Raw genomic sequence first — 144,179 nt, 5'->3', positions numbered from 1 at the left:
CTTACACAGCTGCTTCTACTTGTTTAAGATGCTGGCCAACTAAACCTTCCCTCCCCTGTTTCTTCTACCAGTGACATTGCTTTTTGTTAAGATACTGGGCAACGAAGCTGTCACTCCTCTGTTTTTGGTCCTACAGTCGCTGCTTTTTGCTTACGATGCTATCTAACTAAACTTTGACTCTGTTTATGCTTCCACAGTCCCTGCTTTTTATCAATACCATAACCAACGAAGCATTCATACCTCCGTTTCTGTCTCCACAGTTCCTGTTTTTTGTTAAGATGCTGGCCAACGAGATTTTCACTATTCTGTTTCTGCTTTTATAATCGCTGTTATTTGTATATGATTGCAGTCCAACTAATCCTTCACTGTACTGTTTCTGCATCAACAATCGATGCTTCTTATTTAAGAATCCAACTATGACTTCACTCCTTTATTTCTTCCCTCACAGTCGCTGTTTGTTACTTAAGACATTGTCCAATTAAACCTTCATCTCTTTATGTTTACTTTCACATCTTTTTTTCTTTTCTTTAATGATAGTCAGTGAATCCTTCATTCCCTTTTTCTACTTCCATAGCCACTGCAAAAGTTGCTGGTCAATGAGACTTACACTCCTCTGTTTCTGCTTCCACTGCCACTGTTTTTTATTACATACTAAACAGCTAAACCTGTACATCTCTGTTCCTTCTTCAACAGTCACCCGTTTTTGTTAAGTTTATGTCCAATTAAGCCTTCACTCTGTTTTTGCTTCCATAGTCGCTGCAAACTCCAACAGAACGTTGTTTAAGATTCTGTCCCACTCTTCTGTTTCTACTTCCACAGTCACTGCTATTTTGTAAGATACTGACCAATGAGGGAAGTAGGACGTGAAAAATTAAATGAGTACACGAATGTGTAGTTGTAAAACAATACTCAGCACTGATATAACTTAATGGCAAAATGAAATAAGTGGCTATTGAAATCTTCGGGTTGCCAAACTGAATAGTTAAGAAAATGGCATATTACGATACTGGAACATTTTTATCTTATTTATTCGTAAGTTCGACAGCCAGTCAGATAACAGGATATAACGTAGGGACGTAGTCAGTGGTACTGGGACGTATTGTTTTACCCACTTGGCTCTCCCATGAAGTAGTCGGGTGAGCAGGTAGACAGGTAGGCAAATATAAAGTAGATAACCAAGAAGGTGGGTAGGGAATTAGCGATGGAAGTAGGTAGGTAGGTAGGGATGTAGGTAGGGAAGTAGTGTAAGTACGAAGGAAAATAGGTAGGGGGGAAGGTAAGTAGAGAAAAGCCATAAGAAATGCAAGTTATTCCTCAGTAAGTTAAAGAAATAATTTGCCGCTTAATATCACCTGGTTAAATGATCACTTTCTCTAACAAAGCGACCGTAAAATCTCAAATCATCGCATAACAAAGGATCCTCTCCGTACACGGCAAAGATTAGGCGTGACTTCATTTCGGGATCCTAACGAAGCAACACCCAACTAGTATACACTGTATACTAGTGATGTGCATTAGTATTGTTTTATAATGTCATACCTTACCTTATATATTAACAGTCGTGCAACCCGCTTTCTGATTATATGTCAACCCTCATGAAGAAAAAAATGAGCACGTCTGGGTAAAAGAAAGCTGTGGCAAAACGATTTATTCACACGGCACTGCAAAACTTGTAGGACGTTGACGCAAACCCAATGAATAGGCATGAACTGACTTCACAACTTCATACTTTCTGAGTTGTGGCCCGGAAACGAAATCTCTACGCCCGGCCAGCCGCCCAGCTGTACAGACGGGCACCTATTGATCCCAGTGATAACAACACCCTCCTCTGACTGTCAGGTGGGGGGGTAAAAAAAATACGTGATCGAATGAAAGGCTTAACTCTTCATTCCTATGACGTATTTCGCATTTTATTTTTGCTACTTTCAGAGGCTGTTATTCGGCTCATGACAGACTTACAGAACTGGAGGGTTTAGAGACAGATTTTAGTGGACCCTTTACTACTAAAGATCTGTTTCAAACTAACTGTTATTGTTTGGAGACAGCGAGAATAAGGTAAAGAGAAACACATCGGCTGGAAGGGGTTAAGCTGAGCAAAATCGTCTGGAGGCAGGTAAAATACAGTAATAAAGGCGTCCTCGTGGTGCAGGGGTGATTGAGACTGGGTGAACCGCTAGTCATATGAGAGGGGTCACAGAAGCCCCAGAAGAGCAAAATAAAATCAATGCGGCCGACCGGGATGTTGGGGTCGACATTTTACTGTAACGTGAAGAGTGATAGATTATAGATATGCAGGCTGAAGTAGTACCCAATTATCCATTATTAACAACTGAAGTGTATTTGTAATCTCAGTCTGTCTGTCAGTCTCTGTCTATCTGTCAGTCAGTCTGTCTGTCTATCTATCTGTCTGTCTGTTTCTCTCTCTCTCTGTCTGTCTGTCTGTCTCTCTCTCAACTGCCACTGCTCCTTTGACTTGTCTGCTGGCATCTCTCATCACGACGAGCATGCAGCACCCTTCTGTTCACATACACTCCTCCTTGTCCAACTCCCTAAAACAAGAGTTAACTAGTACTCTTTCTCCTTCATGTATGCAACTGCTCAACTTTACAAAGCTATTGTTCAGTCTGTCTTTCCCTGTGTCTGTCTAAAAAGTGCAAAATCCTTAGTCATCTACGGTTCTTGATTTGGTTGTCGTTTGTTCAGTTTTCTTCTTCTACGGTTCATTTTCTTTTTTGCGCTAAGATATACTGACAAGCATTTCAGTAAGCAATATAGACAGACATAGTACAGACACAGACAAACAGACCGACAGGCGGACGTATAAACAAACACACTAGCAGACCAAAATGATGGAACAACCTTTAATTCCATCCAGACAAGAAAGACAACATAAACTTGAGAAAAAACACAAACTGATCCCCGGGCAAGCACGAACAAAGGACCTCACTTGCCTTAGCCCAATTTCACAGCCATACATCAATTACGCCAGGGGTACGAAGGCTCATTAAGGGTACCCTAGGAGGCAATGAGGATGACGGTAATTAATGGGATTCACTTCATCTCCACCCCATTAAATTCGCCCCGAGTGGTCTACTACACTGCGAGAGATATAGGTCGAATGAAATGATCTCGGAGTAGTGGGGGTAAATATAACATTGATCGTACTAAGGGGATTCATGGAGCTTTTTTTTATTTTTTTTTCTAACCTCCTGACCACGAGTATCTCTCCCAGTAAGAGGAAAACCTTCACAGGATAACAAGCATGAAACAGAAAATACATCATCGAACTGAGGACGTTAAGCTCCATGATATGATGATGTCTTTTGCGACTTTATACTCAACTTAGGACAGATTTTTAGAACTGGAGTGATTTGACACAGCTTTCAGTAACCTCTTCACTACAAGAGGTCTCTCCAGAGCTAAATAAAATCATACATAAGGGATTAAAACGTAAAAAAAAAAGAAAAAGCACAGAAAAGACTGATGGTGTTGCTGGCCATTCTTTTTGCATGAGACTTCGATGTTGATCTTCATATCCTCGTCCTCCTCATTTTCAATTTTCTTTCTTCGCGTCCTTACCCCCTGCTATTAATTTTCCGTATACTCTCTCTCTCTCTCTCTCTCTCTCACACACACACACACACACACACACACACACACACACACACACACACACACACACACACACACACACACACACACACACACACACACACACACACACACACACATTTATTTCATTCATTTTTCATTTTTCCTCTCCTCTTTCTCACAGGTTTTTCTTATGCTTGCTTTCTCTTCTCTAACTCCTTTCCTTGGCCTACATTATTTATTCCTCTTCTTTCTCCATTTAATCACTTTTTTCCTTTATTTCTTAACCCTTTCAGATCGATTAATTCCCCTTATCTCCGGAAGGCTTCAATCTGCGAGGAGAAACCCTAAACAATTAAGAAGATTAACCCTTTCACTATGAGGGCTTCTTTTTTTCTGTATCCCTGCCACCACCGACCAATTTTACTCAGCTTAGGAGAGGCTTTTCAAACTGGGGACATCAGATATAGCCTTTATAAAACTCGTAACAAGCAGAGGCATCCCTTAAGATAAAAAAAAAAAAAGTCTAGATGTAGCAAGAATAAGAGTAACAATAGGAACAAGGACTGCCCAGGTTAAGACTGATAAATACCCAGGTTACGACAGAAAAATGTCCATCTTAGGACCAAAGAATGCCTATGTTTGGGCTAAAGAAAACCCAGGTTAGAACGAAGAAAGCCCAAAATAGGGGAGAAGATAGAACGAAGAAAGCCCAAAATTGGGGAGAAGAATGGCCAGGCATGGATCAAAAAATGTCCTGCTTGAAACTGGAGGAGGTGGCCCTTTCGGAATGGTTAGTAGGTAAAACTCTAAAACCAGAGCCATGTTTTAAACTTGGCTCGGATTTTCAATTTTCGCTTTTCTTGCATTTCGAAATGGGATTTTATGGTAATACGCCATCTTTTAACTACACATTTTCTTGATCTTAAAGCCCTCCTCAGTTTTCAGGCTATCAAATCCCTTGATGGGAAAATGGTGTAACATGGAATGTAATAATTTACAATCGAAATGAAAGCCAAATTCACTTAAATCACATCAAAGCACTTCAGAAAAATATTGTTTAATACAAAAACAAAAATGGTAGTCCAGCAGACAGTATAACGTTGTGTAATTTCATATCTTGGAGGAACTAAATTATGTCAGAATTATCGAAAAAAGCAACATTTTCGAATATAAGAGTACAAACAAATTCCATTTTCTTCCAATTTCATGGCCATGGTGGGATTATAGTGTCCGCGCGTCTAAACACCACCTGGGGGCACACACCTGTAAACACTGCCCCGCCAGCCACTCACTGTCCTCCACACCACCACAAACACCACAAATAATCCTCATCTGATTGGGTTTTGAAAAGCTGTCGAAACAAACGATATTTACACTGAAAACAAAACAGATACCTCCTTTCTAATTGTACCTGAACAACATTTCATATTTTTACAGCAGAGATCGATGGCTCGACACAACGACAAGCATCTTTTGAAATACTTATATCAGACTGAAAATCAGTACAGCAATATCTGTTGCCAGCTTCACAACAGCTAAGCATTGATGCGTAACTAGGACAGATACAAAAAACTATGAAAAATATGTGAGTCTACAAAATGGAAATACTGTACTGGAGTTAAAAGATAAATTCACAATACATGATGCTACCTACATTTAGTTAACACTACTGCACGTATTTTGTCAGTATAATACATTGCATTTTTGTCAGCCTCTTTTAGGTTGCCCGTTTCTTTTAGGTTCCCATAACAGTTTTACGCTTAACACAGACGACTTCTTCGATTCGTCTCGACAGAACTTAAGATTCGAGACAGTTGGCTAGTGATATTTTGAAGCAATGGCATAAATCACAAATATCAGCTCAAAAAAATAAGTAAGACAAGATCCATCCATCCATCCATCCATCCATCATCCAATCCTGCCGCACCACCCCTGAACATCCACACTGTGCAATGTGCAAATTCCACGCTGCGCCCCGTTAACTTAACGTACCCATACATAGTGTCATGCATTAGTTATTTATTTATTCGATTATTCATTTTAATTTACTACTTTCTCTTTCAGGTTATTCATACTGGTAGCTTATAGATAATGTATTATAGAATGCAGCTTTTCCTTTTCAGTCTTTCCTATGAAATTTCCATGTCAGTTTTTCCATGCTGCATGGTGGTTTTTCTCACTTTTTCTTGCCAATCTTAACTGGAGGGTTTGGAGGCGGGGGAAGCCTCCTTGCTTTACTATCCTTATCCTTCAGCATGTAGAGTTAGATCTCGTAGTCACAGTCTACTCTGTAACAAACAGCCTCGAAAGGACCATAAGGTCTGTTGCTGTTTGCTTTCCTTTGTACTCCTGTCTGTTCCCCTCTCTCTCCCTCATCCATTCCCATTCTGTCTCCCTTTCTCCCTCCTTCCTTCTCTTCCAAGTTCTATGATTTCATGCTCTCTCTCTCTCTCTCTCTCTCTCTCTCCAAAGGACCCTAAAGGCAGGATGTTATCAACTCGGGATCTTCGTCGTTGAGAGAGAGAGAGAGAGAGAGAGAGAGAGAGAGAGAGAGAGAGAGAGAGAGAGAGAGAGAGAGAGAGAGAGAGAGAGAGAGAGAGAGAGAGAGAGGTGGGGGGGTTGGGGGAATGTTTACAGTTATTAAGATCTACTAATGACAGTCATGTAAATAGCTTATACGTTAGCTATTTACATTCTCTAATGTACAGTATAATAATACTAATACTAATACTAATAATAATAATAAAAATAATAATAATAATGAAGAACAAAGCGAGGAGGAGGAGGAGGAGGAGGAGGAGGAGGAGGAGGAGAAATGACAATGGCAAGAAAGGCAGAAGCAATTAGGGGCTAACATAATTATCACTGACTACCTTACATCTGACAAATTGGCCTTCACACTATGGCCAGATGAACTGCAGTTATTAATGTGGTTCATGGGTTCAGTGCAAAACAGATGACCGTCGTGAAAGACACATTAGTATTTTCGCATATGCCACTTTAAACATTTTTTATGCTAATTTACACTAACCTTTTCTGCCACTGCCTTGGGTGATATTCATATTCATGCATTTACACAGATAACCCATTTTCCCCCCTAATATCAGGTGCCCTCTCGTCGTACTACAAAACCGCTACCTCCTTTATTTTGAACTTTTTTTTTTTTTATGTCTACTGTGCAGCTGTAGTCAGTTAGAACAAATTTCTCTACCGACGATCCAGTACGAGAAGTGGAAATGTTGGGTGGGAGACACAGGTTAGTGCTTGAATCCTTATTTTCTCAATCGTTTAGGTTTTTGTGTAGCCCGGAACGTTACAGAAAATAAAGAATTCCAGCTTTAACCAGTGTCTCCCACGTAACATATCCAATCTCCAAGCTCTTGTCAAGACCGCATTCTCATACCACTGGGCACGTTCTGTGTGTACCCCCTGTCTCCCATAACTGTACTCCCTTCTTACACCGCAGTGACCTCCATTCTTGTCAGTTTAAAATTCATCTTCCTGGTTTTCTGACTATTCATATCTGCACTGATCCATATATATCTGGACTGTCTCTCGAATAGCGACCATTTTCATACAAGCCTTAGTCACCATCGTATTCCATACCAATCTTTCTTGAAGTTTACTCATCGCTCTGTGCATTTCTGATGCCACATGTAATTCAAAACTTATCTACAGTGAGTTTTCATGGCTTTTCGTTGGCCGCCCATCGTCTTTCGTAACTGATATTTCCTCCCAAGTCAAAAGACAAACTTTATAATAGTCTTAATGATTACTGACATTTTTAAGGGATTATGTACAGGTCAAGGATATATCACAGTTTAGTGCACTCATATTTTTAAACAATTTGCCCCATATCTTCTCCTAATGACTTAAATTTTCCTCCTGGCGTAAAAAAAAAAAAAAAAAAAAAAAAACTATCACAACCTTAATCCATACAAATATTGTTTGTTGCTACGGCCACCATGTACGGCATTTTATAGATTTTTGTTTTCTTGAACTAAATGCATTTCCCCACCTTTACGCAGGTATCCCGTCGTCCCTCATAACTCAGGCGTTCCCTCCTTACGCCACAATAACCTCCGCCACTGTCATCATCCTCGTCTCAATAGCAACTTGTCTCATCTCCGCAACTGGCCGGGTCTATTATAAGATTCCCATCGCCTCTCGCACGAACGTCTAGACCACGATGGGGAAAAATTGAAAGGAGGGATGAAAAGTGCCAACGTGTATGAAAAACCCGAAGTACAAAACACTCGAGTCCCAAACATTTCGCTGTACCAGTTTTATTAGTGCAACCGCACTACGGAAAAAGGTGTACACGTAGTACAAATCTTTTTGGGGGACTGGAATTTCCGCTTCACACCTACCCAGCGAAACGACACGCGTCCGAAGTTGAAAGAAACGCCTCTGGTACAGCGATTCATTTCTCAGGCCCAAATAAGACAAAGAAGCAAGTCACAGCGTCGGGGTTGGAGAAGCAGGTCCAGACGCAACCTCGGGACAAGCATTCCACCGGTCCAGTAATTCGCCTAATATCTCTCGGTTGGGTGGCAATTAGAGGGCCGTTAACTGTGGATGTAGTGGAGAGATAAGCTGGGAGAACACACGCTGGAAGGTGGGAAGGAAAGGAACGAAAACTGCAACTTAACCAAAACATGGTCGCTTAGAGGTCCTTTTGCCGCGGTCACTGGATGAAATCTTGGGATGTGGCATAAGGAAAAAGGATAAATAGATACTACAGCACACTCAAACGTACAATAAAAAGCTCATCTGCCAATTATAGAACGGTTTAATATAAAATTACAGGTTCAAATTTAAACCGAGCGGAAATCTCGAGTGAATGTTATGGTGGCACGAGAAAAACTCCTGGGGAGAGAGAGAGAGAGAGAGAGAGAGAGAGAGAGAGAGAGAGAGAGAGAGAGAGAGAGAGAGAGAGAGAGAGAGAGAGAAACTTTGACCGCGAGATTAATTTACGACGACGCCCATTGGCTGTGGCTGCGGCCAATCACACCACAACTTATTAATACAGCACCGCGCCTCTGTTTAACGTTGATTTACACTTCATTATTTTTTTGTCAAGATTCGAAGTGTTATTCTTAAGTCAGGTTCCACGAATATGATGAAGGGAACAACGGTGGTGGCTGCAGCTTGAGGGGCAGCCAGACCTTCACATCTGACCCTTGCAGTTCACCTCCACATACCTCACCTTACACACTTGATCTCCACACATATAACTTCCACACACATATGATCTCTAAACCTGAACTCCACACCTTACCTCCACACCGCTGATCTCCACACACCTGACCTCTACACCACTTGTTCGCCACATACTCAACCTCCACACACTTGGCCTCCATACACCTTACCTCCACGTTGCTGATCTACACAACTGACCTCCACACTCCTGACTTCCACACACTTGACTTCCACACACCTGAACTCCACACACCTATCCTCCACATACCTGACATCCACACTCCTGACCTCCATACACCTGACCTCCATAAACTTTACCTCCACACACCTGACCTCCATAAGTCTTACCTCCACACTCCTGACCTGCACAAACCTTACCTTCACACACCTGACCTCCACACTCCTGACCTCCATAAACCTGTCTTCCACACACCTGACCTCCATAAACCTTACCTCCACACACCTGACCTCCACATTCCTGACCTCCATAAACCTTACCTCCACACACCTGACCTCCATAAACCTTACCTCCACCCACGACCTCAAACATGCCTTCCTCACACCTGAACTCCTCACATCTGAACTTCACACACCTGACGATAAACCTGACCTTCACATACCTAACCTCCACACACTTGACCTCCACACCTGACATCTACACATCTGACCACTTGAGTAACTTATCTCACAAACTCCTTCAATCCTATGGCATGTTATTCTATTGTATTCTTGTTATTTCCAGGTTATTTGTAGCTTAACAGAGACCAGTTGAGGATGTACAGTACATATATTGTAGCCTTCATTAACCCACTCACGATTAGGGTAGGCTACCTTCTGAGCTAAAGTATAATAGCCTGGTAGTGGCAAGAATCAAAGAAAATGACGTTCCCTAGCGAGATGGGTTAAATAAAAATCCTGCTGGAATACCTTTCCCAAAAACCCAAAATGAAAGTACACTGTGAATAACACTCTGACATAGAATTCATTAGGGATCCTGATTTTTTTATGATAAACAAGTGTCTGTAAAAATGAATTATCATAAACAATAATTTTCTTATTTTATTTCACTTTTCACTTTCATAATCATTATAGTTTGACTGATGTGTCTGGTAGTAGTGAAAGTGAAAATGTTAATATAAACAGGTAGTCATGTACTCAGCCTCAGCTCAAGCAAACATGACTACGGTCTTTATTCAGTATCAGCCCTTACCAGTCATGCTACTGGTGGTAGGTGCTGGCGACTATCATCCGCTCACTTTATGTAGTACTGCCTAAGTCTTTCTCCACTTTTTCATCATTCTTTTTCTGTGTCTGCCCCCCTCCTTTCCTATTTCTCAAATCCTTAATGTCACTTTTATTATTATTCTTTCCATTTAAAGTGGTTTTACACTGAGTGACAAGCATAATGGTTTCCTGTAATGCAGGAAACCATTTCCAGCGTTGGGTGGTAACCATAAAACCAAATAAGTGGGTGATGTGGAGCCTACTGTGGTGCCCCTGTTAACTAGGTGGAGACGCAAATGAGGCGTCCATCCAGGAACCAAACCTCCAAACTCTTCCCTGCCCCTTGTTTTGGCGATACACTGTTCACTGAGGAGGAACATCGCTTCATTGCACGGGACAGTTCTGCAGGGATAGTTGCTTTGCCTGCGGTTTATGGTTCTGCTCTGCCAGACACTACGCAACAACCTGTCATGCCAGTGAGGCTTTCATGGTGGCAAACAAATATGTAATATTTTATTCTTTTCCATCCTTTTTATGCTTAGGCTATTCTTCCTTCCTTTAACGGGTGGCGCCTGAAAAAAAAAAAAATGTTCTTCTGCTACAACGGATTAAAGAAGTGGTCAAGGTAAACTGGAAAGGCAAGCGACTGCGGAAGACATCAATCAGCACAGCCCAAGTGTCAGAGTCTATCTTCACCACCTGACCACCGCCTTCCCCACAGACAAATGTGGAAGTGAGAAATTGGAGAACGAAGATCTTGTCAGGCACCCTGCTGAGGATTAGTGGATGTGTGTGGATTGGTAGTAAAGCAAATTCATCATAAATCAATTTCCTAGATTGTTCCTGTCCAGCATACTTCGACAAATTATCGCTGGGCTCAACTGCCTCTTGCTTTACAACTGAACCATAAATATTCCCCTGCATTTCTCCGACACGAAATTCGAAAACCGGAGCCTTAGTTGGTACATATTAGGCTTTGCACGAACAGTAATCTTCGCGCCAAAACTCGCCCCTCGTTACTGTTTTACGGCCACATAACATGTCATATATGCTACTAGAGCTCCCCCTTAACAGACCATGGAAGGATACTGAGGTGATGTATAACTAGGAAAAATGAAAAGAGGATTTTTTTTCTCATTCTTCTTTTTGTACGTGTTTTCTGGTAACGAGGTCTGTCAGAGACATGAGTGGAATACAAACCCACACATTACGTACAAGCTACTAGTCATTAAGTTTCGTAATGACTACATGACAGATGTAAACATAACATATATAATAAGTCTGCCTGTTACACCCGCCTTCCCTCTCTCATATTTTTCATTTCCGTCTTCCCTTTACTACTCTCTTATCTAATATATATATATATATATATATAAAACTGTATTTGAGTAAAGTCTAGTCAGTTTCCTCCCTTTAGTTCTGCAGTTCTCAGTGTGCCGACAGATGGAGTTAATGCATATCACCTCTCTTGATTATATGCCACAAGCTTAGGTAGCGCTTGCCAACTGCATTCTTAATACTGGAAATCTAACGGAGCATGGCGTATTGACAACAGCTGGCATACAGTACTTCTATGGCATGACAGTGGGACTATGTATGGTGTAATGAAACTCGTACAACTAAAAGAATCCCAGTAATAACTCCCCTGGTTACAGTGGTATTCAAACCGGCGTTATCAATATGATTATTTCTCTAATTCGTCATTTTTACATCCCCTATACGACCATATTCAGTAACGATGTTAGAATTTGCCTCCATTAACCTCTTCAGTTTGTTGACGTATTTTCTTTTTCATTCTTGTTATCTTCAGATGATTTTATTAACGGTTGCATTGATTTTCGAACTGGACGGGCTAGATATATCCTTCACAGACTCATTCACTACTAAAAGTCCTTCCTAAGTTTAATAAAATCGCGAAGATGTAGCGAAAATATATTGAAACGGAGCTACGTCTTAAGTTTCGTTCTTAATACCGCCATACGAATTTAGTTAGCTCAAGAGAAACACCTCCTCTCCCTCCTCCTCCTCCTCCTAACAGTAGTAGTAGTAATGGTTGCAGCTGTAGTAGTAATAGCCCCACGTTCTTCTGAAATGATCCAGTGGACTGCAGGTTTAAGTTGTCCTCTTCTTGCAGTTCACCATCCTCCTTTCGGGGAAGAGGGAGTGAGTTGAGGGGCGTTTGCATAACCGGGTAGCTCCAAAGCCCAGTTAAATCAGTGCCACCACATGAAGGCGTCTCTCACCAGAACCACCCCTGACGTTTGAAGGGGTTAAGTGATATCAACATAATTCCCATGGTTATTTGTACACCTATCTGAAAGAGAGAAAGACGGTCCTGATGGGCAAATGAGAATAAGACTTCAATCCTCAGCTGTGCAGTTTGGTTTCTCCTCACCCTGTCATGAGGTTGGGGGAAGGGGAAGGCCAGGATGATGAATTAATTACTTCCAATTACTAAACAAAAACTGAACAAGAAATGAACGTTCACTACTCAGTCGGCTCACAAAGATCAAAACTACATTCAATATGGAAGAAGACGAAGATGAAACGGCAAATTAAACTACCTGGAAGCGAAAAGAGTGGAAAATTGGGTGTCAGTGAAAACATTCAGGATGATGAAAAAATTTCTCCACCCACTGAACAAAATGGTATAAGAAATCAAAACGCCTTACTCGATCGAACACAAAAGTCAAAAGCACCGCCAGAAACAAAAGTCCGCCTTCTTTTCCAATGCATTTACTTCACAGTTAAGGTTTATCCATCATTTTCCTCTCACATCATGATGTTGCGAACCCAGACTCAGCTGAACGTGAACTCAGTGAACTGTAGACTGGAGCCGCCCTTGTCCTGCAATCCACCAGAGGGGGTTGAGGGCCGATTACATAACACGTTAGCTGACTGATTATATAGGTAAAGGCGTCCCCAGGCCCTCCTAAGCTTAGTAATGTTAGCCGGCAGATGACAAGGTTACGTAGATGAACGGTCTGACTCAACATCATAATATTGGTCAGATTATGGTGTTAGTTCACCATTCTCTCTGTCTTTAAAGACTGACACTTCAAGTGTCTGTGCCAGGAACTTCTGGGCTCACATGAAACAAGAAATAAAAGGACAGGAAAGACAAATGAAACTACCCAACTCAGAAAAAAACGAAAGAAAAAGTTTTAAAATAATAGGTCAGGAGTTATTTTTTCCGCCCAATGAATAAAAATGGCATAAATAATGAAAACCCTTAACTTTGTCGAATAACAAAGGTCAAAGTATATGCAATAAGGAAGAGAAGGTCAGAACCGAAAAGGCAATGAAACTACCTGTCTGCAGAGACAAGAGCGGAAAAAAGGTGTGCGAGGCGCGGCACCTGGCGTGTAATCAACCCCATGCAACACATATTTGGGGGCCAGGCTAATAAAGCTGAAGCCAACCCTCCAGCCGTGTCGAGGATCGAGTGTTGGAGCCAAGTCCTGTGTTTACATTCGAAGTCTCCATCCCAGTGGTCACAGATATCTGTAACACCTCTACCACCCCAACAAACACACACACACAAAAAGGCTGACCTGCTGCTCAATAAAACCCTCAACAGAATAAACAACAGAAAGAAAAAGAGTAATTAGAAACTACGGAAAAAAGAAAAATAGAAGAATAGGTATAACTATATACCATAACTTTACTCAAAAAACACGATGGAAATGATGCCTGATCTGCTGTGCTATAAAACCCTCACAGTACGAGAAGTTACTGACAGAAAAAAAGTAAATAGGAAGTCATGGAAAAGAAACAGACAAGTAACAGAATACGCACAACCAGCATAAACCGAATTGACTTGACTTCGCCGTTTTTGTCCGGCAATGTATTCTTAAGCTTACAAAAAATGGATAATGGTTCAATAAATTACACAGGGACAAATCTACACTTGATTTATCACGGGATTCAACTGTAGCGAATCTGTAATTGATGTTTGGACGAGGAAAGGCAATAATGATGGTCTTCCACTGTTGCTAAAAAAGTAATAGCCCCAAGACATTTAGCTGGTTCTGGGGATTCACCATTGATGATAATAGGCGTTCTGACCTCTCTGGCGACGTTAAGTTATTTGGCATATTTTGTTTACGGCTTGAGTTGACTGAGTGGGCTGCATAAATTCTTTGGCCAAAATAACCCTCTCATAGTCAGGACAACTTCATTAGACAGATAGCTCTACTTTATGTTGGGTTATAAACAGTGCTTCACTACTTTGAGGCCTCAGAATAACTTCAGAACTTTTTAATTAATAAATCGATTTAAGTGAAATTTGGTAGTGACATTTTTCACTTCGTAACAATTTATCCACACTATATCGAATTCTGAAAAGTGGTCTCCTTCAGTGTTTAAATATAATTGAACCCGGTGTTTCAACTAGCAAATTTTCTGCGCAACTTTTCCACAGGGATGTCGGTTTTCTCCCTAACAACGTTTACTTTCAGCTGATCAACGTGCGAGGCTTGTTTATAAATCGTTTTTTCGTTAACCTGACCCACTCCCAGGGAAAAATATCCCGAGTGATTTTGGGAGAATTACTAGTACGCCATAAATTATCGAGTACGGCATGATCACAGGATCGGTGCAGCTCTTGGGTGCAGCTGAACAACTGATGCCCACTCAGCGCCGCGTTGGTGAAAGAGTAGCATTTAATTTCCAGCACGTCTTTTTTATTTCGAATGTTGAAGAATTTTCCAGATGTAGTATACTACTAACACTGTCTAAACTTTGTAAGTGCAGTATTCCATTTAAATCCGTTCATTAATAACGGATATGTTGGAGTTGTTACGAGGCCCCAGAGAAGTGAACCACTCAGTAATTCACCAAAAGTCACTGTACTTATGTTACTTTTTTTTTTTTTTGTCCGGTCCTTCCGATAATCTATCTCAGGATGATGTTGTCTTTGTTATTTCATTCCGTCAGCCTCGTTTATTCAACTTATGAAGCCTTTCTCATAGTGAAAAGAAGCAATTTTCACCAGTGTCCTCAGCACGGTCACGCCATTATCTTTGTTGTTGCTACCGCCGAAAGATTTTATTAAATTTATTCGGCCTAGTAAACACCATTCTTGTTGAAAACGATAATGAGTCATTCAGCCTGTACGGGGAAAGTCTTCGTTATGTTGCTCCGTAACTTCGGTCACATGCATTACTCCAAGGGTTTAGTTCGGCTATGTGGATTATTGTAGCAATTTGTGTCATATAGATTTAAGTATTTAGTTATGCCAGCAAACTATTATGACTGGGTTACTACTGAAGTTAGTATGACCATTTCTTGCTTAGCACAGGCTATCTGGCTTGATTTACGTGGCCATTTATTTGCTTTTTTGTTGGAATTATGAGGTGTAAGCTGTCTTGATTTTCAGCCGAGTTTATGTAGTTTAAATTGTTTAGCTGGGTAATGTACTCTGAGATATTTAAACCTTTCAGTTCTGTGGCGAATTTTTGTCATTCTTGCGTCTCCTAACGATTATATTCAGTTTATGACAGACTTTTCGAACTGGAGGGGTTAGTATGGCCGTCATTAACCTCTTCATATTCAAAGGCCACTTCTGAATCAAACAAAACCGTCTGCTAGTATGTGGAACAGAAGAGAAAACACGTCAACATTTAAGAGAGTTACTTGTAATGTTGCTGGAGTTTTTATTATACATGAGTAAGTTACTTTATTATAACCCTAAGATCTCGAAAGGATTACCGGTGCCGAGAAAAATTACTTGGTGTTAACTAGACAAAAACATCAAAGTCGTTCCCATGGCTCAAAGGTTAATAAAGAAATATTAGTTATTCATTGGGACTCCTTAGTAGCATAAATTACGGATGAGGCAGGGAAGTAGGTGAAGGACAGAGGCGACGAGGGATGTGATAAAGAGGCTTGGAGGAGTTAGTGTCGCCATCAGCCTGGATCAGCTCTGGCATTAGGTGTCTGACGGGAGATAAAACAGACAGCCTGTTTTATAGTGGCAGAGTTACGTAGTCTGGCTGTGGAGATGAGTGAAGCTCCCCTGTAGCTTATTTGTAATCAGACACCAGCTACTACTCTCTCTCTCTCTCTCTCCCTGACACACATCCCGGCTGTGGTTTGCGCTTAACGATTTCAGGATCACCGAGAGGAAGTATTTACTCGTTAATCCTGAACCAGTCACAGTAAGAACCCTCATTATATTTCCACAGGCTTATAATTTAATCTTTTTTTCAATTTATATACTTTTGCTGCCATGGACACATTTGGGTATGTTATTCAGGCTAAATCCAGGCCATTTTATTGCGCTGGTAGGATTTCTAACAGTTAAAATGTTAGTCAGACAATTTTGAACCCTCATGCCACTTTAAAATCCCCTCAGCTAAACCGAATCGTTTCCCGGCAGCCTTATATAAAAACTTAATGTGTTTGCAGAAGACGAAAGAGTCAGCATTCATGTATCTACTGCCTGTTTGGCCGATATTAATTTACAGCTTCCACTGAAAATAATGAATACTCTTTTAACGATTTCGAATGCATAAATTTGATGGCCCGTTCCCTGTGGCCCAGATTTTCCTCTTGGTGTCACATATCTAAATACCTCACTACCATGATCACCACTTCGGCGTTAATACCCACCGTCCGCACCTAGTACATGCTAAGGTTGCTTCACTCTAGAGTTAAGTAATAGTATTAATGAGTAAGTTTTTTATTATATGTCAGGGGAGTGATTCAGAGGGGCATTTTTTTTTTTTTTAATTGACGAAACTCGGGTCATCAGATTGTACTCTGCCGCAGCCTGGGTTCTATGTAGCGTTTTTTTTTTTTTTTTTTCTTTTGCGGCAGTTCACTTCTCTGTCAACCTAACGAACATTTGAACTTCTTTCTTCATTTATTTACATTATATTAACCAAAATTCCGTTGTGGGAGATTGTTTCAAACCACGTCAGAACAAGGTTTCTCTCCCAAGCTGGATAAAATGCTCTGCTGGTAGCACGATAAACATTTTTCATTCGTCATCGTAGTAAAGGGAAGAACCTCGATGCAGCCGCCGCACGAAATAGGAAATACCTCATTAACCCTTTTTCCACCCAGTTTTTAATACTATAAATTCATGATAGTGTCTTAATGGCGGATTTTTTTTTTTCTCGTTCCTGCATTAACCAAAATACAGGTAACCCCACTATAATCTCCAACTAATATGGGGAACAGCCTATTTTTGCAGTGCTAAAAGTGCCTGGCTATGAAATTGTTAAGGAACGCTCGTGCTAATGGTTAATCATCAACTTTATCACCATCATCATCACCATTATCATCATCATTAACCTGGTTCCCACTCACACACAAGGTAGGCTGGATCCTGAAGCATTTAATGAAAAATACAAGTGTTGACATATCGAACATATCCAATAAAATAAACCATACAGTTTATCCATTTGCTCACATACATCCATTCACTCGCATATATCCATTCATTCACATACCTCTAATCATTCAAATACATCCATTCATTCATACACATCCATTTTCCCACATGCATACCTGCATGCACCCATGAATGGGACAACTCGTTTTCTATTATAGCGAACACCAAATGAATTTATTCACCTAAAAGAGAGTAACAGAAGCTTGAGTATTGCTATAAGAAAAATTAACCCTCTCATGACTGGGACATTTCGAAGATTCAGTTCCAGCTTATGTCAGACCCTATTAACCTTTTCAATCCAATTAAGTAACTCAGATTTAATTCCTGGAATTCCAAGATGATTTAACTCAGCATGGGAGCAATTTCGAGCAGGAGGGGTTAAATATAGCCATCATTATCTCTTTACTGCAAGGGGTGCCCCATAAATTATAGAAAAACGTCTTTTCGGCTGCTAGACGAAATGTAACGTCATCGCAGTGAAGGGGTCAATCAGCTGAGCAAGAGTCATAGGAGCCTAAGAGTGTAGTCAGCACTGGGAATCGTTTTAACCTCCGCAACAATATGAGGTCTTTACTATCGATTTTTTTTTTTCGATTTTATTTAGTTCAGGAGAGACGCTTCGAACAGTTATCAAATCACAGCCTTCATTAACCCCTACATTACTATACCTTGTTCATTTTAACTAGGTATAAACTTCCCTCCATGTCAACCTTGAATGACAAGAGATTAGTACTAAAATGTTCTACTCACGAAGAAGTGCCATGAGAAGGATGTAGAGCCGTCACATTGTCTCTTCCTGCCACTGACCTACACGACATAAGCTGCAAAAGAACGAAAATCTCCGCTTAGTTAAAATGGATGAAGTACAGGACGCTCTCCTAACTTAAGCAAAAATTACCTGTTAACAGCATTTAAAATTACAAGTGGGACGTCCACAGGATGATGTGGTTCATATTAGTAAGGACAGCGGCAGAAGGGTTGAAAAGGTAGTGTGTGTGCTGTATGATGATGATGATAATATTACTACTACTACTGCTACTACTACTACTTCTACTGTTAATAATAATAATAATAACAACAGTAATGATGATGATGATAATAATAATAATAATAATAATAATAATAATAATAATAATATTATTATTATTATTATTATTATTATTATTGTTGTTGTTGTTGTTGTTCTTGTTGTTGCTGTTATAATAATAATAATAATAATAATAATAATAATAATAATATTATTATTATTATTATACTGTGTGTGTGTGTGTGTGTGTGTGTGTGTGTGTGTGTGTGTGTGTGTGTGTGTGTGTGTGTGTGTATGTGTGTGTGCACTAACGTGCGGGTTATCGAAAAACAAATTGGTAAACAACCTTAATCCGGGTCTGTGTGTGTGTGTGTGTGTGTGTGTGTGTGTGTGTGTGTGTGTGTGTGTGTGTGTGTGTGTGTGTGTGTGTGTGTGTGTGTGTGTGTGTGTCTTAACTAAACATGAACGTTAGTTCAAGTACTGAAAATATTCAAAGGACATGATAACAGATAATTCCTTCACAATAGATCGATCGAACTATACTAGAGGTGATAGGCATAAAATTATTGGCCAACGATTCCAGTCACATGAAAGTAAGCATTTCTTCTTTAATAGTTATAAATATATTTTGAGTAAACTGCCCTCCAGTGTAATAAAAACACGACACAGAATCTTTAAAAATCATTTGGATAGGTATCTGTCTTCTGACCCCAGCTAAGTATGTTCACTCCCGAATAATACATTTCTGTTGTATATATAATTTTTTTCTTCACAGCTTGGAAGGTACAACCGTAAAACAGCTTCGATGCATCTCGTTGATTTAATATTACCTTCCTTTTTAGAAGGATAGCGAAGAATAAGACTTTCCCTCTTACCAATGAAATTTCCATGGCGGCTTTTCTGTGCTGCATGGTGGTCCTTCTCACTATTTTCTGCCAGCTTCGGCTACGTGGTTTGGGGTGGGGTGGGGTGGGGGGAGTCCTCCTGTTATTCTGCTCTTGTCTTTAGCAGATAGACTAGTTTTGTTAGTTTTACTCGTCCCTATAACAAACAGCCACGAAAGAACCAACAGGTCTGTTGCAAACAGCTTTCCATTATACTGGTACTCCTTTGTACTCTTTTGATACGGATAATGAAGGTTGTTTCTAACCTCTTCACCACGAGAGGTCCCTAAGAATACGAATAAGATCGAATGATGGTAGCAAGATCAAAAACCATGATCACAGTCCAGGTGTTAACATGGAGAAGGGACGAGGTCGTGTAGTACCAACAAGTCACTCTCACTTGCTAAACAACACTATTTTTTTACCCAAGGCGATTTAAATGACTTAGCGTTACTTTACCAGCTTTTCTCCCACAGCTTCCCCTTTCCCTCCCCCTGCCTTTACCTCTCCCTTCCTCTCCTTCCGGTTCCTCCTTTCCACTCTGTTCTCTCTCCCTTCCCTTATTTTCATCATCTATCCTTGCCTGTTCCTCCATCCATCTTGTCCCTCCTCTCCACTCTATCATCCTTCCGTTCCCCTTTTTCTCTCCTTCCATCCTTGGCTCTCCCACCCTCCCTCCCCCTGGTTCCTCCTTATCTCCTCTTTATTCTCTTACCTCTCCCTACGTTCCTTCTCCATCTGTTTCATTACTCTTACCTCTTTCTTCCTTCCCTTGCCAGCTGTTCCCCCTCCACCCCTCTTTTCCTTCACGCCTTGCCTCTCTTCCTTCCCTTGCAACTCCTTATCTCTCATGAAGGAAAGCAAACAGCAACAGATCCGTTGGTCTTTTCACGGCTGTTTGGTATTTGGAAGATTATAACTGACGTAACTATTCTATCGGCAATGCATCTTGTCCTTATCCCCTCCCCCCTTTCTGTTTCTATCTTATTTATTTTGAGACCGCAGGACAAATTCACTCAGCATCAGAGAAAATTGTCGCGGAGGAGGGGCCAGATATAGGCTTCAGTAACCCAGTTCGTTACAACAGGTCTCCCCTACGCCGACGACTATACTGCTGGAGGTGCTAAGAATAAACCAATAAAATCACACCAGCATTAAGGGATCACTCTTGTTGTTCTTGGTTTTATCTCCTTTCCTCTTCCTCGTTGTCATTTTTTCTCTTATTTCTTCCATTAACCCCTTTACAACGGGATCTCCTATATGCAGAATAAAATCATCTAGTGGTAAGCAGGATATAGTACTGTAGATCAAGTCTTAGTATTAAAAATGTAATGGAGACGCGCTTCTGATCCCTTTACAACGATAGGTCTTTCCTAAACATATATATTATTAAATCATCTAACAGCAGACTGAGCGAACATCGTACTGAAGGGGTAATCTTTCATTCCTCTTCATCCATCCTACTTAACTGTTTCACCCTATCCCTGCACTCTCCCTTTCCCTTCCTCCTTATCCTGACACTACGTAACCCTGTCCCTTCACTCTCCCTTCCTCCCTCCTCTCCTTTGTACTCTCCTCACTCCAGCTACCATATCCCTCAGTACACCCAATCCGTTCTCCCTACCCTTACGTCATGTCACACTATCCCTGCACTCTTTGTTCTTTCCTCCTCTTACCCTGGCCTCCCTATCCCTCACACGCCTAACCATTCTTCTCTACCCTCACACCTCACCGTACTTTTACATCATCTTTCACTCTTCCTCACTACCACTCGTACCTCTCACCTTTCCTCTCAAACCCCTATCCTTCATACACCTCACCTTTCCTCCCCGTCCCCCATACCACCCTACTCTATCCCTCGGCCTTCTCCTATCCACCATACCCTCACACCATTTCACTGTACACACTTTCCCTCTCCCTTCCTCCGGTTCCTCTCAACCTTCCTCCTGTCCTTGCACTCTCTTTCCCGCCTGCTTCCCTCCCTTTATCCTTATGTTCTTCCCTAACGTTACACTACCTCACCCCATCCATTTAATCTCTCTCATTCTCTCTCTCGTCCTCTCTCTTCTTCTCTCTGGGCACAAACTTGATAGCCTGTTCCTTGAGTCCCAGCAATCGTCTGGCATATCACACATCTTCACATGTCATCACTTCGGCATTTGTTCCTCCCGTTCATAATTAATACATGCTAACCCTATCTTTTTCAGGACTGGTGAAATGGTATTACCTGGGATATTTTTATGACCTGTTGGTGGGTCTGGTAGATCCTATTCTGACGAAATTCAAATCATCACCTTCCCTGACCCTAAACTTCTCTACGCCATTACCCTCACCCACCCCTAACTTTTCCTTCCTAACCTCACCTACCCCTCCAAATTTCACTTATCCCCTACCCCTCCATAACCTCACATACAGTACTCCTATAATTCCCCTTCCTTACTCCCCCCAATCCTACCTTACCCTCCCTACCCTCAAACAGCCCTTCCTATACAGTACTTCCCTACCCAGTTTTTCCCCTCCTTTCGTTTGTGCCTTCATAACCTCGTTTTGCCCTACCCTGCCCCTCCCTATATTCATTTTCCCCCTACTCCACAACCCTACCTACCCCAGCCTGCCTTCACCTTTTCCTACATAACATCATCTATCCACATCCTATTTTACTTTCTCTACTCCCACCCTGCTATGCCCTGCCCTACCGTACCCTACCCCAATCCTGTCCTCCCCTGCCCAGGTATGACGACCCAACAACATCTCTACCTAGGACAATAATCACCCAGGTAAAAGCCTCGTGTCCCAGGCCTTCCCTAATTACAGGTGTGCTCACGCTGGTAATCACGTGCCCTGGGAAGCGTCACAGGTAAAATACGGTAATGACACCGCGATGAGCAGTTAAATGAAGGATCGCTAGAAAAGACATGCACCAGAACTACCTCGCTTATGTCGTTATCTGATGATCAAGGCAAGTCATATTTGTCCCACATTCCATAGACCTTCCGCGGACCTTTACCACTACACCTCCTCCCCTTCCTTTCCCCCACTCACGGACAGTCCTGTACCTTGACTCAAGGTAAGACTAATCAGTCAGAAATTCTTCAAAATTATTTTTCATCTTGAGTTCATATTGGGTCAGGTTTGACTATAACCTTTTTACTCAAACTTGCCCTGAAATTGCCATCTTACCATCTTGAATACCGAGTTCTGGCAACAGTATATGATATTAGTCCCGAAGAAGTGCTGTAGAAAGAATGGACTTAACCTGCCACTGAGCAACGTAAAATTAGTTGTAATAGGATGAAAATCTGGTCCAAGTTAAGGTAAAAAGTCTACAGTTATTTACCTGTTGGACTAGTAAGGTTGTCACATACGGGGAAAGAACAATCTAACAACTGGCAGACCAAAAGTCTAGCATTCGTCACCATAAAACAATTTCAACAGCACCACAAAAAAAAAAAAATAAAAAAAAAATAACGAGACTATTTTGAAGTGATATCTCCCACACTCCTCTTTCTGTCATCCCATCTCCTCTCTTTTTTCGATTCTCCCTTTCTCCTGTTGCCTTTCCCTCCCCCTTCCCCCTTTTTTTTTTTTTTGGTCATTCCCCTTGACCTGCTCTCTCTCTCTCTCTCTCTCTCTCTCACACACACACACACACACACACACACGAGAAGGCAGATAAATGTAGCCACAGACTGAATAAGTGTAGAGATGGATACAGGACCACATGAGCTTACTCAAAGCCTGTATAGAACTAAGTAAAAACTAAGTAAATGTTCAAACACACGAGAGAGAGAGAGAGAGAGAGAGAGAGAGAGAGAGAGAGAGAGAGAGAGAGAGAGAGAGAGAGAGAGTCATTACCACCCCAGACACCATCAAGGCTAATGGTGTTTTGCCCGCCACCTACAATCTTAACATCTCCATCCCCTCAAAATTACACGCAGTTCATTTCCCACAGGTCATCCATTTTAAATTAGCGAAGTTCATCCTACTGTACATTTTTTTCCCCCCAGTAGATTAATGACAAAATCAGACAATATTACGACTCTAGATCCTTTCTATAGTACCGCAGGCTATACATTTTCACTTTACCTGGTTCAGATTTTCGTCCCTTTGCGACTTATGTAACTCAATGACGGAAAAAGCAACTACAGTCCTATACCTTTTCCACAGAGCTTCTTCATGACTAGCCCCTTTTTCTAGCGTTACCATACTGTCTAAACTTGGTATTCACGATGGAGAGATGGCAATTTCGGATCAAGTTAAGAGTAAAACGAGCAAACGAGTAAAACTAAATACGACTTAGCGTTCAAGATGGAGAGGTCTCAATTTTAGGCAAACTCCTACACTATTATGACGTATTTTTCATCTCCTTGCTGCCCCCCAGACGATTTTATTCAGCTTTGGGGGAGACTATTCGATTTGGAGGCTTTACATGTAGCGTTCACAAACCCGTTCAGAAGCCAACATGTGACCTCTCTCAAGCTGAACCAAGACATCTGAAGGTTGCAAAAATATACAGGAAATTCTGTCATCGGACTGAAGTGATTCAGTGAAAATGGAGTATACAATTCAGTAGTTCACTTTGCCTTCACAAGACTCATTTTTTCGTGTGTGTGTGTGTGTGTGTGTGTGTGTGTGTGTGTGTGTAATTCACCGGGTCGGTCAGGATCACTTGATGGTCGTGATCGTCAGCATTTTACCCTCCCGGAAGGGAGATGAGAGCTCATATAGTCCGATCTAAGGGCAAGGCTGTGACCTTCACACACCCGTCCCCTTGCTCAAGGGGGACAGTAACCACCCACTTCGTCAGTGAAACTTTTCGCAACCTGAGCGAGGCGCGAACTCCCGTCTACCAGATGGCAAGCGAGAACGTTACCACTGCGCCAGCGAGCGGTGCGGTGTGTGTGTGTGTGTGTGTGTGTGTGTGTGTGTGATGGAACTGAGTATCTTCCTAAAATTTAAACACATCTCGAAGTCATGAAACTATCCTACACAAGCTATAGTTCAGTAACTCCTTCAGTCCGATGACATTTATTCATGCTATCTCCAGACGTCTTAATTCAATTTGGTGGACTTTCTGAACAAGAGGGGGTTTACACAGCCTTCATTAGCTATTTTACTTTATCATTTTTTTGTTTTTAATAGGTCTCCAAACCTGAATGAAAATCGTCTGTTGGCAGCAAGAACAGTATAAACACGAGGTATTATGACTGATGTGGTTAAGACACTGGAATTACTTTACTAGTTTTTAATGATCTTTAGACGAAAACGGAGAAAATACTTTATTATCTGATTACAATACGTAACTTTAACGATTAATTCAATACCGATACAAATAAGCAATAATCAAGACGAACACGGAACGAAAGTGTTAATCCTTACAAACCCAGATGGTGGGTTACGAAGCACAATTTTACGTATGAGCATAAGCACTATTTGAAACAGCAGCAGCAGCAGCAGCAGCAGCAACAACAACAACAACAACAACAACAACAATAATAATAATAATAATAATAATAATAATAAAATACTACTACTATAACCACCACCACCACCACTAATAATAATAATAATAATAATAATAATAATAATAATAATAATAAAAGAAGTAAAACACTATTATCACGACCACCACCACCACCACTACTGCTACTATAACAACTAGTATTAATAATAATAATAATAATCATCATCATAATAGTAAAAATAATGCAGAGTAAAATATGAAACTTCCATCTTAATCAGTTCTGCATCCACCTAAGAATACGTATTAACTTGTTACAAGAAAAACGTAGGCACATACTGAATAAAGTACATCGAAAACTGACTCAGTAACTGGACACATTAACTCCTTCTCAAGAACGTTTTTTTTTTTTCTGCTTAACAACGTATTTTTAATTAGGGAGTTGATCTTGAACTCATGGAGTTAGAAATTATAACCACTCTTACACATTAACTAAACCATTACAAATCACATAAATGACCCAACATCTTGATCATTTAATACAATGATATATATATATATATATATATATATATATATATATATATATATATATATATATATATATGATGCAGTTCAGGTTCATGCCAGGTAGGGGGACCACTGATGCCATATTCATTGTTCGACAGCTTCAGGAAAAATATATTGGTAGGAGAAGGGATCTTTATTTTGTTTTTGTTGATTTGGAAAAGGCCTTTGACAGAGTCCCTAGAGAGGTGGTGAATTGCGCAGTTGACCCTTGTGCGGTGTGGTGCGGTGAGGATCTGTCCGTTCTCCCCTTTGGGGCTAAGATGCGAATGAATGTGTTTGAATGGATGAGTAAATGGGGAGTGTGTCGTCCTGTCTCGGCTACCTCCCTTTCCTTGGGGGAAGCAGCCTAGGTATATAGATAGACAGATAGATTACAAATCATATAATTGACCTAACATCTTGAGCATTTAATACAATGATATATATATATATATATATATATATATATATATATATATATATATATATATATATATATATATATATATATTCAGGTTACTGGAGAACGATTTTATTAAGCTCTAAGGAGATCCAAAGACCCTAAATTTTATCTACAATTTTTAGGGAGACCTATCATAGAGAAGGAGATACTGGAGCAGTTTCCAGTGCACACAGTATCATATGTCTGTTTTAAGTTGAAAAAAAAAAAAAATCGTATAGTGGTGTCAATAATAAGATGCAAGACATCATACTGAAATCAGCTCCAGAACGTCTTACTTAATTGCCAACTCAAGACAATTACTCTACTGTATACTGCATTCAGCACCTGAGACTTTTCGAAACGGAGAGGTTACATACCCCTAGAGCTGTATACCTATTTGCGCCTATACACCATTAGTACACCTGGGTCTCACAGACCCACAAAATAGAATAAAAAAATACATGTTTTATTTATTGAATCCTTGACCAATCTACAACATTTTCGGTTCAATTTACTATGCAGTAATGAATATAAATTAAAAATAACTTATTTTATGTATTTTGGGCATATTTTTGAAAAAATTCTTAACAAAAACGTACAGTTTCTGTTTACATGAACCCCAAAAGAAATGACAACGATGCTCGCACTGCTGTCAAAGCTAGTGGTATGAAGGGTCTTCATGGTGTGGAGATGGCAATGCATATGGTGCAGAAATATGCATCACACAACAGTAAATTACAGCCCCCCTAATCCAGTATACCTGGGTCTCACAGACCCGGCCACGACTATAGTGTGTTATACACAAAAACAGAGGGAGACCTGGAAAACCATACACCCACCCTTAGCATCGGTACCCAAGCCTTGGAAGCTATTGAGAAGGACAGGGGTCCCTGACATCTAGAAGTTGCTAAACCAAAAAGTGGCCGGGTCTCTCAGACCCGGGTGTACCGTTCTAGGGATATGGTCTTCTATAACCCCTTCATCACAAGAGGTCTCCCTTAAAGTAAATATCATACAGTAGAAGCAAAAATAAAATTCCAAAATACGTTCTTGGGCTGAAGTGATTATAATAATAATAAATAATAATAATAATAACAATAATAATAATCAATCCATCATCCAATCCTACGTCGCCCGATAAGGTGTGTATGTACCCGGGGCAAGGCAAGTTGGTCTTGACATTCAAGATGAGAATGACCAGCCTCACTCATCCCCGAGTTGCATTACGTGAGCAATAAACCCCAACCACCCATTGGATATACACCTACACAAGCTCAATCCGATTAGAGCACCTTAATTACCCACTAAACCACCAGGTGCCATAATTTGGTTATATGATTACCACTTAGCGTAGTAAGTGGTTTCCTGGTGTACAGGAAACCATTTGGCTTGTCACTCAGTGTAGAGTCACCCATAGGCAGAAGGAAGAGGAAAGAATGAAGGAAAGGAAGAAGAGGGAGTGTAAAGTCACCCGTAGGCAGAGGGAAGAGGAATGAATGAAGGAAATAAAGACAAAAGAGGAAGGCTGGAAGAAAGGAAAGGTCAGACACCCAAAGCAGCACTACAGTGAGTGAGTGGATGGTGAGAGTCCCCACCTACCACTAGTAATAATAAAATTCGTGGGTAGGCCTACATCACAAGAGCCTTCAGTAGCCCTTTCATTTCCATTTTTATTTTGGGGGGGAGGGTAACAAGAAAAGTGTAAAAAAAAAAAAAAAGGCCTCAGGGTAAAAGGGTTAAATAAAAAAAACTATATGGGTGGGTATATCAAAGGAGTCCACACATGAGAGACAGAGAGAGAGAGAGAGGGGGGGGGGATAGACTACGAGAGAGGGCGGGGAGTAGCAATCCTATTACCATAAGCTCCTTTACGGCTACACCTATTACTACCTACACTATAAATGGCGAGGACACCTTAATGGCCTGGGGGAGATGAAGGAGTGGTAAGGAGAGAAAAAAAAATTGGAGGGGGGGGGGAAGGAAAAAACTAAGGAGAGAGAGAGAAGTTAGAGAAGGGGAAGGGAGGGAGAAGAGGATGGGACAAACAATTCGAGTGGAAAAAGGGAAGAGGCGAGAAAGGGGAAGGAATGGGAGGGAGGAAAAGAGAGAGAGAAGGAAGAAATTGGGGAGGGAAGGGGAAGAGATTACCGTAAATGGTTTGGACTCCTCGCTATATCTTAATGGGCGAGGGGAGGAGTGACTGTCGCGAGGGGAGGAAGGGGATGAGAAAGGGAGGTCGAAATAGAGGGATGGGGAAAGCGATGGAATGGGAAAGAGAGGGAAAGGGAAACAGAGGAAAGGGACTTGAGACGGAAGGGGAAAGAGAAGGGAGAGAGAGAGGGAAGGGGAAAGAGGGTGGAAAGAGAAAGAGAGAGAGAGAGAGAGAGAGAGAGAGAGAGAGAGAGAGAGAGAGAGAGAGAGAGAGAAGGGGAAAGAGAAAAGGGGAAATACAGAGAAAGGGAAACAGAGTGAAGGGGAAATAGAAAGCGAAAATAGAGGGAAGGGGAGATAGATGGAAAGGGGTAGAGAGGGATGGGGAAAGAGAGTGAAGGGGAAATAGATGGAAGGGGACAGAAAGGGAAGAAAAAAGAGAAGGAAAGGGAAAGAGGAAAGGGAAAAAGGGGAGAAGGGGGAAGAGAGGGAAAGGAAAAGAGAGGAATGGGAAAATAGAAGGAAGACGAAACTGAGGGAAGCGGATAAAGAGGGAAGGGAAAGGAGAGGGAAAGGGAAAAAGAGGGAACGAGAGAAAAAAAAAAAAAAGGAAAATGGAGGGAAGAGGAGAGGGAAGGGGTAAGAGATGGAAAGAGAGGGCAGGGGAATGAACGGGAAGGGGAAAGTGCGGAAGGGAAAAAGAAGGAAGGATAAAGGAGCAGCATCAAAGAAGGGGAAGGGGAAGTGAGGAGAAAGGGAAGGTAAGGGAGAAGGAAGGAGAAAGATGGGGGACAGAGGAGAGGAAAGACACTGCAAATGACTGACACCTCTGGATCTCAATGAGTGGGCAGAAACGGAGCTGTTGGTGACGGGAAAGGGAGGAAAGAAGAGGGGATGAGAGGAAAGAAAGGGGATAAAGGAAGGAGGGGAGAGAATGAGAAAGGGAGTGGAAGAAGGGAAGAGGAAGGAAAGAGATGGGAAAAGAGGTGGCAGGGGAAGGAAAGCTCTACATCCTCTGAATGGAGCCTCGAGACTCTCATCATTATTCTAACATTCATCTCTTGTTATAGCTCAGCAGTGAAGAGAGAGAAATGGCAATTTTTGGCCAAGTTAAGTGTACGGAATAAAGCAAGAAGGGCAAGAAGAGCGGGAGTGGAGGAAAGAGGAAGGGAAGAATGTGTGGAAAAATAGAAAGGCGAAAGAAAAAAGGAAAAGATATTAATAGTAGAAATGAACGGAATGGGTGGGAAAAAGAGATGCGAGAAGGGGAGTGAGAAGAGGAAGAGGACAGGAATAGGAAAGTAAAAGATTAGGATGGTGGACGAAGGGGTACAAACCAGTGCAAACAGCAACAAACCTATTGGTCCTTTCGAGGCTGTTTGCTATAGGATGGGTTGTAACTGATGTAGCTGTTTTATGAGTCAATGAAGGAAGGAAGGCGTGTAGACGGAGAGAGGAAATATACGGGAATGGAGAGAGAGAGAGAGAGAGAGAGAGAGAGAGAGAGGGGGACGGATGACTACAGTATGGTTGAGGACTGAAGAGACAGCAATGGAAACAGTTTGTAAATGACTCGTACACCCAGTGGGAATAGAAGGGATGGGAAGGATACGAGTGACAGGGAATGAAAAGGGAGGGGAGAAAGGGAAAAAAGAGAAACAGACATGGGAGGTGGGGAAGGAAAGGGATGACGAAGCGAGGGGGAGGGAAATCAAAAGGAGGGGAAAACAAAGAGGAAGATAATCATTAAAGGAAAAACCTGACAGAAAACATACGAGTTACAATGGCAAACGCGGCAGGGGAGGGAGGAAGAATGTAAAGAGAGGGAAATGGGAAAGTGAAGGGAAAAGACAGGGGGGCAGGAATGGAGAAGGGGAAGGGAAGGTGACGAGGAGGGGGACGGGATAACAGCTGAACGGGGCAAGAGAAAGGCGTGGAAATGGAAGAATGAAAGAAAGGGAAAGGGAGGGGGAGATAAAAAAGGATGAAAAAGGAAACTGAATGAAGGGGATAAGAAAGGGTTGGGGAAAGGATGCGAGGTGAAAGGATAGGGATGGGGAAGGGATGAGAGGAAAAAGGAAAGGGATGGACAAGGGATGGGTGCGGGAAGGAGAGTGTAAATGGCCTGGACATCTTTCTTGAGCGTTTTCTTTCTTTTTTTAATGGAAAAAAAAAAAAAAAAAAAAAAAAAATGCTGGAAGTCGGCAACTGTTCTCTCAAAAAAAAAAAAAAAATAAAAAAAAAAAAAAAATAAAAAAAAAATAAAAGTTCCAATATACATTCACTTCGAGGCGCTGGGACAAATCGCTTTTAAAAGACTGGGGGTTGTAGACATGGGGAAATGTTGAGTACTTGTGTGTCTTATACAGCCATAATATCATGTGGTTGTACAGAAACTGCAGCTCATCCCATCTGCTCCTTTAATTGTGAAAAAGTCTTGGGAGCATGGAGTTGTGCTCTAGGTGTGTGAACGTTCTGCTTTGAACTGACTAAACAAAGACAGCAACCACTGCCCTGTGGGGCACTAAATATGCACCAACAGTTGACTGTGTCATGCTTCTTAGGCAACTAGTCAGTATATTGTAAGAGGAATATCACGGCCAAGCAGACCACAACACCGTTACATTCCACATATGTAGACGTCTTATGCATCTCATACAATAATCTGAATCTCACAGTAAGGTTGAAGTATAACCAAAAACTCTCATCTCGCTGGTAGGCTACCAGTAATCCCTCAATTCTCATATGATTTTAATACAAATAGCATGAGACTAACTGGTGGGAGAGTTTAAGTATGAAGTGCAATGGCCCTTTTAACTGGGGTACACTTTTAGTAGTTCTCCCTCAAATATGTTTTTCTTGCTGTCTGAACATATCACAATATCCTTAAGTGGAAGAAGATGTTGGGATGGTGATGATAATGACTAATGCATTTTGAAAAGTACAGTATTTTCATCATGTTGTTTTTATCATAAGCATAAAACCGGAATATGTTTCATTTAAGCCAGTAATGGGTAAATATACATAAGGAAGATAAAATGGGTCTGTGTTTGATTAACTTGTACCATTTTAAATGCTTTCCATGTTATGTTAACCCCACATCAGATGAATCTACATTTGTCAAGGACTTGTGCGTACCTACTACATACAAAATACATGAGAGCACTGTACTCAAATAATGCACAAAGATAGGGTGCCTGCCTCTGAAAGTATGGCTGAAGGTAATGCAGGAAGGGGAAAACTGATGTAGAATGGAAGAAAAGAAGGAAGCACTACACTGGTATGAAAGAATGAAGTACTGGTTAGGACAATGAATGAGGTATTTAAGGTTACGGTAGCCTGAACACATATTTTCTTTGGCTATCCTATCAGGGGATTAAAAAGAGGGAGCATGAGGTTAAGATGATGATGATGATAATGATAATGAATATATTTAGGATGACATTAATGGTCATTCTCACCTTATGTGTTTCAAGTGAGTAGCCTAAACCTGGCCCTTAGACTCCTGAAACAACAATGGATGATGGATGAATGGATATTGCTGATGATATGATGTATGAATGGGGTCAAGTGATGTTCAAAGCATCACTTTGTACCAACCTAGTGCACTCATCATTGCCCTTCTCCTTGTGGTTCTCCATCTTGGCTATACGTGACCCAAACTGGATTGCTCGCTTGGGTAACAAAGCGGCAGAGAGAAGGCCGAGATGGGCAGCAGCCAACCTCAGCACCAGTTTCTCTCCAACCCCACGCCCCAGGTACAGGTTGGCCTTCACCCACACTGGTATCTGGTTTAGCATCGATACTACGTCCTCATCTAGGTATGGCAGCCTGATGAAAAAGACAGACTGCACTTAATATGCAGCTTCATAGTCTTAAATGTCTCTGTTGGACTGACACATTCAGGCACATACACTATTCAACATTGCTTTGATTAAGGTATAACCAACTCCACAAAGTAAATGGACTGGTGAATCATCATAGCATATGATCAATACAGTGTTTATTTCTACAATTTTACTATTAAGAAGACTTACTTTTCCAAGACAGGAATAAGGGCAAAAGAGGTTACAACATGGTGCAGGGATGTGCTTCAATGATGAGTCTATGACACAATATTCAAATGAAGTGCTACTTATGACTGATGGCTAAGCAAGGTGATTACAGTATTTTTACCATATTAATGATATAGTATAAAATCATTGAATCTTTATGAAAAAAAAGGGATGATGTGGAGTTGTGAAAAACACTGTTAAAGGCATACATAAAAAATCTGACACCTGACAGCACTACAATTTACATCCTGCGAACAACGAAACATGTCATACAAAGATATTCCAGTGACCACATATTTCTTGCAGTTCCTCTACATCATACATTAATGAGATTTTTAAAAATTATATTCATTCACACTGTGTTACTATTAATACAGTACATGTATAGTGTTTTTAAATGCACTTCCTCTACATCATACATTAAAGAGATTTTTAAAAATTATATTTATTCACACTGTTACTATTAATACAGTACTTGTATAGTGTTTTTAATATAGTCATAAGATCACAGCATAAACATTAACTGGCACCAGGCCATTTTTAAACAGTTAAATTACTAACCGTGGAGCTCGGCCATGGTGAGCAAGGATACGATTGTCACGACCAAGGTTCCTGGTATGTATTCGGGCCATTTCTGCCTGCATTTCCTGGAGAAGGGCTGGCCATCCCCCTGCCTGGAAACGACCACGGTGACGAGAATACCCGCCCAGCTGCTCATCGGCCCCTACTCCACACAATACAACCTGAAATCGAAACTGGACATCATAATCATCTTTTTGTCTTTTATATCTGTTGCTCTCGGATGTCTGCCCTGTCCTCTCCTCCATCCTTCTTTCCTTCCAGCTTCTTCTATCTTCCTTTCCTTCATTCTTTCCTCGTCCTTTTGCCTACGGGTGACTTTACACTCCCTCATCTGTCTTTCATTCCTTCATTCTTTCCTCTTCTTTCTGCCTATGGGTGACTCTACACTGAGTGACAAGCCAAATGGTTTCCTGTACACCAGGAAACTATTTACTATGCTGGGTGGTAACCACACAACCAAATTTTGGCACCTGGTGGTTTAGTGGGTAATTATTGTGCTCCACTTGGATTGAGCCGGTGAAGGTTTATATCCAAGGGGTGGTTGAGGTTTATTGCTCATGTAATGCCACTCAGGGATGAGTGAGGTTGGTCACTCTCATCTTAAATGTCAGGACCAACTGCCTAGCCCCGGGCTCCTACGCTCCTCATGGGGCAACGTAGGATTGGATGATGATGATGATGATGATGATGATGATGATGATGATGATGATGATGATGATATCTGTTTTCCATGGATGGCAACGCAGGTTAGGCAGGTTCACCTGATGACACCCCTACACTTTGCCTGTTCTGAAACAGCATTCTAGTAATAGATCTTGATCAGATGATCTAAAAAAGTCATCATACACCACCTAATCCCCATGTCAACTCTGTCGATGGCCTTGCACCTCTATGCTTCTAAAATTTCTCACCCACCAAATCCCAGGGTCCATCCTCTCAACATGGCCTGTTTCAGTTTTCTTTCTCTTTGCTTCTCGATGCTTTCAATTCACAACTGTCTTTTCAGCTCTTCTGAGGATGTCCCATCATCCAGCTTTACTCTACATACCCATCAGATCATTTTCATGTCATTTTATTCCAGCATCACAGTAAGTTCCTCTCTTACACTCCATGTTTCACTGCCATACAGTATGACAATCTCAACACTTTCCCTTTTGTAGACTATGAGAACAGTCAAGATGTCAGGATGGGTAACAATTCTCTTAACTTTTTTCAACCACTACACATCCTTGCAATGGTGCTCTGTTCAGCACCACTCCCTGTACTAATGACAACACTGAGTAGTATTATTTGTCTACAACCTTCACTGACTCATCTCTTATCACCAAAGATCTTACTGGTCAACTTTCAAATGGTCTTGCTGTGCCCCTAAAGCCACTACACCTGAAACTTACTGGTATCCTTAAGCCTCCATGCACTTACTACATCACTTGTAAACCCAGTGTTTGCAAGCAGTACAGAATATACTGTTACTACATACATCCTTTCTACATACGGTACATAGCCAGTTACTCAAATTCATAACTGGTCCAGTGCTACACTCATGAATTTTGGGTTTTGTTTCCTGGTGTTTGAATGAAGACCTTTTGACTCTATACTTCTCTTCACTTTTGGAACTTTTCAACCAGTTCTTCCAAACTCTCTGCCATCAACACAAAATCATCTGCACACTTGAGTTCCCAAGAGCACACATCTCTGAAATCTTGTGTTAATGCTTCCATAGCCATTATGAACAGCATTAGGCTCTGGAATGGTCCTTCATGTAACCCACCCTTAACCTCCCTCTCTCTCTCTCTTTCAGCTGACTGAGATGATACTTGCAACATCAACATCACTGCCATAACCACCCCATCAATCCATCTGTCAGTTTTCACTCTCCTGATTCACCACCTTACCACTTCCCATAGGACTCTGTGAAAAGCTTTTTCCGGGTCTACAGAAACACAATACAGGTACTAAGCCAAGTACAGTATGTCTCCTGCAGTTGTCGAAATATATTAAGAAACATCAGAACAACTGAATGACCTGTATTTGAGCAACTAACAGATATGGTTTACAGACAAACAATCTGATCTTCAAGCAAATGACAAAAATTGGTTTAATATGAACCCTGCTTTCAGTGATGTACTGATTTGGAACTGACCTGTGGGCAGAACTAAGAATATCAGAGATGCATAATTTTATATCAATTCAAAGTAATACTATGTAAATCTGATAACAAAATAACAGTTTTAGGTACATTAGATGTCAATATCTGTGAATCTGAAGTAATTATGGTTTGCTTTTATACATGTGCCAACTGCTCTCACAGGTCAGTAACTGAAATTAATTACAATATGGTAATTGTACTGCACAGCTTCTTTGACCAAGAACTGAATCCGTTGAGAAACTTCTCTCATATAGGCTACATTTCCCACTGTGCAGCATATTTCTACCCTAGTAAACAACTGCTATTGATGCTGAGTCCACAGTCATTGCTGAATTGCATCTCCCATTTTTTTTTTTTTAATCATACTCATACCTTTGTTGTACAGCAACTAGGACTGCTGGTTTACTTCTGTTATCTGCTGTTCATGAAAGAGTGGTGAAGCATGCTTACCTGTATCAAGCACATGAGCTGGTTCTTGTTAGGAATGGTGATTTATGAAATTCTGATGTCTTGTGCTGCCTACTTCTTCCTTCATCTTTATCACTCTTTTTCTGTGCCTGCCCTCTCTATTCCTATTTCTCCTATCTTTCCTCTCACTTTTTATTACTCCTCTTTCCTGAAAAGGAAAGAGAAGTAACATTGAGTGACAAGCCAAATGGTTTCCTGTAAGCCAAATGATTTCCTAGTAACCATATAACCAACCCATATGAGTTCCCTACCAGTCAGCAAGTGGGTTGGCCAAAGGTTAGTGCCCCTCCTCGCAAAACGACCACCAGACAAATGACTGCCCCTTACAGGATTATGGCATCTGGCTATAGACAGACATGTAATAAGAGACACTGTGCTACCATAATCTGAATGCAGTGACAAGGCTAACTGAATATTTCTAAGATGTGAGGCAATGTTTGTGAAATAAATGTGGTGAAATAAGTTAAAGTGTATAAAGCTTGTGAAGCAGCTTTCATCTGTTATGGTGACTTGTAAGATTTCATTGCCATTTAATGTGTAACTGTTAAGCAAATTATACCTTTTACATGATTTAAGACAGGCTTTGTAACCAAAAGATAATGACAGACAAAAGGATATATCAATATCTGTGATGAGTATTCTGAATGAAAGAGTTTACTTGGACACTAGGTGGTGAGTGGGCATGTCCACTATCCACTCACTTGATGTAGTGTTGCCTACTTCTTCCTTCACTTTTAGTATTCTGCTTCTTTGCCTGCTGATCTCTTTTCTTACTTCTATTTTTCCTTACTGTCATTTTTTATTACTCTTTGGTCCACTTTCAATGGCTCTGCACTAACTGACGAGCATAATGGTTTCCTGTAACCCAGGAAACCATTTACAACTGTGGATGGTGACTAGATAATGGAAAAATGGGGTTATGTCGAGCCTACTATAGTGCCCCTGTTAACTGGATAGAAAACACAAAAACAGCATATATCCAGGAGCCAAACCTTCACACTTTTCCCTGCGAGGCATTGTCGACCAGAAGGGAACATTAGTTCACTGCACTGGTCAGCCCTGCAAGGGCAGTTGATTGTCAGCCAGACAGACTGGGGTTGATCGTCAACAACAACAACAACAACCACCACCACTACTACTACTACTACTACTACTACTACTATTACTACTACTACTACTACTACTACTACTACTACTACTACTGTACTACTACTACTTGGACACTATATATGATTTAACAGGACATTCTGGGAAAATAAAAAAATTATGGCGATGGAAGGAAACTAAAGGATGTGTGTCAAGAAGACTCCGCATTAGTACTGTATTTCAAATTTCATACACAAAGAAGCACATACTGTGCATGGTACAGAGAGACTGGAAAGGGTACTGAAAGGAGCCTGATTGATTACCAGTATGTGATAGATGTTGTTGTTGTTGAACTACCCAAGGCTGTCTCATTTGTGCACACCCATCAACTGCAGGAAAACAACTGCTCGTGCTGGGTCATTCCATGCGGTGAATCAATGATCCCAGGTGGCTGACAGCGCCTAGTCACAGCAAGGCGCGGGGATTAAAGTGAAGGTTTGGTTTCTGGATGAACACCACATTTACATCTATCCACTCAGCTAACTAGGGCTCCAGTAGGCTCCTCATCACCAAGTTACAGTATCTGGCTATATGGTTACCACCCAGCATTGGAAATGGTTTCCTGAGTTATAGGAAACCATGTGGCTTGTCACTCAGTGTAGAGCCACCTGCAGTGGAAAGAAGAGTAATGAGCAATGGTAGGAGGGCTGGGAGAAACAGGAATATAGAAGGAATGACACAGAAAAAGAAAGATCGACATGAAGAAAAAAGTTGACAGCATTACATCAAGCAAGTGGATGACGGGTGCCACCATCTACCACCATTTATGTTCTAGATGAAAAATAATACTTGGGAATGTTAATACGATCTATCTATCCATCTATCTATTGCCAGATGCCTCAATCCCGTTTGGGGTGGCCACAAACAAATCGCCTCCAAGTCGCCCTGTCCCCCGCCATTTCACTGCCCTGCTCCCAACTCACACCCCCCTCTCTCATATACCTCTCCACCCCATCCCTCCATCTCATCCTCGGCCTCCCCCTCCCTCTTCCCCCCTCCACCTCACTCACATACACTCTCTTCGTCAGTCTTTCACCCTCCATCCTCTCCACATGGCCAAACCACCTCAGTGTGTTCCTCATAACGCTTCCTATCACATCCACATCCACACCACAACGCTCCTTTATATCCTCATTCGTCAGCCTGTCTCTCCACGTGACTCCACAGGCTCCTCTTAAATAACTCATTTCCACTGCTCTCACTCTTGACTTGTGTCCTTCCAACAATGTCCAAGCTTCACTTCCGTACGTTAGAGTTGGTATCACAATACTGTCATGTAGTAACTTTTTCACTTCCATGCTCACTTCCCTGTTTCTTATCACTGCTTTCAAAGAACCAGCAACCTTTCTTCCCTGCTGTACCCTTTCAAGCACTTCACCCTCCAAACCTCCATCCTTACTCATCACACTACCCAAATACTTAAACGTACTCACATTTTCCCATTCCTCACCATCCAACCTCGCTGTACATTCACTAACTTCACCTCTCTCAAAGACCATCACTTTACTCTTCCCTACATTCACCTTTAGGTTCCGTTTCTTACACACTCTCTCAAACTCATCCACCAAGCCTTGCAGCTCCCCTTCGTCTTCACTCAACAACACAGTATCATCTGCAAACAACAGTACAGGGAGTTTCCAAAAACTATCCTCTCTCACCAGGGCCACTCCAACATCCACTACCCTACCTTGTACCTCTTTTATTACCCCATCCATGTACAGATTGAACAACCATGGAGACATGACACATCCCGGTTTCAAACCAACCTTCAAAGAGAAAAATTCACTTAGTTCACCATCCACACGCACTGCAGCCTTCGCACCATCGTACATACTCTTCACAGCATTCAACAACTTCCCATCTACTACATATATTCTTAACACTTTCCACAATCCTTGTCTATCCACCCTGTCATATGCTTTCTCCAAATCCATGAAAACCACGTACAACTTCTTTCCCTTCTCTAGAAACTTTTCCACTAAAGATCTAAGAATGAATATCTGATCTACACAACCTCTTCCCTTCCTAAAGCCTCCCTGTTCTTCTCCACCTAATTTCTCTGTTCTTTCTCTAACTCTGTCTATAAGTATCCTACCATACACTTTTCCTATTATACTAAGAAGACAAATGCCCCTATGATTACCACACACTTCTTTTTCCCCTTTTCCTTTGTACAAGGGAATAATTATACCTGACTTCCAATCCTCCGGGACTCTACCTTCCTCCCAGGCCAATCTGCACATCTTCCACATCCATTCTACTACTATCTCTCCCCCATGCTTCAGCATTTCACCACACACTCCGTCAATTCCTGGGGCTTTCCCCGATTTAACTTTCTTCATTGCTTCCACAACTTCTATCCTACTGATTTCTTCCTGTCTTCTCACCTCCCTCCTTCTCCCAGCCATTCCCCAGCCACTTATACTCGCATTACTTCCATCCTCTACGTTCAACAATTCCTTAAAGTGTTCTCTCCATCTGCTCACTTTTTCTCCCTTCTCCACTAGTAATCTACCATTTTTATCTTTCACTCCCCTGCTAACTTCACTTCCACCCTGTCTTACTCTTTTCACTTCTCTCCAGAACATTTTCTTACAGTCCCTCCACTTTACACTCAAATTCCTTCCAAATTCCTCATCCACTCTCTTCTTACTCTCTCTTACTAATCTTTTCACCTCTCTCAGCCTTTCCACATATAACTCTCTCTTCCGCCTCTCAACTTCTTCCACGCCCCTATTTCTCATCCATTCATTGTATGCTTTCTTCTTTTGTGCCACAGCCTGTTTCACCTCTTCAGTCCACCAAGCTGTTCCTTGCACCCCCCTCCGTCTTCTCTTCCTTCCACACACCACATCACATGCTGCACATATTTCTTCTGTAAATATCTTACACACATCTTCCACGTCTCCTATCTGCTCCAATTCATATTTGCCCAATCGTTCCTCCACTTCTCTCTTATACTCTGCCTTTTTCTCATCCTCTTGTAACCTTTCCACTCTCCTTGCAACTACTCCTTCCTCTCGTCTTTCCCTTCTTTTATTCCTCCATCTTACTTGCATCTTAATTCTGGCCACCACCAAGTAGTGGTCAGAAAGTCCACTCCCCCAACCTCTATACACTCTTGCATCCTTTACACATCTTCGTATCCTTTCATCCACACACACATACTCAATCATTGCCTTCCTTTCATTCAGTTCACCACCCACCCTTCTCATCACTCGCCATGTATACCTGTGGATCATATTATGCCTGAAGAGGGCAAAAGGATAGTGCAGATGCATGTCTGACTATATGACTATGAAAGGTGAAACTGAGAGAAGCACAGGACAATGGGTGTGACGAGTACAAGAGCAAAAGACTTTGAAAGCAGAAAAGCTGAGAGACATATTTCACTCACCCTTGCTGGTGAAATATAAGGTACTCCAAGAGTTTTGCCATGACCTCTTGATGCAAACCAGAGGGCACAGCCAATACTGTCATCCAGTACAGAGGCCAGGGGATGGACCAGGTGCTTCACTGTTGATACACGTGCTTCATACACCTCCTCGTGGCTCACATTTATCTGGAGAGTATATGTCACACAACTGAGCATGTCTGTATCTATCTAATGTATCTTAACAACTCAATTCATATTCCTCCAGTTTGTTTTCTGTACTTTTCTGACTATTTTCATGGTGGTAAATTACCTTTTCCTAATGAAAAATTTCCCCATTATTATCATCACGTTCCTTAAACCATACCCACAATTATTTGTACCAGCATAATGGAAGAAACTTACTCATCGTACTGAAAGGTGGATTTCTTTCCTCAATTTCCCAACTGGAGGTTAGGGTAGGTTAGGTTAAATTATTAGGTACAGTTAAGCTAAGTTAGGTTGGGTTTTGTTAAACACTCAGGTTAGGACAGTCCCTTCCGTCATTACACTGACGAATCAAATGAGTTGTCACTGCAGAAGAGCTAGAACAAAGGGGAAACAGATTTAACAAGAAACTTTTACCACTCCAGAAATAATCAGGAGGAAGAAGAACTGATTTGGTTAGATGCTTCTACTACTTCAAGCACATTTAAAAAAAAAAAAAAAAAAAAAAAAAAAAAAAAAAAAAGAACGTCACTCTGTGAAGGCCCTACCTCTACGAAATTCCATCTTCTACTTGGTTTTAGTGCGAGTAGTTCCTGCCAACATTGTCGCCCAGATATTCTGTCTGGAACCTCAAAGCTGACTGCTGTAACTGAAGAATCATCTTGTGCCTCCTTCATTTTATGTTTCTTCTTTACTTTAGTAGTTTGTGGAGTTCTTTGTGCAAAAGCAACATTTAGTAAGTCAATACTTTCATTCTCAGGCAAACAAGAATCTAGCAGTAGGGCAATCATGGCAGAATCAAGCCCACCTGAGAACAACACTGCAATCCTAGAATGACAACAATCCTTTTCTGATTCTGTGCAGTCTCGACACTTAAGAGGACACTTGTCTACTCTCCTCTGTATTGAAGTCTGTAGCACTTCCATAACTTTATTCACATCATTTTTCATTGTTTGGTATAGGGACTCTAAGTTACTATTCTCTAGAGAGCTAGGAAGGGATTTCAGGTGTTCTATATCAGATTCTAAAGGAAGAGACATATTTAGAGGTGTCCTTATGCATGACTCAAGTTTCCTACATTCCAGTTTAACACAAGTAGGTAACGATATGAGACTGTCATTTCTAACTGTTGACCAGGCAATTAAATGAATTACAAATCCTGTTATGAGATTTGTCACTGAGAAATCCACATAATAAATCCCATAGGCTGGAATTTCACTGATACCACTTTTCTGATGACACACAGATGACAACATAAACAAAGGCTGTGACTCTGATGGGAACTGCCACAAGAGGCTATGTCTTCCAAACACATCACGACCAAAGTAGAGTCTTTTTATGTCTTGTCTGAAGTAAATGAATGACCAAGGTCCCCTGATGCCAGACAAGAAAGACATCATCTCTTCTTCCTCTGACATGTCTGCTAATTGACTGGAGATGTATTTGGTATCACTCATTCCATCTGGGATCTGGAATAAAAATGAGTGTTGTAAAATTCCACTTGCTATATATCATTCATTCATTCATTGCCAGATGCCATGTATCCCAGACAGGGTGGCCAAGGGCTTAGAGTTAATTGTTTTACAGGGAGGGGCACTAATCCTCCACCAACCCCACATGACACGTAGGGATGCCAACAGCATCTGGTGTTCCCAGGCGGTCACCCATCCAAGTACTAACCAGACCCAACGTTGCTTATATATACAGTACTGTATATAAAAAAAAAGCCACAACTAATTTTCAACACCTACATGGATCATGATATCAACTGGTGTGATGATGCCTTATTTAATTCAATCTACTAGCTCAGGATAATCACCTGATAAAACTATTACAAGTTACCTATGTCTCCTTTAATCCATTCAGCATGACATTTAAGAAGTTATACTTTGGTGACCATTCAATATTTCTGATCAATACAGGTGAGGCCCCATGCAGCTGTTGTTGTTGTTGTTGATGACCTACCCCAATCTGTCTGGCTGAGCAGACCCATCAACCACAAGCAAACAACTGTCCTTGCAGAGCCATTTTGTGCAGTGAACTGGTGTTCCCTTGCAGTTTACAATGCCTCGTCAAAATGAGTTGTGGAGATAAGAGTGGAGGTTTGGTTCCTGGGTGGATGTCACATTTGCATCTCTCCACCCAGTTAAAAGAGGCACCACAGCAGGCTCCATGATATAATTTTATGGTTACCATGCAGTGTTATAAATGGTGTCCTAGCTTACAGGAACCCATCAGACTTGTCATTAAGTACAGAGCCATTTGAAGTGGCTTACTAAAAAGTGACTGGAGGGAAAGGAAGACGCATGATGAAAGGTGGGCAGACATAGAAACTGCATGATAAAAGTAAAGAGGTAGGCAGCACTACATCAAGTAAATGGATAATGGTTGCCACCAACTACCACTGGCCCTTAGCAGTGAAAGGGCTAAAGCTCTGAAGTATGAGGAACAAGCTGTATGCTTTACTACTACAATAAAATATTCAGTGTGGTACAATTACCTTCACCTCCACCACAACAAGAGCTGCCCATGGTTTGTGAAATGTACAAGTTTGGTGTCTGCTGATAGTTCAGTCCAGTACACCAAACAGAATCTATTTGAGTTATGAAGGGCTGACATTTGAGTAGCAAGTCTATGATCATAAATACACTAATAAATGAAAACAGATTAAGAAAATCATTCCTAGTGGTTATGATATTTCTAAGTACTGTAACATTTTAGTAATTTCACTGATTCATGCCATTACTATATCTCACAGTTCAAAACGGGAGTAAAAATAATCCATGACTATTAGAAACATGGAACTTGCAAAGGACTCGTGTAGGACAAAGTTGGGGATAATTCATCACTCTGAATGTCCCTCATCACGGATATCGGTACTGGTACCCACTTAATACAATAACACTTTGAAATCACTGCAGTACATCTGCTTTGCACTCTATACTCTAATGATGAGATGATGACAATGATGATGATGATGATGATGATGATGATGATGAGGATGATGATGATCTCTGTCTACTGTGTTTATATGTTAAACAATTACCTTTAGTATATAACGTAAAATTTATGATAAAATGTCCTATGACTCTTTTTCAATTTCATTTTCCATAAAAAATGATAATTCATGTCAACTGCACTATACTGCATTGTACATGCAGGAGGACCTTCATAGACTGTACATAGTTCGTGTTGCTCTTTGCTTCATTTGGCTGTTATGTGTACAATAATCTACCTGCTTTTATTGGATTCTCAACCAATTCTCGTACCAATGAATTTTCAGTACTTGTAATACCGGGGTGTCCTATACAGTATCTGTCAACCACATAAGACTGGATTCTCTTGTAACGAATGCTTGTGTAACAAGACCTGCCAATACTGTATTAGGTTGATGTCTTAATTTTGTTCTCATTATCTACAGATAATATTATACAGATTTGGAATGACCTATCAAGCTGAAGGTATTAATGAAGGCTAGCCATATTTAACCCCTCTAGTTTGGAAAGTTTCTCTAGAGCAAAGCAAAACCGTTTTAGTGTACAAAGTGCAAATACAAAATATCTGTACATAATACACCATACATCACAGCAAATAAAATGAATAAATTCATTCCTTCACTGTTGTGATAACTTTTCTGTTTATTTTTACTTCCACCTTACCTTATTATTTAGATGCTGATGCTGATGCTGATGCTGATGCTGATGAAGACAAAGATGCAAATGACAACAAAGATGATCATCCTACCTGGTATCCTGACAATATATCACCATTCCACAGCAAGAAGTTGCCATGGTTATCAACAAGTGGCTGGTGTTGTGGCACTGCTCCCTGTAGCCATAGCACACACCCTACACCCACACCACATACCTGTTACACCACACACAACTTTAACATTCTCAAGACATTATCTATTAACTGAATTAAACATGGGATATGGCATAAAAAACATAAAGGATAATATAAAATTGATACTAATCTTGATGGGAAGCAAGGACCTGTGCAAAAAACAAAGGTTATGGGTATACAGTAGCTACTTGATAAATGTTATGAGATACAGATGTTTTGAAATATAACCCATAACAAATACGGTAAGCATTAATGACAACACTGAGGCATAAGAACACTTGCTAAGTATATAAGTTATAAAATACACATTACACATGAGAATGAAAAATTCCTCTTTTTATTTTTCCATAACTGAACAAAGTAATCAGAGTTAATTTGATGAAGATGATGAACTACAAAAGTTAAGGCAAAACATTGTTAAAGTACAGTATAGCAAAGTAAATGTATATGTACAGTATGCAGGCACATGAGAATAACTCTCCTAGAATCTTGCCCTGTAACTTTGCTATATTGACCAGCTTGACCCTACTGAACAACTATGCTTTATTTTGAACCTGGTAATTTTGTTTTATCTGTTTTGCTGTTCACTACTGACTGAACATATATAATAGCCTATTTATCTAGATCGTACATGTATAAATGTACACAGTATTAAGTCATACAAAACTGAAACAAAACTGTGAATATGCATATTTCTGTTTAATATGCACAAAGCAAAGATTTAGTGTACACTGACCCTTGATTCAATAGCTTGATCCGACTGAACAACTTTGTTTTATACTGAACCAGGTAATTTTGTTTTTTCTGCTTTGCTGTTCACTACTGACTGAAAATAAATAATTGCCTATTTATCTAGATAGTACATGTATAAAGGTACACAGTATTAAGTCACACAAAACTGAAACAAAACTGTGAATATGCATATTTCTGTTTAGTATGCACAAAGCAAAGATTTAGTGTACAATGAACCTAGATTCAATATAGCTGACCCTACCAAACGTACACTGTAACGAACTTTCGGATATACTGTCAGCCTCGTCCTCCAACTGGTTCAATATAGTAATGGTTCACTGTAGAGAAATTTCATAAAACACAAGATCTAAAACCTATTGCTGTGACCCAAATAAAATAATACTGTACTGACTTCATCATTAAGGCTGATGTACTCTTTCCTCCCTGCATCTGGTCCTCGCTGCCTCAGCAAGTCCCAGTCTACTTCAACCTGTAAGCAACACCTTACTGTGAGGCTAAATATCTGGATATATTTACTCATCTAAAAAATCAATCACACTGCACCATTAATTTTACTATACTAAGACATTCGTCGTAGTGTATCGTTTAATAAAGCTCCAACGTGCTTGCCTGTATCGGCCTTGGCCACCTGATGGCAGCTCTCCAAACTGCTCAATCTCTGGCAGCCTCCCTATTCAGTCCCCTACCACTGAGGTCATACTCTTTGACCTCGTCCCAGATCTTTTTTTGGTCTGCCTCTTGCAACCCTACCCAAACATGCACACTCCTCACATTCTACATCCAAGTGTTATCCTCCATCCTCTTCATACACCCAAACCATCTCACTCTGTCCCTCCTCATCACAGCACCAATACACTACAGTCCCATCGTTCCTCAATCGTAAACCTAGTCTCTCCAGGCCTCACATTCAAGGATGCACTACACATCCATCTAATAAATGTCATTTCTCTACGTCTGAGCCTATGATTATTCTCGTCCTATACTATCCAGGTCTCACTATCATAAAGCATTGCACTCCTGACACACGCCACATACAAAGATCTCTTAGCTTGGAGGGAGAGCCCTCTCAATGTCTGGAGTCGCAACAGCTCCCTGAACTTCCTCCAACCACTCCTTACACTAGCCACAGAGCTAGTTCTAGGCCCATTTGCAGCATATAACATGTCCCTCAAATAACAAAACTCTTCCACACACTCGAGAGACTCACCAGCGAGATCAATCTTTCCACACCTGACAATCTCTGTATGCAACACACCACACACAAAAAATCAACATTATCTCACAGTCTACCTTTAATACCATACATCTCTTATGCAACCACTTATCACAAGTACTGCACAAGATGGAGTTACTTCCAACACCTTTGTGGTAAACTGCACAGAGCCACTCTTCCTCTATGTTGACAGTACTGCCATTCGTTTCTTTTCTCTCTCGTTTTTGAAGGCTCCAACATGTTCGCATGCGTCAGCCTTGGTCACCTAATGGAGGCTCTCCATACTGCTCATTCTCTGGCAGCATCCCTATTTTTTTTTTTTTTTTTTTTTTATGTGAGGAAGAAGGAACCAAAGGCCATGAGCCTGCAGTAACAGTTCCCTCCAAGAGAAAAACAAAATACAATAGAGAGCCAAATTCAAGATCCGATCATTTTGAGATGCCTGGACACACTGCGTTTGAAAGACTGGAGATCATAGGCAGCAGGAAATACAGACAGAGGGAGACAGTTCCAGAGCTGACCTGTTGCATAAATGAAAGACTGGAAGTAACAGTTAACTCTTGCATTAGAGAGTTGGACAGAAAAGGGATGAGAGTTTGCTGCCAGACGGGTGCTACGCGCCCATCGTAGAGGTGGAGGAATGCAAGCAGACAGTTCAGAGGAGGAGTGACCATTAAAGTAGCAATAGAAAAGAGATAAAGATGCAACAGTGCGGCGAAGAGACAGAGGTTGAAGGGAGTCAGTAACAGGAGGAGAGTTAATGAGACGAAAAGCCTTTGACTCCACCCTATTGAGAAGAGCTGTACGTGGGGAGCCTCCCCACACATGAGAGTTGTACTCCACACAGGGGCGGATAAAACCCCTGTATAGAGTCAACAGTTGTGCAGGGGTAAAGAAAGAGCGGAGTCGGCTTAGCACACCCAATCTCTTGGAAGCAGATTTTACAAGAGATGTAATATGATCTTTCCAAGATAAGTCCCGAGTAAATGAAACCCCAAGCACGTTCAAGGATGATGCAGGATTAAGCTGAATATTATTAAACATTAGTGGGTATACCTGTGGAAGATTTTGTCGGGTTGATAGGTGTAAGAACTGAGTCTTAGATGCATTAAAGACAACCATATTATTTTACCCCAGTCAGAGATACGAGCCAAGTCAGACATTAGGTGTGCCATAGCCTCATCCCTTGTTTGTTGAAGTAACTGTTGAGATGGGCGTTGCGGGAACCGAATGGAAAGGTGAAGGGTGGAGTCATCAGCGTATGAGTGAATAGGGTTAGATGTACAGCTTAGAAGATCATTGATGAATAAAAGGAAGAGAGTTGGTGATAGGACAGGGCCCTGAGGAACACCACTGTTGATAGATCTAGGAGAAGAATGATGGCCGTCTACAACAGCGGCTATAGAACGACCAGAAAGGAAGCAAGCGATGAATGCCAGACTCGATCGAAAGCCTTTGAGATGTCAAGTGCAATGGCAAAGCTTTCGCCAAAGTCCCGAAAGGAGGATGACCAGGAGTCTGAAAGGTAGGAGAAGATCGCCAGTGGAGCGTCCCTGACGGAACCCATACTGACGATCGGAAAGAAGGTTGTGATAGGAAAGATGCCTTAAAATTTTTCTATTAAGATTTGACTCGAAAACTTTTGAAATACAGGACGTTAAAGCAATTGGACGATAGTTGGAGGGTTGGGAGTGGTCACCCTTCTTTGGGACTGGCTGAATGAGAGCAAACTTCCAGCAAGAAGGAAAGGTACAAGTTGACAGACAAAGGCGAAAGAGTTTGCCTAGGCAGGGTGTAAGCACAGAAGCACAGTTCTTGAGAACAAAAGGAGGGACCCCATCAGGCCCATATGCCTTGTTAGTACTGAGGCCAGTGATGGCAGAAAATACATCAACTGAAGAAATTTTAATGTCAGCCATGAGGAAGTCAGAGGGGGGAAGTGATAGAGGAACAGCACCGGAATCGTCTAAGGTGGAATTGGAGGAGAAAGTCTGTGCGATGAGATCTGCTTTATCAGTAGAAGAAATAGCTACAGAACCATCAGAGTAGAAAAGAGGAGGGCAGGATGATGAGGTAAAGTTGTTAGAAAGATTTTTGGCAAGGTGCCAGAAGGAGCGGGAAGAATTCGAGTTGGAGAGTTGAGAGCATTTAGTATGGATGAAATTATTTTTAGTAGAGCGAAGAACAGACTTAGCACGATTCCGGGCAGAAACGTAAAGATGATGTGATTCAGGGGTGGGTTGGCTCCGGTACCTTTTGTAGGCCTTCTCCTTGTTGCGGACAGCATTAGAACAAGCGTGATTAAACCAAGGCTTTCTTGCGTTAGTCAAAGGATATGAGAATGGAATGTATGTTTCCATGCCCGATAGAATAACCTCCGTAATGCGCAAGGCACACTCAGATGGCTCACGGCCATGGAAGCAATAATCATTCCAGGGAAAATCAAAGAAGTACTGCCTGAGGGCCTCCCAGTCCGCGGCTCCAAAATGCCACAGATGACGTTTCCCTGGAGGGTCCACAGGCCGTACCGGAGTGATAGGACAGGTTAAGGTAATAAGGTTATGATCGGAGGAGCCCAACGGAGAGAAAAGATTAACAGAGTAAGCAGAAGGATTAGTTGTGAGGAAGAGGTCAAGTATGTTGGAGCTCTCTCCAAGGCGGTCAGGGATACGGGTAGGGTGCTGTACAAGCTGCTCTAGGTCATTAAGGATAGAAAAGATGTAGGCTTGTTCACCAGGTGGATCCGTGAAAGGAGAGGAGAGCCAAAGGTGGTGGTGAACATTGAAATCCCCAAGAATGGAGATTTCAGAGAAAGGAGAAATGGACAGAATGTGTTCCATCGTAGAAGTAAGATAGTCGAAGAATTTTTGATGGTAGAATTAGGGGATAAGTAAACAGCACAGCATAGTCCCTTATCCCTAAGGTCACTCAGTGACCTCGTCCAAGGTCTTTTTCAGTCTACCTCTCCCCACCCTACCCCCAACATAAACACTTCTCTTCATCCCCCAGTCTCTCCACGTGCCAAAAACAGCTCAATCCACCTCTCTTCATTACACCATACTCCAGTCCCATCCTACCTTTCAATTCTTCCATTGTAAACCTGGGCCCCCCAGGCCTCACACTCAGGGACACACTGCACATTCACCTAATCATTGCCATTTCTGTATGTTTGAGCCTGTGAATATCCTCTTCCTTTACTGACCAGGTTTCACTACCATACAACACCACACATCCAACACATGCCACACACAAAGATCCCCCAGCACAGAGGGAGAGCTCCCCCCAATGTGAGGAGAGGCAACAGCTCCCCGAACTTCTTCCAACCACTCCTTGCTCTATACACAGAGCCAGCTCCAGCCCCAACTCCAGTACATAACACGTCTCTCAAACAACAAAATACCTCCACACACTCTAGAGACCCCCCAGCAAACTTAATCTCCCCATGCCCGGCAACCTCAATAATGCTCCCCCCGACATACTGCATACACGAAACCAGCGCCATCCCACAGCCCGCTCCCAACACCACCACATCTCCCATGCACCCACTTATCACAAACACTGCACATGATGGAACCATCCCCCATGCCCCCATGGCAAACCGCACATGGCCACTCCCTCCTCTTCCTCGACAGTACTGCCCCTAGCCCTAGATACCATCACTTTCATTTTATCTGCATTTACTCTAAAGCCCTTGTGCCCCATACCATCTCTCCATTTCCTAAATCTTTCCTCCATCTCCCTTTCATTCTCTGCAAGCAACACCAAATCACCAGCATATAACATCTCCCATGGGAGTCCATTTCTGAAGTTACTGTATATGAAAGGGGCTTCAAGTACTGTAATAAACAACATGGGGCTCAAGATTGACCCCTGATGCACACCAATATTGATGGAAAACTCATCACTCAAATTTCCATTCACCTTCAACTGGGTGTGAGCACTCACATACATGGCCACAACCACCCTATCCAGCCACTCCACGATCCCAAGCTTTCTCATTGCCCACTTCACCAACTCTCTAGGGACTCTGGCAAAGGCCTTCTCCAAATCAACAAAAACAAAGTACTGTTCCCTTTTTCTTCCTATATATTTTTCCTGAAGCTGCCATCAATCCTAGACATCATCACTTTTGTTTTATTCATATTTACTTTCAAACCCCTAGTGCCCTATTTCATATCTCCATTTCCTGAATCCTTCCTCCACCTCCTTTTCATTCTCTGCAATCAACACCAAGTCATCAGCATACATCTTTAATGGGAGTCCATTTCTGAAGTCACGTAAGAGAGCTTCAAGCACCACAAAGAGCTCAAGACTGGCCCCTGATGCGAACCAACATTCATGGAAAATTCATCACTCAAATCTCTGTTCACTCTTATCTGGGTGCAAGCACCCACATACATGGCCATAACCACTTTAACCAGCCACTCCTTGATCCCAAGCTTTCTCACTGCCCACTTCACCACCTCCCAAGGGCCTCTGTCAAGGACCTTCTCCAAGCAACAAAAACAAAGTACAGATTACTTTTCTTTCCTATATATTTTTCCTGAAGCTGGAGGACAATGAATATGGCATCAGTGGTCCCACTGCTTGGCATAAACTCAACTTGCATCTGATCAATACAGTATTCACTCTTTCCCTAATCATACCTTCTAGGACTCTCTCCATTACCTTCATTATCTGGTCAAAAAGTTTTATGCCTCTATAATTTCCTACTTCCAGGCATCACCCTTCCCCACATACACACTGATAATCACACTCGTCAGTCAATCATCTGGGACAACATACTCATATATATACAGGTCTCCCTCATTTTACGCTGTATCGTTTTAAGATATTTCGCATTTATGATCCTTATTCTTTAGTACCAAGTGTTCATTTTACAACTGAGCTCCCTCGCATTTACGACTGGACATGTGGAAATCCCATGCTCACAGGCAGATCAGCTGAGAGTTGCATGGCATACCCGCCCAAACCTCCACCTCCACCACCTCTCATTCTCCTGATCATGCACCCCTGCCACCCAAACCTCCACCACCCCTGCTTCCTCCCTCTCCACCTCTTGTGTTGATGAGTGATGGGCTTTGGCCTAGGATGTCTCCTAGCATCGGAGGAGACATTAAGGCATTACGTCCTCCAGCCTCGGGGGGGACCTACTAAGGGTGGACGGAGCTACAGTACAGTAGGAGGGTACACAACAGTACATTACAGTACAGTACAGCTGTATTTCATGTTGTTTTTGCTGTTTCATGTCTTTATGTTTGCAAATGTACATACATATGTGATTCAGATGCACTAAAATACATAAAACACCATCATTATTATTGCATATTAGATCACCTGTATGGGTCTTGGGTTCCTTATACATGAGTCCAGGAACGCATCCCTATTTTTCCCATTAAACCTTAATTTCGCTTTACGATATTTCGGTGTACGATTGCCTTTCTAGGAACGCGTACCAATTGTAAAACGAGGGAGACCTGTATGTATATATCAAAGCAGTAACTAACCTCACTCCTATATCTCCTGAGGCCTTCAGCATTCAGCAATCAACCCATACACACCTGCTGCTTCCCCAACTGCATCCTGTCTATTACCCAGCTCACAGTAGCAGCATCAATCAAAGGTCAAGGGTCAAACACTACATCTGCTGACAAACCTTCCTTGTTCCTGTCAAACTCCTCATTCAGTAACCAGTTAAGCAGTAATGCTCTCTCGAGGCATCTTTAATATCCTCACTGTCCATTACTACTTTTCCCTCATCATTCTTCATACATTGCTTACCTAGGATATCCCTGTTTTTCCTCGTCATCTGATTTGCCACCTGAAATACCATATTCTTTTTTTCCGTGGTATTTAGGTTATACATTAAAAGTCTCAGACACTCTGATTTTGTGCTATATACTTCTTTTCTAGCCCCCCCCACCTTTCCATTCCCAGAAAAGCCTTTTCTCATTAACTGCAGCTTCTACACTCATTTCACCACCATGTTACCTTATGTCTTGAAGGCCCCTTTGTCCATGCATACAGCAAATCAGTAACTCTATGAAGACTGTTCTTAAGAGCTCTGTACTGTTCATTAACACCTCTGTCTACATTAAGGCATTACGTCCTCCAGCCTCGGGGGGGACCTACTAAGGGTGGACGGAGCTACAGTACAGTAGGAGGGTACATAACAGTACATTACAGTACAGTACAGTACAGCTGTATTTAGCGAAAGGCAAGGATGTGTTTTGGGCATTTATGGATTTAGAGAAAGCGTATGATAGAACTGATAGGAAGGCTTTGTGGACTGTTTTAAGATTGTATGGACTTGATGGTAGGTTACTAAAAGGGGTGAAAAGTTTTTATGTAAATAGTAGAGCGTGTGTAAGAGTGGGAAATGCTGTGAGTGATTGGTTTCCTGTGAGAGTGGGGCTGCGACAGGGATGTGTGATGTCGCCTTGGTTGTTTAATATTTACATGGATGGTGTTGTAAGGGAGGTGAATGCAAAAGTTTTAGGTGGAGGTCTGAGTCTGGTGAATGTTGAAGGTGGAGAGTGGAATCTGAAGCAGCTGCTGTTTGCAGATGATACTGCACTGGTGACTGATTCAGAGGAGAGATTGAGACAGTTGGTAGAGGAGTTTGGAAGGGTGTGTGAAAGGAGGAAATTGAAAGTAAATGAGAATAAGAGTAAAGTGATGAAGTGTACGACGTTGATAGATGGTAGGGGGATGAATATAGTTTTGAATGGTGAGTTGCTTGAGGAGGTAGATTGTTTTAAATATCTAGGGTCACATGTTGCTGTGGATGGAAGAATAGATGCAGAAGTGAAGTTTAGAATAAATGAAGTAGGAAAGGTGCTGGGAGGAATGAAAAAAGTGTTTAAATGTCGTTCGCTTAGAATGGATGTAAAGAGAAGGCTGTATGAGGGTGTTGTGGTACCGACTGCGTTATATGGGGCTGAAACATGGAATATGGGTGTAGCAGAGAGGAAAAGTTTGAATGTAATGGAGATGAGGTGTCTGAAGGGTATGTGTGGAGTGACGCGTATGGATCGGGTGCGAAACGATGAAGTGCGAAGGAGAACTGGAGTTGTTCGGGAGATGGCTGGTAGAGTTGAGCAAAGGGTGTTGCGATGGTTTGGGCATATGGAGAGAACGGATAATGAGCGATTGGTGAAAAAGATAACTAGATCTGATGTGAGAGGTGTAAGGCTGAGAGGAAGACCACGAATAGGATGGATGGACAGTGTGAAGAGAGCGTTGGATGCGAGAGGGATGTCTGCTGAGCAAGGAAGAGTGGCTGTGCGTGACAGAAATAAATGGAGAGAAATTGTGAATGAATAAGTGATGACGCAGCCCTGAGGGGATATTCTCCTGCATTTGGTCTGATCAGCTAGTCAGGTCAGGTGCGGGTAAGGGGATGGGTCTGTTATGATGTGGCAGGGGTAAACCAGTTCTTCTGTCGGGCCCTGCTGCGGATGTCACTGATTGCATTGTGCAGTTGACCCTTGTGCGGTGTGGTGCGGTGAGGATCTGTCCGTTCTCCCCTTTGGGGCTAAGATGCGAATGAATGTGTTTGAATGGATGAGTAAATGGGGAGTGTGTCGTCCTGTCTCGTACCTCCCTTTCCTTGGGGGAAGCAGCCTAGGTATATAGATAGATAGATAGATAGTGTACAGCTCCTTGTTCGGCCACAACTCTATTCATCTCGTTATACAATGCATCCCTCACTGCTTGTTTTTTCAACTACCATATATAACCAAACCATACATGCTCCCTACGTGTCAACAAGTGGGTTGGTGGAGGGTTAGTGCCCCTCCCTGTAAAACAAATAACTCAAAGTCAAATGGCCACCCCTTATGGGACTATGGTGTCTGGCAGTAGATAGATAGATAGATATTTTCCTCCTAGGGGCTGAAGGAATGTAAAACACATGTAGTGTAATGCATAAGACAGTTAGAGAAAAGTGTTTGGGAGAGTATGCTGGCCTACACTATCAATAAAAATATTCATTAGTATAATCCTTTACCTCTAAGAGATTTCCCTCAAGTGAATTAAATCATCAATTAAATCATCCGGTACAGTATCAAAATAAATCTGAAGTTTCACTTTTTGCCTTCGAAAAAGTTAAAACAAATACAATGTACTGACACTGTTTATGAAAGTTTTCATTTAATGAAGGGTACAAAAGTAATTACTCTCAACAAAAACAAAGGCTGTCTTTATTTAAAGTGATTAGACTCACGCATCACTGGAAACAGAAGAGTAAATACAAAGGTAGAATCCCATACTGAGCAAGAATAATCAGGTACTGACCAGTGATACAAAACAGTCCTGTAGTATAATTTAAAAAGTGAATATACAGTACAGTATTGGACACCTCTACTACAAGAAAGATAAACAGAGAAAGTCAACATGCATTAGGATGGAACCACAAACCCATTTAGAAATTAGGATAATACAAACTAAAGAGAATGTCAACAAAACCACAGAAAAAGTATCTTACAACTTACCAACTGTTCTAGCTCCTGAGGAGAGGAGGAATATCCACAAATGAAACAGATTCCACACATCTTCAATAACTTGACCTTATGAAAACTACTTGGTTAGCTCTAGGTCACATACAGGAGTCTGAAAAATTTTAAGACAATGTATTTAAATTGCTTTTGAAAGCCTAAAATTACATGGTACTGATAATGAATGCATTAAAATTCACCACAGCTCTTAGATTTATTCTCATTTTTACTTAAATATACCAGTAGCATATTGAAGAAATACATTAATGCAAACATAAAGCATTATAATATTACACTACATTTTTGGTACCGAAGACCTGTGTTATTCCTAAAACATAAAGTGACACACAATAAGCATATTCATTGTTAGATCACAACTTCTTATGGGACAAATTAGCTAACAGGAGTCTAAACCCTTCCAGAAACTAAGCCCTGATTCATACACAAGCTTAAAATCAATTATGTCCATGGCTTTGATCTGTTTTGGCAGGAAGAAAATGACCTGCTGAAAATTCTGTGCTCTCATTTCTTTGTCCTTCCAACAACAAAACAAATCACAACTGACACAAGAAATGGGCCGCAATTTTGTTTGTGAGTCTACAGAATGATCCTCATACCAGCTCCAAACCCTACTCCCATCCAACTTCTTTCAGAGCAGTTATATCAATAGATTTACCACATTTTATGCAGCCTTTTAAGTATGCTAGGAACAATATTATGCACCAGGAAAGTGCAAGAATAGCAAAGCAAGAAGGAAATATGCACACAGATAATGTTAACCCTGTTAGGATACCTTATCAAAACAGCACTGACAGTATATCTTACGATTAGCACATACACAACATCAATAAAGTATATTTTAATATAACAATTTATACCGGTGATTCAGTATATATTTAGCTGTATGAAAATGCATACTAGAAGTAATAAGTGCAAAGAAAAAGGCAGCCTCACCGAAGAAAAATGATAAAATGTCAAAAAATAGGTAGTACTAGTAGTAGTAGTAGTTGTTCCCTAGGCAGTCTGGCCGAACAGCCCTGAGTCCCTAAGGAAGGCCACGGCCGAGACCGGGCTTTCTCAAAAGCTCTCAAGGAGAGTATGTTTTGTTGCTGGTGCTAGCGAATGTGTGCAATGCAGTCCTCCATAATGTGCTTAATAGTATGAGGTGCTGCGTGGGACCTGGAGCAGTGACATCTTCATCATGGTCCCTTCCCCCCCAGAGGCTGTTGATGTGGAGGAGAAAGAGGACAGCGTGAGAGCCAAACCACCACAACCCCCCAGCCCCCCACGAGGCCCATGAACCTGGGAGTGGCCTTGGTCACCCGAGCAAGTACCACATCAAAAAATAGATAACTCACATTACAAGGATATTTTAGAGAACTGGTATGCACTGGAGAGGTAAGAGGAAGCATGGGACAAGAGTATATTAGTGTTGTGATGAGGAGGGGTTGATTGAGATGGATTGGGCATATTGACAGGAAGAAGGATGACAACCGGGTTCGGAAGGTGTGAGGTGCGAATGTCAGGGGTAGGATTGCAAGAGGCAGACTGATAAAGACCTGGAATGTGGCCATAGAGTGTGACCTCAGGGATAAGGGACTGAATTGTAAGGCTGTAAGACATCGAACGGCGTGAGGAGCCGCCATTAGGGGCCAAGGCTGAAGAATGCACTTAGAGCCTTTATACATGATACGATATGATCTATCTATCTATCTATCTATTGCCAGACGCCTCAATCCCGTTTGGGGTGGCCACAAACAAATCGCCTCTAAGTCGCCCTGTCCCCAAAAAAGACTGCACGGACAGACTTGAAACCAGGCTCCCATGACTCACAGGTCACAATTCCACCAGTCCTGATCATGACATGATAACAATGATAATATACATTTAGACATTAAATTTTTATGATTACTGCACCAGCTGCAAAAAGAAGGCTGAAGAAACTGTCACCCCATGCGAAGATGCCAAATCCAGTACAGTAATATCTCGATATACAATACCCCTAAATGCGATACCCTGGCTTAACGATGGGGATAGAAATACCACCATACCTTGCCTAACAATGGCCAAACCCCAGTTTAATGATGGGTTTTGATTTTTTTTTTACCGATTTTGATATTCTAGTCTAAAATTGTGTGTTTGGGTTGATTTATAAACTGTTTTTAGACTTAGATTAATGTGTTTCACTCACAGGTGGGGTGAACATTGTCATTTTGGGGTACAGTTTACTAAGCATAATTTTTTTCGAGACTTATATTTGATGATTTTCTGATTTTATTTGTTGGTTTTAGTGAGTTATTTACAGGTATTTGGCTTAGGTTACCTTCCTTGACAGCTGTTAGGCCATTTAAATTGGCTTTAAACTTGTTTTTGGGCTCATTTGGGTGGGTTTTGGGTCTGGTTTGGGGGAAACCCAAGGCTGGTAAACGCTCCACATTGCTTTACGTGTTAAAAGTACCCTGATATGTGATACCCTGTCTAACGATGGGGTTCTACCTAACCAATTACATTGTTAAACCGGGGTATGCCTGTATCACACTCATCACCTGCGACAACTACAAAGGCAGATACACTCCTGACATCACACTTAATGAAGTACTTGTACCACATACCCAGTCCACTAAGATGCTTGCAGTGACATACAGTATGACAATGGACACACCTTCAAGGATCACTTACTGTACCTGGGAATTAGAAAGCATTAATATTCCGCTGACGTCTGCCAGTAGCCGGCCATATTCAACGTTCCATATGCGCTAGGTTGGATTGGGTTTGGTTTGGTCATCAAATTTCATTAAATCATTAAGTTTCCCATTGCTTTGACACAGGATACGCTGACGTGTCCAGTTGGAATGATGGTTGGTAAACAAAACGGCCAGCTAGAGGGATCGTCGGTAAACATTGCCGCATGTGACCTGACTGCTTCCTTAAATACAGTGCTCCAAAACAGGTATATTCTGTCTTTTTCCAATCCTTCTGGCAGTCATAATGGAACAGTTAACTATCTGCATTGCATATGTACCAAAATTACTTACCGGTACTTGAGATTGTGAGTTTGTTATACACTCACACCCTGATATCTGGCAGTGTTGTATACCAGTGGGAGTGTTCGGTCAGCAAGTATGTTGGATATTGAAGCAATTTTCCCTATAAGACACTGAAGAAAAGCCAGAGATGTGTTCCAGACCCAAACCCAAACTCTCATATACCTTACTTAATCAACAGACTAACACATAAAACACCATAGGTAATGTTACTATCCTCGTAAAAAATACTATTGCCAAAACATGGCACATCAAATAGCACATGCAGGAGGGTGGAGCAGTGGGACATGCAGTGTTCAACACCACTTCAGGGCAACTAAACAGCCAGGAAGGTTGCTGGTCGTGCTTCAAGCAGGGGTTGGGGAGGGCGTGGGGATGGGAGAGGGAGACAAGCTGGGGTAGGGGAGGGAGACAAGTGGGGGTGGGGGAGGGGGAGGGCACAGGGAAGGAGGCAAGAAAGGCAAACAGCCCTCTTCCCCTCCCCCTCCTAGTCTCACTCACTTACGCACTCTCACACACTTTTCACTCACTCTCTAATCACTCACTCACTGCCCACTCACTCACCACTCACTCACTCACCACTCTCACTCACTCACTCACCACTATCACTCACTCACCACTATCACTCATTCACCACTATCACTCACTCACCATTCTCACTCACTCACTCACTATCACACACACACACATACACACAGTGGGGGTGGAGGAGGGTGAGGGAATAGAAAGGGAAACCAGGGATGGGGGAAGGGAGGGAGACATGCCTGGCAGTGCTGAGTGTGATGGGGGATGGAGGAGAGACGGGGGAGGAGGGGAGGGGCTGGGGGGTAGAAGAGAGGGGATGGAGGGACGAAGGGAGGACCATGAGAGCCTCGTTTCAAACCTCGGAAGAGGCAATGTGTCAGACTGGAGAGGTGAGGTGTCGGACTGGAGAGGCGAGGTGTCGGACTGAAGAGGCGGGGTGTCGGACTAGCAAGGTGACGGACATTCAAATTGTTCAGATTGTGGGAATGTTCCCCTATTTCTTGTGTTCAGTCTTGCAAAGTGCCGGTTATCAATGCACCAGATAACGAGGTATGGGTATACAGGTATACATGGAATCGCTGTGCCTGTTTGGTAAAGAAGTACCTTGACCTCTGTTTCATACCAAAGCCTCCATTGCATATCACTTTCCTTTTCCTTGGCGAATACACTTTCCACTTGCTTTGCACATTTATCTTTGTTTTATATCACTGTACCCAGGTAGCTACTTAAATTCCCTCATCAATTCAAGTCTCTCTCCATTCACCAGAACTTGGGAGTCAATTTCCCTCTCAAACAAGTTAACAACCATCACTGGCTCTGGAGAGGAGCCTATACATGGTGTTGCTGTGCCTCCTTGGTGGAGTAGTTGTGGCATCCATCCTAAAGCCAAACTTCCTCATACTTCCCTGCAACTAGCCGTGGCATGACCCTGATCGGACCGGGGTGAGGCACTTCTACTACATGGGGATGATGGATTTACACAGCGCATGCACTTGTAGGATGGCTCCACGGATGCTGCTGTTTACCTGTGGTCTAAGGGTCTGGCTGGCTAGACAAGCTAGGGTTAAGAAATGACAACCATCACTATAACAATGGCCTGAAAGGAGTCTGAAAGTAAACTTGCAAGAGAAATATGTTCTTATAACAAGGCATTCTTGAATCATGTGAAGTTACCACAAATCAAGAACCAGTATTGCTGACTTGTGTAATGAGGAAGGTGCATTTGTGAGTAATGATGATGAAAAGGCAGAAGTGCTGAGTAGACAATACTAAAGAGTGTTTACTAGATACGATTTGGATGTCTTTTCATCATTTGTAAACGAGGAACTACAGTCAGAACTAAGAATTATACTTACAAAAGAGAGAGTGCTGAAGAATCTCCAGTTTCTTAAAGTGTACAAATCACCTGGAGCAGACTAGATCCACCCATGTGTACTAAAGGAATTAACCGTGAATTTTGCTACTCCCCTGTTTATTCTGTTTGATGCCAGTCATGTGAATGGAGTAGTACCGAAACAGTGGAACGTTGCAACAGTGACACCTATCTAAGAGATAAATCTAACCCCACTAATTATAGACCTTTCACTGACTTCTGCTGTATGTAAGGTATTCAGACGCATTCCCTCAGAGGATTTAATGAACCACCTAAGAGTGAACAACCTACTTTGTGTTCACCAGCATGGCTTCACTTCAGGAAAATCAACAGTACCCAACATACTTGAGGCAATGGATTTCCAGACAGAGGCACTAAGTCATAAATTACCAGCAGACCTAATTTTCCTGGAATGCACCAAGGCATCCGATACAGTTCCACATGAACGTCTGCTGGCACAGGTAAGTATGCTTGACATAAGAAGCACAGGGGCATACCTAGAGATTTGGGGGCCCGGGGGGCTAGCCCCCCCTCATTCTCAAAACTTATCTAATATCTCAGCCAGGACTGTCGGGATGATAAATATATAGACTGTATTTTTAAATATTAATAAAAAAGCTTATAAATTTTTAAGTTTTTTTGGGCCCGGGAGGCAGTTTCAAACAGCCCCCACCTGCCCTCCCTCAGGTACACCACTGAAGAGGCAAATTATTCTCTTGGACCAGATGCTTTTTTACTGGCAAAAAACAATGGGTATTGATTATGGTGTACTGTTGGAGTGGTCTTTTTCAGCAATGGTGTCCCACAGGACTCAGTCCTGGGACAACTTCTCTTCATCATGTTTGTCTCAGATGTGCCTGACCTCCTAAACAGTTTTATATCAATGTTTGCTGATGATGCCAAGATATACCAAGTTATAGACGGGCCCGATATTTACAACAATCTTCAAGGCAACACTGAGAAATTGCAGGCCTAGGTACATGCAGAGGTTCTTTCATCCAGAAAAATGCAAGGTCATGCATCTGGGCCCAGACAATCCCCGGCACCTTTATAACATGACTACAGTCAACAATATACGCACACACTGCTGGGCGCAGATGAAGAAAAAGACCTGAGAATCATCGTGGATCAACAGCTGCAATTCTCTAAACACATGCAAGCACAAGTTAGGAAGGTCAACCAGGTCTTGGGGGCCTTGAAACACTCCTATTCAGCTGTAGATAAGACACCTTTTCTTCATTTGTATAAAAGTCTAATTCGGACTCACCCTGAATATGCTTCTGTAGTTTGGTGTCCAAGGCTCAAGTGGGAATGAGATGCCTAAAACAGGTCCAGTGACGAACAACAAGACTGGTAAGTGGCCTGTCTCATCTTCCCTACTCAGAACGACTTGCCAGTCTCCAGCCCCCTATGCTCCAGTTTCAACGACAACGAGCTAACATCATTCAAACCTTCAAGATTGTGAGAGCAATGGAAATGAGTTATTTGAGAGAAGCGTGTGGACTAACAGAGTGACAAATGAGGAAGTGAAGGAGCACTGTGGTGTGGAAGTGGATGTGATAGAAGGTGATAGGGGAAATACACTGAGGTGATTTGGCCATGCAGAGATGATGGAAAGCGAGACTCTAACAAGGAAAGTGTATGCAAGTGAGGTGAAGTGGAAGGGGAAGGCTGAGGATGAGATGGAGGGAAGGAGTGGAGAGGTATATGAGAGAGCGGGATGTGGACTGGGAGCAAGGTAATGAAGTGGCACTGGACAGGGTGACATAGAGGCATTTGTCTGTGTCCACCCCTTACGAAATTGAGGCATCTGGAAATAGAAAGAGACAAATAGTAGACTATGAAGAACATCAACAAGGTCAACTACAGAAAGGAATGTACCTGCTGCAGCAACGCAATGTTCCATCACTCAGTACTATTACCAGGGGTCATAATCTCCACAAGTACAGCTTAAGTTAGGGCCAAGGAAAAACTTCCTTCCAGCCAGTCACAGAAGTATGGAATACACTGAGTCAAGAAACTGTTAGTGCTAACAATGTAGAGACATTTAAAAGCCTGGCTGGGGAATGGGAGCATAGGCCAGACATCCACCAGTATACTTTTTCATGTTAAAGTGTCCGTGAGTTATATGGGATGCCATTCAATCATCTTAAGAAGATCAACATCTTAGCCTTGGTATATGGTCTCAATACCTTCACGGGTATCAAATGACCAGTATTAATGGTATAATATCATCATCATCATCCAATCCTATGTTGCCCCATGAGGAGTGTAGGCATGTTGGTCCTGACATTTAAGATGAGAGTGACCAGCCTCACTCATCCCTGAGTGGCATTACATGAGCTATAAACCCAAACCATCCCTTGGATATAAACCTGCACTGGTTCAATCCGATTGGAGCACGTTAATTTCCCACTAAACCACCACGCGCAAGAATTTGGTTATATGTTCCTTCCCAGCGTAGTAAATGGTTTCCTGGTGTACAGGAAACCATTTGGCTTGTCACTCAGTGTAGAGTCACCCACAGGCAGAAGGAGAAGAAAGAATGAAGGCAAGACAGAGGAGGGAGTGTAACATCACCCGTAGGCAGAAGGATGAGGAAAAAATGAAGTAAAGAAAGACAGGTGAGGAAGGAAAACAGGCAGGAAGGGAGGAAAGGGCAGACACCTAAGGGCAGTACTACAATGAGTGAGTGGATGGTGAATGCCCCCACCTGCCACATACTCAAGGTAAATACAGTAGAACCTCTTTGGTCCGGACCCCTTTAATCCGGATTTCTGTTAATCCGGACAAAATTTGAAAATATAAGCTCCAAAAGTATGTTGAAAGTAATTCTAAAGTCATTTTCAGTATCAGCGTGGAAAGCGATCGTCATTCGTTTAGTCTCGGATCACGCTAGGTCTCAACATGGGCGCCTGTTTAAACACACACTAGCATTCGTTCCATCAACTAGTTCACCAACCATTTATATTTTTACACTGTATTTCAAAAGTTAATCCTCCTTACCATGCCCCTTAATGCAAGTGTAGCTTCTGTAATGAATAAAGGTGTTAAAAGGAGGAGTTTGCTTACAAAAAAATGGGTCAGAATATTTTGCAGTGTTTAGTGATTACTGTAGGTTATTTTTTGTACTTAAATGTGCTTTACTTGTACATCAAACATTAGCTTCTTGCCCATATGGGTGTTATCAATATGCCAAAGATGACAATGTATTTTTTGCCTACATAAGTTTTATTTTTATTCCAAATATTAGTTAATTACTTTATTTTTTTGCCTACACGGGCCTTAGTCACGTACTACAATTTAAAATGTAGGCTAGTTTCTTGTCATGGCCTTACCTGTAAATTATGCAATATAAAACTATCTTACATGATTAGTTTTGTTATTTCAGTACCGGTATCCTTTCATCTTTTGCAGTTACGTAGGGTTGACATATGCCACATATGTTAATAATTAACAAACATACCATATGCAGATAGAGTTTGGTATGAACTGGGGATTACCCTGATGGTCCGGACAATCTGCTAATTCGGACAACCCTTCCCCCCATATAGTCTGAATGAGAGAGGTTCTACTGTACTATGTTTACTTTTATTGCATGGCACTGGCAGACATCAGCAAAACTCTGTACCAGTCTGCAAAGGTATTGCTCACTATCAGCAGGAAACACAGTATCATCTGAATACACACACTTCGAGATACTCCACCTTTCATCATTCATTACTATCTTTATCTCCCTTTTCATCCCTTGGCTGCCTCTACGCGACCCCACAAAGCCTAACTCACGTTCTTCTTCTTCTTCTTGAGTTAAAGGGCGTAGTAGGCAGTAGTCTAATTCACCTTCACTAGGGACATCTCAGGCTATGAGACCAAGGGTAACTTGTGGATGTCACAGCCGGCGTACGTGCCCTGAATGCCTCAGGAACTCCAGAGTGTGGAGGATGACAGCAGCTCGATCCATGATGCCCACATCGCAACCCCCTAACAACACTGGGTGAGTGAGGGTAGTGATACCCATGGAAGCCAAAGCATCTCTGAGTCTCATACGGAAAAGTGGGGACATTCTAACAAGAAATGGTGGATAGTGTCTTCAACATTCAGGCACCACTGGCAATTAGGGCTTGGAGCTAGATTTATCCTAAATAAGTGGGATGCCAGACCTGTATGACCTATTCTCAGACGCTCGAAGGCTCGGGACGATGACCACCGCGCCCATGGATAGGGGGAGGAATTCTGTCTATAATGCCCTAGGGTGGTACGGAAAAGACTTGCTTGCACAATTGAGTTCCAATGGGAGTGACAAGACTGTAGGATAAAATGTGAGAAGCTGCCAAAATCTAATAGGTAAGGTTCTTCAGAGGGGAAAGAATGTGCCATAGTAACTGCTCTATCAACAACCTCATTAGCCCGTAAACCCACATGTGATTTACTCACGTTGACATGTCCAATCAGCTGAGCCTGAGTACCGAGATACTAGAATGCTACTTCTCTTAACGTGTTTGCTACAAAAAGTGAAATTATACATACTATGTTATTCTCCCATAATATTGAAGTTTCATTCTTTTTTTTATTTACTTAACGATGTAAATTTTTGAAATTGTCGATTTATACGACTGTCGAATGTGCCTAAACATGACTGTGGACTGTTTACAGTGCTATACAACAACACCCTTGCCACTAGGGTTCGGGCGGCGCTCGGGTTTACGCAGTGCGACGGGGAAGGTTGTGAGGTGTGGTCGTGAATTGTCATCACTACTCATCACAGTCGAAACATCGTCATGACAGCACTAGCTTGTGCTAGGATAACGTATAAACTTCACAGGCATGCGGTAAATATGAGGAGAGTAGCAAATATTATCTATTAATAATTGGTAAAAACTTCGAATTGATTCAATTGTACTCTATTGACCTGATCCTCCTTAGCAATAGGTCGGGGTACATTTCAGTCCTAGCTGATGCTAGGGACAGTGACATTTTGGCTAGTCATGTTAGTGCTTTGTTCTGGTTGCTATATTTTTTTTCATTACAGCACAAACGGGTTGGAAGTGTAGCGTAGCAATTGATAAAGGGTATCAATGTTAATGGATTTATTCTTTCTTTTTTATTTTTTTCCATTATTATTTTTTTTTTTTGGTCCATTCATTCATTCATACATCTCCAGAGATGAATGACAAGTCTAAGATGTCAGTTTTGAAGGCCAGTTCTCTGCAGTGTGTGCATTGATGCAGATCCCCAAGAAGCACAAGGTGATGGTGCCATGCATATAAATGTTCAGGACCATGGTAACTAAACCTTAGGCTCTATATGTCACAAAGAATAATATGGAGTGGGCTGTTACCAAACTTACGGTACCATTACTGGTTGAATTGGGTTTTTGTATGACCAGGGATACTTTGCTGTGGTAGCATTGATTCAACTGGATGGCTCCGCTTTCTGGTTTTACAAATATCCCTCTTCCTCATATCCCTTATCATCTTCTAAAATGAAGATGGTGGCCTGGAGGTAAAGGGCCTGTTTAGATGGACCTGTGGCCACAACAGAGAAGCATGATGGATGGTGGAGGCTTCCATCTGGAGACTAACACTCTGCTTGACTGGTACTAGGAACTTACTTGACTTTTCATTGCAGTCACGTATTAGGTTATTCCTGCAGTCTCCAAATAATTTTAGTCATAAAAAAAGTATCCGTTATTAACTGAGACTCACCAGCAAGATCAACTCTTTCATGTCTGACAATCTCCACTTGCTTTCCCTGACACACTGCACACATGAAATCAGCATTATCTTGCAGTCTACTATTAATACCACAACATCTCTCATGCACCCGCTTATCACAGATACTGCACAAGATGGAGTTACTTCCCACATCCTTGTGTCAAACTGCACATGGCCAGACTCCCTGTTTTAACAGTACTGCCACCGGCCCAAGGTATCATCACTTTTCTTTCATCCACATTTACACTCAAACACTTGTGCTGCATTCCATCTCTTCACTTCCTAAATCTTTCCTCTGCTTCCCTTTCGTTCTCTGCAGTCAACACCAAGTCATCACCATACAACATCTACCACGGGAATCTATTTCTGAAGTCACATGACAGAGTTTCAGGCACCATGACAAACAAAACCAGGCTTAAGACTCCCCTCATGTATGTCAACGTTCATGGAAAACTCATTACCAGGTACTCAAATCTCCATTCCCTCACCAGGGTGCAAGTACCCACATACGTAGCCGTAACCACTCTAACTAGCCACTCCGTGATCCTAAGCTTTCTCATTACCCACTTCACCATCTTCCTAATGTCTTTATCAAAGGCATTATCCAGTTCAAAAGAAATAAAATACAGATCCCTTTTCTTTCATATACCGGTACCGGTACATTTTTTATCTAGCTGGTGGAGAGTAATTATGGCATCAGCAGTCTCTTTTCCTGGCATAAATCCAAACTGTGTCTCATCACTATTCACTCTTTCCTTAATCATACTTTCAAGGACTCTTTCCATTACCTTTATTATTTGGTCCAAAAGTTTTATACTGGTACCTATAATTTCCTCTTTCCAGGGCATCACCCTTCTCTTTGTACACATATACAGTCACACTCTTCAGCCAGTCACCTGGGACAAGACATTCATATATAATCATAATTAGCTCTCAAATCAGTAGTTAACCCCACTCCAGTATTTCATGAGGCCTTTAGCAATCCACCCAGACACACCTGCCACTTTCTCCAACTGTCTATCTATCTATCTATTGCAAGACGCCTCAATCCTGTACGGGGTGGTCACAAACAAATTTCCTCCATATCGCCCTGTCCCCCAACTGCATCCTGTCTATTGCCCTGCTCACAGTAAAGCATCAATCAGAAGCCTAGGGCCAAACATTGAATCTGTTACAAGCCTTCCCTGTTCCAGTCAAACTCCTCATTCAGCAACTGGTTATAATGCTCTCCCCGAGTCCCCAGGCATCTTTGATATCCTCACTGTCCAGTAATACCTTTTCCTCCTCATGCTTCACACTGTGCTCACTTAAGATATCCCGGTTTTCCACTTCTCATCTGTTTTTCCACCTTAAATATCATATTCTTCCTTTTAGTGCTATGGGTTTTCCAGTAAAAATCTCTGAGATTCAGATCTTTCTCTGTATAGGTACCAGTACATCCTTCTAGCTTTACACTTGGCAGCCAGGTATTCCTCTCTGTTACCACTCCTTTTCCATTCCTGGTAAAGCCATCTCTTATCCTTATTTGTGGCATTTACACCCTCATCACACCACCATGTTATACCGTATCTTGGAAGGCCCCTTGTCCATCCACACACCAAAACTTAAATTTTCAGGTGGTTTTCTTGAGAGCTCTGTACCCTTATCTTACATTTCTGTCAACAGCTCCCTGTTCAACCACAACTGTACTCATGTCACTGTAGAAGGCATCCCTCACTGCTTGGTTTTCCAAATTCATAGTATCCTCCTAGATGCATAGGTCCTCTTCTTCACCACCTGCTCCTTGAGCACCATGTCACACATAAGTAATTTGTGTTGCTGCACACACTCTTCGCTCCCTATAACTTTAACATCCCTCACCAGCCTCCTACCCCCTGACCAAAAAATAGTCTGGCTACTATTTCTCCCAGACTCATGTGTAATCAGCCAACTCTCTCTTTTCCTAAAATGCGTGTTACACACAATTATGTTCATTCCCTTCCCAAATTCGAGTATACATTCCCCATTTACATTCCTCATACTATATGTGCATCCTTCCTATACCATTTTATATCCTTGCGCGCTTCACCCACATGACCATTGAAATCCCCTTCCAAAACTACAGTCTCACTTTCCCCCATATCACATACCACACATCTCAAGTCATCCCAGAATCTATCTTTTCTACATCATCCATGCCAGCTTTTGGAGCATACATATCAGAAATCAAATGGAAATGTAGTTTACAAAAAAATTAAAGAAAAGCTTCATTATCAATCCTTTTATCATATGCCATATGCATTATAAAAGTACTAAGTAATCATATGAAATGATCTTTTCCATGTTGCATACCTCAGTCATAGAAACAGTCTTGTAGAAGGCAGGGTGCCATCAGAATATTTGGAAGTTAGGGGGTTGCTGTAGCTAACTGAAAGTTTGGAAACCACCACCATACCAAAATCTGTAGATGGTGAGACCCTGCTGCACTGTTGCCAAAGCAACATAAATGTATAGTACTGTAATTTAAAAGCGGTACCTAGTACCGTAAATAGCTATTTATATCTTTGGAAATAGGTACATAACCCTGCACTAAGGCATTTTATATGTGTTGGTGGAACACCAAAGCTGTTCAGATTTTTCAGTTGGCAATGAGAGGTTGGTGTTGCAGGCTGTGTTTTGTGGCCAAGGAGTGCGTTGGGCCTCACTGCTGCGCCAGGAGGGATATATCAATGGCCAGTGGGTTCAGGCCATGTCTGGAAAGGATTTCAAGGTCACCAACCCAGCTAATGGCAAGGTTTGTAAGCTAATGCTACCTACTGATATTGCACATACTGCATAATCTATAATGTCTATATGTCTTTTATTGATTTGTCCAGGTGACCAAGTTTCCAGCTTTAACACTTAGCATTACTAGTGCTCTCCTTATGCAAGATCTGAACTCCCAGAGTTGGAAAGCATGGGTCGTCGAGTTATTCATAACTCGGAAGATTGGGATAAAAGGATGTTTGCAGAGTTGGCGGGTGGTGTGGTGTAGGACTTGAGAGAGCATTTGGGTATAGAGGGAAGAAGGGTGCAAGAGAGCAAGGGAATTACTTTTGTTAATACTGTACCGGTATGTTGTTATGGTTTGAATCATACATGTATGTTATGTAGGCTGATAGTTACTTGTACCTTTAATAAAAAGTACAGCAGTCATTATTACAGTAGAACAAGAAATGGCATGTAAGCACATGAAAAAGTTTTATTATTATTATTACAGGTATTAATATTATTATTATTATTATTATTATTATTATTATTACAGTGTTATTATTATTATTATTGTTATTATGGTGGTAGGTGGGGGCACTCACTATCCCCTCACTTGATGTAGTGCTGCTCTGTGGTGACTGCCTTTTCCTCTCTTCCTTCCTTCTTTCTTTCCTTCCTTCCTCCTCTTTCTTTCTTTGCTTCATTCATTCCTCTTCCTTCTGTCTATGGGTGACTCTACACTAAATAACAAGCCAAATGATTTCCTGTACACCAGGAAACCCTTTACTACGCTGCGTGGTAACCATATAACCAGCTTTTGTCGCATTGTGGTTAGTGGGTAATTAGGGCACTTCAGTCGGATTGAGCCTGTGTGGGTTTATATCCAAGGGGTGGTTGGGGTTTATTGCTCACGTAATGTCACTGAGGGATGAGTGAGGCTGGTCACTCTCATCTTAAATGTCAGGGCCAACTTGCCTAGCTCCGGCCTCCTATGCTCCTCATGGGGCAACACAGGATTAGATGATGTATGTTTGTATGATCATTAAGAAAGGCTCATAATGAAGATGTGAGATTTATGGATGTAACTTTTGTCCTGCTCCCAGACGATAGCCAGTGTGCCAGACATGGACGAGAGGGACACGCAAGTTGCCATTGATGCTGCATACGCTGCCTTCACATCATGGCAGGCCACTACTGCCAAGGTACCTTATGCATCTCTTGTTACCACAGTGATATTTACTGTTTAATAGTAACTTCATAGTGATAACATATTTTTCATTTTACTCTTGCTGCCACCAGATGATATTTTCACCTCTAAAAGTGTGTCTAGTAGGAATGGAATCAGTGAAGGCTACATCCAACCCCTCTAAGTAAGAAAGTCTGAGGTAAACATTCCCTGATTAAGAGGTCCTGAGTGTGAGCAGTAAATGTGTACCTCTTAGATAAAATTGTCATAAGTTAGAAGCAGAGGATTGAATTGCAAAGTGATGGTTCTGAGAGTTTTTAAACCAAAGAACTGGTTGCTTTGCTGGTTAAGGATCCCTAATGAATGCAGTAAACTCTCACTTTGCCGTATGCTGCTAGACTGGATATTGGATTTAACGAACACTTTGACAGTCCTGGATAAACTGTCATAGCTACATATCGGATACCATCTGGTAAATGGGGAGAACCACACAGACATGCGGGACAACTCTGGGTCCACTAGACACTTCCTGCATGTAGGGTGACTTAGAGCACAGTTAACAATGCTGGTGGTGATTTTTCCCTCTTGCTTGGGCTAGTCATGAGGTGCTATGATAAGGATGTGAAATTATGGGCCAAATTGGTATAAAAAGGGTACGGTATAGTTTTTATTTTTAGGACAGGAGGCCTCCGCTTTACGAGCGGTTTACATTCTTGAAAAAACGTTTGCTAAGCAATATTTCGTTATGCAAACCCATTATATCTATCTATCCATAGCCCGGCACCCTAATCCCGCAAAGGGTGGCCACAGACAAAACGCCTCCAAGTCACTCTGTCACCCACCATTTGACTGCTCTCCCCCCAACTCACTCCCCCCTCCCTCATATACCTCTCAACTCCATCCCTCCACCTCATCCTCGGTCTTCCCCTTCCTTTCCCTCCCTCCACCTCACCTACATACACCCTCTTAGTCAGTCTTTCATTCTCCATTCCCTCCATGTGTCCAAACCCATTATAGCTTGGGTTAAATGGAGTTTGGTTTGAGGACCCTGATTTTTCCCCCATCCACCAGTATTAACCCCTTTTTTTTTGCTCACTCTGAATCAGTATTGTATTTGTGTATTTTATGACTCCATTGCAGAGTCACGAGCTCGGGTGGTCCTTTTAACCTGCCTTCTTGATAGCCTCCACTGATTTAAAAATTGTAGAGATCGTCGATTGGGTCAGGCCATGGTGTCGAGCTGTGTTGTTTGTCTTCTCACTGTTCTTGTTCCTCCTTATTATGTGTGATTTCATCTCTAGAGCAAAGCTTTTCCTGATGAACTTGGCAACTTGTTTGCTGGGGCTTGTAGCAGGGCATTTGGGCTGCATGATGACAAAATAAATATTGCGCATGTGGCAGCGAGGTACTGTACTGTTTTGGATTGTAGGGTGAGAGTAAATGGTGCATGTTTTCTCCATTAGTGGCACTGTGGTGGAATCAGCTGACTGAGAATGCGCTGGGTTTAAAATGGCCTACGGAAAAAATTTGTTACAGCGAATTTCGGCTACCGAAGGGTAGTAAAATGGAGTCATCGTTAAAGTGAACTTTTGTGGAGTGATCGTTTGTAAAGTGGATGTCATCTATACTATAGTAGGACTCGCCTACGTTTGCGGCTGTGGTGTAGCCCGCACCTGTGTACAGTGTTGCCACGTTTTCTATACCGTTATCTCTCTCTCTCTCTCTCTCTCCTGGCGGGAAATGTGAGCCACCCTGAGTACTTTTGATTCTTTTATAAGTTATTTATAATTGTGCTTTCATTTGTTAATTTGGTTTTGTTATATTTAGTGATGCCGACAATGCATTCAATGCATGCCCCTCTCCTGCCTCTCTCTCTCTCTCTCTCTCTCTCTCTCTCTCTCTCGCCGACTGGGTGTGGAAGTGTTGCCGCTCGCGAGTGAATAATTTTTTTTTTTACTTCGGTATTGGCATATGCCTACTATTTTGTCCTACATATTAGCTTATGATTATAAATGTGATTATTCCTCGTCCTTAAAATTATGGTAAAAGCCGGTAAATGTGAGCATTTTTCCCTAGCAACACCTGTACAAGCTATGGTTGGGTATACGAAGGTACTTTACCGTAGGCCAGACTGGTAAGTGTTGCCACTCAGAAGAATTACATGAATTATTTCTTTTACTTTGGATATTGGCATATTTCTTCTTTTTTCAGGCTCATTATCTTATATCCATAACTGTGATATTATTACCCACCCTAAAACTACGCTAAAATCCATTAAAAGTGACTACAATTTCTTTTAGCAACACTGTACAATATGTATGCCATGTTTCTGTGTTACTGTATAAATATTTTATGCATAATAAGATTACTGTTGATTCATCCATCAAAATACACAAGGGTAAGTTTTATTCATCTGAATTTATCGAATTTGTGATGCCTTGTACATAAATAGCTTCCGTTTCACATCGCAAGTTGGGGAAACATGGCACCATTGTACACAGTTGCGAGCCACACCACAGCCGCAAACGTGCGCGAGTCCTACTATAGAATGTGCTGTTTTACTCATTTATTTTCCAGCTGGCATAGTCATGCAGGCAGGGGGACAGGTATCCAGCCATGTAAGAGTGGGAGAGGGTGGAGGTCAGCCAAGGTTCACTTTCACATACAGTACAGTACACTGCCACTGTCTGGGGGTTCTCCAAGTCATTGTTGGACTTAAGGTCACGCTCCGCATTCGCAAGAAGGGTGAGGCAGTCCTTTGCTGCTTAACCCCTGACACATATCACTTTTCGTTGCTTCTGTAGGTCTTACGAAAAATACATTTCCAAAACAGATCCATCTCATCAAAGTTCTTAACCTGTTGTGGAGAATATCCCCATTCCTCTATGATTGCCGTTAGCTCCACAGGGAAGGCTTCAGCTGCCATATTTCAGCGCTAGCAGCCTCGTCATGCATGGTCACGTCGAAGGCCAGCACAGGATTTAAACTACTTGAACCAACCTGTGTTGGCCTTGAACTCCATGCCCTCCATTCCTTTCTTGTCCCAGAGATCATTCCAGAGATTGAGAGGCTTGGTATAAATGAAACTATGATGCAGAGGCTGCTTCGCTTGGTTTTCACCAACCTACAGCACAGATGCTCCATATCCTTCATTATGGGACATAGTTTTGGTTAGATGCTTAGCAGTGAGGGTAGGCATGTTTTGTGATGCTGTTAGGACAGCAACATTTTAATTCATTATGTTGGAGACCTTGGACTTGGGCAGCTTTAGGGCCTCAATGATCTTGCTTGTCCCCTGCCCCTCCATAGGGTGCTAAACAGTGTCCAATTTCACATAAAGGGAAAGGCTGCACCTTATGCTTTTAGCAATGCCCTTGGCAGCATCAGTTGTTCCATGCTTTCCACTAGGGATAACACCAGACATAATTTGTAAGCCACAAGTTTCAGTTAATTCACACACACACACACACACACACACACACACACACACACACACACAGTTATATCTTGACTTATTATTGCACATTGCACTATTTGTTGTGGACTTGAAATGTTATTTGGTACTGGCTTTGGGGTTTTGATGGCTTTGCACATGTGAGAAGGTTAGGTATCTCAGAGAACACAGGGGAGATGATCACGGATATGGGACATGTGAGAGAGTGGATGAATAAGATGGTGTCTTCAAAGGGGTGGCACAAAGGAGGCTGCCTGCACAGAGGTCTGAGATGGGGGATATGTGCATGTAAACACTGGGCAGTCATCATGGGTCAGACGTCTGACCGTCGGCTAGTATGTGTCAGTGCATCCGCATGGGATTGTCATAAGCAGCCATTGCAATCATAGTTACTGTATAAGTGAATTTTGATATTGATGTCACTAAACTAGGCATAACTTTTAGTTCATCGTTCTGTTGATTCATCGCATGATGAACAAATATATGATGAGACATGACTGCGCTTTACTGTACAGTGCTTAAGCTATTTCTCACCATAGACTTACTCGTTTCAAAGCCAAAGGTGGCTGTTGTGCATATGTACGCAACAATTTACTGTATCTTATTCTCGTGTTCCTGACTTGAACCTTCTGATTTCTCTACTCTCTGGCTTTGGCTTTCCTGTCATTCTCTGACTAAATATATCTGTGCTGTTTACTTATCCCCTAATTCTACTGACTGTGAAAAACTCTTCGACTGTCTTACTTCTAAGATGGAACACATTCTATTCATTTCTCCTTTCTCTGAAATCTCCATTCTAGGAGATTTCACTGTTCACCACCACCTTTGGCTCTCCTCTCCTCTCACTGATCCACCTGGTGAACAAACCTACATCTTTTCTATCCTTAATGACCTAGAGCATCTTGCACAGCACCCTACCTGTATCCCAGACCGCCTTGGAGAGAGTTCCAACATACTTGACCTCATCCTTACAACTAATCCTTCTGTTTATGTTGTTAATCTTTTCTCTCCATTGGGCTTTTCTAATCACAACCTACCTGTCCTGTCACTCCAGTATGGCCTGTGGATCCTGAAACTTCATCGGTGGCATTTCAGAGCTGCTGATTGAAAAGCCCTCAGGCAGTCCTTCTTTAATTTTACCTGGAATGATTATTGCTTCCATGGCCGAGAGCCATCTGAGTGTGCCTTGCACATGACAGAGGTTATTCTCTCGGGCATGGAAGTGTATATTCCTTTCTCATATCCTTTGACTAATGCCAAAAAACCTTGGTTTAATCACACTTGTTTTAATGCTGTCCCCAACAAGGAGAAGGTCTAAAATATATACCAGAGCCAACCCACTCTTGAATCTCATCTCTTTTATGTTTCTGCCTGGAATTGTGTTAAATCTGTCCTTCCCTTTGCTAAAAATAATTTCATCGGTACTAAATGCTCTGAACTCTCGAACTCGAATTCTTCCTGCTCCTTCTGGCACCTTGGCAAAAACTTTTCTAACAACTTTACCTCATCATCCTTCCCTCCTCTTTTCTACTCTAATGGCTCTGTAGCTATTTCTTTGACTGATAAAACAGATCTCTTTGCCCAGACTTTCTCCCCCAGTTCCACCGTAGACGATTTCGGCCGTGTCTTTCCATCAGTTGCCCCCTCTGACTTTCTCATGACTGACATTAAAATTTCTTCAATTGATGTATTCTCTCCCATCACTGGCCTCAGTGCTAAGAAGATATCTGGGCCTGATGGGGGTCCCTCTTGTGGTCCTAAGAACTCTGCTTCTGTGCTTACACCCTGCCTGGGTAAACTCTTTTGCCTTTCCTTCTTGCTGGAAGTTTGCTGTCATTCAGCATGTTCCAAAGAAGGGTGATCATTCCCAACCCTCAAACTATTGCCAAATTGCTCTGACATCCAGTATTTCAAAAGTTTTTGAGTTTATTCTTAAAAATTTTTTAAAGCATCTTTCCCGTCACAACCTCCTTTCCAGTCATTAGTATGAGTACCATAAGGGATGCTCCACTGGTGATCTTCTCACCTACCTTTCAAACTCCCGGTCATCTTCCTTTTGGGACTTTGGCGAAAGCTTTGCCATTGCACTTGACATTTTCAGTCGAGTCTGGCATAAATCTTTAGTTTCCAAACTGTCCTCTTAAAGTTTCTGCCCTATCTGTGCCTTTATCTCTAGCATCTTTTTTGGTCATTCTGTAGCTGCTGCTGTAGGTGGCCACTGTTCTTCTCCTAGAGCTATCAATAGTGGTGTTCCTCAGGGTTCCATCCTATCACCAACTCTCATTCTTTTGTTCATTAATGACCTTCAAAGCTGTACATCTAACCCTATCCACTCATACGCTGATGATTCCACCCTTCACGTTTCCATTCGCTTTCCACAGCGACCATCTCAGCAGTTACTTCAACGAACTAGGGATGAGGCAATGGCACACTTAATGTTTGACTTGGCTCATATCTCTGATTGGGGTAAAAACAATCTAGTTGTTTTTAATGCATCAAAAACTTAGCTCATACATCTATTAACCCACAAAATCTTCCACAGGAGCACCCTCTAATTTTTAACAATCCACCTTAAACCTGCATCATCTTTAAACATATTGGGGGTTTCATTCTCTTGGGATTTATCTAGGAATGAACATATTACAGGTACCTCTCTTGTAAAATCTGCGTCCAAGAGATTAGGTGTGCTAAGCTGACAGATTCTCTCTCAACGCTAGTATACAGGACGAGAAAGTGAATGCTACGTATTTTACTGAAAGAGAAATTGAATGCCTACAGTGACAATAAACTACTATTACTGAAGGAAACTTATGGATAAAGGCTGTAGATATATATAATTGTTATATAGTAATAGAAATATAAAGTGTGAGTGTTTTCATGAATAATAAATGACAGAACACCAGCGGTGAACGAGCGCAAGTGGGAAGGTCATACGCGCTCGTAATTTTCATTGCTTTCACAGTCTTTTTTTTTTTGGAGTATGGATTCCAAACTATTTGAGAATCATAGAATAGTGTTTCTAGTGATAATACCAGGCTGTGGTAATCATATTACGAGTTGTCGGGAAGTGTAAAGTGGAGACTTCATTACCCAACTTCAGAGGTCTCCACAAGTCCTACGGTACTCGACAAAGGCTCAACAAACATCTCAGGAGAAAGCTGAAGGTATGTGCCATATGCATATGTAATTTTAATATTCTAGGACTAATAACTGATTTTTGGCAAATATTTTTAGAGTCTGTTGGAGCGCGAATATGCCCTCGAGACACACAAGTCAAGCAAAAACATCCCCGCGGTGTAGGGGTTAAGTAATGAGGGTATGTATAATCATGCTATTAATTAATGTCACAAAACTGTTCATTGTGCGAATCATTTTAATCAGGTTAGGAATCCTATAATGTTTCATTCCCATTATAGGTCTGAACAGCTGTGTGCGTGTGAGGGAGAGAGAGTTAATCCGCTTTTAGATGAATGTGGAGTTGTTTGAAAAGGTGAATGTGGACTTGATTGGGAAGATGAATCTGGATTTGATTGGGAAAATGAATCTGGATTTGATTGGGAAAATGAATCTGGATTTGATTGGGAAGGTGAATATTGGGTTGATTGGGAAGATGATTGTGGAGCTGGGTGGTTAGAGAACAGACACCACTGAATAGTAGAACTCTGCGAATAATGGCAACTTAGCTACAGGGGCCCTAGTATTGAAAATATAACCATGTGACTGCTGAAAGTCCCTTTGTAGTGCCCCAGTCCATCATCAGACAGTAGAATCTGTTTGTTTACTGTGTATTTTCAACTGACATGCAACAAATCTTGTTAATTCTTCCGACATTGCATCTTATATCAGTTTATTTTAAACTTGTTTTCCCATCCATGAATAATTGAAACAAACAAAACTGAAATTATGATAAATGAGAAATGACTGTGCATGGTAGCGTATTAAGATGATTTTAAAGAATTTTGCAGGTTATAGTTAATTCATTCTGAAAGATCTTTTTTATGCTTGCATATATCACTCCACTTGATGGTTCATGTACATGCTGCATAATATCAGAAAGTATCTGAAGCTCGGTTTTATAGAACATCATCCTGTTTTTTATAAGTTGGCTCTTTGTGCTTTGCCCTTAACATTCATACACCTAGATCTCTTCATCCATTATTTGTCCTCCATTATCTCCACATGTCCGAACAGCCTCAATATATCCCACTTCAGTTGAACGTTCGCATTACCATATGGTTGTTTTTTTGTCACAGCCGCCATGGGTGAATGGAGTAGGATGTTGCTACAGGCTATTTGTTGACACATAAAGGATATAATTTTTTGTTAATGGTAGGTGAGCATCAAAATGAAGGTTCAGGATCAGTGTTGGTGTGAGACAAGGTTATGTGATGTCCCAGTTGTTATTCAATAGAGTATACAGTATAATAAATGGATGGGGTTATAATGTAGGTAAAAACATGAATAATAGAGAAATGAATGTTGGTAATGAATGGTGAAAGATGGAGCAACTCTTTCCAGTGAAATATATGTAGATGATGCAGCACTGCTTGCAAATAGCAGATAAGAGCTTGGTAGACTAGTGCAAAGTTGTACAGGTGTCTGTAATTGTTGTGGCTTGAAAGTTAATTTGGTGTAGATAAGAGTAAAATGGTTGTTGTTGAGAGATAAGGTGACTCCCTGTGTGATGTTACACTGAATGAAGTGAGATTTGAGTGGTGAGAAAGTTTAAGTACCTGGGTGCAGTGATGGAAAAGTGAGGTAGGCTATATATATGTGCAAAAAAAGTGGAAGTAAAGTGGAACAGGGAAGGAGAGTGGCTGGTGCTAAGAAAACCTTGATAAGAAGCAGAGGTCTGAGGATGGTGGCTGCAAGGGCTGTGTCTGAAGGAGTTTTAATGTCTAATCTTACATATGGCTGTGAGACTATGGTGTATGAAAATGAAAAGTCAAAGGTAAGAACAGTGGAGATGGGACTGTTGTGGAATGTGTGTGGAGTGAGGATAGTGGATAGGATAAGGAATAATGTGCTTTCAAGTTTGTGGACACCAGAGTTGAAGAAAGTGTTCTTAGATAATATGGTCATGTGAAGAGATTGGGTGTGAATTGAGTGATGAAAATAGTATATCTGAGTGAATTCAAAGGTGGAAGGAGGCATCGTGGGCCAAGAAGAAGGTGGATATCAGATATGGTAATTGAGTGTGTCAGAAAGAGAGGTATGGATGCTGTTGAAGCTAGGGCAGTGACAAAAGATCAAGCAGACTGGGTGAGTTTTGTGCTTGGGCATGTACAACCAGGGTTTGGAACCCCTTTATAACTTGACCGTTGTTGGATTGACTGTTGGATAGGTGAGTGTCAAGCTGCATGTGGAATGAGTTTTTGACCTATCAGATGGAGACATGACTCTATGGGCTTAAACGGTGAGTGAATGGGAGTCTGGCCCATTTACTTGGGCAAACTTTGGTTAGTGTCTCATTCTTTCAAATTCTCTCTGGGTCTCTGAATCCTGCCTTACCATGATGATGATGATGATGATGATGATGATGATGATGAATAATGACATATTGTTGCTGGACACTTAGAGGTAGTTGTATGTCATACAGTACGTCTTGTTTGAAGTGCTGAAGTGAAGAGGTAATGGAGATAAGGTATATGATAAGAATTAGAAGAGCATGGGAAAATGGCATCTGGTGATAAAAAACAGTTTTACTGGTGTCACAAGATGCTGAGTATATGAGAATGACATTTACTTGCTGCCTCCTTATTTATATCTGTAGAAGAAAACTTTGATGTGAAGCTTTATTATATTAATACCATGCAGTTTACGACACCCCTTTTCACAGAGTGTATTTCCCCCACCATCACCATACCAACCCATCCCTTCCATTTTGGTCTACCCAGTACCACCCCACTCTTCTTTTACCATCCTGCATTGGCATTCTTGGAGAAACCAGCAGTTTCAAACATCACTTCCAGTGCCTTCCTATATACTGTACAGTGCTTGCCGCCACAGAGTGGACCCCCATCCCACCCAGTCCCACCATCTTAACCCATCCTGCCCAGTCTTCTCCACCCACTGCTCCCATTTTTTAGTATTTCATTGAATTTATAGGAGAACTGTATGATGTTCATCTTATTTTGCAAACTTGCATGCCCATCATCGAGGGAATGCATTCATCTTTGGGTTCCATCACATAGTGCCATGATAACCTGTCCTGTCCACCTCACTTTACCTGCCTTGCTAGATTTTACCTCCCCTCCTTTAATTTTTTCTGGAATAACATTACCATCCAATCAACAGTACTTAGTCCTCAAAACCAGCTCCACTATCCCAGGCTGTTCGTTCACTCATCTCTTCTGACCCTACCCATATTTTGATCCCCATCTTCTAATTTTGTGGAACAATCATTGACTAACTTTTCTGGCTGGCCTATAATGCATTCCTTCAATGGATGTACTGCCCCACCACTCACTACCATCCCAACCAGTCCCATCCACTCCCACCACTTTTTACTCCTGTTCTCTCTGCTACCAAAGAGGAATATTCATATCTTACATAGCATTGACTGAGTGCTGCTGATTTTGTGTGCTCTGCTTCGTAGGCTTGATCTGAGTCTTTTTTACTTGAAATGTTACAAGTAGGACTAAAAGGACCAGGAGTGAATTAAATGCACCAATATTGGCTTACTTTGGTGGAATATCCGTAACACAGCCCAGCTGGATATCACCTATATTGATTTGATTTCCTTGATTGACCTGAACTGACCCTAGAGGATCTAAATGGCCTAACTTAGCCAGATTACATTCATATTCATTTTTTTACTAGTTCTGTCTGCATACTAGCAGTTTTGCCTCCCCCCCACTTTTTTTTTAATTGCTGGCACATAGAAGTAATGATATACAGTTCCATTTACCCTTAGGCTGTTATTAATGTAAGGTTTTATTGTGTACTGGTAATATATACATATTTTTTCTGTATCAATACTTCCTTAAAAGGGCAAGACACTGATAATTTCTTATGTTAGAGTTGTAGAACGATTAACATTTCTGTAGATAGAATATGGAACTAGCGGGGCACTCAGTGGAGCACGGCTCTCAGACATTTCTGAAGTCACGTGAGAGGGGTTCAAGTACAGTACCATGATAAACAACAAGGGTCTCAAGACATGAGTTATTTTTTTGTAGTGGTTCAGTATGGCCTAATTTCTTGTTACCCTTTTCAAGTTTTTCATAATATTAAACCCACATTAGATCACAAAAAACTTACCAGTTAAAGTTCTGTTGTTACCAGTAGAGGCGATTAGCCAGTTTCTTTTAGTTTACAGTCCCAGTTTTACCGAGAAAATTTTGATATTATAGATTGCATCCACAATGAGGATTGGGTGTTGCTTATGTTGTAAGATATGACAAAAACATTTTTGATAATCATACTTTAATTTCTGAATTTTTTGTAATTTGTATTAATGACTTCAACAGGAACGGTCAGCCCTGCTACGTCGATGGTATGACTTAGTAGAAGCCAACAAAGAAGACCTGGCCATACTTTTGACACAAGAAGCAGGCAAGCCTTTGTCAGAGTCGCAGGGAGAGCTCAACTATGGTAGTTCATTCCTTGAGTGGTATGCTGAAGAGGCCAAGCGTATCTATGTGAGTGGCACTGTGACCTCCTGTCTGAGTACGGATAAAGTTATCTGTATGTTGAACAGTTTCATATTTTATCCTGGTTGCATATTAAGAGAAATTTTTATCCAATTGATTACCTCAGTTTCATTGCTTAAGTCTTACAGGAGATGAAGAATATGAGTTGCTATGATTTTCTTTTGGTGATGGAATGGTCATATTGCCAATATTCATTGGAAATGCTTTTGATTAGGTTTCCTTTCTTTGTGTTGTCTTTTTTTGTGCTTTCTGGACCCTACCTCACCCATCCTGTGGGTGGGAAAATGAGATAGAATGATAATGAGGAGTAAAAGTAAAGAGCCAAAACTAAGAACCTGAAAAACCTCCCATCTATAAGAACTTGTGCAAAGGAAACAAAAACAAGATGCCAAAACACATTGGTTTTTAAAGCAAGAGAAACTGGGAAAGATAGTTTCAGAGTTGACCAGCTATGTATGTGAAAGGCACTGTACTAGTTAACTTGTGCATTAAAGAGTTAGACAGAAGAAGGATAATGATAAGGTAACGAAAAGGTGGAGGCAGAAACCATGAGGCACTTAAGCCACAGTACTCACATCTGTAACTTAGGTCCTCGAGCCTGTAGTGGGTTTTTCATCCACTATCCTGAGATACCAGGCCACTGCATCATCCAGGTTACCACAATTACCTCTCCAGATGTTTTCCTAGGTATTCATTTTACCTTTCAGCCAACAAAGGGTGAATGGACACCTGAGTCGAGTCATGCCAGTTGCCTCCACATGAAACAAACTCTGGCACCAGCAAGCCTTCAATGTCGTAGTCTGTGGTGCTAACCACTCACCCACTGCAGCAGGATGAAATTGTTTAACTAGATGGATGTTCACACACTTCTTGGAATGGGGGAGAGATGCAAGCAGATTGTGTAGAAGTGCAGTGACTAGAGTAATAACAACAGAACATATAGAGAGAGAAGCAACTTTTCAGCAAGGAGAGAGAGAGGTTGAAGGTTGCCCTTGAGTCAACCCCATTTCAAAGTGCTGTATGTGATGAGACCTCTTATAAATGAGAGCTGTTCTCCACATGCGTGAAGAAAGCTCCTGTACATGGTCAGCAGCTGAGTACTGTTAAATAAAACTCAAAGGTGGTTAAGCACACCAAACCTCTGGAGAGCTGATTGTGCAGAAGTAATAGTTAGATCATTTTAATTAGGTCATGGGAAAAAGGGTTACCATAAATTATACATCATCATCATCAACATCATCCAGACCTCCTTTCCCACCCTAGAGCTGGGTGAGGAGTAGCAACATCCAGACAGCTCAACTTTGCCCAGTTCAATGGACCACATTTCCATTCACTCATCATTCAAATCCATGGAATCCTGGCCTCATCAGATAGGCCAACAAAACTTCACCACGTTCTGTATCTCGACATATACCTATCTGATAGAGTCAGTCTGAACGCCATCATGTTATAATGGGTTACCAAATCCCTGGTCATTCGCTTCTCTGCACAAAATTCATTCAGCCAGCATGGTCTCCTGTCAGTCTCTTAGCCTAACCAATTTCCATACCTCTCTTCCTCATAAACTCATTCACCACATCCCTCCACCTTCTTCTTAGCCTACTTTGTCTCCTCCCTCCTTCAGGTTCACTCGGATATACTGTACCTTTTTCACCACTCTATTGTCATCCATTCTTTCCACATGACCAGACCATCTCAGTCCACTCTTTTCGATTGTGGTGTCCGCAGACTTCCTCACTCCACATCTTTCATGAATCATATTATTCCGTATCCTGTCCACATTCTGTACTCCACATACATTCCTTAGCACTCCCATCTTTATTGCTCTTACTCTTAACTTTTCATTTTCATGCAGCAGGGGTCACTTTTGAGTCCCTTGCTGTTTATCATGGTACTTGACACCCTCTCACGTGACTTCAGAAATGGACTCCTGTGGGAGATGTTGTATGCTGATGTTTTGGTGTTGATTGCAGAGAATGAAAGGGAGGCAGAGGAAAGATTTCGGAAGTGGAGAGATGGTATGGGACACAAGGGTTTAAGAGTAAATGCGGATAAAATAAAAGTGATATCTGTTGGCATCCCTACGTGTCAAGTGGGGTTGGTGGAGGATTAGTGCCCCTCCCTGTAAAACAATTAACTCTAAGCCCTTGGCCACCCCGTTTGGGATACATGGCGTCTGGCAATGAATGAAAATGAATGAATGAATATCTAGGGTTGGTGGTGGTACTGTCAAAGAAGAGGGAGATTGGCCATGTGCAATTTGCCACTAGGGCGTGGGAAGTAATTCCATCTTGTGCAGTGTTTGTGATTAGTGGGTGCATAAGAGATGTACAGTGGTATTAGAGGTAGACTGTGAGATAATGCTGATTTTATGTGCGGTGTCTTGGGGAGAGCAGGTGAAGATTGTCAGGTGTGAAAGGATTGAATGTACTGGTGAGTCTTTTCAGTGTGTGGAAGGGTTTTGTTATTTGGGAGACATGTTATGTGCTGGAGGTGGGGCTGGAGCTAGCATTGTGGCTAGGGTGAGGAGTGGTTGGAAGAAGTTCAGGGAGCTGTTGCCTCTTCTGACACTGAGAGGGCTCTCCCTGTGTGCTAAGGGAACCTTGTTTGCAACATATGTCAGGAGTTTAATGCTGTATGGTAGTGAGACCTGGGCAGTAAAGGAAGAGAATATTCACAGGGCCAGATGTACAGAAATAACAATGATTAGGTGGATTGGCACTGCATTCCTGAGTGCAAGGCTTGGGGAAGCTAGGTTTATGATGGAAGAGTTGAGAGGTAGGATGGGACTGGAGTGTATTGGTGTTGTGATGAGGAGAGGTAGATTTAGGTGTTTGGGCATGTGGAGAGGATGGGGGAGGATAATTGGGTGAAGAAAATGAGAAGTGTTAATATTAGGGGTGGGGCTGTGAGGGGTAGACCAAAAGAAGACCTGGGACAAGGGATTAAGTGTGACCTCAGGGTTAAAGGACTGAACAGGGAGGCTGCCAGGGATTGAGCAGAATGGAAAGCCACCATTAGGTGGCCAAGGCTGATGCATGCAAGCATGTTGGAGCCTTCAAAAATGAAACGAAACCATAGTCTTACATCCGTATGTTAAGTTGGTACCAACTCTTCATGTAAGCCACATGCAGCTGCATCACTCAGACCTCTTTTATCAAGGCCTTCATAGCACCAGCTACTTTCCTTCCTTGTGTCACCCTACTTTCCACTTCTTATGTACATTTTCCTCTTTTCTATTACAGCACCCAGGTATTTGAACTCTCCCACTAATTCCAGTCCCTCTCCAATCACTCTAACATCACACTGGGAGTCACCTTCTTTCTCAGTAACCATCACTTCACTCTTTTCTGCATTTGCTCTCAAAACATGACGCTCACAGATATCTACAAAACTCATCACTTGTCTGCCAAGCTTTTGTCCAGAATTTGCAAGTAGCACTGCATCATGAGCATACAACAAATTTGAGATATTCCATTCATTACCATTCATTACCAACGTCATCCCTCTCTCCATTACTCATGTTTTTACTTCTCTCATCACCCTATCCATGTATATATTGAACAACCATGGGAACATTACACAACCTTGCTGCATGCCCACATTGATTGTGAACCAATCACTTTGATGCCTGTTTACCCTTACACATGCCACACTACCATCATAAAAACTGTTGACGACACCTAGCAGCGTACCATCTACAACGTACATGGGTAAAACCTTCCACAATCCTTGTCTGTCTGCATTGTCATATGCTTTTTCCAGATCCTTAAATGCCATAAACACCTTATAGCCCTTCTCACATGCCCTCCCCATTATCTGTCTTAATGCACACACGTAAGTACTGTACTGTATTCCATGGTAAAGGTAAAGCCTGTTGATTTACTATTATTAGTATTATTTTGAGGTGGTGGCCAAATTTGACACTTCTTTTGACACTTTTTACAGGGCGAGGTGGGACAGAGTCAATCTAAGAGCAAAGAGATCATCTTCATCCGTCAGCCCATCGGCGTAGCTTCTCTCATTTCTCCGGTGCGTTCTCATGTTGACAGGCCATATGCAAGTCTGTCCAAAAAAGAAACTGAACTTTTTATATAGTGCACCAACTAGCAGGCGTAGCATGATTATGACAGGAGCGCTGGTTAGCGACGACTCTTAGCTTTTGTCTAGCACTAGCCACATCACGCCGCGTCACTTAATCATTGAGGTACACACACTCGAGTGAACATGTGTTTAGTACACTTGGCAAATTGTTTACCATCTCTTCTGTTGTATGAGAAGGCGATGTTGATCATCTTATTTTTACTGCATAGGCACTGTTCATCAATTCTGACTGTCTGGCCACATGGAACAAAATCATGATGAACAGTGCCTATGCAGTAAAAATAAGATGATCAACATCGCCTTCATATTTGAGCGAACTTTCTGGGTGGACTTACACTTTGGGAACAAAAACAAGTCCCCAGGGGCCAAATCCAGATAGTAGGGCGGCTGGGGGACGATAGTCATCTTGTGCTTTGCCAAAAAGTCATGGAAATGGAGCAGTGCATAAGTAAATGCATTGTCATGGTCCATCATCCAGATTTTGATTGTCCACACCTCAGGCCTCTTTCTTTGCACCACCTTCTTCAAATGCTTCAGGACTTCCAAGCAAAATTCTGACTGTCTGGCCACATGGAACAAAGTCATGATGAACAGTGCCTATGCAGTAAAAATAAGATGATCAACATCGCCTTCATATTTGAGCGATTCGTGTGCTTACTTTGGTTCCCACGATGATGTTCCAACCCACTGTGACGACTGTCTTTTTGTGTCAGCATCGTAGCAGGACACACATGTTTCATCACCTGTTATGACATTTTTCAGAAAGTTTTCATCAGCATTCGAACAATCAAGTTGCTCCTGACTGATTGTGACACGGTTCTCTTTTTGCTCATCTGTCAGCAGAGGTGGCACAAAGTTTGCAGCAACATGATGCATTTTTAGTTTTTTGGTTAAAAGCATGTGGCACAAACTTTTACAGATGTCTACTTCTTTGGAAACTTCATGGGCAGTCAGGTGACGATTTTCATGGATCACAACACGCTTTTTTTCAGTGTGATCATTGTATCTGGACATGGAAGGCCAACCAAATTTGGGATTGTCTTCAGTGGATGTTCTTCCAGATTTGAGCAGCTGGAACCATTTGTGACATTGTGTATGGCTTAAACAGTCCTCCCCAGAAGCCTCTTGAAACTTATGAAAAGTCTCTGTAAAAGTTTTTCCCAATTTGAAACAATTTCACACAAACACGTTGCTCTTCAAGATCTTTCATTATTCAGTTTGCAATAAATTGCCAAGTGCATGAAACACATGTTCATTTAAGTGCATTACTTGATGACTAAGGGACGTGGCATGATGCTGCTAGTGTTTGGCTAAAGTTCATAGTCGCTGCTAACCAGCCTTCCCATCGTGATCACACTACGCCAGTTAGTTGTTGCACTATTTAAAAAGTTCAGTTTCTTTTTGTATGTACCCTGTAGCTACCATCGTAACTCACTTTTTACCATGTTTACTGCAGGCGCAGTACTGTACCTGTCTGGCCTCTTTAACCATTTTATGCTGGGGTAATATGATTTGTTGATGCTTCCAGCTGGGGATATACTGTATGGTAAATCTGTCTCATAAGCTGTTCATGTACACTGTTGGGCACTGTATGGAAAAACACTAACTTCTGCTGCAAGAAGCCATTGAGTGTACACAGCAGCACTAATTAATGGAAGAGCTAGGGTGAGGTGAATAAAGTAATTTTGCAGTGGCTGTCTACAGCAGAGTGTAGAGATGTAGAGTCCACCCTGGTTCTTGCTGTACCAGTCCTATATCCCACCATTGCTCTACACACACACACACACACACACACACACACACACACACACACACACACACACACACACACACACACACACACACACACACACACACACACACACATGCACGCACGCACGCACGCATGCACGCACTCACACACACACACACACACACACACACACACACACACACACACAGGTTCAGTGGTAACGCTCTCGCCTAGCATCTGCTAAGACGGGGGTTCGCACCTTGCTCGTGATGCAAAAACTGACGAAGCAGGTGGTCACTGTCCTCCTTGAGCAAGAGGATGGGTGTGTGTGTGTGTGAAGGTCAAGGCTTTGCCATTAGATTGGACTATATGAGCTCTCGGCTTTCTTCCGGGAGGGTAAAATGCTGATGATCACAAGCATCACGTGATTCTGACCGACCCATTGAATTACACACACACACACACACACACACACACACACACACACACACACACACACACACACACACACACACACACACACACACTGGTCTACTGTTGACATTCAAGGTCACTTCTCTTGAAAGTTGCATACATTACATTACAGCTTGCTTTAGGGAGTGGATCTGGTCAGATCTTGGTGAGGTGCTGTCTGGCACGGGGGGTGCCAGTTCCCTGCACAGTGCATGCACTGTACTGCACCTGTAGGACCACAGAAGCAGTTGCTTATGTGTGGTTGACAGTTCTGGTTCACCAAGCAGACCAAGTTTAAGTAATAACAACAGCAACTTTGACAGGTGGAGGTAAATAGATATCATTCATTCATCATTCACCGTCCAATCTGTGTTGCCCCTTGAGGAACGTAGGAGTCTAGGGCTAGGCAATGACCAGCCTTACTCATCCCTGAGTGGAATTATTTGAGCAATGAACCCCAGTCATCCCTCGGATATAAATCTACCCAGGCTCAATCCGATTGGAGCTCCTGAATTTCCCACGAAACCACTGGGCATCATAAATTGGTTACATGGTTACCACCCAGCATAGTAAATGGTTTCCTGGTGTACAGGAAACCATTTGGCTTGTCACTCAGTGTAGAGTCACCTGCAGACAGAAGAAAGAAGAAAGAATGAAGGAAAGAAAGACAGAAGAGGAAGGAAGGAAGAGAGATATGGGCAGTCACGCGAGAGCAGCACTACATTGAGTGAGTGGATGGTGAGCACCCCCACCTACCATTCAAGTAAATAGATATAAGAAATAAAAGGGTTAAAGTATACTTTGGAAGTTTAGTGTAGGATGGCTGAAACACCTTTCCCTTGCAGTGGAACTTTCCAAATGCACTGGTGACCCGGAAGGCTGGAGCAGCGCTGGCATCTGGATGCACATGTGTGATAAAGCCAGCAGAGGACACCCCTCTCTCAGCTTTAGCTGTAGTAGACCTTGCTCATCAGGCAGGCTTCCCTCCAGGTATGCTATCATATTAAACTATAGTGCTGGGAGATGAAGTTTTATAATTAAAGTTCTGAATTTATATTATGTGGAGTACATCGTATAATACTGGTATTGCCGTTTCCTATAGTTATGCCTCTTCATTGTGGAGAGGTATCTTGATATCAGGATATGTTTGCAAAATTTATATGATGATAATGATATTATTAATTCTTTACCAAATGGGCATCCTTTCCATATTTTCTAAATAAGTCTTTCACAGGTTACTTGTTATTGTTCCTGGATTACCACATCTACTGGGCATTTTTATAAACTTATCTCTGAAAGCTAGAAATAAGGAAGTCTATCTATCTATATACCTAGGCTGCTTCCCCCAAGGAAAGGGAGGTAGCCGAGACAGGACGACACACTCCCCATTTACTCATCCACTCAAACACATTCATTCGCATCTTAGCCCCAAAGGGGAGAAGGGACAGATCCTCACCGCACCACACCGCACAAGGGTCAACTGCGCAATGCAATCAGTGACATCTGCAGCAGGGCCCGACAGCAGAACTGGTTTACCCCTGCCACATCATAACAGACCCATCCCCTTACCCACACCTGACCTGACTAGCTGATCTTGGGACAAAAACCAATGAACTTTACTGCATAATGACTAAACGATGAAAGAAATGGATCTTATATTAGGTATGCACATATTTAAGCATGTTCTGTTTCATATAAAAAAAGGTGAGACTGGTTTCCTAGTCCATTAAAAAAATTGATGCATTTTGCATACTGCAGGATTGTAGGGATTTCCAATTGTTTATTGTTGGTTGTGCAACTGACAAACCTCAGTAACAACCATGCAGCTGGGTATGAAACACTGATTTCTATTTTACGGAGGGGCTGTCTTCGCAGCGAGTGTGTGACTTTGGCCGCTGTGTTGAAACACCGCACTCGTCGCCTCCAACATGATAATGCAATTGGAACACTGTTCGTAGCCTGCTGTCTGTTTTGTTGTTGCTTTCATAAGCTGTGCAGTGGGCCATGGCATTATATTTTATCTGCACAGTGGACCATAGCACTATATTTTCTGGATACATTGGCTGATTTCAAAAGGCGTGGGTGTCAGGTGTGGTGCATAAACATCATCAGCACTGCCCTGGCCCCTGGCGGCAGGCACACAAACTACTTGGCACTGCCCATGAGAAAGCCCCTTCATATGATAGAGCTCAGTGGTATGAAAGAATCAGTATGGATGTAGAGTACTATAAATCTGCTCTGCATTTATGTCCTATTGAGCAGTGCCCGGTGTTGTATTAGACTAGGATATATGCTACAGTGTGGTAAGAGTAGACAGTGACTCGTCTGTTATGTTCGTGTAGAATTGGAAGTTGGTGGTGTACATTATTCTGTGGATTGGTACCAAAATCAAAACACATTAGTTTCAACAAGTGGAGAGACACTTAAGCATCTTTTATCAAAATATTAAACAGAAATTGCAGTGTTGTGAACTTTTAATGAACATAACCCATGACTAGACCATATTTCACTAACAGCATTATTCATTGAAAATTGAATAAATAATAATACATAGTCCTATAGTTTACCCTTCAAAGATACATGTGTGAAAGAAGTAAAGGGACGGTGACTTTTTGTATGAGATAAACTTGTGAAGATGATGTACTTTGCTGGTTGTACTGTCATGGACATCTTAGGTCGGGGAGGAGGCTTTTATGATGAGGAATTGATATTGTACTGTATTATGTTTAGAGTTCTCAGGATTACATAATGATATTGCAGATTCTGAGAGATTTAAAATTGTACTAGATTTCATGAGAGTATATCTCTGGTTTGTTTTGTATTCACAGGTGTAATCAATGTGGTGACAGCATCACGGACCAACACCCCAGGAGTGGGTAAACTCCTGTGTACTAGCCCCAAGGTGGCTGGTATCTCCTTTACAGGTATGTGCACACAACCATGACATGGATCTCTTTGCTTAAATTGTAATCTCACTATTGTAACCCGGTTTTCCATATTTAAATGGAGTAGTGAGACTCAGTTTAGAGTCACCTGATGGTTGCACTACATCAAGTGAGTGGATGGTGCTTGTCCCCATCTCCCACTGGGAAGTTTCTCAGATATATGACTGACATGGACTGGAGTGTGTAAGTACAGAGTTTCATTTAAATTTATTTGTTTTTTATGAATATTCTATATTTGCCCATATGCTGAGGACATTACTATAACAACCGTAGACTGCATTGCATACAGCCTGTATACTGCAACAGGACTACCTTAACACACATCAAGTATGGGTTGAGGACAATAGGCAGAGGATTTCTTCAGCCAAACCCACTACTACACTCACCGCCCTTAAGCATCATTGTCACAGGTACACCCTTCATATCACAATTAACAATGTACCCATGCCACTTACACCCTCCACTAAGATCCCTGAAGTCATATGTGTCACTAGATTCACCTTTAGGAACCATATACAAGGCATCAAGAGATGGCGTACTCCCTGACTCAGTGTAGTCAGGGCAATTACAGCAACAGACATTGGGCAACAGAAAGAGACATTGTATGCTTTAAAAATAATATGTGTGATCAGTGATTTCCTATGCTTGCCTAGCATATGCCCCACTATATTGAACACCCAGAGCAACACCTAGCAGAGTGTACAAAAACAGTATTCTTCATATCAGCACAGTATGCACCAGTATCACTCCCACAGCCCACATACCCTTTGGGACCAAAGGCCTCACTGTTAGAAAATATCTTGACATGAGAGGCTTAGTTCTGTGTGAGTGTGTGTGCTAATATGCACCACCTCTTTCTTTATAAGACAGAGCCACACAGTACAACTAGACGTACAAAACAGTCATCTCCCACATACTACCAGACCCTCTTCAACAACTTTCCTACCACCAGACACACCAGTACTGGTAAGGAAGAAGCATCTACATATCTGTTTCACATGCAGGGCAATATAATACCTCGATCAGAACACTTCCTCAAACATCCATCCATTGAAAGTATCCTTGAACAGAGCTGATCGAACTCGTGTAACTAGGCTTAGATCTGGAGATCACCCTATTCTCAGTTACTGGCCTAGATATGAGTTTGGTGGAATCACAGATGACATGTCGCCCATTTGTAGAACAGGCCTAAACACCATAACGTACATCATGGGGCACGGCACAACACATGCCACAGTAAGATCAATCAGTCCATAGCCAGACACCTTACTCCCCTAAGGGGTAGTCAGAACCAAATTGCCTCCATGTTGCCCTGCCCTCTGCCATGTCTTTGCCCTCCCCCAGCTGACACCCCCCTCTCTCATATACCCCTTCACCAAATTCTTCCATCTCATCTTTGGTTTCCCCCTTCATCTCACTCACATACACTATCCTCATTAGTCTCTTGCTTTCCGTCCTCTCCACACAGCCAAAGCACCTCACTGGACTTCTAATGCTTTCTATCACATCCACATCCACACCACAATTCTCCTTCTCTTCCTTGTTTGTCATTCTGTCTCTCCATGTAACTCCGCGTGCTTGTCTCATATATCTGATTTCCATTGCATTCACTCTTGACTTGTGTCCTTCCAACAAGGTCCAAGCTTCACTTCCATATGTTAGAGTTGGTATCACAATACTATCATACAGCAACTCTTGCTTCCATTCTAACTTCCCTATTTCATATCACTGCTTTCAAAGAACCAGCAGACTTTCTTCCCTGTTGCACCCTTTCAAGCCTTTTATCCTTTAAACTTCCATCCTTACTCATCGTGCTACCCAGGTACTTAAATGCACACATTTTCCATTTCTTCATCATCCATCCTCAGTGTTCATTCAGTGACTTCATTTCTCTCGAAGACCACAACTTAGCACTTCCTTACATTTGTCTTTAGATTCCGTTTCTGACATACTATCCCAAACTCATTCACCAAGTCTTGCAGTTCCCCTTTGTCTTCACTTTATAATGCAGTATCATTTGTAAACAGAATAGGAAGTTTCCAAATGCTGCCCTCCCTAACTAGGGCCACTCCAACATCTACTGCCCTGCCTTGTATCTCTTATATGACTCCATCCATATACAGATTGAATAGCCATGGAAACATGACACATCCTTGTTTCAGTCCAACATTCAGATGGAAAAATTCACTCAGTTCACCATCCACATGCACTTCAGCCTTAGCACCCTCATACACTTTCTTCACATCATTCAACAGTTTCCCCTTTACTCCATATATTTTTAACATTTTCCACATTCCTTGTTTATCCACTCTTGTCATATGCTTTCTCCAAATCCATTAAGACCACATACCTTCTCTAGAATCTTTTTTACTAAAAACCTTAGGATGAATATCTGATTTGAAGAACCTCTTTTCTTCCTAAAACCTCCCTGTTCTTCTCCAAGTAACTACTCTATTGTTTCCCTAACTCTGTTAATATGTATCCTACCCTACACTTTTCTTATTACACTGTGAAAACAAATGCCCCTGTGATTGCCACACACTTCTTTTTCCCCTTTTCCTTTGTACAGGGGAATAATTATACACAGTAAGATAAAGACACAGTATCATTGGTGTAGGGAACCTATGCAATGATTCCTATAGGGTAATTGCATGCCTGTGGTCATAGGGTTTGCTGGACCAGGGATGAACAGGCTTGAGCAACAGTAATAACAAATACAATATTGTATTGACAGTGTTCTAATGCCTCAGAATAGTGAAGCACACTATACCTTTTAGATGCTGGATTTTTTTCCACATTCATATTTTAATTCATGTAAAATGCTGTCAGTTGTAATTAACTTATTTGGATTTTCTTCCCATGTACAATGATGGACATCTCTCCCATCTGTTACAGGCTCAACAGCTGTAGGTAAACTGTTGTATGAGCAGTGTGCATCTGGTATTAAGCGCATTGGCCTGGAGCTGGGTGGTAATGCTGCTTTTATAGTTTTTGACTCGGCAGATATCAAGACCGCTGTTGAGGGGCTTATGGTGGCCAAATTCAGGAATGCTGGACAGGTGGGTGTAGATTGATTAGTACCAGCCAGAATGTAGAAGCTGTTAATTTATTGCTCCTTTTGATTTATTGTGGGGTGCCATGAGAGAGAAGGATTCATCTCTCCTGTCCAGTATAAATCATGGTAAAGTGGCCAGAAAAGAAATTACTTTTTCTATTGGCTCATACAGTATAGTATATATATATATATATATATATATATATATATATATATTTTTATATAGTAATCCCTCATTTATCCGGACATAATACAGCCAAAGACATGTCCCGGTAGTGAGAACATCTGGATAATGAACACTGTTCCCCTACCATACCCAGAACCTACCTATACCCAACCTCCAGTGTATACCTAACCTATTTGTACAGTACCTATGCTAATTTGGCAGTGTTTTTGTACAGTACCTATGCTAATTTGGCAGTGTTTTCTGGTCATTCAGGCATATTTAGACATCAAAACACACCTAGGAAAATCCAAAGTAGTGCTAAACACCAAGAAAACCATGCAGAAAAACCAGTGAAAACAAAAAAACACCCTACCTATACACTACTATATGTATAGTACCCCTCCTAATTTTGGCACTGCTTTTTGGTCAGTCTGCCATGTTTAGTCATCTAAACACACATACGAATATCCAAAGTATTGCTAAACCCAAAGAAAACCATAAAAAAAAAGAACACAAAAAACAAAAAACACCCTCCCTATACAAATTTTGGCATTGTTTTCAGGTCAGTTTGCCATATTTAGACATCAAAACACACATAGAAACACCAAGAAAGTCATTTTAAAAAAACACTGAAAACCAAAAAACACCCTACCTATACTGTACGCAGCCGTGGCTCAGTGGGTTAGAGCGCTCCGTTCTGGCCGAAGGGTCGGAGGATCGAATCCACCCAAGGGTCATTGGTAGACATCAGGAAGGGCATCCGGTCATAAAATGCTACACGCTCCAAACCAAAGTCCTCTACCCAGGGGCAACGCCATAGCCCTTATCCAAAAAAGGGGTACCTGGCGTAAAACTCACTCACTCTCACTCTCTATTTACAGTACCCCTCCTAATTTTGGCACTGTTTTCCTGTCATTCTGCCATATTGAGACATCAAAATACACGTTGGATTATCCATATTAATGCTAAACATCAAGAAAACAATATATGAAGAACAAAAATCCATAAAAAACTTGAAGATGGTTTGAAAATCCGTTATCTGTGATAAGTGATTGCTCCCGGGGCCCCTCAAAAATTCCACGGCCAAATATGCCACTCGAAATTGGTTATATTGGTATAAATAGTATACCATCATCTCTGATGGTGTTTATACTATAAGATAATCTAATAATAACACATAACTGATAAGTAAAAGTAAAGAAATGCGGTGCAAATAAAGTTTTCAGGAGTAAAACTTACCTTCATATTACTTCCCGCCATCCTAATGCAAAATTTTGCCAGCACTTTCCAAGAGTTAAGCATATGTCTAAATACAGAATATCATGAACTTTCTTGTGGATTTTGCGGAATTTCGATGCAACCAATAGTAGTCGAATAAATTGCAAAAAAATTTAAAAACTCAGTCATTGTTATCACCATGGAGGAGGGTAGGAACTGAGGGGATTCTTCCCGTAGGTGACACTGTTAACAGTTGAGGAGAGTTGTGCTGCCAAACTGGCTGGGGATCAGGAACAGCATAGACTTCTGTCTTAACGGGCATGCTTTTCACCTAAAAGGGACAAGGAGAGGTATGTCAGGGAAATCACTGAGGAGGTGGAAGGCTGTTTTCATGCACATGACCTTCAACTCACCTACCGAGCCCTGAAGAAGCTCCACTCCAGACCCACCTGTCAGGCTAATTCTGTTTTGGACAGCAAATGGATGACTCGTGTCGGGGGCTAGTGAGTATAGAGCTCGTTGGGCTGAGCACTTTGTGCAGCTGTATATGGCTCAACCTTCCAGCGTAGAGCTTCTGTGGCTGGTGTACAGCCACTGACTACTGTCCCACTAGTTGATGAAGCCATGCCTTCTATAGATGAAATCAGGAAGGCAGTGGTGTTTGTGACATCCCAGCAGAATTGATGAAAGCTGGAGGTGAAGCCATGATCAGGGGGTTACATGCAGTCATAGAAGCCATTTGGCAAACTGGTATCATTCCTCCTGACCGGACAAAGGGTTTGATCTCCCCTGTCTGGAAAGGAGAAGGCGACCAGCGTGACTGTAGCAACTGCTGTGGTATCAACAGTGCTCAGTGTCCCAGCAAAGTTCTTGCTCACATTCTTTTGATGCGTATCCGAGACCATTTGTTAAAGTTTCAGAGGCCTGAGCAATGAAGATTCACGCCTAAGAAGTCTACTGTTGACCATATCCTAGCTCTTCAAGTTTTTGTGGAATGCCATCTTGAATTTTGAAAAGGTCTGCTTGCAGCCTATGTGGATCCCAAGAAGGCGTTTGACTCAGCAAATCGGGAGGTACTATGGGAACTCCTGCGACTCCATGGGATCCCTACAGGGATAATCCGGCTGATTGCTGGCTTGTACTCTGACACTGAGAGTGCTGTCAAGTGTGTGTATGTATGTGTGTGGGGGGGGACATCTGACTTCTTCCCAGTAAGTTCTGGTGTAAGACAGGGATGTGTCCTTACTCCCACACTTTTCAACACATGCATGGAATGGGTACTGGACTGGGCTGTGAGTCAAAGTCACTGTGGGGTATCAGTTGACAGTTTCAGGGTTACCATCCTTGACATTAATGATGATGCAGTTATCCTAGCGGAGTCGCTGGAGACTATTGAATGCCCTCGAGGAATTTCACAAGAATGTGAAGCCACTGAGATTAAAGGTCTCCTGGGTCAAGACCAAGGTCCAGGCATTTGGTGGCTTGTTGGATGAATCAGTTCAGTCTGTCCAAGCATGTGGTGAGGATATAGAAGTCTTGGAAAGATTCACTTATCTTGGTGTAGTTTGGTCCATAACAATGGTAGGTCAGAGAGCGAGATCTCTTGTCATATTGGTGTTGCCTACGGGGTTATGGATTCACTCAATTCAGGTATTTGGCACTGTCATTGTTTGTGTAGATGGATGAAAGTTCGCATCTTCAAAGCGCTAGTGCTCTGTCTCTTACTTTATGGCTGTGAGACATGGACGCCAAACTGTGACTTGAAGGGGTAAATTGACACCATTGGTACTAGTGTCTTTGCAGGATCATGGGATATCACTGGTACAACTGGGTGTGTAATGAGCGACTACTCCATGAAACTGAATTGAGGCCTATTACCCTCATAATACATCAATGCCAACTCCAGCTATTTGGGCATGTGGCCTGCTTTCCTGAGACATCCTGCTCACATGGTGATCTCTGAGTGAATTAACCCAGGATAGAGGAGGCTGAGGGGAAGGCCACATAACTCATGGCTGGAGCGCAGGTCGATCACTCCTGTGAGTAGGTACTTAGAGGGGGAAATGTCGTTGCCTGGAGAGTTGCACACAGGGCCCCTCATGGGTGGAGTCAGAGGGTGAGTGAGGATATGCGCCCTGCGGTGTTTGCCCCTTCTTGATTGATTGATTGATTGATTGTAGTAAGTACTGTACAGTGGATCTAATTAGTATATAGCTCATCAACAGAAGCATCACTTTTCAGCTCTAATTATGTGAGAGTTGTAGTGCAATTGTAAGATGAATAAGCAGATCGATAGGAATAAGCGTAGCACAAAGATCACTGTCAGTCATGTAACTGTTGTTATCTCTTATATTTCAGATATGCACAGAGATCAACAGTCATGTGTCAGTGGTTGTCTTCTATGTTTCAGGCATGTATCAGTGCCAACCGAGTGCTGGTACAAGATGGAATATATAGTAAATTTGTGGAAGCAGTAAAGGCAGCAGTGGGGACTGAGTTGGAAGTGGGTGATGGACTGGAGAAGGGTGTCAATCAAGGCCCACTCATCAATGACAGCCAGCTGAAAAGAGTAAGATATACACATAATTATTAAGATTTTGTATGAATCTCTGAATGAGTCTCTCTTCCAATTTACTGGGCACTCTCTTGATACAGTAATCATCATCCAGTCCAGTGTTGCCCCACGAGGAGCACAGGAGCCTGGGGCTGGGCAAGTTGGTTCTGACATTTAAGATGAGAGTGACCAGCCTCACTCATCCCTGAGTGGCATTACATGAGCAATAAACCCCAACCATCCCTTGGATATAAACCTACACAGGCTCAAGCCAGCTGGAGCACCTTAATTACCCACTAAACTACCAGGTGCCATAGTTTGGTTGTGTGGTTACCACCCGGCATAGTAATTGGTTTCCTGGTGTACAGGAAACTATTTGGCTTGTCACTCAGTGTAGTGTCACCCATAGACAGAAGGAGGAGGAAAGAATGAAGGAAAGAAGACAGAAGAGGAAGAAAGAGAGGAAAGAAAGACAGAAGAAAAGAAGGAAGGAAGAGAGGAAATAGCAGTCACCTGAGAGCAGCACTGCATCGAGTGGGTGGATGGTGAGTGCCCCCACCTACCACAGCATGATATTTTATTTTTTTTCGTGTATAGTATATAAATGTTCTTGGTTTTAATCATGATTCCCCGTCCCCACCCCGGAGGGGCCCAGGGACATGTATTGTTTGCACTTGGTTTGTCTGTTTGTTTGTTTGTCTGTCTGTCTGTCTGTCTGTCTGTTCATCCGTCTGTTATCAACTTTACACAAAACTATTTGTGCGAATTTGGCTAAAATTACGGGGATGATGGGCCATGACCTTCTGATCACCTGATTAAATTTGGGCCAAATTGGGCCAAGGCCAAGGCTGTAGACCCAAAAGATGTGTAAAAGAAAAAGTAAAAAAATCATTTTTTTCATCATAACCCCTTTCAAATTCATCATATCGACATGGAACCAAAACCTAAAGATGCATCTTTCAAATCTGCATCCTATAACATGCCTCATTACATTAGGGGGGTCACCCCCCAATTTGCCCAAATTTGATATGTGACATCTTTGACTAGATATCCAGTTGCATTTATACGTCGGCATTGAAATGACTGCTCGGTATGGGTTTGCTGTGCCTTGGCACCGATTCTTGTTTAAATTCAGATGAGTGAGATTTTGCACCATCATAAAAAGTAGTAGGAGTAGGAAATGAGGCACCAGCAATGGAATGGCAAGAGCACACTTAGACCTGAATGCAAGAATGAGGTTTGAGCTGGACTTGAAGCCTGAGTCGATCTTAAGTTGGACTTGAGATGTGCCTGCCAAAAACCGGTATACAGAAATGAGGCTTGAGCCTCACACAGATGGAGCTGATGCTCTCAAGTCTAAGTTTCCCCTGACCGGGCTAGAATCGGATGTGAGCATTGAGAATCTGTTATTTAACGATATTGTAGAGTAGATTTACATAACATTGAATAATATATCAGCAAGCCCCAGGAGAACAATAAGCCATGGCTAATATATCAGCAAGCCCCAGAAGAACAATAAGCCATGGCTGTGAGATCATTGGCAACAAATATTTGAATATTATACAAAATGTTTGGCCCTCTGTGTAGGCTTCGTTTTGTTTTGTTTTTGTTTTTGTTTTTGAAGGCTCCAAGATGCTTACATGCGTCTGCCTTGGTCACCTAATGGCGGCTTTCCATGCTGCTCTATCTCTGGCAGCTTCTCTATTCAGTTCCTTAACCCTGAGGTCACACTCAGTGACCTCGTCCCAAGTTTTTTTTTCAGTCTGCCTCTCACTACCTTACCCCCAGCATTAACACTTCTCACTTTCTGCATCCAGTTATCATCTCCCATCCTCTCCACCGGCCCAAACCATCTCAATCTACCTCTCCTCATCACAGCACTAATTCACTCCAGTCTCATCCTACCTTACAAGTCCCCCCAAGCTTCGCACTCAAAGATGCACTGCACATCCACTTGGATAAGGCAGAACTGTGGAAAGTGGCAGGTTAACCACAGAGTGATCAATGGGACTTGCTTGTGGAAATTTCAAACTTGATTTGATGCACTATAGACCATTATGTATGACAACTAACAGAGGTGGCTTTTTCTTGCATAATTCACCTACTCACTGGAGTGGGCAACAGTAAGGTTGTTTGATATAAAAAAAATCAGGAATGCCATGATGAGGACTTTCATTGCAAATCATAGTAATGAACTCATACCAGATTAATAGACAACTAATTTAACCATCTCACTTTGGGTGTATTTTTTTTGGCTGGATGTCCCACACACAGAGGTTTTGAGATATGTAAAGATAATTGTTTTGATAAAATATTCCACACCAAAAAATAAACCATAATTCCTGAGTAAAATGATGTCTAACATGATGTAAAAAAACAATAATAATTTCCTGTGTGATGAGCTGTCAAAACCTGTGGTGCTGGAGCTCCTCCACTGCCAGACGTATGCCATTCAACATAATGATAAACGCAAAGCAGTTCTTTTTTTTTCCTTTTATTGTAGCACTTTCATTTTTACTCTCACTTTCATCTGACAGCATAATCACAGTCATCAGACATCGCCTACATCAGATCCAAGTAATCTGCCATGGCAGCAAAACATCTTATCCCGTGTGCCCTGAAATACTTCTCGTACGTGAGGAAAATAATAGACAAATACAGTATCTGTAAAATAGTCCTCCTGTGATGGCAGCTCTTCATTCTCGCCACCTACTGATACAGAACCACTATTACGCCCCCAGAACTGGCATGCAAATATATAAAGTCCAGAAAACTTACATGTGGCACCCAATGGTTACAGACATAGGCTATCCTTGGTGGCACTTTGATGTGCCACCTGATGTGAAAAGGTTAATTATCTATCTGTGTGTCCATGCCAGACACCTTAATCCCATAAAAGTTGGTCACAAACAAATTGCCTCCATGCCTCCCTGTCCCCCACCATATCCTTGCCCTCCCCTCAGTTCACCCCCCCCCCCTCTCATATACCAGTACCTCTCCACGCCATTCCTTCATCATGAATTTTTTTTTTCATCGTTTACCGTATTAACTTGCTTCATATTTGCAGTTAGAGAGGATTGTGGGAGAATCTGTGGCAGCAGGTGCAGAAGTGGTGATGGGAGGTGGAGGGCACAAGCTAGGTGGCCTCTTTTACCAGCCCACAATTCTCTCAGGTGTTACCCAAGATATGGTGTGCTTCAAAGAGGAAATATTTGGTCCTGTTGTAGCCATCACCAGGTGAGCACAACAGTTTTAGGCCAGTTTGAGTTTGAAAGCCTTCGATATAAGCTTTTATTCAGTTTGTCATTTTTATTTTCTAATATCATTGCCGGTCGGCTACCACTTATGAGCCAGTTGATATGCAGTTTGTCATTTTTATTTTCTAATATCATTGCCGGTCGGCTACCACTTATGAGCCAGTTGATATGCCTCGGTGCTGGATATTGCATGGAACTGCCAGTTACATTCCGTGTTGGCACCGGATGTTGCAAAATTTCACCAGTTATTGTGTTAATACAGCTGTGACAGCAGCGCTGGATGTTGCATAATTTAACTGGATATTGCGTTAACCCCTACACCGCATGGATGTTGGAGCCGCTCCTTGTGTGTCCTGTAGGGATATTCGCGCTCCGACTAACTTTTCAAAAATATTTGCCAAAAATCAATTACTAGTCATGGAATATTATAATTACATATGCATATGACACATACCTTCAGCTTTCTCCTGGGATGTTTGTTGAGCCTTCGTTGACGACCGTAGGACTTGTGGAGACTTCTGAAGTTGGGTAACGAAGTCTCCACTTTACACTTCCCGACACCCCGTAATGTGATTACCACAGCCTGATATTATCACTAAAAACACTATTCTATGATTTTAAAGTAGTTTTGAATCCATACTCAAAAAAAAAAAACACTGCGAAAGCAACGTAAATTACGAGCGCGTACGATTTTCCCACCCGTGATCGTTCCCCGCTGGTATTCTGTCATTTATTATTCATAAACACACTCACACTTTATATTCCTATTACTTTATTACACTTATATATATCTACAGTCTTTATCCATAAGTTTCCTTCAGTAATAGTAGTTTATTTTCACTCCAGGCAGTCACCATCTCGTTCAGTAAACTACTGTATGTAAGGTATTTTCAATATTTACATTTCCATTTAATTTACACTATGTTATGCACTGTCACTTGCAGTAACTTATAAAACTATTTTCCACTGTTCAGTCATATTTACATCCATTGCTTTCACTTGCTATTTACACATTATTTACACATTATTTACCTTTCCACTTGCACTGTTTTAGAGTCACCAGAAAGATCATAGTCACTGTCCATCATTATCATTGATATTAGCCAGTTCATGTTCCACAGCAGAGTCACTTTGCCCTTTACCCCTTCCACACGAGGTTTAGTAGGGGTAGAGGTCGCAGGGCCCTTTGCATGGGGCTAAAAAGCAGCGGAATTGGACAGGCGCGAATCCGACGTGGTTTCACCTTGAAAGACGACAGTAAACTGAATGCTGTGGCCTAGGGGCAGTGAATGGTTGCCAGTGTCAGCGTGGTGACAGCTGCTAATTTATACACTATGAAATGATTGGCAGGAAATCTGGACAATACATAATAAATTAGGTAGTTCCAGGTGAATGTAAATATCACTTAGGCTTCTCCCTTCCTTTCTTATATACATTTTTATTATGAGAACAGGTCATACGACTTATTTCAAGGGTATATAAACAGGGAAAATTAGTGAACGAGTGCACATGGGATGTTGCCAGGTGATAATTAGCCCATTCCAGATGTGTGGCAGTATCAGTTACGTTTTCTTTTTCTTTGATATATTATTATGTATAAGAATAGGGCATAGGGCACATTTCAATGGATAAAATGAGTGGAAAAATCCATCCAGAATTTGTGTAGTGCAGCGCAGCTGGGCAGGCAGGAGGAGAGGGTAATGGAGGGGAGGTAAGGAGGGGAGTCAAGGACAGGGGAAAAATGGCTAAACTGTCAATAGTGGATGGGAGTACAGATGACATTAGCAGAACTAAGTATAGCTGGACACTGGTAGTACTGACAGATGATACAAGCCACCACTTGAAAGCCCGGGCAAATTCAAAATAACACAGAATCACAAAAGTGACGCCCCACGGTATGATCCCTTGCTCCCGAGCGCCACAAAAGTGACGCCCCGTGGTTAAGGGGTTAATAGAGCTGAGACAGCAGTTCCAGATATTGCGTTGGGCCGGATATTGCGATGACAGATCATTGAGAGTTTACTGTAACTCAATTTTTTTCTTGGGAGCTTTGTATTGCCCATTAACTCTTCAGTTTACAGCTCCCTATTCAGCCACCACTCTACTCATCTTGCTATAGAAGGCATCCCTAGCTGCATGGTTTTCAACTTCCTTACTTTCCTCCTGGTTGCATAGATCCTTTTTGTCACTACCAATGCCATTATTACCATGTCACATAACAGTAGTTTGTGTTGCTATGCACACTCGTTGCTCCTTGCAATTTTAACATCCTTCACTAACCTCCTATCAGCCCTCCTGACCAGGAAATAGTCAGTCTGGCTACTGTTGCTCTCAGACTCATAGTAATCAAATTGTGGGAGTGGTCCAGTTCTGTCTGGAGAAAATAATCTTACTGTAATATTGTTGTGGACTCTAATATTGATCCACTTCTTTGCAATAATTGATGAGACAGTGAGCAATGGTTTTTGAAATGCAGTGATGTAATCTTCAGACTCCACCAAACTTTTCAGAATCTCTAAGCTTTTCTTAATTGTCAGCTAAAAAGTGGATTGATATTAGTCGTCAAACTATCTGTTGCTAGATGCCTTAATCCTGGAGAGACTGGGTACTAATGAAGTCTCCTGTCACCCTGTCATCCATCATGAAACTGCTCTCCCCTCAGATCATGTTACCTTCATTCATATACCTCACCACCCCTTTCCTCCTTCTCATCCTCAGTCACCCCTTCCTCGCTACTTATTGACATACACTTCTTTTTTCAATCCTAAACTCTTCATTCTCTCCACATGGCTAAACTCTCAAGCACATCCACATCAATATCACACGGCCCCTTGAGTTTGTCTCATTTGTAATCATACTTAGAAAACTCATATTCACTTTTATCACTCTTGTCGTGTGTCTGAGGTCAAGCTTCACTTCCATGTGTTAAGTGTAGGGTCACACTGCTGTTGTGCAACAGTTTTTAGTCACTTCCCTATTCCTCAGCACTGTCTTCATTGCACCCACAGCTTTTTTTACCCTTCGTTTTCCTTATACTCTAAACTCTTATTGCTCATCACAGTGCCTAACCATTTACAGGCATGTACAATGTCCATTTCTATCTGTCTGTCTATAGCCAGATGACATGATCCCATAAGGGGTAGCAGTTTGTCTTTGAGTTTGTTGTTTTACAGGAAGAGGAATTAACCCTCCACCAACCCACTTGTTGACACATAGGGAACATGGATGGGATGGTTATCTGTTACTACCCAGCGTTGTACACTAAAGCTCCAAGTTTGGCGACATCTTCATCCGTGGTTTCATGGTTAGTGGTCACTTGCAAATAATCCCAAACCCCCTGGTTTGGTGCCAAAACCCCTCCGTTAGCGGCAAGAAAACATAAACAAACCACACGCATGGAAAGCGATCATCACTTGTTCACCGCCATTGCCACAGACCCACTGTGCTCAGCACACTGTGTGATTAAACTGCATCCTATGCCTTTTTTTTTCTGTGCCTTACCGTTTGTGTTCCTGGTTTTACTCTTGCGCTATGGCACCCCTCTGCTCTGAAGGTTTGGGAGGGGGTCCTGGGGGTGAGTGAAGTGACTGTAAGAGGTCGGAACCACCAAGTCAGAAAGGTAAGGGGAAAGTGAAACGTGATTACCATGTTGGTGTTAAGAAGCTTGTGTATGACAGTGATTTGAAGAGTAAAATTTTGGTGCAGATGGAGCAGGGTGCTAAGAATTCTGAAATTTGTAAAATGTTTAAGATTCCTGAGTCAGCAATGAGAAGCATGAGGAAGAAGCGCGACAAGTTAGCCTCACCACCTGCCTCGGAAATTACACCCGCATCCCTTCCATTAAGCACCTCACTCCAGCCTTCGTAGTGAGTTTCCTTGCCTGTTATGTACTTTTTATATATACTAGTTTCTTTTCAGGTATGGTCAGTCAATTTTCTATCTATCTATCTATTGCCAGACACCTCAATCCCGTTTGGGGTGGCCACAAACAAATCGCCTCCAAGTCGCCCTGTCCCCCGCCATTTCACTGCCCTGCTCCCAACTCACACCCCCCTCTCTCATATACCTCTCCACCCCATCCCTCCATCTCATCCTCGGCCTCCCCCTCCCTCTCTTCCCCTCCACCTCACTCACATACACTCTCTTCGTCAGTCTTTCACCCTCCATCCTCTCCACATGGCCAAACCACCTCAGTGTATTCCTCATAATGCTTCCTATCACATCCACATCCACACCACAACGTTCCTTTATATCCTCATTCGTCAGCCTGTCTCTCCACGTGACTCCACAGGCTCCTCTTAAATAACTCATTTCCACTGCTCTCACTCTTGACTTGTGTCCTTCCAACAATGTCCAAGCTTCACTTCCGTACGTTAGAGTTGGTATCACAATACTGTCATGTAGTAACTTTTTCACTTCCATGCTCACTTCCCTGTTTCTTATCACTGCTTTCAAGGAACCAGCAACCTTTCTTCCCTGCTGTACCCTTTCAAGCACTTCATCCTCCAAACCTCCATCCTTACTCATTACACTACCCAAATACTTAAACGTACTGTACTCACATTTTCCCATTCCTCACCATCCAACCTCGCTGTACATTCACTAACTTCACCTCTCTCAAAGACCATCACTTTACTCTTCCCTACATTCACCTTTAGGTTCCGTTTCTTACACACTCTCTCAAACTCATCCACCAAGCCTTGCAGCTCCCTTTCGTCTTCACTCAACAACACAGTATCATCTGCAAACAACAGTACAGGGAGTTTCCAAACACTGTCCTCTCTCACCAGGGCCACTCCAACATCCACTACCCTACCTTGTACCTCTTTTATTACCCCATCCATGTACAGATTGAACAACCATGGAGACATGACACATCCCTGTTTCAAACCAACTTTCAAAGAGAAAAATTCACTTAGTTCACCATCCACACGCACTGCAGCCTTCGCACCATCGTACATACTCTTCACAGCATTCAACAACTTCCCATCTACTCCATATATTCTTAACACTTTCCACAATCCTTGTCTATCCACCCTGTCATATGCTTTCTCCAAATCCATGAAAGCCGCATACAACTTCTTTCCCTTCTCTAGAAACTTTTCCACTAAAGATCTAAGAATGAATATCTGATCTACACAACCTCATCCCTTCCTAAAGCCTCCCTGTTCTTCTCCAACTAATTTCTCTGTTCTTTCTCTAACTCTGTCTATAAGTATCCTACCATACACTTTTCCTATTATACTAAATTTTACATTGCATAAATGGGTTTTAGAGGGAGCCAGCATGGGACCCAGAACCAGTTAGCCTATTTCCCATAGGATCAGTGCCCCAAGGTTAATGGTTTTGCAGTTCACGGTAACTTTCATGGAACCAATTAAACGCGAAACCTGGGGCTTTATTGTAAATGGTTTCTTGGCATACAGGAAACCATTAAGCTTGTAACTCAGTGTAAAGACACCTGAAAAGGAAAAAGGGTAGTAAAAAGTGACAGGAAATATGGGAGATATAGGAAGACAGGAGGGCAGACACAGAAAAAGAATGATAAAGATGAAGGAAGAAGTAGGCAGCACTGCATCAGGTGAGTGGATGATGGTTGCCACCACCTACCACCTGTTAATGTACCTCCCTTCTTGATGGTAGACAGTCTACTTCTAGTTACTTCCTACGTATACTGTCAGGGATGGAGAGAGATGGTGCTGAAGAGGGATGCCTCTGTGTGGTGACACTGATATGACTAGATGGCTGAGCTGCCTGGTTATACATGTTCCTCAGTTGCTTCCATCCCCCAAAAGGAGGATGATATAGTGCAGAAAGGGAGCCTAAGCCTACAGTTCACCAAATTCATGTTTCAGATGAGCTTTGAATCATAACAACAGCTGTCAGGAATCACACTTCAAGCATGTCCATCACTGTTCCACATGATATATAAAAAAGAATCATCTGTGGGTAGAGAAATGTACCAAACATATCACAGCTTAAGAATATTAGCAAGTAGAGGAAGGTGAGAAAGAGTATACTATAGATGAAAAATTGATTGAACCTATCAATTTATCTATTGCCAGATCCCTAAATCCTGTAAGGTGTGGCCATAAACAAATCGCCTCCATGTCGCCCTGTCCCCTGCCATTTCACTGTCCTGCTCCCAGCTCACACCCCTCTCTCTCGTTTACCTCTCCACGTCATCCCCCCCCCTCCACCTCACTCACATACACTCTCCTCGTCAGTCTCTCGCTCTCCTTTCTCTCCACATGGCCAAACCACTTCAGTGTGTTTCTCCTAACGCTTCCTATCACATCCACACCACAATGCTCCTTCACTTCCTCATATGTCAGTCTGTCTCTCCATGTGACTCCACATGCTCCTCTTAACCCTTCTTTACCGACCCCTCCCCCAAATGTAAACATTACGTTTACCCCCCATACCGACCTGATAGCTCCCCCTCCTGTAGTGTGAGGGGTAGTGTATATTTTTTGCCACATCGAAACTATTCACTCTTTTTTATTTGTTTGTATACTGATGATCACATAAACCCAGCATGATGTTGGTAATAAAAAAATATTATTAAATAAATTCATTCATTCATTCATTCATTGCCAGACGCCATGTATCCCAGACAGGGTGGCCAAGGGCTTAGAGTTAATTGTTTTACAGGGAGGGGCACTAATCCTCCACCAACCCCACTTGACGTAGGTATATAAGTTTACATATCTTATGCTAAAGTACTGTTACCCAGGTAACTACTGTACAAACTGGCTTGAAAAAAATGTCCTGCACAGATGGATGCCTTATTTATGTACTTTATAAGCTAAGCATGAAGTATGTGGACACACGTGATGGTGATGGTGACCTTGACCCACTTGTTGCCGAGAGTGCAGCGTCACTAAGCTCCCTACTATTTTCCTCCTCCTTCCTCACTCACATCAACTTCGCTGTCATTTTCAGGATCACAGTCATCTACTGACACATCAGACACTGCTGCATCATCATCTGATTCATCTAAATAAGTATCCTCATGAGGAATAAACTCGTCACTATCGGAGTTTGCCAGAGATGCCATGAGAGAAAATATCCTGTACACCCTCTCTCGTGGTCAAGTGCGTAGTAACTGCCTCTCTCAGGCAGGCCGAGGGGTGTAAATTTTGCCGTATGTCAGCAGAAAATATAGTACGATATCTGTAGTAGAAATTATAAATAAAATAATGATTGGTCTAAAAGAGGTTACATCACAGACGAGTGAGCAAGCCATTGGTGCCACCGCAACTCAGTCATGACGTATCTTATGATGTCAGAATTTGTCAGAACTTCGTCACAGTCTTTGTCGTCAAAACACAGAGGTGTTGCTAACATGAGGTCCTCAGAAACAGCCTTACCGGGCTACCCTGAGGCCTATAAGCTGCCATTCATTAGAGGGTGTACCAGCATACAACGGTAGCGGTTCCGGTGTTTCACGGGTGTTTACTGGCGATGTACGGGGGTACATCAAAACACATTTTCGGTAAAGAAGGGGTTAAATACAGTAACTCATTTCCACTGCCCTCACGCTCGACTTGTGTCCCTCCAACTAGGTCCAAGCTTCACTTCCATACATTAGAGTTGGTATCACAATACTGTCATGCAGTAACTTTTTCAATTCCATGCTCACTTCCCTGTTTCTTATCACAGCTTTCAAAGAACCAGCAACCCTTCTTCCATGCTGTACCCTTTCAAGCACTTCACCCTCTAAACCTCCGTCCTTACTCATCACACTACCCAAGTACTTAAACTCACTAACATTGTCCATATCCTCCTCACCCAACCTCACTGTACATTCAGTAACTTTATTTCTCTCGAAGACTATAACTTGACTTTTCCCTACATTCACCTTTACACACTCTCCCAAACTCATTCACCAAGCCTTGCAGCTCCCCTTTGTCTTTACTTAACAACGCAGTATCATCTGCAGACAACAGTACAGGGAGTTTCCACACACTGACCTCTTTCATTAGGACCATGCCACCTTCCACCGCCCTACCTTGTATCTCTTTTATAACCCTATTCATATGCAGATCGAACAACCATGGAGACATGACACATCCCTATTTCAATCCAACTTTCAAATAGAAAAATTCACTGTCCACACGCACTCCAGCTTTAGCATCCTCATACTTACTCTTCACGGCATTCAGCAGCTTCCCATTCACTCCATATATTCTTAATCCTTTCCACAATCCTTGTCTATCCACCCTGTCATATGCTTTCTCCAAATCCATGAAGGCCACATACAACTTCTTTCCCTTCTCTAGAAACTTTTTCACTAAAGACATCCATCGTACTACTGTCTCTCCCCCATTCCTCAGCATTTCACCATGCACTCCATCAATTCCTGGGGCTTTCCCCTTTTGACTTTCATCATTGCTTCCACAACTTCCATCCTACTGATTTCTTCCACTTTTCTCACATCCCTTCTTCTCCCAGCAATTCCCCAGTTACATAACCCGTGGATTGTGAGCCACAGCTCAGGCTGGGTAGCGTTGCGTTGTGAGCCACAGCTCAGGCTGTGCTGGCTGTCCATCATCGTAAACAACTCGACTCCTACCCAAACTTACTCATGGCGCTACACAAAGACGGAGAGAGAGATTTTTTTTCTTTTCACCAGATGATGCCCTGGATGTTTATCTTCACGTTTATAATAAATAAAACCAAAAATATATATACTGTATGTATATATATATATATATATATATATATATATATATATGTATATACTGTATATATATTTTTTCATTTTTTCACCACTCCTTTACATGAACTTGCACATGGCCCTACGCAAAGATGGAGAGAGAGAGTTTTTTTTTTTTTCACCAGATGATGCCCTGGATGTTTATCTTCAAGTCTATAATAAACAAAAACTATAAGAAAAATTAGTTTTTCCTTCATTTTTCGCACACCACGGGGTGGGATAAAAAAGGTAATTCCACAATCCGCAGGCTAAAGTATACCTCGATATACAATACCCCTAGATGCGGTGCCCCGGATTAATGATGGGGGTAGAAATACCACCATACCCTGTCTAGCAATGACCAAACCCCAGTTTAATGATGAGTTTTGATTTTTTTACGATTTTGATTATATTTTAGACTAAAAATGTGTGTTTATGTTGATTTATAAACTGTTTTTAGACTTGCATTAATGTGTTTTAGCCATAGGTAGGGTGAACAGTGTAATTTTGGGGTACAGTTTACTAAGCTTGATTTTTTCCAGACTTAAATTTGACGATTTTCAGATTTTATTTATTGGTTTTTGTGAGTTATTTACAGGTGTTAGGCTTAGGTTGCTTCTTTTACAGCTGTTAGGCCATTTTGATTGGCTTTAAACTTGTTTTTTGGCTCATATAGGTGGGGGAAACCCAAGGCTGAAAAATGCATCCCATTACTTTACATGTTAAATCTACCTCGATATACGATACCCCATGTAACGATGGGTTTTTACCTAACCAATTGAATTGTTAAACTGGGGCATACCTGTACTTGCATTACTTTCATTTTCTATGTTCAACAATTCCTTAAAGTGTTCTCCATTTGCTCACTTTTTCTCCCTTCTCCACTAGTAATCTACCATTTTTATCTTTCACTCCCCAATTAGCTTCTTTAACACCCAGTCTAACTCTCTTTACCTCTTTCCAGAACATTTTCTTACATTCCCTCCACTTTACACTCAAATTCCAAATTCCTTATCCACTCTCTTCTTACACTTTCTTATTATAATTGTCATAAAAGACTTTGTGGAGTCCTGATATAATAAATCTTTTCACCCCTCTCTTCCTCTCTACATATAACTCTCTCTTCTGTCTCTCAGCATCCTCCACACCCCTGTTTCTCATCCACTCACTATATGCTTCTTCTTTTGTACCATAACCTGTCTCACCTCTTCATTCCACCATGCTGTTCCTTGCACCCCCTTTCGTCTTCTCTTCACACCACACACCACTTCACATGCTGCACATATTTCTTCTGTGAATATCTTGCACACACCTTCGAGTCCCCCATCTGCTCCAAATCATATTTACCCAATCGCTCCTCCACTTCTCTCTTATATTCTACCTTTTTCCACCCTCTTGTAATCTTTCCACCCTCCTTGTAAGAACTACTTCCTCCTGTCCTTCCCTTCTATTCCTCCACCACATTTCAACCTTGACTTTCATGACCACCAAGTGGTGGTAAGAAAGTCCACTCTCCCAACCTCTGTATGCTCTTACATCCATTACACACCCTCTCATTCTGTCATCCACACACACATAATCAGTCATTACCATTTGTTCATTCAGTTCACCACCCACCCTTCTCATCACTTGCCACATATACCTGTGGATAATTTTGTGTCTGAAGAGGGTATTGGCTATCATCAACTCCCTCCCTGCACAAATCTCCACTAGAGCACTGCCATTCTCATCCACTTCTGCAGACACACCCCACTCACCCACTACTTCATCCACCTTCACTTTCCCTTCTTTACCATTCACATCTCCAGTCAAATACACTCTCTCATTTCATTCAGATTTTTCCATGCATGCTTCCACATTTATCCAGAACTCTTCTATCACTCAGCTTGCACGATCTTGCATTGGCACATACACACTCACAGTTGCCCACATTTGTAGTCCAACTTTCAATATCACCCACACAATTCTTGAACCAACTGATCCATACTCTGTTATATTCTCCCTCCATCTCTTGTTCACAACAATACACTCTCCTTCTTTTGCCCTCACTTTCTTACCCACTTGTGCGCATACACCCCATCCATACTCCAATTCTTTCAGTCTCACTTCTCCATTTAGTTTCATTTAATCCACATACATGTACTTTTCCACCCTTAAGCATCTGGACAATCTCTCTCTCTTTCAGTTCATCATTTGCTCCCCTTACATTCCATGTCGCAGTCTGTACCATGTCGTTTCTTCAGTCCTTAGTCATCACCTTAACTGAACCTTTATCTCCAGTTGTACACATTGTAGTTAAGTGAATATTGCTTTCATCCATGCACCCTTTTTTTTTTTTTTTTTTTTTTTTTTTTTTTTTGACCTAACTCATACAAACCCCTGTTGGCAGGTTTAAGACTGAGGATGAGGCTGTAGCTATTGCCAACGCCACTGAGTGTGGTCTTGCCAACTACTTCTACAGCCGGGACATCTCTCAGGTAAGTTAGGTAGGATGACTAGAAAGAAGAGGGAAGTTTTATACAATATGTGGAAAACTTGGTGGTAGGGAAGGAAAGTGGAGAAGAGTGAGTTTGAAAATGGGGTAATTATTAGACAGGTTGATGGGAGCTGTGGAGAAAACTGAGAAAAATGAGGTAATTATTAGAATGATTGATGGCATTGATGGTATGGGATTAGTATGACAAAGGTAGAATTCATGCAGGTGGAATAAACTGGTAATGAAATTGGTTGTAGGTGAATGTTTGCTCTAAAAGAGAACTGGAGGACTACTTTTTTTCTTTTTTTCTTTTTTTTCAGATTGTGACTGTTAGTTAGTAGTATGTTTGTATAGTCCCTGAAACTCTTTTGTCTACATTTTTTTGGTAGTATAGCTGGAAAAAAGAAAAAAAAACTAATTCCATCCTTCCCTCTATCATGCAAGCCTATGTTTCCCCAAGAGCGTAGGAACTTGGGGTTAGACAAGTTGGTCCTGACATTTAAGATGAGAGTGACCAATCTCACTCATCCCTGAGTGGCATTATATGAACAATAAACCCCAACTACCCCTTGGATATAAACCCTCACAGGCTCAGTCTGATTGGAGCGCCTTAGTTACCCACTAAACAATCACCAGGTGCCATAATTTGGTTATATGGTTACCACCCAGTGTAGTAAATGGTTTCCTTGTGTACAAGAAACCATTTGGCTTGTCTGTCAGTGTAGAGTCACCCATAGGAAGAAGGAAAGGGAAAGAATGAAGGAAAGAAAGACAGAAGAGGGAGTGTAAAGTCACCTGTAGGCAGAAGAAAGTGAAAAGAATGAAGGAAAGAAATACAGAAGAGGAAGGAAGGACATGAGGAAAGGGAAGCCACCCAAAGCAGCACTACAAGTGAGTGACTGGTGAGTGCCCCCACCTACCCACAAAAGTTACATCATGATCTGGAACACAAAGGTTTATAGTTACCAGTATCCAAGTTATGTGTTTGTGTGTAGTCATAAGTGCTGGAGTTAAATGATCATAGAGGGGACTGGGACCAGATACATGCAAAGCCAGTGGGTTGGAAAATGAAGGGGATGATGTGTACGTCAAGGGTATCGGTATAGGGACTATTCAAGCAAAGGTCAGTGTGTGTTGTGAGTACCGTAATTGTGTACTGTATAAATTAGGTATTAGGCATACAGAAGAGGTAAAACTATAAAAAGGCAAGATAGCTTCATGAAATGTTTATCACTTACTGCCTGCACACATCTATCCTCAAGTAGCAACCATTACAAACTGCCATGATCATTTAGATTTTGCACTGGTACACACCATCCCTGAAGTAACCATTACATGACTTTACTGTCATTTAGATTTTGTATATATAGGCTCATATGATTTTAGCACCAGTCATAATTTCAGAAGTTGCTGCAGATGTTATTACCTTATGATTTCAAATATTGCTCATAATTACCTTGTAATTTTGCAGTGAAATGTGGTCAGTCATTTTTGGATATCCTCTCTCTCTCTCAAAAAAAAAAAAAAAAAAAAAAAATATATATATATATATATATATATATATATATATATATATATATATAAATATGTACAGTATACAGTAAAAGTCCTGTTATCCGAATCGCAGGGGACCGAGGGTCTTTTGGAATATATATATATATATATATATATTTTTTTTTTGCTATTTGGAGGGCCCTTTGAAAACATAAGAAATATGGACATGATCATTAAATAAACACTGAAAATGTTATGGGTTATTGTTTAACTCACCAGAAATGGATAAATGTGTAGATGAATAGTTTCAGGCAGGTACAACCAAGTCCAGGGGCAAGTTCAAACCAGGTAAATTCTTAGATAAAGCTCAGAAAAATTTGAATAAAGCCCAGAAAAATTTGAAATGTTTTGACAGATCTGGAGTTTTGGGATTTTCGATTATTAGTGGTCGGATTGGAGGACTTACATTGTACACACATATATCTATCTATCTGTCTATCTGTATATATATATGTGTGTGTGTGTGTTTTATTTATTTTGTCTTTATAGTAATGAAGTCTATAGTCTTTGTCTTTTTATGTACTTCATAATAAGAGATTTAAAGACCCTTTTGTATTTGTGTACTAGGCATGGCGTGTTGCAAGAAAGCTTGAGTCTGGCATGGTGGGCATTAATGAGGGCCTCATCTCTGCTGCTGAGGTAGCTTTTGGTGGTATCAAGCAATCTGGCATTGGCAGGGAGGGTTCCAGACATGGCATTGATGACTACACATACATCAAGTACCTCTGCTTTGGTGGTGTCAACTAACACTTCAGCAGCAGTAGGCCAAGAATAAGTAAGAATAAGTACTGTATCTTACGTAACAAAAAAAAAATATTCACAGGCACAAGCTTATATGGTGGGAGTAATTTTATCTCCAATGAAGAATCTGTATCATCATCATCATCATCATCACCATCATCTTGACCTCTTATCCCACTTAAGAATGGGGTGAGAATCTGTAGCTGGAGTTAAAAGTTAGCTGTATCTTTTCTGTTAAGAGGTATCATATACTGACCAGTATTTTAGTGGTCTGTATATTGTACAGTTTTATCTGTGGAAACTCAGCCAAGGATTTCTCTGAAGCTTTGTTTCTGTGTTATGTAAAGAGAACTGGAGGTCCTTGGTTGGTCATCCTAACTGTTGTTGCTGAACTTGATGGTATACATATCCAACTTATCTCTGTCTTTTAAAATGCTTATGAAAAGAAATACCTGTACTAGGTAGTTTTATTAGTGCACTGTATAGTTATATGCATAACAGTATACCCAGTGTGCTAAAAACTTCATTGCATTTAATTAATTTCATTGTCACAAACTGCTTCTTAAAAAGCCATCATAATCATCATCATGTCACGTTGGTTTAAAAAAGTAATTTTTGACGAGTCAGACCTTTTTTTTTATATGTGAGAACTTTCATAAAAGACTGTTGGTTTGCTGTATGGTTATGGATAAATAGAAAATTGACTTACTGAAATCGCGAATGACTTTTAAGACAGTCATTTGACTTTAGTATGGAATTTGTACATTATGATTTCCAGTATGGTACTTTTAGTGATTTGTATGTGGTGAGAGGTGTAAACATGAGTCAGTTGGATCAAACTTAGGTTTTTGCTTATGCCAAGTCTCCATTTAGTTTCTTTCAGGCCTCCCTCATTCTGTAAAGTTACTGTAATTTCTTCATGATAAAGTTTTAGATATCCTTTTTCATGATTATCTTAGTTAAACTGTGTCTAAGTTCTCTCTCCTTGTCATAGCAGTCATGATCCTTCATTTTTTTTGGAAATGTCTCTGTACTTTCTGAAAATTTACTACTCATATTATACAGTTTTTCGCCTCCTACTTCTTGTGCTGCTATACCCATTACTGTGTATTAAATTTGTATTCAGTGTTCTCTGTTGTCAGGTGCATCATCCATTTGCTGCAAGTACTTGTTCTGAACTCGTATCATTTCATATTTTTTGTAAAGGCTTCAGCATGCATGCATGCATTGGCCATGATCACCTAATGGTGGTTTTCCATGCTACTTAGTCTCTGGCAGTCTCCCTTTGCAGTCCCTCATCACTGAGGTCACACTCCACGACCTCGTCCCAGGTCTTTTTCAGTCTGCCTCTTGCAACCCTACCCCTGTCATTCACATTCCTCACCTTATGCACCCAGTTGTCATCCTCCATTCTCATTACATGCCCAGATGATCTCGATCTACCCCATCTCATTACAATACTTGAGTCTTATCTGCTTTGTCAATTATTGTCATGGCCAGTTGTTCCTAACCTGCCATGAATAAGGACCATAGGTTCATGGGATTTGTTATAGTAATTTAGAGGGAGAGGTTGAACTGATACCTCTCAGTGCAGAAGCATGCATTGTGCATAAAAACACTTCACCTGATCCATAACAGTGAACCTGCCTGCTGTGGCTGCAGTTGATCACAGGGATATACAAGCCTCTTCACCATTCCAAGGCAGTGTTCCTTCAGTGAACAAATAGGAAGAGAGAGAAGTAGCATATAAAGGAAGTGTAAAGTAGAGTGGCTCAAGGAAGAAAAGTGGCTGGTTCTATGAAGACCATGATATGAGGCAGGTGACTGAATAGAGGGGTTGGAAAAAGATAGCATGGTGTTCTAGTGCTCGAGTTGAAAACACTAGAGCAGTGGGACCCAACCTTTTCTTTTCTGTGGCCCCCTGACCAAAATATGATAAATATTATTTTATGGGTCCTCGACCAAAATATGGTAATCTTCATGGCTTCCTTACGAAAATATGATTATCTACATGGGTCCCTTACCAAAATATGATAAGCTTCGCTGGTCCCTGACCAAAATTTGATAATCTTCATGGCCCCCCGACCAAAATATGATAATTTTGTGGGTCCCACCACTGCATGTAGTCTTTTTATTTTGTATTATTATTATTTGTTTAACGATGCAGCCACTGCAGGAACACAAGAAAACACTATGAGACTTGAACTTGATGACCTCATAGATTTAGCGCTCAGTCCTTGCGACACCACGCATTGTTGCTTTTGTTGGCCCGGATGTAAATCTAAACTTGATTATTGTGCCCTCCAATATAGTTTCACTTACATGCTGAACCCATAAGGTCAAATCTGAAGTAGAAAGCATATCAAGAATATGAAGCATTATCTGAAACAACAAATTATATAAATCTGATAACAAGAAAGTGCTCTTTTTTGTATAATTAATAAAAATACTAAAGGACTGTGCTCATCCTATTCCGAACATCATCTGTCTTGAATTTTATTTGACAGATAATGTTTCCACTGCAACAAAGGAGTGTGGAGTAACATGAACCATGGTGGGGAAAAAAATATTGCTACCATTACGCATTGAATATCCTCACATAGTTGCAGTATCCCTTTCACGTAGTAAATAAAGCACTCTAACGTATGCATATCATTGCCAGTACGTAGTAAATAAGATAGTCTCACATAGACATATCATCATTAAACCTGTAAGAACAAAGCACACTCACACAGGTAGCACTGCACACCATCAGGGGGTCATGGCTCCCAGATTGAGAAACCCTTCTCTGAAGTGTGAGTAGTTGAATTAGGACTGTTATGTAATGTAGGGAGGTTGCCTAGGTTGGACAGAATAAGAAGTATAGAGAACTCTGATAATTTAAGTACCCGTAAGGAAGTCTCTAGATAAAGGAGTAAAAGAAAGTTTGCCTAAATGGAATTTTCATGTACGGTAAACTCCCGATTATCCGGCATAATAGCCAGAGGCCTGATGAATACTGTCAAAAAGCCAGGTTATGCAAAATTCTCCCCTAGGGACCCCTAACCTCCCAACCCTATAACAATTATCCACTGTCTAACCCCTACAAAATGCTTTAAAATGTCAAATAGCAGCTAACAGACATTCCTAAAAATGAAATACTGTAATGTATTGTTAAGTGCACCATAATTTTATGTACAGAAACAATTTCATGTTAACAATGGGGATAATATCAAATTCCCCCAGCCAGGAGACCTGTTTTCATTCAACTGGCAGTACATGTACCGTATAACGTATATTGTGAACACTATAAATCGTTGGAGATCAGCTAAAAGACTTTCCTGATATTGAAATACTGTATGTACTGTGACATACACTGTAATCTTGTGTACAGAAACACAAATCATGTTGATGGTGGTGGTGGTGATGATGGTGGTGATGATGTAGACATTATTGGAGCATACTGTACAGTAACACCCAAAATAAACAATCAAAACATCAAAAAACAGAAAAAAACATGAATAAAATGAAGCATGCTTCACTGCTGCACTGTACTGTGTATGCCATGCTGTACTTTCGTCTGTTGAAATTTTAGCGGATGACTTTGCCACACAGAACATAATAAATCTTTCATCTTATAGTAGCAAGGACAAACTTCACTCGGGAAGAAACAGTTGTCTGAATGATTTGATATATTGTATTAACAATTCCTTTGTAGCATGATTACTTTTTCTTTAGTAAAATAGACACATTTTTATCAACTCTTCTTGTTTAGCTATCTATCTATCTATATACCTAGGCTGCTTCCCCCAAGGAAAGGGAGGTAGCCGAGACAGGACGACACACTCCCCATTTACTCATCCATTCAAACACATTCATTCGCATCTTGTTTAGCAACACAATATAATCAACTTTTCTTTTCAATACACTTTCATTGGTGCCTTAGCAGGATGTTATTTGTACAGTGCAGTAATTTACACTTCAGAATACTGTAAGTTGTACTTACCAGAGAGGAGAGGAGAGGGGAATGGGGCAGTAGTGTGGTGTGTCATAAAGCCCCAGGAGCACTAGAAGGCCGGCCAGGTTTTGGAGAGAAACCCATCGCAGTGTTGCCATTTGATAATAATAATGGTTTGGAAAAGATATAGAGTGCTGTGCTGTGTAGGTTTGTTTGAATAATGGCATCATCGCAGTGGAGGAATACAATGGAGAGTAAGAGAACATCCACCTTCCTGCTGCCAGCCAATGAAAACTCTGCATTAGAATTCTCCCTCCCCTGCCTCAGCCAATCAAAACTCTACCCCCAGCCACTGCTTCTCCCCTCCCTACCCACCACCAAACACCTCGTGAGCTGCTAGGCCCACCAACCGTCAGTCCTCCCTCCCTCCCTCCATCCCTCCCTCAACACTCCACTGCTTTCATATTACAGTACATGTACAGTATAACCCCATTCTTTTTGTGTACAGTATTTTATTTCTTTATTTTCTTTTTTTGTGATTATGGCTGGAGATTTGATGACAACAACTGTCTTATGCAGGATAATAATGTTTTTTTAGCCAGAAGAAAGGGTCTGTCATGCTGGGTGGTGTCAAAGATTTTATGCTTTCTGCTGGATACCATTTTAATTCAGCCATTAGCTACACCGAAAAATGTTGTATGCTGGGTAGTGCCGAGACGGATAATCAGGAGTTTACATAGAATATGAATAGAGTGGTTAAAAAGATGTACTAGTATGTGAGTGGGTTTGAAGAAGAGGTGTGGAGAGCCAAGAAGATGGCTGGCTTTAGTAACTGAATATACAACCAAGGTATGGGAATTGAGGAAACAGGAAAATAACAAAGGGTAGCAGTATGTGGCTGTAGAGTGCATCAAGATTCATATGGCAAAGGTTCTATCTGTCTATAGCCAGATGCTGTAGTTCTGGAAGGGGTGGCCATAAAGGAATTACCTCCCTGTCATTCTGTTCTCTACCATCAAGCTGCCCATTCTCCATCTCACACACCACACTCATAAACCTCTCATCTCCATTCCTTCATTTAATCCCCCATCTCCCCCTTCCCGTACCCATCTCCAGTTCACTTACATGTACGCTTCTAGTCAGTCTCTCATTCTCCATTCTCTACAAGGCCAAACCATCCCAGGGCACTTCTCCTAATGCTTTGCAACACACCTACATCAACGCCACAATGCTCTTTCATTTTCTCAGTTGCCTGTTTATCTGATCAAATAACTTTTCTTAAATAACTTATTTCCAGTCCTCATACCCATAATTTTTGTCGTTTTGACAGAGTCCCAGCTGCATTTCCATACATTAGATTGGAGATCACAGTATGGTCATGCAGCCACTCTTTTACTTTCATTCTCACTTCGATATTTCTTATAATTTCCCTTATGCATTACACTGCAACCTTTCTTCCCTACTATAGCTTACATTTTCATGCACCTCATTCTTTAAGCTTCTGTTATTGTCCATCACATCACCTAAGTACAGTATTAGAGAGGCTCACATTCTCTATTTCCTGACCCTTCAGCCTCACTACATACTCCATGACTTCATTCCTTCCAAAGGCCATTACTTTACTCTCTGGTACATTCACTTTTATATTTTGTGTCTTACACATACACTGCCAGACTCAGTCACCAAGTCTCGCAACTCCCACTCACCATTGCTTACGATTGCAGGCAGTGGTTGAGCTGGCAGAGAGATGGTCTACTGTTCCAGTGGTCATGGGTTTGAGTCATGGCTGGGGCAGGGAACTATTTAAGGATTTGACATTCATTAAAGCAGGTTTTACTGATCTACCTTACCACAAGGCCTGCTGACAGGTCATGAGAATACCCTCACTAATACCAGTGCACCAGTCCTGTAACTGTCCTGTATTTGATGACATGCTCCAGTTTGGAGTTTGTGCATAGTGCAAGTGTCTTACAGTTTTGTTCTCTTAATTGTACAGTATCATACAATTTAAATATGTTAAATTTTTTAAAACCATGGCTCAATGAACATTTCACATGAACATTATCTTATATTAACCCCTGTCATGTCAAGGCATCTCTTGTAAGCTGAGTAAAATTATGGGCTTTAGCCAAAACACACTGCAGAATACATCCTCAGGCTGGAGGAGTTAATGAGAGATAATACAATAACAAGTATGATGCTGCCCCATTACATAATACCTTTGTAGTTCATGTATGAATATTTTTGTGAACTGAAATACTGAATCTTCTTATTTTCCTTTATTGGTAAGAAAGTATAAGTTCAGTTGCCGGTATTCCAGAGGTAATGTGATCACTGCAGTTAATTTTTTTTACTCATATTCATTGCTGAAGTAGTCTTCCATATGTCGAATGTTAGTTTTTCATAAAATGCTTGAATATACCATAAGTCATGTTGCAGCAAAATTGTGTATTAAGTTTGAATATTTTCTTATGTTGCATGTGTACTACTGTATATCTGCCTATTAATAAAAGGTTGAATAATCATCATCATTTAGTTTTACAGAATTATTTTAAAGTGAATCGTATTAAGTAGATGGTTACTTTCCATTGACCCTAAGAGATAATACCATGTGAGGCAAATGTTGACTATGTACTTGGTAACTTGTTACAGTCATCATCCTTAGCCAGGAAACTCGGCAACAAATATGCAGAATCAAAGTTTAAGCTTAGACTCTCACATTGTTACAAATCTTATTACACATCTGAGGTTTCTTTTCCCCTGATGGTTTTCCAGCAACTGTTAGAATGTTATTTAGCTGGTTTTAGGCCTTGGTTTAGCATTGAGTGAATAGAAAACATAAACTGTACTATGGCCATTCTCAACATGTTAAAGAGCATGGTATCATTTGGTTTTGTTTGATTTTGAGAGATGGTAAGCTGTGTATTGTTTTGTTGGTATTTCATATATATATATATATATATATATTATATATTTTGTGGTAGGTGGGGGCGCTCACCATCCACTCAATCGATGTAGTGCTGCTGTCGGGTGTCTGCCCTTTCCTCTCCTCCATCCTTCTTTCCTTCCATCCTCTTCTGTCTTCCTTTACTTCATTCTTTCCTTGTCCTTCTTCCTATGGGTAACTTTACACTTCCTCTTCTGTCTTTCTTTCCTTCATTCTCTCCTCTTCCTTCTGCCTGTGGGTGACTCTACGCTGAGTGACAAGCCAAATGGTTTCCTGTACACCAGGATACCATTTACTACGCTGGGTGGTAACCATATAACCAAATTATGGCGCCTGGTGGTTTAGTGATTAATTATTGTGCTCCAATCAGATTGAGCTGGTGAAGGTTTATATCCAAGGGATGGTTGGGGTTGATTACTCATGTAATGCCACTCAGGGATGAGTGAGGCTGGTGACTCTCATCGTAAATGTCGGGACCAACTGCTTAGCCTCGGACTCCTACATTCCTCATGGGGCAATGTAGGATTGGATGATGGGTGGATATATATATATATATATGATAGGCTTTTTGAAACTGGAGGGATTAGTAACAGCATCAACTATTTCCCTAAATTAGGTTAAATAAAATCGTCTGGAAGCAACAAGAAGAACGGAAATAGATGACACTGGAGTAAGGAGGTTGGAATTTATAATCAAGTTAGGATGGAAATGAGTAACATTAAATCTAGCAAAAGTTGAAATTTACTATCCAGGAAGTAAAGCATTGTCAAGGTCAGGGTAGCGTAATCCTACCTTTTGAACTTTTAACTTGGTCAAAATTCTCTTCTTTTTTGTAACTTAATTCACGTAGCTCAATGACAGACAGACGGATAGATAGATGGTAAAAACGGACTTAACAAAAGAAGGCTCTATATTCATTCGATAACATGTCTTCGTGACCAGCATTATATGCTAGTCTACTGTCACATCTCGGTATTTAGGAGGAAGAAAGTGAATTTTACGTCAATTTAAGGTGAAAAAAAGATAAAATGAAAAAAAAAAAAAAAAAAAAAAAAAGTAAATATGGCTCAGCAAGATAAAAATGAGTCTTTTATCTCGACCTGGAGCTGGATGAATCACTGAAGCTTCGAATCCCGTCAGTCGCCCTTTAACTGTGAGAGAGGGAGGAAGCAGGATCTGAGTGTATATTTTGTCGGTGTTAATAGAGTTTAAACAGTTTCCCCATCTTGCCGAGATAAAGTAAGGTAAGCGAGGGTATTGTTTATTAGTTCTTTGATAGATGCTGTGAAGAGGGGTGTGGAAATAACTTATATGAGACGAGTGTGGAACTACTTGGCGAGACGGACAGACAATTGAGGAAATCAAGGAGCTTTGTGATGTTCATGTGAATGTGGAGTAAAGGAGCAATGTAGTGCTGATGTTGATGTAGAAGTATGTGGAGAACCGGACAGATATATGAGGAAATGAAGGAGCGTTGCGATGTTGATGTAGATATGGGGCATGTAATTCACCGGGTCGGTCAGGATCACTTGATGGTCGTGATCGTCAGCTTTTACCCTCCCGGAAGGGAGCTGAGAGCTCATATAGTCCAGTCTAAGGGCAAGGCTGTGACCTGCACACACGCACACACCCGTCCCCTTGCTCAAGGGGGACAGTAACCACCCACTTCGTCAGTGAAACTTTTCGCAACCTGAGCGAGGCGCGAACTCCCGTCCACCAGTTGGCAAGCGGGAGCGTTACCACTGCACCAGCGAGCGGGTAAAGGTAGACAGACAAATGAGTAAAGGAAGGAGCTTTGTGGTGTTAAGTGGAGTTACATGGAAAGATAGACAGACAAATGAAGAAATGGAGGTGCGTTGAGGTGTTGATGTGGATGTGGAGTTATGTGGAGAAAACAGAGAAATGAAGTGAAGGAACGTTGTGGCGTTCGTGTGGATTTGCAGTTACGTGGAGAGATAGATAGACAAATGAGAAAGTGAAGGACCTTTGTGGTGTTGATGTGGCTGTGGAGCTGCGTGAAGAGACAGACAAATAAAGAAAGTAATGGAGCGTTGTGGTGTTGATGTGAATATGCTGGAAAGTGTTGGTAGAAGCACCCTGAGCTGATTTGGCCATGTGGTGATGATATAGAATTAGAGATTGAATAGGGGAGTGTATGCTAGTGAGGTGGAGCGTGAGAGTGAGAGACAGCCCATGGAAGGGGTGGATGGGTGTGGTAGAGTTATATGACTGAGGATAGTGAGAGCTGGAGGGAGGACAGACTGATGTGGAGGTCAAGGTGACATTGATGCAGTTTGTCTGTTGCCATCCTTTCAGAAATTAAGGCGTCTGGCTATGCCTAGATTAACAAATATTACGTCCATAGCAGATCAAGGTCAAATGAGTTTTTTTTTATTTTTATTTTTTTATTTGCTGTTATGGATTCTTCTGTTGAGAACCTTATCTTCTAGCCGGAGGGAGAGAGAGCAATTATTAATTAGTCATAGCACTTTTCGTAACAGTCATCATATTCCTGTTTTTATCTATTGTTATATCTTAGCACTGAAGATGGAGAGAGATTAAATAATAATAATAGTATGATAATACTAATACTAATACTGATACTACTACTACTACTACTGATGAAAATAATAATCACACTCAATAAAAACAGCAATAACAAAGCAACAATAACAACAACAACAACAGTAATAATAATAATATCAAAAATAATAATAATAATAACAGCAACAATAATAATAACAACACCACCACCACCAACAATAATAATAATAATAATAATAATAATAATAATAATAATAATAATAAAATAATAATAATAATAATAATAATAATAATAATAATAAAATAATAATAATAATAATAATAATAATAATAATAATAACAATGATAATAATTATAAGATGATGATGATGATAATGATGATGATGATGATGAGGCTGATTATTTTTGTCGACAGATAGATGTACAGAACGGCAGGAAATCCTCAACAATCCAGGAAGTAAGCCATCCTGGAAGAAAGCCAGGAAGAAAGCCAGCAAGAAAAACAGGAAGAAAAAAAGAAAGTCAGCCAGGAAAAAAATAGGAAGAAAGCCAGGAAGAAATAACAGGAAGAAAGCCAGCCAGAAAGAGTCAGCCAGGAAGAAAGAAAGAAAGCGCCAGGAGGAAAGAAAAAAGCTCCGTAAGAAAGCCAGGAAAAAGACAGGAAAAAGATAGGAAGAGAGCCAGGAAGAGAGCAAGTTAGAAAGCCAGTCAGTAAGCCAGACAGCCATCACTTCTCTCCGATTAAAGGTAAGTCATATTTCTCTTACTAAGATGTCACTATCATTCGCCTTAGATTTAGATTAAATAGAAGGATAGATAGATAGATAGGTAGATAGACAGACAGACAGATAGATGGATGGATGAATGGATGGATGGATGGATGGATGAACTGACGAATAGGTAGATACCGGTAGGTAAGTTCTCACTGCCACATTTTGCACTGCCAAATATGACTACGTTTCACACACACACACACACACACACACACACAAACAGCTCCACCTAATTTTTCTAATACTTTTCATAGAATGTATCCCTTCAGTACAGTTTTATCCCTCTTAGAAGAGATCTCTGGAAGCTGATGGAGTTAGTGTATACACTGTTCATAACCCGTTTAACTACTACATTCACTCCTAAGGCAGTTATCATTATCAGACTGTTCCAAGAAACAATGAAAAGGCGCCAAGGTCCTAAAGCTATAAGGAATTTTCAGGAAAACATAAAATCACCCCGGATATTAATGCACCTGTTTTGATGTCATTTATAGATTGTACGTGTATGACAGTTTATATAAGAACTCAAAATGGGGAATCCTGGCTGATATATCTGATACACACAAGTCTTCTATTAGGGACCGTCAAAACTTGGGTCATGCATACTCCTTTGGCTTTGGCCTCTTACTTTTAATATTATGAATGAAACATTGAAGATAATCGTATTGTTTCTATGAATATATTTTTTCATGTAAGGTGGAAAGAACCAAAGGCCATTATACTGGCTGCCCCTGTGACAGATCTCCATTTTATTTATTTTTTCTTTTATTTTTATATTAATTTTCTTCCCCCACCCCCTTTTTCCACTTCTTCCTGTCCGCCTCATTCCTAACTGAAAGTACGAATAATACAATATACTGATACTATTTTTTTTTTTTTTTCAGAGAGAAGGAATCAAACGCTGGCCACATACGAAAGTTTGCAGTGAAGGTAAAGGCCAACAGAAGCAAAGAAAAGTCAAGACCATGCTTGGTCACACTGTTAAAGGAATGCAGGTGGCAGGCAGGGGGAGGGGCAGACTAAGGAAGAATGCTCAAGAGGTGAACTTTTGGATATGCAGGTAATTACAAGACACAGCATTTTTACGTCATTTCTTCAAGCCCCTCTTTCTGGTGACGTCTCTGTCTGTCTGTCTGTCTGTCTGTGTCTGTCTGTCTCTCTGTCTCTTTATCAGTCTGTCTGTCTCTGTTTCTGTCTCTGTCTGTCCGTCTGTCTGTCTCACACACACACACACACATCAGACGAGTGCTCTGAGCTTATGGAAGATTTCCCATCGTCATGAACTATCCTCAGGTGGTTAATAAACAAATACAGGTGTCACGGTAAGGATAATTAGGCTCCATAGCATCTGTACCCATCGGCCTGAAGGGGTTAATTTGTCTGTACTATCATCATGAGAGAGTTTTCTTTAGCTGCATGAAACCACCTGAAGCCTAGCAAAGAGAAAGAGTAAAGGATGTTGGAAACATTGAGAGCGCTGTGTCATGGGCGCTGCGGTTCGATTTTCGGAGGTGGCCAAATGTTTTTATATCATTTAAAGGTTTATATTTCATTACTGCTTCCTTCAGACGATTTTACTGAAATGTGGGTAGCCTTGTCTTATGAAAGGGCTCAGTTAAATTATATCTAACCCTTCCAGTTAGAAAACTACCCTACCCGAAATCACCATAAATTGCCATGCCGAGACGAATCTTCCTTTACTGGCTATTGCATCCCATCCTATCCTTTCCTGCTTAATCTACCAAATCTGACGTTGCCCTACCCAGCCTACTGTATCTGATTCTACCCTACCAAACCTAATTTACCTTTGCCATACTACTTTATCCTAGCATACACTATTCTACCTTAACCTAACCTACCTTACACTATTGTCCCCTTCGCTACCCTACCCTACCCGAACCTGCTTTACCCTATATTGCATTACTCTACCCTACCCTACCTTCCTGCCCTACCATATCCTATGCTAGTCTTATCTGCCCGTACCTAACCTAACCTAACCTAACCTATCCTACCAAACGTCTAAAATCTACCCAGTACTGCTTCTTCAGGCACTCCATAACCCATGCAAGGGATATCATTTTTTAATCACCCAGTATTGAGATTTTTCCATGAGGTATATTGAAGATGAGTAGGATCGAGATTTTTCCCATGAGATATATTGGAGATGGGTAAGATCGAGATTGGGTGGGGTGCAGTGCGGTAGGATCGGGGTTGGGTCGGGTGCAGTGCGGTAGGATCGGGGTTGGGTGGGGTGCAGTGGAGTAGGATCGGGGTTGGGAGGGGTGCAGTGGGGTATGATTGGAGTTGGGTGGCATGCAGTGGGGTAGGATCGGGTTTGTGTGGGATGCAGTGCAATAGGAGTGGCGATGGGTAGGGTGCAGTGGGGTAAGATCGAGATTGGGTGGTGTGCGGTGGGGTAAGAACAGGGTTGGGTGGGGTGCAGTGGGGTAGGATCAGGGTTGGGTTGGATGCAGTGCGATATGAACGGGATTCATTGAGGTGCAGCGATTTTGGGTGGAGTGCAATGGAATAAGGGCTAACTTGGGTTTTGTGTAGTAGGGTAAAAGTGGGGTTTGGCAGGGTGGGTGGGGCTGGATCGGCATTGGGTGAAGTGCCGTGGGGAAAGGCAGAGGTTGATTAGTGTGCAATGGAGTAGGATTTGGGTTGGGTGAGTTGCAGAGGAGTATGATCGGAACTGGGTGAGATGTAGTGGGGTTGGATCGGGCATGGGTGGGGTGCACTGGTGCAGGATCGGGTTCGGGTGGGGTGTAGCGTAATACTGGCGTGCTTGGGTGGGGTGCAGTAAAGGAAAAGTGGGGTTTGGCGGGGAGGGTTGGGATTGGATGTGGATGAGATAGGGTGCAGTAAGGTAGGAAGGGGGTTGGTTTGAGTGCAGTAGGGCACCGTGTGGTAGGAGCGTTGTTTGGTGGGCCGCATTGCGGTAGGACCGAGGTTGGGTGGGGTGCAGTTGGGTAGGAGTAGGGTTTGGAGGAGTACAATGGGGTGCAATGGAGTAATGGCGGGGTTTGATGGGGTGCAGTGGGTAGGAGTGGGATGACTTGGGAGCAGTAGGGTAGCAGAGGGATTTGGTGGGGTGAGGTCGAGTATGGAAGGTATCTGATGGTGTGCGGGGGGGGGGTAGGAGCTAGGTTGGTTATGGTTCAATTGAGTAACGGTGGTGTTTGGTGGGGTGCAGTGGGTAGGAGTTTGTTAACTGAGGGATTTGGTGGGGTGAGGCGAAGAAGGAGAGGGATGTTGTGGTGTACAGGGGGGTTGCAGCTAGGTTGGTTATGGTTCAGTTGAGTATAGGAGGTGTTTGGTGAAGTGCAGTGCGGTAACAGCAGTCCTTAATGGAGTGCAGTGCGGTAATGGCGGTGCTTAGTGGAGTACAATGGAGTAATGGCTGTGCTTGGTGGGGTGCAGTGGTGGGGTAGTAGCGAGATTATGTGTGGTGCGGGGGGGGGGGACTGTGGTGTTTGGTGCGGTGCAGTGGGGCAGGATCTCGGTTGGGTGGGGTGCAGTGTGATAGAATCGGAGTTGTGTGGGGTGCAATTGGGTAGGATCGGACTTGGGTGGGGTGGAATGGGGTAGAATCGGTTTTGGGTTGAATGCAGTTGTGTAATGTCGTTGTTTGGTGAGTATCAGTCAGTCAAAGTAAAAGTCAAAGTCAAAGTCAAATGTTTATTTAGCCATAGAGATTACAATAGTTGACATAACACTTAGTTTACTAGCGGCTGAACCTTTTGAGAGTCCGGGAACTCTCTTTAAAGGCACCTTGTTTTTCTTGCACTTTTGGTAAACATTAGTTGTCTAGTAAGGCTAAAACTACGATTTTACTAAATCAGCTGTATGACTTTTAAGTAATAATGGTCATCCCCGAATTACAATATTTTAAGATTTTAATAAAGGGTATATACAAGATAGCACTACAACAAAACGGAGGTAATTTTATATTAATACCAGTAATAATAGTAACAGTAATAATAACTATCACAATAACAATAATAATAATAAATAATAATAATAATGAAAATCAACTAATTTAAAGAATTAGTACTTTGATAGTAAGTAGGATTTATAAGCAGATTTGAAAGATACAGCCTCGCTTAGTTCCCGAATGGCCATTGGGATACCATTCCAAACTTTGGGTCCCTGATCAGTGAGGTAATGCTGGTGTTTGGTGGGCTTCATTGAGGAAATGGATATATTTGGTGGGGTGCTGTGGAGTAATGGTCGTATTTGGTGGGGTGCAATGAGGTAGGATCGGGGTTAGGTGGGGTGCAGTGGGATAGGATCGGCGTTGGGTGGGGGACAGTGGAGTAACGGCGTAATTTGTTGGGGATCAGTAGGGAAGCAGCGATGCTGGGTAGGATGCAGTGGAGTAGGACCAGTATTCTACGGGCTGCACTTCCGTAGGAACGAGGTTGGTAGGAGTGCAGGGAAGGTTGAGTGGTGTTGACTGGGGTGTAATGGGTTTGCTTGATGGACTGATCATTTAATCAATCCAACTGCAAACCGGTAAACACCACTGCTACTTCATCTGCACCCCTGCATGCGACAGGATCAATGTTGGGTTGGGTGTAGTGGGGTAATGGCGGTGTTGGGTGGGGTGCAGTTGGGTAGGAGAGGGATTGGGTGGGGTTCACTGGGGTAATGGCGGTTCTGAATGGAGTGCAGTTCAGTAGGAGCGGAGTTGGATGGGGTGTACTGACGTAGGAGCGGGATTGGGTGGGGTGCAGTGGGGTAGGAGCGAGTGTTGGAGGGGTGCCGGGGTTTGGAGTGGGGTTGAGTGGGGTGTGATATTAAACTGAAAAGAGCAAATAAGTGGTTCTCAGTTTGGGGGCTAATGAAGACGTTTCCCTCCCATCATCCTATGTTTTTTTTTCTTAAGCTGCTTGAAATCGCCTGAAGCCTAACAAAGAAGGGGAATAAAAACTAATGTCAATAGATTGAGTGCGCTCTGATCTAGGCGCCACTATTCGAGTCACGGAAGTGACCAGATTTTTTTTTATATGATATAGACGTTTTATTAAAATTATTGCTTGCCCTAAACGATATTATTAAGGTGTGGCCACCCTTGGCCTATGGAAAGGCTGAAATTTATATCTAACTACCCCAGTTCGAAGAGTAAACTATCCTACCCTACACTATCCTACCCAACCTAATCAACCTTACCTGCTTACATTACCCAACCGTACACTACTCTGCCCTAACATAACCTACCCTATCCTACACTACAATACAGTATTCTACCCTGCTTTAACATAACTTACCCTACACTAACACTTTACCCTTCTGTAACCACCTACCCCTCCCTTCCCTTCCGTGCCCTACCCTACCCTACCCAACAGAAACTACTTACCTACCCACCACCCAAACCCTACTCATGACTGAATACTACCCAGCACTGCTTCCCCAGGCATTCCGTAACCCAGGAAAGTGATAACATTTTTAAATTACGATGTTTTAAGATTTTTCAAGAGATATGTTGAAGTGGAGAAGGATCCCGTTTGGGTGGGAAGCATTGCGATAGTATCTGGGTTGGGTAGGGTGCAGTGGGATAAGATCGGGTTTCGGTGGGGTGCAGTGGGGTAGGATCGGGGTTGGTTGGGTTGTAGTGAGGTAGGATCGGGGTTGGGAGGGGGTGCAATGGGGTAGAATAGGGATTGAGTGGGGTGATGTGGAGCTGGATCGGGGTTGGGTGGGGGTGCAGTGCTGTCGGACAGGGGTTGGGTGGGGGTGCAGTGCGGTAGGGTAGGGGTTGGGTGGGGGTGCTGTGGAGTAGGATCGAAATTTTGTGGGGTGCAGTGAAGTAGGATTGGAGTTGGGAGGGGTGCAATTGGGTATGATCGGGGTTGGGTGGGACGATATGGGGTAGGACAGGGATTGGGTGAGGTGCTATGAGGAAGAGGGGATGAGCGGGGTGCAGTGTGTTAGGAGCAGGGTTGGGTGAGGTGCAGTAAGGTTTTAGTGGGGTGCAGTGGGGTACGAACGGGGATGGGTAGGTTGCAGTGGGACAGATCGGTGATGGGTGGGGTGCAGTGGGCCAGAAACTGCGGTGAATGGGATCCAGTGAGGTAGGAACGGGGTTGGATTTGGTGGGGTAGGATAGGGGCTGGGTGAGGTGCAGTGGGGTAGGAGGGGGGTTGGGTGGGGTCCAATGGGGTAGGATTGGGATTGGGTGGGGTGCAGTGGGGTAGGATCCGGGTTGGGTGCAGTGGACTGGGGTAGGATCAAGATTGTGTAGGGTACAATGGGGTAGGATGGGAGTTGGGTCGGGTACACTGGGGTAGGATTTGGGTTGGGTGAGGTGCAGTTTGACAGGTGCGGCGCTCGATGGGATGCAGTGATGTTGGGTCGGGGTTGGCTGGGGCTCACTGGGTTAGGATTGGTGGTGGGTAGAGCGCAGTGGGATAGAATAGGGGTTGGCTGGCGTGCAGTGGGGTTCAGGGGGTGTAGTGGGTTAGGATCGGGGTTGAATGGGGTGCACTGGGATAGCATCGGGGTGAGGTGGGGCGCACTGAGGTAGGATCTGTACTAAGTAGGGTGCATTGGGGTAGCACTGGGTTAAGTTGGGGTGCAGTGTGGAATTAGTGTGGTTGGGTAGAGTGCAGTAGGGAAATAGTTGAGTTAGGTGGGGTGCAGTGGGGAACTAGTGAGGTTCGGTGGGATGCAGTGGGGAACTAGTGGAGTTGGGTGGGGTGCAGTGGGGAACTAGTGGGGCTGGGTGGGGTGCAGTGGGGAACTAATGGGGTTGGGTGGGATGCAGTAAGGTAGGATCGGGGTTGAGTGGGATGCATTGCGGTAGCATCGGGGTTAGGGGGGGCGCAATGTGTTTGGATCGGGGTTTGGTGGGGGTAGTAGAGCAGGATCAGCGTTGGGTGGGGTGCAGTAGAGTAGGATCGGGTTTGGGTGGGGTTCAGTGGGTTAGCAGCGGTGCCGAGTGGGGTGCAGTGGGGTAGGAACGGGGTTGAGTGGGGTGTAAGGGGTAAGAGTGGAGTTGGGTGGGGTGCAGTGGGGTAGGATTGGGATTGGATGGGGTTGAGTGGGGTGTGATATTAGTTTAGACAAAGAAAATAATTCGTTCTCGGTATGGAGGTTAATGAAGCCTGTTTCTGTCCCATCATTCTGAGAGAGTCTTCTTAAGCTGCAGGAAATCGTCTGAAGCCCAGCAAAGAGTGAGAGTGAAAAATGACGTCAGCATATGGAATGCGCTGTTCTAGACGCCACGAATCGAGTCCCGGAGGTTGGACAGATGTTTTTACATCATGTAGGCCTTTTATACTGCATTTTTGATACCTCCAGACGATGCTATTCAGCTTTGGGTTGCCTTGTCTTATGGAAGAGCTCAGTGAAATTTATATCTAGCCCCCCCATTTCGAAAAAACGGATATGCGTCCTCGTGCTGAATGGGCCTGGAATCTATACATTCCACTCATAAGATGGAGCCACGCTGCATTGCTGCGACGGCAGGAGGTCAAGCAGACGACACTGCTCTTCTTACTCTAACTTGGCCTATAATTGCCTTCTCTTCATCTTGAATGCTGAGTCGTAAATATAGATTAACTGGGCAGAATTTTTTGTCCTGTTAGAGCTTATTTCCAGTAGTTCAGTGACAGAGTGAGACAATACTACGGCCCTGCAGCCTTTCCATAGCATTTCTTCGTTGATTAGCGTCGTATTCTAGTGTTATTTTATTGCTACAGATGAGAAATCAAGATGAAGAGAGGGCAAATGCTTTTCTCGCCAAGTTAAAGTGAATGAAGTGTCATAATATCTCTCTCAGGCTCCTATGACTCACTCTCAACCTAATAACATAGTCTCCCCGTCAGCTGGACATAGAGTACACCCGAGCATTAGAGGGTTAACGTAGGCATTTATTAACCCCTAGAAGCTCGGGACAATTCTATTGACATTCCAGTTAAAGTAGCCGATTTTACCGAGCTGAAAGTGAGTCAGAAGAGCCTTTGAGAGTTAATACACCAGCAGCGCTAAACCCGCACGATTGGAATAACTCATAGCATATTCTTTACAACTGACAGCAGGCGATTTGATCCAGCTGTCATGGGAGCCTGAGAGACACGGTAAATAAAAATAACAATTTAAGGTAAGGAAAGTATTGTAAATTATTCAAAATAAAAAGGAAAAAAAAAAAATACAAAGTTCCCGTTTTTATTTTTTCCTTATACGGTACATAAGTATATACACGGTAATCTTTACTTCTTCGTTATTAGCATTAAAAACAGTCTTATGTATTGTAGGTGATTCTAGATCGTAACAATTGTTACGTAGGAACTTAGTCTGGATGTCACACTTTAGTACTCCCTTGTTTTTTGCATATTACAAGTAATGAAAATACAGTAGAAGTACATTCTTCTCCTTGTGGTCGTGACGGCTGAGTCTATATAGGTTTGGCTTGCTACAGTAGAAAACCCGGGTTCAATATCCACCGTTTCCTGTTATTTTTTGCAGATTGCAAGTAATGAAAATACAGTAGAAGTTCAAGACCTTTAGCACCTATAGTCATGACGGCTGAGTCTGTATAGGCTTGGGTTGATGCTCGAGAGGACCTGGGGTCAATTCTCGGTGCTTCTTCTTATTTTATGCAGATTATAAGTAATGAAAATACAGTAGAAGTTCCAGACTTCCGTTACTTGTGGTCGTGACGGCCGAGTCTGTATAGGCATGGTTTGCTACACGACCAAACCCGGGTTCGATTCCCGTTGGATAGAGAAATATTAAATGATTATTGTGGCAGTGTCCGTAGTGACCTGCTACGCACACATACACTGAAATATGCACATACTGAGACAGACATGCACACAACCCATGCATTGTGTGTGAGAGGAGAGGGTTTTATCTCAAAGTCCAAAAAATCGAATATGGCTTTTTTGGACTCTGAAATAAAACCCTCTCGATTCCACGCCCTACCCTTATGCATATGTCCTGTGTATCTGTCGGTGTGTGCACGTGTCTTAGTGTGTGTGGGAAGGTCTTTGCGTGTCTTGTGTGGGTGTGCATGTATCTGTGTGTGTGTGTGTTTGCGTATAGTTTTACATTCCCTCCCCGGCAAGCCAACTACGTGACTGCCCACACCCCACCATATCCGCTACAGGCAGATCACTAAGTGATTGCCAGACTGCCACGATTAATCTATACGTCAACCGGGAGTCGAACCCTGGTCCAAGTGACAGGTCACTACGGACACTGCCACGTTTTTAAATAAACCTATATATCCTCCTGGGAATTGAACTCAGGTTTTCTGGGTGGCAGGCCACCTCTCTACTCACTCTGCCACCATGGCCCCACTGGGATTGCGGCCGGAACTGGTACTGTATTTTAGTTATTTGGTGTCAGTAATAAGCAAGGGGATACTGAACTGTATTACATACATTAATCCGCTAAGGAGGAGTTGTTACTATATCGCCAGAGCCACAGAGAATATTTCAAACTAATTCATTGCAGGTCACGAAGAAATGAAGAGTATAATATACTGGTATATATTTATATATATGGAGAAAATAAGAATTGGATCTTTTTTTTTTCTTTCCTTTTCCTTTATGGAAAACTGAGCCCCATTACCAGTCCTTAACTAAATCAATCCAACCTTCAGATTTATTAGTATCTGGGCCACATTCAGAGCTGGTGATAAGCTTTTATGGAGATAGTGTCAATCTGCTTCGAAAATCCTGATGAATTCTGGCAAGAATGACTGAAGTACTCGTATGCTTGGAACTTTGAAACCTTAACTTTCTAGCATGGCTCTGGTAACAGTGCAAAAGGAGTAGGAGTTTGGATTTTTGTTTTCTTCAAAGGAAGCGGTCACAGGAATAATCATTAACTACGCTGAGAATGTCTTGGGCAAAGGATCTCTCTATATATTGTATCTATAACCAGACTCCTCAGTCCCTTACAGGGTGGCCAAAAACAGATCGCCCCTATGTCGCCTTCCCCCTAGCTTATACCCCCTTCTCCCATATACGTCACTACTCCATCCTTCCATCTTATCCTCGGTCTCTCCCTCCCTTTCCACCCCTTTACCTCACTTACATACTGTCCTTTGAATAGTTAGTCTCTCACTTTCCACGCTCTATCACAAAGCAGACAAATCTGTTTCACAGGCAGCAATGGAACTTTTAACAGTATTTATGTTTCACTATAGGCCAAAGTTATAAGGACATTCTGTGTACACTGGTAGCTGAACAGCTTTTAATAAAAGCTTTGAAAAAAAAAAGTGAAACTGATAGAGTGCATATAACTAGACAGTATCGGTATAAGGCACTGTATAAACAGTGCTGGTATGAAATAGTATAGTTTATAAGAGAAGGAATGTAAATTGAGGGAGGGCTGTGAAATGGCAGGGGACAGGACGACATAGAAGTGATATGTTTGTGGCCACCCCTTACGAGACTTAGGCGTCTGGCTATAGACATGCAGAGTAGTAGTAGTCATATGAAGCCTGAGTCTGAGCAACTGAGAGATAAAAGTAACTAAAAGAAAAATATCGGAGATAAAAACTAAGCGATAATAGATAACCTGGAGGACTAATCTACAGGAGCATCGCCTGGTATGTCCCCTGAGCTGTATGACATAGCCTGGCTGTAGCAAGCAACACTGCAGGTAGTACGTGAAAATGGCACTGTTATGGATTATAAAGTCAAGCCAAGACGAGGCTATGAGTGCTAGTGGCTTAACACGGCAGCAAATAAAACCTAATACTCAAGCTATCATAACTTTACCAATTGCTATAGTTATCCATTAAGCAGAAAATCACGGTAGTTATCCATTAATAAACCGTAAGTGATAAAAGTCCTAGTTTTGCTGTCCTTATTTGAGAATTTTCAATACTGTATTAAGTTGAAAAAAGGGTTTTACACCCGTAGAGTTTATACAACACTCCATTGGGTCTCGAAAAATTCCAAAGTTGAAAGTGCCTTTACATTCGCAGACTTTTTACACAGTAACATATGGTCCAAGGAATGCAAACCACATCATTTAAGGTCCAATAAACTTGATCTACTACTTGTTCTTTTATTATCTTAAAATTTCTGTGTTCATATTTCTATCTATCTATCTATCTATCTATAGCTCGACGCCCTAATCCCGCAAAGGGTGGCCGCAGACAAAACGCCTCCAAGTCACTCTGTCACCCACCATTTGACTACCCTCCCCCCAACTCACCCCCCCCTCCCTCATATACCTCTCAACTCCATCCCTCCACCTCATCATCGGTCTACCCCTCCCTCTCCCTCCCTCCACCTCACCTACATACACCCTCTTAGTCAGTCTTTCATTCTCAATTCTCTCCACATGTCCAAACCACCTCAGTATATTTCTCCTAATCTTCTCAACCACATCCACATCTACCCCACAACGCTCCTTCACTTCCTCATTCGTCAACCTGTCCCTCCACGTCACTCCACATGCTCCTCTCAAGTAACTCATTTCCACTGCTCTCACTCTTGACTTGTTCCCCTCTTGCAAGGTCCACAACTACATTAGTGCCTATGAAGGCAGCATGTTAAGTAACTCTGGGAGGAGGTAGTGTTGTTTTCTAAAAGTATATTAAAAGTATTACGCAAACAAGTTTCAAGTATATCACAAAGTATTTCAGGTATTATCAAAGTATTTAAGTGAATTTAGTGCAATAAGCTATCTCCATCTCCAGGTCGCTTGCTCTTGTACTCCTCTCTCCCTTGCTCGCTCTAGAACAATACACAATTACATCACACCCTAAAGGAAAAATATAAAGGAAAACAGACCCTGTAACTTTTCCTGTCTTTTACTCCCATCTCCTCTCTGGTTTCTCTAAGCCAGCTCCCGTTCTCTCTCTCCTTTCTTCCCAGCACCAGTCCCTCTATCGGCTGGGGAAATGTGGGGACATTAAAGGTGGCTAAGGAGTGGACTGCCTACCAGAATGAGGGTGTAGAATTGCCGCCAATATCGCCTGTGTCATCTCTACTACATCACCTATAAATACACACTAGAGGGTCGCATTCTACAGTATGTAGCTTTGGAGGCTTCATAACAAATCTTCCTTAGCGATTTAGTATACACATTCCACTTTAATTTTGTTATTGATGTAAACTATGATTAAAACTAAAAAGAGCAAGCGAGACAAAGCCTGAATGTAAAGGAAAATGAATTGCTAGGGAAATGTGCTACAAATCCTCCTACGCCACTTTTGACCCAGACGCCGATGGCTTCTTTGGGTTACCATTCTTGCTCTCCACGGTTGCCATCTTGTTCTCTTGAGTTGTTGTCTCTTGTTTCCAACTTGCCGTCCATGGTTGCTGTTTGTCACCCCAGGTTGCCGTCTCGTCTTCTGCTTTTGCCGTCTCGTGATCCTACAGTGCCATCGTCATCTGCAGTCGTTTTGTTGTCATATGAATATACCGTATTGCCATCACTGTATCCTGGGTTCATTTGGGTACTGGGGTTGCCATCGTGTTGTCTTTGGTTGCCGTTCATCTAGGACCGTAGGGTTGATACCCTGCAGGTGTCATCGGTTTCTGTGGAGGAAACAGCAGTTTGGCAAACACTTCTCTCTGTCTTATGTACCACAGTACAAGCATTTGACACGCCACACACTGTACTCTACAATTTCACAGGGGTTGACACCGGAAAGGGCATGCAGCCAAAAACTTTGCTCCCGCTACCTAGTGGTGGACCTCTGGAGAGGCGTGGTAAAGGTTCTGTCAGTGGTTTTGGGGCCGGGTTGGGACGGGGCTCAGATCTGTGCCAGAGTGTACGAGGCATTGTGGTTCCAAGGCTGTGGCTCTTACCCAACAGAGGGGGGTTCAAACTTCGGGGGAGTGTCCCAGGATGTTGCCCTATTACTGGGTGTGTAATGGCAGGCCAGTTAAAGTGCCATGGTGCAATTCGCGAGTGTCCCTAAAGCTGTCCTGACAGGGTGCCTTTAGGCCACTTCCAGTCACTGGCCATGGTTGATGGGCTATGGGTCCTTGATCCACTGCCTGGACTTGAAGCTGTGATGGAAGCAGAGGCCTTTGGTCCATACCTACTTTTACTTACCTGTCATTACTAAATCAAAGGCAAGCGTAAATAGCAAACCAGAAGAGTCCAAATCACCCAAGGGGTTCAGAGTGGCATGTTGGAATGCAGATTGCATGAAGGATAAAGGTGGGTATGTGATGTAAACTTTGAACAGGAGGCAGGTAGATGTCTGCTGCTTAGGGGAAGTTAGGTTCAGGGGAGGGTCAGGTTGATGATTGTTGGGAAGGATTGTAGGCATAAGTTATTTTGGAAGGGAAGTGTGGATGGATATGGTGGAATGGGCTTGCTGGTCAAAGAGAAATGGGTGGAATGTGTTATGGAAGTAATGAAAGGAAAATGAAAGGATTATGGCATGGAAAACATTGTAAACTCCTTGTTACATTTATTTTGACGTATGCCCCACTGTTTGGCTTGGTTGATAATGGAAAGGACAGATTTCGGGATGATTTACTGTGAGGTTAATGGTATGGAGGGTAGTGAGATTGTTGCTTTGGATGATTTTAATTGCCATGTGGGTGCTGCAGCTCATGGATATGAAGGGGTGTACAGGGAATGCACATATGAGAAATGCTGAAGGAGAAACGATACTGTAGTCTGAGGAAGCAATGATTGTGTACAACATGCATTTTAGGAAAAGAGATAGCACGCTGATTGCACATGAGATTCGGAGTAACAGTAGCCAGGCTGATTATTTTTTGGTCAGGATGTTTGAAAGAAGGTTAGTGAAGGATGAAAAAAGTTACAAAGCGTAAAGTGTGTGTGATATGTGACATGATGCTGATGGAACGGGCGGTGATAAAGATGACTTACACATCCGGGAGGAGATAATAGAAATTGAAAAACCAAGCAGTAAGGGATGCCCTCTACTGCGAGATCAGTCGATTTGTGGCTGAGAAGGGAGCTGTAGACCGTGTGAATGAGCAGCACATATCTCTCAAAAATAGTTTCTTTAGAGATACTAGTTCAGTTTGGATGGACAAAGGGCCCCCCAAAACAAGGTTACATGGTGGTGGGATGAGGGTGTAGAAGTCGCAGTTAAGGAGTAGAGACGACTTTTCTGGGAATGAAAAATGGGTTGTATCAGAGAGGAATACATGGCTGCCAAGTGCTGGGCCAGAAAGGAAGTATACAGGGCAAAATATAAGTCACGGAGACTTCTACTGGATAGCATGAGTAGTGCCAAAAGGAAGAATGTGGCAGATTGTTAGTGGAGAAGGGAGAAAAAAGTAAGGAATTTTTAAATATAGAAAACGAAAGTAATGCATGTATAAGTGGTTGAGAAATGGCTGGGAGGAGGCAGATGAGACGGGAGGAAGAGATCAGTAAGGTGAAAGTAGTGGAAGCAATGAAGAAAGCCAAAACTGGGAAACACCCAGGAACTGATGGAGTGTGCTGTGAAATGCTGAATCATGGGAGAGAGACAGTAATAGAATGGATGTGGAAGATGTGCTGATTGTCCTGGGAGGAAGTTAGAGTCCCGGAGGATTGGATATCGGGTATAATTATTCCCTTATACAAAGGAAAAAGGAAAACGAAGAGTGTGGTAACTATAGGGATATTTGTTGTCTTAGTGTAACAGGATAAGTATATGGTACGAGACATACTGACAGAGCTAAGGAAATAACAGAGGAATTAATAGGAGAAGAACAGCGAGGTTACAGGAAGGGAAGAGGTTGTGTAGACCAGATTTTCATCCAAAGGAGTTTAGAGGAAACGATTCTAGAGATGGGAAAGAAGTTGTATGCAGCCTTCAAGGATGTGAAAAAAGGCAGATAACAGAGTAGACAAGCAAGGAATGTGGAAAATATTAAGAATATTTGGAGTAAATGGTAAGCTGCTGAATGCTGTGAAAGCTGTGAAAAGTATGTATAAGGGCGCTAGGACTGCAGTGGAATGTGAGCTTAGTAAATTTTCCTCTCTAAATGTTGGATTGAAACAGAGATGTTTTATTTCTCCACTGCTGTTCAGTCTGTATATGAATGTAGTTATAAAAGATACACAAGGTAAAGCAGTGGATGTTGGAGCTGCCCTAATGAGAGAGCAGAGTGTTTGACAACTTCCTGTTCTATTGTTTGCAGATGATACTATATTGCAACTTCCTGTTCTGTTGTTTGCAGATGACACTGTATTGCAACGTCCTGTTCTATTGTTTGCAGACGTTATTATATTATTAGGTGAAGACGAAGGAGAACTGCAAGGCTTTGTGAACGAGTTTCGAAGTGACTAAGAAACGGAATCTAAAGGTAAATGTAGGAAAGAGTAAAATTATGGTTTTTGAGAGAAATTAAGTCACTGAATACACAATGATGATGGACGGTGAGGAAATGGAAAATGCGAATGCATTTAAGTATTTGGGTAGTGTTATGAGTAAGGATGGAAGTTTAGAGGATCAATTGCTTGACAGGGTACAACAGGGAAGAAAGTTTGCTAGTTCTTTGAAGGCATTGATAAGAAATAGGTAAGTGAGGATGGAATTAAAAAAGCTGCTGCACGATAATATTGTGATATCAACTAAAGCATGGAAGCGAAGCTTGGATTTTTTTGGATGCACTCAAGCCAAGAGTGAGAACAGTGGAAATGAGTTATTTGAGAAGAGTATGTGGAGTTGTATGGATAGATAGACTGACAAATGAGGAAGTGAAGCAGCGTTGTGGTGTGGAGGTTGATGTGATAGCGTCAGGAGAAGTACATTGAGGTGGTTTGGCCATGAGGAGAGGATGGGGATTGATATACTAGCGAGGAGAGTGTATGTAACTGAGATGGAAGGGGGGGAAAGGGAGGAGGAGATCGAGGATGAGGTGGAGGGGGAAGAGGGAGGGGGAGACCAAGGATTTGATGGAGGGGAAAGGTATTATGAGAGAAAGGGGTGTGGTTTTGGGGGAGGGCAGCGCACTGGCAGGGGACAGGGCGACATGGAGGCGATATGTTTGTGGCCACCCCCCACGGGATTAAGGCGTCTGGCTTTAGACAGACCTACATATGTACTTTAAGCAAGAATGTAAACATGTATATTCTCGTATGTAGGTGTATATGACTGGACATGTATATATGACTATGTATATAGGATGGTATATGTGCTTGTTTGTGTGGTTATATATGTGAGGAAAGTTTTGTATGTGTACATGTATCCACGTGTGTATGTGTCTATGTTGGCTTTTACGTATATATTTGTGTATGCATGTATGTTTATGTATGTATTAAAATATGTATCCAAATAAGGCAGTGGATATGAGTGTAGTTTTGATTATTGTTATTCTTTTCATTTCCAACTTCTGTTTTGTCTTCTGTGCTTCTGTCTTGTCTTTAATAAATCAGTAGAATAACCTCACTTGTAAATGGTGCTGGGGGTGTGCGATGTGATGGTTGGGGTTGGGGTAGTTACATTTATAGTGATTCTTCCCAACTTCTGTTCCTTCTTCTGTCCTCCCGTCTTGTGTTTAATCATCTCGTCTTCCCTTATGTCATCAACTCTTCAGGTCCAAATCAATCTGGAAAAATAAAATCAAATTAATACAGACTCTTCAGACAGCCAATGGGAACAAAATATTCTCCGTTATTACCATCCCAACAATATTTAGGAAAATGTTAACTTTCTACTACATTAACAGTTTATCATTACGACACTAACATTCCGTCACTGATGTGGGACAGGCTTAAAAAAATAATAATACCGATGATGGTTATGATGTTGCAGGTGGTGGTGGTGATGAGGGTGGTGTGTTGGTGGTGGTGCTGGGGGTGCTGTGGTGGTGGTGGTGGTGGTGATGGTGCTGGGGGAACTGTGATGGAGGTGCTGGGGGTGCTGTGGTGGTGATGGTGGTGATGGTGGGTGCTGTGGTGGTATGGCTGGGGGAACTGTGATGGTGGTGTTGAGGGTGCTGTGGTGGTGGTGGTGGTGGTGGTGGGTGTGGTGGTTAGGGTGGTGGTGGTTAGGGTGGTGGTGGTTAGGGTGGTGGTGGTTAGGGTGGTGGTGGTGGTGATGGTGGTGGTGATGATGGTGGTGATTGGCTGGTGGTGGTGTGGTGGTGATGACTGGGGTGGTATTGTTGCTCCTGTTTTCTTCTGTCCCATCTCCTCCTGTCTTTGTCTTCTGTCCTGTTGTCTCGTCTTGTCCTCGCTTCGTTAGCTATCCTGGTCAACGTTTGTCTGAAAAAGAACATGAAATTAGTAATGGAATAATGATAGTAGAAAAATATCAACAGCAATAGTAATAATAACAATAATGGTAATAAGGGTTATAACGGTGATCGTAGTAAGAGTAATAACAGTAATGGTAATAAGAGCAATAATAGTAATAGTGATGAATAATGTTATTAACATTAAGAGTAATACTAGTAATGGTAATGAGTAATAATTGCAATAGAAATAGCGGTAATAGTAATAATGGTAATAGTATACAACGGTAGTAATAATAATAATAATAATACTAAGAGGAGAATCATGAGATTTGCTTGTGGTCACCCCTTACGGGATTAAGGCGTCTGGCTATAGATATGAATAGATTAGATACACATAGATAGGTAGACAGAATCAGTTAATGTTCGTTTTAATTTAAGGAGCAGCAAGACCTTACCAATTCAGTTCCTATCAACCCAGTTTGTTTTCTGTTTTTCTCTGGCTATTGCTTGGCTGGGATAGGTTGAGTTGCCAAGTTAGGGAAGGTTAGGTTAGGTTACATTGTTAGGTTAGGTTTAATTGCTAGGTTAGGTTAGGTTAAATTGTTGGGTTAGGTTAAATTGCTAGATTAGGTTATGCTAAATTGCTAGGTTAGGTGAGGTTAGGTCAAAACAGCAGTAATAGTAGTAGTAACAATAGCAATGATAATAATGGTATTACCCGCTGTAATCCAAAGTATTCATAATAAGAATAGCAATGAGAATCGTAATCATACCAAAACCAATAATCGAACTCCATTAATAACAGCTGTAACAATAGCAATAGTATTAACGGTCCTAGCAACAGTAATCCATAGTAATCATAGTAATAATAGCAATTATAGCAATGATACCACATTTTACAAGGAGCACTCAGAACTCCCACGCTAGCCAACTGGTCTAGGGCCGAGTATAGACACTGGCCCTGTGTCCTTGGCCCTCGACAACCTAAGATTGATAACGTGATTGTTATTCAAAATAAGTCGCTAAGTAAGAGTTGCTACGAAGCCTCCAGTGCCTCCTAGAATAATCATTATGAAACTATCTAACAACCATACCTGACCACAAGCTTCTCTGGCAGTTTATACGAGCATTTCGGAATAGGCCTACACTATCTGGTGACACCCATCATCCTAGCTTAAATCCATCATGTTTCCTCACTTACACATCTGACTGTTCTAAGTAAATGTATTGTGATTTTCTCAACACATATTTTACCTTTGGTGAAGAAAAATGTCCCAGAAAGGAAATCAGCACACCTTCCTTCACAGCACGGCTCCAGTAAAAAATAACTCGCATGACACCTATCCTCTTGTCTTAAATTAACCGACACGCTTAATAATATTGTCTAAATTAAGATACTATGACATTTTGTACGTACTGTATTATTTAACCTTAATGAAGAAAACAAAATGTTCAGGAGAAGCTATCTACTGCACAACCATCCCCTCGAGTACAAGGCCTGCACTGAACAAGTCAAATGTGACGTCATCAAGAATTCACCTTGCATCTCGGATGCCTCCCATTTTAGAAAAAGTAAACATAACGCCTAACCGGCAACTCAATCTTGCGATAAAAGAAAACGGGATTAAGAGAGAATGTGAAGCTCAGATAGAACATAAACTTCAGAGAACGTAAGAGAATATAAGCCTTGTAAAAAACGTAAGCAAACGAGAGAGGGTATGCTGAAGAGAATGTAAGTTTAAAAGCTAAAATGAGCCTATGAAAGAACATGACTTGAAAGATAGACAGACAAATGAGGAAGTAAAGGAGCGTTGTGTTGTTGTTGTGGATAAGGAGTTACGTGGAGACACAGGCAGACAAATAAGAAGTAAAGATGCGTGGTGGTGTCGATTTGTATGTGACTGAAATTGGTAAGAGAAATACTTTGAGATGGTCTGGCCATGTGAAGAGGATGGAGAATGAGAGACTGACTAGGAGAGTTACGTGAGTGAAGTGGAGAGCTGACAGGGACAGTGGGAGGGTGCATACCTCGGCCAGTGACTATATGTATGTAAGTATGTATGCACGTATGTATGACTGTATGCAAGGATGTATGTACGCATGTACGAGTGTCTCCACTGACCAACATCATTTTCATTTACGACGTCGGTTAATATAACTTATAAAAAAAAAAAAAGTCTGTGTAACACGAGGAAACGCCATAACACGAAACAAGTCACTGGGGGGTGACAGGGCAGTGATATATTAGGGCTGGAGAGAGGACAGCCTGACACAAGACCCACAAGCCTAAAAAAATAAGGGGTTAATGAAGGGGTTAATAAATGGGTTAATGAAGGGATAATGAAGGGGTTAATAAATGGGTTAATGAAGGGATAATGAAAGGGTTACTATTGGGTTAATGAAGGAGTTAATAATGGGTTATTGAAGGGGTTAATGAAGGGTTAATGAAAGGGTTGATGAAGGGCATAGTGAAGGGGTTAATGAAGGAGCTAATGAAGGGATAAGAAGAGGATTATTAAAGGGGATAATGAAGAGATTTGTGAAGGGGTAATTGAGGGGGTTAATGAGGGAGTTAATGAAGGGGTTAATGAAGAGATTAGTGATGGGGTCATTGAGGGGGTTAATGAAGGGGTTAATGAGGGAGTTAGTGAAAGGTTATTGAAGGGGTTAATGAAGGGGTTACTGTGGGGATAATGAAGTGGTTAATGGAGAATTAATGAAGCGTTAAATGAGAGTTAATAACGGGTTAATGAAGGGTTAGTGAAGGGATTGCTGAGGGAGTTAATTAAGGGATTGAAGAAGGATAGTGTAGGGTTAATAAGGGAGGTAATGAAGTGTTTAATAAGGGGTTAATGAAGGGTTTAATAAAAGGGTTAATGAACTGTTTTAAAAGGAGTTAATGAAGTGGTTAATGAACGGTTAATGATGGGGTTAATGAAGGGGTCAAGGAAGGGTTTTATGAAGAGATTAATGAAGAGTTAACAAAGGGTTAATTAAGGAGTGAATAATTGGAGTTATGATGCTGCTTCTGATGGATTTAATGAATGTTAATGAAGGGGTTAATGATGGGGTTAATGATGAGGTTAATGATGCTGTTATTGATGAATTTAATGAAGGGTTAATGAAGGGGTTAATAAAGGGGTTAATGAAGGCTGTATCTAACCCCTCAAGTGCAAGGTTTCCGCCAACTTCGTCAAGATCATCTGGAGACAGCAAAAAAATACACGATACATGACCAAGGCAGACAGGGAGGGAGCAGGCAGATAGACGGGCAGGCAGAAAAGCAGATGGACAGGCAGGTAGACAGGCAGGTAGGAAGGCAGCAGGCAGAGAAGCAGGTGGGCAGGCAGGACAGCAATTAGATAAGGTGGCATGAAGAGTGGCAGCAGGGCACCAAGCAGGCAAGAAGGGTGGTAGGCGGTATACCAAGCAGGACAAGAGGGCGGTAGCAGAGTACCAAGCAGGCAGACAGGGGGGTAGCAGGGTACCAAGCAGGCAGACAAGGGGGTAGCAGGGCACCAAACACGCAGACCGGGTGGTAGCAGAGTACCAAGCAGGGAGACAGGGTGGTAGCAGGACACCAAGCAGGCAGACAAGGGGTAGCGGGGCATTAAGCAGGCAGACAGGGTGGTAGCAGGGCACAAAGCAGGCAAGAAGGATGGTAGGAAGGGTAGGAAGCAGGATGGAATGATGGTAGGCGGGATACCAAGCAGGCAGACAGGGTGGCAGCAGGGCACCAAACAGGCAAGAAGGATGGTAGGCAGGGAATGAAGCAGGAAGGAAAGGTGGTAGGCAGGGTGCCAAGCAGGCAGATAAGGTGGTAACAGTGTACCGAGCAGGCAGTAAGGGTGGTAGGCAGGGTACTAAGCAGGTCAACAGGGTGGTAGCAGGGCACCAAGCATGCAGGAAGGGTGATAGGCACGGTTCCAAGCATGGTTCCAAGCAAGCAGGAGGTGCAGAGGATATGCAGGGTGGCAGGGA

The 144,179-nt window shown here is 42.0% G+C and overlaps 2 protein-coding genes across 2 annotated transcripts; one reads left to right on the top strand and one right to left on the bottom strand.

Annotated features, from left to right (window-relative positions):
- Nucleotides 1–31,478: 31,478 nt before the first annotated feature.
- On the bottom strand, nt 31,479–62,929 carry LOC145408608 (asparagine synthetase domain-containing protein 1). The gene is made up of 8 exons (XM_080279296.1): nt 62,858–62,929; nt 54,224–54,341; nt 44,907–44,984; nt 43,661–43,783; nt 40,465–41,385; nt 39,734–39,898; nt 32,553–32,734; nt 31,479–31,767 (listed from the first exon to the last, which is right to left on the bottom strand). The coding sequence occupies exons 2-8, from the start codon at nt 54,281–54,283 to the stop codon at nt 31,503–31,505; spliced, it is 1,794 nt and encodes a 597-aa protein (XP_080135422.1). The 5' UTR covers nt 54,284–54,341; nt 62,858–62,929; the 3' UTR covers nt 31,479–31,502.
- Nucleotides 62,930–63,899: 970 nt separating this feature from the next.
- Nucleotides 63,900–119,294, top strand: LOC145408855 (succinate-semialdehyde dehydrogenase, mitochondrial-like). Its single transcript, XM_080279497.1, has 13 exons — nt 63,900–63,996; nt 67,529–67,654; nt 68,715–68,813; nt 79,724–79,894; nt 83,855–83,938; nt 87,041–87,185; nt 89,024–89,119; nt 92,036–92,199; nt 95,990–96,148; nt 99,201–99,370; nt 110,481–110,568; nt 112,689–112,896; nt 118,524–119,294. Exons 1-12 carry the CDS (start codon nt 63,946–63,948, stop codon nt 112,866–112,868), a joined length of 1,533 nt encoding a protein of 510 aa, XP_080135623.1. The 5' UTR covers nt 63,900–63,945; the 3' UTR covers nt 112,869–112,896; nt 118,524–119,294.
- The last annotated feature ends 24,885 nt before the right edge of the window (nt 119,295–144,179 follow it).

The sequence above is a fragment of the Coenobita brevimanus genome, chromosome 78 (genome assembly GCF_032717465.1).
Source record: "Coenobita brevimanus isolate Jiangsu-jjx chromosome 78, ASM3271746v2, whole genome shotgun sequence".
Taxonomy (NCBI): domain Eukaryota; kingdom Metazoa; phylum Arthropoda; class Malacostraca; order Decapoda; family Coenobitidae; genus Coenobita; species Coenobita brevimanus.
This window is presented reverse-complemented; position numbering and strand designations above follow the sequence as displayed.

What these genes read in the sequence shown, in the direction of transcription:
- LOC145408608 (XM_080279296.1), bottom strand. Translation starts at nt 54,283, where the DNA reads ATGTGTGGAATCTGTTTCATTTGTGGATATTCCTCCTCTCCTCAGGAG. An exon ending in GAAGATGGAATTTCGTAGAG is followed by an intron (nt 39,899 to 40,464) that starts GTAGGGCCTTCA and finishes TATACTCTCCAG; the next exon opens with ATAAATGTGAGCCACGAGGA. An exon ending in CACCATGGCCGAGCTCCACG is followed by an intron (nt 31,768 to 32,552) that starts GTTAGTAATTTA and finishes CTTTTTCATCAG; the next exon opens with GCTGCCATACCTAGATGAGG.
- LOC145408855 (XM_080279497.1), top strand. Translation starts at nt 63,946, where the DNA reads ATGACAGCACTAGCTTGTGCTAGGATAACGTATAAACTTCACAGGCAT. An exon ending in ATAAACTTCACAGGCATGCG is followed by an intron (nt 63,997 to 67,528) that starts GTAAATATGAGG and finishes TTGGTGTTGCAG; the next exon opens with GCTGTGTTTTGTGGCCAAGG. An exon ending in ATGACAGCCAGCTGAAAAGA is followed by an intron (nt 96,149 to 99,200) that starts GTAAGATATACA and finishes TCATATTTGCAG; the next exon opens with TTAGAGAGGATTGTGGGAGA.